The sequence below is a fragment of the Lepeophtheirus salmonis genome, chromosome 14 (genome assembly GCF_016086655.4).
Source record: "Lepeophtheirus salmonis chromosome 14, UVic_Lsal_1.4, whole genome shotgun sequence".
Taxonomy (NCBI): Eukaryota; Metazoa; Arthropoda; class Copepoda; order Siphonostomatoida; family Caligidae; genus Lepeophtheirus; species Lepeophtheirus salmonis.
In genome coordinates, this window is record NC_052144.2 from 10,631,219 (window position 1) to 10,775,397 (window position 144,179).

Genomic DNA, 144,179 nt, shown 5'->3' on the forward strand with positions numbered 1-144,179 from the left:
GGTTCATTCCATTAAATATATATGAATAATTAAAAATGAAAACGTTAGGGAGGATCCATTTTACCTTCTTTAAGGACCGACAAGTGGGACTAGATCTTGGTCCTAGATTTAAAAAAAAAAACCGACAACAAACTACTTGCAATTAGTCCCTAGCATTTGGTATTATCTTCTATAGTAATTAAGCAAAGAGCGTTTATCTGTTGGTCTATTTGATTATGTGAAAAGAACTTAATTTAACAAAGAGTGTATTATTACCTATTGTTCATCGTGTCATATTAAAAGAAAAAAGCGAAGGAAAATATGTATAAACCACTGCTCCTTGATGTATATCAAATACATATATGTTGTTTAAATATACAAATGTAATGTAAAAAGAAATAAAATCGTACAGATATTATGGTTAACTCATATTTTATGCAACTCTTTACCATATAGGCCTGTATAAAATATAAGTTGACTCTTCTTCTTTTTTCTCCAACTGTTATCATTATAATTTCAATCTTGAGGAGATAACATCTAAGTATTCAATAATAACTTATGAATGTATTTATGAAAAACGTAGAGTATACTGAGGATTTGATAGAGTTACTATTTATATAATAAATCACAGTTTGTCTTCTCGTCAATGCCTAATAATCAAAGGCAATGTCAGATACTACTGTTAGTAAGACACATGTCTAAGGATCAAATAAATTGACAGCATTTGTATATTGTTTGGGATAGAGGCTTTGCCTAATTCAATAATTTAATTCCCTTAATAATATTTATTTTATTTTATATTTGTTATTGCAAAACATGTTTAGAAATATGTACCTTTGTAGCGTACTGATATCGTAAATAATAATTTTAACTTATATTTCTCTTTATAGGTAAAAATCCAGACGCGTGGCAAACTGTAAGCCTCTCTTCAAGCCCAAAAATCAAACATTTAAATAATTGGATTCATCTTTTAAGCACCGTTTTGCAACTAACTGGAGTTATTTTGATTGAAACTATACAAATGTAATGAATATTAATTCATTACATTTCTGATTTCATACTTTGGTTTCAATGAATTTCAAATAATTAACTCAGTGTTACACTTCATTTTAAAGCATATATATGTATCTACAGACGATAACAGGAAAGTGCATTGCGCTCTTTCCACGGCAGAAGGTCCACGGTGAGAAAAGTTCCCGGGGAAGAAATTTCATCGTGAAATGAACTTATATTTGGAAAATATTTTTTGAAACAAATTAATTGTGATTCATAACAAAAATATGATTAATTAGCATTTATGTTCAGAATCAGCATAATTAGATTATTTACTTAAAATGAATTAAATTATTATTACTCCATTGGTAGAAGGATTGGTGACAAGATTTATGAATATATCCATTCAAATTTCATTTTTAACAACATTTAGTTACAATTTATAAAAGTTAAATATAACATGTGGGGTTTCAACTTATAAGGACTGTTTTATGTACAAAAAGAACAACTTAAGCGCCATCTATATAGTTAAAAGTTGACTGGATATCAAATTTTAAGCATTATGAAAAAGTCCATTTTCTATCGAAAGTTCAAATTACTCTGTGGCATTATTTTTCTGTGATATAAACTTTGCTGCTTTGAGCTTGGATTTCATAATGTTTTTAGTCATAGTTTTCTAGCTCCGCGTATCTGTAAGTAAGTCGTGGCGGACGTAGGACAGTCCCTTTAATAGTTGGTAATCAAAGCAATAGAGAATGGCGTCATCTTGTGACAAAGTAATCAAACTCCCTATATTATACTATTAATTAATATAAAATATAGTTGAATGTTACTCAAATAGAGGGCACTGTGAATTTATATTTTTTTGAAATACCAGTCTGTGGACAATATATATAATTTTTAGTTTTCTCATTTGTTAATCAAATGAATTATTTACACAAAACATTTAATGTCCTGTTTATTCATTGATTTTAATTTCAAACTTTTGGTTTCCCAAATAAGAGTGAATATTATTGGTAGTATTGTTTTTATTAGTATCGGTTATAATTAATTAATTAAATAGTTAAAGAATCACAATAAATGTTTGTTCTTTTCACGGTGAGTTCCCTCAGTGATATTGCGTACGGTGAATTGCCCGTCGGTGAAAAGAGTGTGATGAATTTTCCACTCCCGCCTACATACCTACATATGTAACATACTAGTAAAACAATTTAAAGTTTAAAAATTACATATTAATATATATTTTTGACGCATAAAGTATATTTATTGATTTTTTCTTAATTGAAGATTTTTAGCTTCATATATCCATAATTGATTAATAGTTGTTTATATATCCAATGTTTACTTTAAAATTCATTTTTGATGTACTCAAAACATAAGTTACAAAAATTATATAATTATTATTTTGTTAAATGTAATTTCAATTATTTTCTTTCAAAATAGTGTATGATTTTGGAATAAAAAATTTATTATATACTTTGTATCATTAACATTTTTAATAATGATTTATTTGTAGTCAAAATATTAGGCATCTATCCTTAAAAAAAAGTATATATATTGGAAAAATAAGTATTTGATCCATTGCTGGTTTTATAAGTTTGCCCACTGACAGAGAAAAGAACAGTCTATAATTTTTATAGTAGGTTTATTGTAACATTATGAGACATTAAATAAACAAAACAAAATTGTTTATTTCCTTCGCCCCTCATCTCTTGTCACAGCTGATTGTAGCTGATCTCCTCTAAAAACCAACTTCAAATTGTTAGGTTTAGGATTAGTGTTGCGTAAGTCCTTATTTGTTCAGTATAGTCCAGTCTTAAGGGTGTTGGTCCTTTGGACCAGTCCTTAACTATCGTTCCTTGATTTTTTCATAAAAATATCGATGGTTTATTAAGCCAAATAAGATATATTAAATATGTATTAAGATTATTAAATACATGTTCCAAAAAATAATATATTTTTCATTATAATTCAATAAAATACGAACATACTTAATTATATAATTTATTATATTATATGACGGAATAATAAAAACAGAAAAACACCCTCATTAATGTAACAAGGGATCGATTTTATCTTCTTTAAGGACCAACAAGTGGGGCTGGACTGGATGGGACTGAAGATCACTGAAACGCGGGCCTTGATCCTAAATCGTGACAGGCACAACACTACAGAGGATTTTCATCACTGAGTATCACACTTTAACACAATATACTTTCCAAAGTAGTCCCAATTGGTCTCTAAATGGCATCTAAACGGCCTATAAAGTTAGAAAAAGTCTTCTTTTTTTTTTACAAATATACCATTTTATTTAACAGAATTTCCTTATAGTATGACATCAATCACTACATTTTAAACTTCAAAGACTCATAATTTTTTTCGAGATTCACCATTAACATAATCACCAAATTAAAGAACGAGGAATATATATGTGATGTAAAAGAGTTTTTTATGATTATATAAGTGTTTTATTTTGATTATGTATCATGTTCCATAGCCATAAAACTAAAATATATAACAATTTGAAATGGAGATGTACTTTTAATTTGACAATTTTTAAAGAGTAAGTTCATTTAAAAAAGTGTGATCAGATACAACATGCAGTGAGAATAATTCTTTATTTTTTTCTTTTATATGAAGCAAAAGGGTTGAAAATACAATTTTAATTTCTTAATGGCCATGCAACGGCAGGCAAACCTACTCTAGTACACTTTAAAAAACAAATTATCTGATATTGCTGTGATACTTCGCTAACCAATCAATTAAATCATTTCCTTTTTGTAATGCTTACTATATCCTGGGGTATCAGCAAGGGGTGAGCTGGAGAGGTTGTAGCCCTCCTCCCTAATTAAAGATTTTTTTCCTTTTTACTAGAAAATTTAATATATACATATATTTTTATTTATTTATCATTTGAAATGAAATTTAATTTAATTTGATAAAAAAAATTTCCAAGAAATGTAATTCCCTGTGAATCTCTTTGGATATTTAATTTTTTTTCCAACAAAATTCACATTTTAAATTCATTTTCTAAAAATTTTATAATCGAAAGTGAAAAAATTAATTTTTTGTGAATAACTATGGATTTTGAAATTTTTACAAAATTTTGTTTTATTTTTTGTCAAGAAATGTGGATTTAGAGTTCTGTTCTCAAAAAAAAAATGATTATTTGAGAATAGCTATGAACTTTTGAATTTTTTTTGAAAAATTTAATATTTTAAAACTATTTTTTTCAAAAATTTAGTTTTTCAAATTCTTTTTCGGGAAGTTTAATTTTTCAATTTTTTTTTTTTTTTTTTTAAATCTTATATAATCCTGTGGACGCCTCTGATATTTCCTAGCTCACCAGTCCCATCTATTAGATTTTCTGAACATTTTTTAGAGTTGTCCTCTCATTTGGTCGTCTACTACAATGTTTGTCTTATCAGCTTGTACGGCATCACTTAAACTTAGTTAGCCAAAATTTTACTTTTTCCTTTTTTTAATCAGAGCCTTTGAGCGTAAACACGTTCACTGATAAGCCTCATCAAAAGTCATATTAATTATTTTTATTATATATAATGTACTTCTTTTTTTTCTTCTTTGTCACATTGATGATGAGAAATATTGATCTGTATATTCGAAAATTGCATTAGAAATAACCTTACATCTGTTAAATAATTATAATAGGAGTCTTCAACAGTTTATCTTTCTGAGCCTTCCGTGATTTCAATATCTGTCTAGCATTTTTGGAACTTTTTATTATTGAATCCCTATTTTTTCATTAATTATTCCAAAAACAAAAGTTGCTTACTAACCTACTGAATGGGTAGAGATCCCAGTTATATTACAAGCATATCCTAATGAGGACAAAACCTTTACTGAGTTATTTTTACCTAAAAAAAGTAAATTTGGTACTTCATCCTAAAAATATAAATCTTTTGAGTTTGTAAAACTGACTATTTTAAGGATGGGCACAAAAACGTTTGTGTCTCTCCTCTTTTGTTGAGTACAATTTCTCTCTGACCAATTTTCCTGTATATTGAGCGCAACTTTTTAATTTTATGAATTAAAATTAAAGGATGAAGAGAATACAACAAATCAAAAATACTTGATAAGAAGAAGTGAAGGCGCTACTCTGATTTTTTTCTGAGAGTTGCAACCTTACTTCATTCAGGAAATCTACCTTCCCCCCCCCTGGACGAGTGCCCCCTCCTTTTACCTCCTAACATTTTACTCTCTGAGCCATCTATACCCAAACATATTTTTATATCATTCATATAAGGAAGTACATTTAGTAAATGCTAGAGGGCCAAAGTCATAAATGAATGTTATGGCTGTTTGGAACAGTTGATGGACAATGCAACTTTCAAGTTCGAATTAGGAAAGCAATTATTAGTTCTATGAATCATCAAAATTTTAATACTAAAATAAAAATCCCTTTTTAAATTAAAATAGATACTCAGTCTGATTGTTTCGTCATCAGCATGACATAAAATTCGTATACGGAAAATTTGTATTGAGGAAGTTGGTACTGGGATTACTCGCACTGGGAAAATGTGTATAGGATAATGCTCACCGGGGGGAGGGGGTTGAAGAGTTGCATATATTTAATATAAATAATAATCTCACTTATGCAATGAGTAAGGACTAATGTGTTCGAACCAGAGGTTAATATTAACCATGGAATGGATAAGATTATTTGTTTATCCGTTATGAATTATCATTAGACTTCATACATGATGGATTATTCATATTGAAAAAAACTAATGGTGGGACGAACAAGCATAATATCAGATTTTGCAAGAGCAGTGATTTCCTCTTGATTATGAGCCAGAATGTATCAGTAGAAGAGGTGGTTGGATGTGGTGAGGCAAATCACTGAGAGAATTCGAGGAGTCACTCAAATTTTGGATCGTACAAGAAAACAAGGAAATGAGAGATGTAAGGGAGGAAAAATGTAGAGCTCAGTACATTTGGAGCAACTAAGAATTGAAATAGAGAGATGAAAACGATGTTCTTGGTCTCTTCATTAATCTTCTTTATTATTTGAAGAGTAGGGAGCAGGTTTCACTACGTAGTCACTCAAGGGACTATAATAACCGGAGTTATATATCTAAAATAGAGAATTCATACCTCCAATGGATCTCAAGACAAGTTATGAGACCTTAACCCGTGACTTATTGACTCCTTCAACGAATTTTTGAGTTTATTTTCATAATATGATACAATGACATTTGAATATCTAACTTCATTTGTAGTTGTAAACTTCAGTGATATTTACCTAACAATATTAATAACACAACTTTATATATTCATTCATTCCAATTCAGAATGAGAATCCTGCTCACACTTTATTAATGTCTATAACTAATATTATTGTCCATTCCTTTCTCAATGTTTAATTTCATTAATTAATTTATTTGTTTTAATAAATGAAACTATATATTTACACACTACTGAAACAGCTCTATTTTTTCCCCCACAATTCATGTAATTATCTAATATGATTAATTAGGGTACGTATGGCTTGGGAATGTTCCAGTCCCTTCAACATATTAGGTACCATATATTTCTCTTAATGCTATTGTATTTTAAATCCTAATTCTATACCTACGAAACTTTTTAGAAATAATTCTCATAAATCTTGATAATCAAATAACTATTTTTTAAACATTTGAGTATAATGGCACATGGTATAGTAACATGCCTCCATAAATAATCAATTACTACATATAATTTAATAAACATTTAAATTAGATTTGATCAAAATTATTTGTACTAGCATTTTGTTTAATTTAATCATTAATTATTTACATACAAACATACCTATAAGATGATATGAAATATTTAAAAAGAATGTAAATTCCAAGATATTGTTTTTAGAAATTTTAATTTTTCATTGGGATTATACTGTGCTATTATGTCTCGCAATCTTAGATTACGCGTTTTGATGTTTCGTTTCATTGGTACAATATTGCCACGTTCTAAATTATTTTTTTATGCCAATGCTTCTTCTATTTTAAATAATCTATCAATACCCAAAGATCTGGATGTTTATTAATAAAAGAGCTTAGAAGGCAATTATGGAATCCTTCTACACTGTTAATAGTTCTTATATTGTTATTAATTATTCTTGAGCCAAATTCAACAGTTCGATTGGGAATGTTTACGTCACTCCCCTTCTTCCTTCTCCCTGGCCTCGCATACCCCCAAAGTAATGCGCCTCAATGTAAGAAACCAACTCTTGTTCTAAATCATGATCATCGGCAAGCTCGACAAATCCATCAATAATTTCTGCAATTGGCAAAAAAAAAGCTAACGTGGTGAAACATTTAATTTTTAAATTAAAATTAGCGTCTTTAGAATATCTCAATTTTAAACTTAAGTTTACAATGGGCTATAGATATTTTTAGACATATGGAATAAACATCCCGTAATGTTTGTTACAGGAAACACATTTCCAAATGCATTCAGAATTACCTTTTCAAAATCCATCATAAATGTTTCCGGGCATAATGATGTTTTTAGATACTTCAAAGTAGTAAACAGTCAATTCTATGTAGCTCCATACTTATTTGGGAGTAAGATAAATAATCTTGCCGTCGATACATAACCAAGAATTATGTGTAATGTACAAAGTTGGTAATAATTTTAAGTGCAGGATTTTAATGGTCCGTCATAGGCTCAATCTTCACATGAAGCAAGATCTTCTAATGCACACTCAGATGCAAAAAATCAATATTTTTTCGGGATCGTGTTCACCACTATCACTATCACATTGAGAAAGGAATGGACAATAATATTAGTTATAGACATCAATAAAGTGTGAGCAGGATTCTCATTCTGAATTGGAATGAATGAATATATAAAGTTGTGTTATTAATATTGTTTGGTAAATATCACTGAAGTTTACAACTACAAATGAAGTTAAATATTCAAATGTCATTGTATCATATTATGAAAATAAACTCAAAAATTCGTTGAAGGAGTCAATAAGTCACGGGTTAAGGTCTCATAACTTGTCTTGAGATCCATTGGAGGTATGAATTCTCTATTTTAGATATATAACTCCGGTTATTATAGTCCCTTGAGTGACTACGTAGTGAAACCTGCTCCCTACTCTTCAAATAATAAAGAAGATTAATGAAGAGACCAAGAACATCGTTTTCATCTCTCTATGTCAATTATAAGTTGCTCCAAATGTACTGAGCTGTACATTTTTCCTCCTTTATATCTCTCATTTCCTCGTGTTCTTGTACGATCCGAAATTTGAGTGACTCCTCGAATTCTCTCAGTGATTTGCCTCACCACATCCAACCACCTCTTCTACTGATACATCCTGGCTCATATTGAAGAGGAAATCACTGCTCTTGTAAAATCTGATATTATGCTTGTTCGTCCCACCATGAGTCTTTTCCAATATGGATAATCCATCATGTCTAAAGTCTAATGATAATTGATAATTAAGTGAATATCACTGTTTCCATTCGAATTACATTACTGACATATTTGTATAGTATCCTTTAATCATATATTTATTAATATTACTTATTTTGTCTCAGGTTCGATCACATTAGTCATTACATAAGTGAGATTATTATTTATACAAATAAAAGAAGGCGAGTCTTCCGCCGGGCGAGCTTTATCCTATACAAATTTTCCCAATGGCATTAATCCCAGTACGAACTTTCCCCATACAAATTTTCCGTAGGCGACCTTTCCTAGATCCGACTTTTAAAAGGAGTATCTACATGATGTTATAATAAATTTCTGAGAAGGGATTCTCGGTTAACTACTAAAATACGGTGGAATAGAGTCTTGAATATGAAAAATAAATATTTTAATAGGTTAATTATATCTCATTTTGAATAGATATATATTATTTCAACATTACAAAAGTTAAAAAGAATCATCCCAATTCTTCTCAAGTAATATGAACGGTATAATCGTAATGGAAAGTTTCAAAAAGTACCGACATATTTGCATTTCATTCATATCTCATATTTGATGAGATATATTAAAACTTCATGTTACGAGTATTACTAGAGACAAATAACTTAGAAAATATAATCTAAAATTGTACTCCCATGATTAGAACCTATTAAGGTTCAATGTACCGATTGACAAATGTATACATGTAATCAAAATCCTTTTCTTTTTTAAATGTACCTCTTTCTTCCGAGTACAATTTTTTACACTAAAAAGCAAAACTTCCTTAATTTGGAAGGGGACTACAGCTCCCCCCCATCCGCCCCTTTGGACGTCCTAAAAATCATGTAAATCATGAATTTATACAATATAAATATTGAGTTATTATATTCCACTTGGAAAAATGGACAATCATCACATTTCCTTCTCAACAAGGATGTTACCACAGAGCACTCTTCTTTTCATGGAGTACTTAGGATTCTTCCGTAAAATTATCGTCCTTTAATCATTGAATACATTGATCTTATAAGATCAATTCAATAAGTACTCTTATCCTTGAAAGATTGTGATGATCTTACAACTATAATTATAATTTTTTTATTAAAAGCAGTTTCAGCTATGAAATAATATATTTTTACACTTTCTGGATTTATTCTTGATGGTGCAATGAGCATCTGAAGAAAAAACAATTTTCAAACAAAGATAGTTAAAGTTCTTCAATACATTTTAAAAAAATTGAATTTTTAACAGTATGCATTGAAATATATTTATATAATATATCCATATCTGCATCATTAAGCGCTGAAAAAAAGCATTGAATCCTAAAAAGTTCTAAGAATAAAAAAAATACTTTATAGCCTTGTTTTAAAGCTCTGATATCGATAAAAAAAACTAATGTCATATTTAAAATCACAACATCACATTCAACTATATATATATTGTGACATTTTAGCTGTTGAACAACGATAGTAAGTACTGCCTATGTAAATGCTATTCACTAAAGTGGTCTGTATTTTATTTATATGAACAGGCCTTGGGGGTTGCACACTCTAGCGTTATAATTATTTTTTCTAATTTGCTCAACCCCATTAAATAATAATGACAACTGCCACGGAAAAGAAGATTTATTCCGCAGATTACCAATTCCAAAAAAAAATGGGCCTTCAAAATAAATCAACGGATTTACTAATATAATTGTTGTCAGGAAAGCTCACATTAGAAAAAATTTGCCCTGCTAAAGTTTGCGGTGGAATTAATCGACCTGGGAGAATTCACCTTAAATAAAGCTAAACCATTAGAAGATATAAAGCTATCCGGTCGGAAGAACCGTCTTCCTTTATCTAATGTAAATAATAATCTCCCTTATTTATGTAATGACTAATGAGTTAGAACCAGAGAAAAAATAGGTAATATTAATTCATAAAGAATATACTAATTACTTAATTATACGTTATCAATTATCCTTAGACAGTAGACAAGATCGATTTTTCATATGATATATTGGAATATACAAGCAGAAAGACCTTGACATTAGTAAAGGTATTTCTGCTTTTTGCTTTGCTTTTTACCAGAAAATTTCATATTAGAAATTTAATTTAATTTTTCCAGTTTGTTTCAAAAAAATTAATTTTCTGTGAAAAAATTTCAAATTTTTCTCCAAAAAATTAAATATTTGAATTTTTTTTCCAAAAAATTTAATTCTTTGTAATCAATTGCGGATTTTTTTAATGCCAATACAATTTTTGGAGTATGGCTTTAGATTTTTTTTTAAAAATTCCAAAAATTTCATATTTGAATTTTTTTTTCAAAAAATTTAATTCTTTGTAATCAATTACGGATTTTTTTAACTTTTTTTTTATACAAATATAATTTTTGGAGTATGGCTTTGAATTTTGGAAAAAAAATTCCAAAAAATTTCATATTTGAATTTTTTTTTTTCAAAAATATAGTTTTATGAGAATACATGTTGGTTTTTGATTTTTTTTTCAAAAAGTTTAATATTCCTTATTTATTTAAAAAAAAGTTAAAATCTAGTTTTTGAAATCTTTTTCCAAAAAAATTACTCTTTTGCAAAAAGCTTTAAATTTTTTTCAAACAAGTTTAATTTTTAGAGAATGGTGTTGGATTTTTGAAATTAATTTTGTAAAAAATTTAAAATTTGAACTTTTTTTCCAAAAAATATATTTTTTTTTAAATTTCATATAAACTTTTATTTAATTTTAAATCCAAAAACCAAGCTCCTCCCAAAATATAATCTTGCAGGCGCCCCTAAACATGGATACTTGACTTAAGAAGGATTCTTTGATATAGTTTTTATTCGATTTGTTGTCATAAGTCTTTAGAACAGCCTGCAAAGTTGGAAACACAGTGCAAGATCATTCTTCCGAATAACGATAACAGCTTGGAAAAAAGCCTTTTCATATTGTCAACTAGAAAAAGCTGCTGTCGCTTCTGTGATATATTTAATACATCACTAAAAATGAATTATTTTAGTGTTCACATCCCTTTGTATGTACAATAATCGCATTTTTTATTTTATTTTAAGTCTCTATATATAACTTCAGTAAGCAGATTGATTATTTATGTTAGAGGAAGTAGAAATAAAGTTCTTTCAGAGTTAGAAACCTGATATCTGTAGGAATTAGGTATCATATTATTAAACTTACATATATTAATATTATTTGCAGTAAAAGGAAATGCATTATTTTTAATGGACTTTTTTCCATAAACGTTTGTCTCCTTGGCAATAAAAACAGTCATTAAATGAGGACCGCACTCCATTTATTTATCCACATTTTCACTAATTGGTCGTCCAGAGCATGGTATATCTTGTTAGTTACCAGAACGAAATCGGCGAAACCAAAATGGCACGGGATTACCTGTTACAGTATCAGGACCAGAAACATTATACATTTTCAGCCGCATGGCTAGCATTTTTGCTTTGTTCGAAGAAAAACTGGAGAATATGTCCTATTTTTTCTTTGTTAGTGTTCATACCTGAGTCAAACAATTGCAAAACTTGTCAATGAATTTTTTTTTAATGAAATATTATCTTTCTAACACCATCTAGCGTAAAGCGATCGCCCTTATACAACGAATGATACACATTACTAAAGCCATCTATTAGAAAAATTATGGATTGCTTTTTCCTACACCTAATACCTATGTATATGTAATTGAAAATAATAATATTAAATGTATTATACAATACATTTGAGAAGTAAACAGCGTTAGAATTGAATGAAACAATAAATCATTTGGACATTAAAATTGAATGATGATTACTTTAATATGTAGTAATTACATAGGTAACTTTATATTTCAATTGGGAGCGACGAATTAACCGTGAGCGTACTTTTGACCTAAAACATTTTAGCTTAAAGACAATTTACCAAAAGAACATTTCGCCGAAGGACAATTTGTTGAAGGATAATTTACCAAATGGACATTTGGCTAAAAAATTATATTAAATTTATTGATGTATACGATTGTATATTTTAATTCAATTTTCAATGATATCATGGTAATAAGTAGTCCCAAAAGCAGTTTAAACTCCATCACCGCCGCGTTTCTCAGCATTGAAGACCCTTTTATAGTATGTTATAACACACCCCGAACACCACATTGTTCAGATGAAGAACTAGGCCCCGAGGTAGGTCTAATTCTATCCTTGCGGATTATCTAAGCATTAAAAAATCCTTTTCATATCGAAAATAGACCCTGGCCCTCAGTTAAAGTACTGGGTTTAAACTCCATCACCGCCGCGTTTCTAAGCATCAATTGAACCTCTTCAAATATACTAGAATGGACCCAGGCCCACGGACTGTGTAGATGAGTTTCTGGGATCCGAGGTAGGTTAAATTCTTAAGCTGCCACTTCCCTTGTAGTTCAGAAACCCTTCTAATATCCAAAAATACACACAAGCCTCAGGCTGTACAAGTAAAGTGGTGTACCCCAAGGTAGTTTAAACACCTTCGCCGCTGTGTTTCTAAGCACCATGGGCGCCTTCTAATATTCTATGACACATGCCCTCCCCACGTGTTTTGTACCCTCTACTTCTTCACAAGCACGTTGTACTTTTTTGTGGAATACATATGTGATGTATGGTGTTAAATATAAATGTATGTATTTGTTATTATTTATTGAACTAATTAAATATTGTACATATACAATTTTAAGGGATAGATTGTGCCCAGCCCGTGGCCGGAGTGTATCAAAGTATATTAATAGAGGTCATTGGTGGTCATCGATGGCGTTAGAGTTTAAAGTGACTTTTGTGTTGGCCGTAGATTTGAACTATATTCGAACCACATCCTACTATATTGTGCTTATAAAATGATCATTAATTACTATAAAAATATGTTTCTGCAAAAGAACAATCATTAATTTACTTACATGACATATATAGTATATAAACAATAGCGTTTTATCATACTACCATTTTAAATGGAATTAAAATGTGTAATCGTATTTATGAATAAACATAATAATCATTTCTCGGCCAATTGTCCCGAATAGTCATACGGTGAAATGTCCGTTTGGCAAATTGTTATTCTGTGAAATGTCCGTTCAGAAAATTGTTCTTCGGCCAAATGTAGGTTTACTAAATTTTCCTTTGTTGAAATGTCCGTTCGACAAAAAGTCATTCGGCAAAAAATTTAAGGCCAATTTTCCTAGAATCGAATTTAACATTGTAAGTATTTCTTTTTAAAATAACTTTTGAATTCTTATATATGAACCGTCCTAATAGAACATTTGTTTCCGTTTACATCAACTACTTTTTTTAGAGTTTGATAACATCACCTTAATTAATTAAGAAAAGCGATTTGATTCCTCACTCAACACCACGTTTTATAATATGACATGGCGATAGGAGATAAAAACAGAAACATAGGAGCATTTCTCGAATAAAATAGTATATTTATGTGAACGTATGTATGTATAGTATATAATTGTTCACTTTTACACTTGTGGACGAGAAAATCGAAAATATACATCTGAGTTATATGAGTTAACAATTGAATTTTCAACAGGTAAGAACTTACGTGCATAAAATATTTACTTATATTATAGTTGCAAGTTTTATTTTTGAAAAAAGAAAAAAGTTATACCCAAAGATATTGAAGGTGTGAGCTCAAAAAATCTATGAGTCCGTCAAAATGCAAGCCAACAATTCCTTGAAATATGCTATTGTGATCGTTTCAATCCTTTTTACGTATCTATATCTCACCGGTAGAAGCGCTAATAAAAAGCTCATCAAAGACTTGACTGAATGTCAATTGTCAGTAGCTAAAAGGTTCGTCACTTATCATGGATTTAATTATGAAATTTTAACCTTACTTAGATATTCTATCTGTTATATCATGTGTAATTGAGTATTCATTGATTTTATAGCGAAAAGGCTAGGGTCAATCTCCTCAAAACCGTAGACGAAAGGCAAGATAGGATCAATGATAAGGAAGTTGAATTTGATGCAATAAACAAGAAACTAGAGCAAGCAAATAAAGATTTGTCTGATCGAAATACTGTAATAGATGATCGAAATAAACAGATAGAGGCAATAAGAAAGGAAAAGGTAAATATTTTTATATTTATTGCAGATAAATCTTTAATACAAGCGCAAAACAATGGATTTTGCAGGATACAATTTCAGAAACAATGAAGGCCCTACAATCAAAAGAAGAAAGCTGCAAAAACTCGAAAGATGAATTGGTAAGGTCATTTAGTAAAATCCCGCATAATCTTTAAAATATATTTTCCTAAAGAATCAGCTAAAAGCAAAACATGACGAGGAACTCAAAAAGGTCAATGCTGAAAAAGATCAATTAAAGCAAGACTTGGATAAAGCCAAAAAAGATTTGGAGGATTGCTCAAAAACAAAAAAAGTCTGAAAAGGATTAGGAGACAGTTCTATAATAGTTAATTAATAGCAGACGTTATTTTAACATTATCCAACATTATAATAATTCCACATCAAACCTCAACAGGTCATCTAGTTCAAGAACAAATCAATTATGTTCCTTTTCCCCTCCCACCTAAATGATATCTGTAATTCATTAAAATAATTTCATTCAGAGAATAATCACTTAAAAAACTTAATTCCTATGTTATTATATTTAATAATAAAGTGAACAAATTCACAAAATAAATTGAAATATTTACATTTATATCACATTTTGGAATATGGTGAAGTTGAATAATAATTCCACGCTTATATTTTATAAGCCATAAAATAATTGAATTTATTGAATGATAAACGGATGGAAATTATATTTTCTTTTGTAAGATAATTGGATAGAATCATTGAACTTATCTTCAACAATCAGAGAGTATTCTGTTATTTTATGACGGGGTCCTTTGGATTCACTTCTATCTTTGCAGATTCCTTCTCATGATCTACGGAAAAAAGATGCATGATTTTACTTTATTACAAAAATACATGATTTTACTTTATTACAAAAATGCATTATTTATGGACGAAAAATAATTAAATACTTCAGATTACTTCCATGATTGTCAATAGCAAATTAATTTTTTAGTAGTTAAACGATTTAAACAATCGGTCCCGAGATTCAAATATAAAGAAATAATCTACAAACTCTAGAATCTATAAATTAAACTAAGTTACCATCAATAGCACCATTAGGATCCTGATCTTCGCCATCATAATCAATGCTTTCAGCCTCACGTGCATCGAGATTCTTTGGTTTGATATTGTTACTTGAACCTGTAAAAAAAAAAGATACAAGGTTCTTTAACAATCTAAAAATATGTTTTTTAGAAAATTCAAAAATATACCATTATCAATTTCGGTATTGTTCTTTCCGTTGAGATTTGCAACAATTCCCTCTTGTTTAGGAGGCTCTAAGTAATAATACAAATATAAGAATTGTAAAAAAAAAAGTCAAACGTAAATTGCATTAAACTTGCCTTTCAACTGATCTAGCTTTTGTAGAGCCCTTTCAGTGGAACTGTTAGTAATATTAACATTATCTGGAAGTAATTAAAAGACTACAATGAAATTCATTCAAAAGTGTTAGACATTAAAACAACCTTTAGGGATGGAGGCATTATTTATGTCATCTTTAGGAATAGGAGGAGGGTTAACAACACTAAATCTAGGACCTGGTCTAGGTGCATTAGGGTCTCCATGGGGTAAAATTGGGAGAGGTAGACCATTTTCGTCTCGATGGAAAGTCATGCCTGTGGAGACTTAGAGTAATCAAAGGAGCGTTTATTATTCTATAAGTAATTGTAGCCTTAGAGGAGTTAATTAAAATATATAAATGGCCCAAAATGATATTGAATTAAAAAGGGCATCACTAGAAAAGATTTTCAATGTTAAGAGAAATAATATTCAGACATACAGTCTGAGGTTTATTGATGACCCCTATATATATATATTATATTAAACAATTAGGGTAGTGAGACTATTGTACTATTTAGGCAAAAAGAAAAGCTCACCATTAACCGGCTTGGATTTAACAATGACTGCCTCAGGATCAATATCTGGCAGTTCCCCATCAGGCATGTGTTGTTTATCCATATTATTGATACTTCCTGAAAAAAAATTATAAGTTGAGAATACTGAGAACCTTATTTCATACTAATACCTTTGGCATGGCCTTTATATTGTAACAATTCCGCATTAAGTTCATTAATCGTTTGTTTAAACATTTCTGTTTCAGTCTGATTTTCCTTTGATACAGTTTTTGCAAAAGAAGAACAATCTTCTAAGGCAGATTTGGCTTCATGTAAGGTTTCTTCATTGCTTTTCAGACTTTGATTGCACTTGTCTTCAAAAACACGGCACTCCTCCAAATCTTCCACACATTTACGAGATAATTCGTCCAGACTACTTTTATTATTATCATCTTTTTTCTGAAAAGGGAGCATATTCAAATAAATACATATCCTGACAAAAATCAAAAACTTACACGAAGTCTATCATAGTCCAAACTCTTTAACTTAAAATCCTCAGTCAACTTGTCAAACTGATTTTGAAGAGCCTGAAAATCTGTTTGACAGGTTTGTAAATTTTCTAACTTGTGTTTGAACTCTGCTTCACTATTCACCAATGTAGTTTTGCTAAAATATTGTGGTTAATTAATTAAAATATCAATTAAAACATAAAATTGTTCAAAAAAGGATTTTCAATGCATCATAAACTACGATATCATGTAGACAATGAGTGCATTCCATTGAGGTTATAGACAAACCAAAATGTAAATTAATTTCTATTTTTGCAAATTATGGGAGTTTTCTTATGTTTACATTGAGGCTTGCCTTAAAATATAACCTATTAGTTCATGGTGGATCGTTACCCATTGATATTACTCTTATCATCTAAATTATACACATACATAGTTAGTATGGAAACTAAGTTTGTTTTCAAATACATGAATAAGTAAATTACTTTAATAATAATTAAAAAATAATTATTGATGTAAATATAATTCATATATTATAAACATTTAGCAACAACAAAAAATCAAGGCCAATACAGATCAAAAGAGCTCTTTTTACAGTTAAACAAATTAATTTACCAGGATTTTAATTCAATTTCTAGAATATGAACTTTGTTCAAGAGTTGAAACTCATAATTAGACGCACTCCAGTATTTAATAGTTAGAAAAAGGATGATTAATATATTGGCACTAAGAAAATATGGAGTAAAAATGATTCTTCCTGCGCCTCCACGAAGCATTTTGATGGATCGGATTTATATGGGAGAGAAAAAAATCAACCCAGACTTCTTCTTTCGGGAAATATCATTCATAGATCAGCATACGATAAATTATACGACTATTTTCCGGCTACCTACAACAACAAAAATTGAAAAAAAAAAAAAACATTAAGAGTTTGTCAAAATTTAGTATCCAATGAATTCAAATAATAATTTAAGGTTATTAATGTGCAAATACTTAAAGAGAAATATATTTGAGAGTGGATGAAACAGATTTTTTTACCTATCATTACAACATAAGTACTAATTAGGAGGCAAAACGATTCTATTTTCTTCTTCTGTGACGGCGGAATTATAAATTATAATCAATACACTGCAAGTCCATAATATATACAAATACTGAGAAGTGAATACAGTATATTTCTTTTTTGTAGCAACAGACAGTCAATGTTGTAAGTCTTTCAGCATGTCAGCTGATAACAGACTTTTATTAATAAATAACTTCAAATATTAATATACGGAACATTAGTCTATAAAATCACGCAACTCTTTAGTATTTAAATTATTATTTTCTTTTACTAATACGTTTTGCAACGTAAATAAAAATTTTTATACACTATTCAAAATCCTTTATTAATCCTCAAATTTCCATACTTCAGACTGTAATTAAGTGCAGAGGAAGCCGGTTTGCATAAAAAAAAAATAATATATGATATTAGTATTCATATATTAGATATTTGCATTGAACTTTTATATTTGTTAGTAGAGGTATATTTCTAAGTTTGACTAATTATAGACCACTCTGTAGATACATGAAAAGTTTAAATCAAGTTTAAATTAGTTAAATCATTTTAATGTTATGATTTATAGTTATGTTTGATACTATATAGTAATTAAACTAAAAACTTTTTTTTTGCTAAGTTTATATAATTCTAACATTCAATGACTATTTTATTGTAGCAAGTACTATTTAAGAAGGATACATATAATTAATTACATAGTATGAATGATTTCAGCATTTAATCTTGTACCATTTTTGTCCAAATAATGCAGTCCCATAATTTCAGTCTCGGTCAAGTCCAGTTCAGTGCTGTATATCACACACCGTTCTCTTTATTTTATTGCACAACCTTTCCTCCGAATAGAAATAGAAAAAATGCCCTAAATCATCTGGTAGTTAGCCAAATAAGTTAATCATCCCAACTTCTATATATATCTTATTTACTTCGAGACTATCACCATCATATTATTTCTTCCCCATTTTTAAAATGAATTACATATATATTTCTTAATATTAAAATCTAATATTATTTTATTCAATATTGTACTATAATATTGCTTAGTAATATACTATTTAAAGTGTAGCTATAAATTGGTATTTATATATTATAGCCAAAATTTATTCATATAAATAATAAAATTGCCAATATATATGTTACGGGCAATGTTCAAAATGTCCGGGCAATCTATAAAATTTCCACTACAGTGATCAATGGTCATTTTAACTTCATTTACATTGTCAAGTGAAATGATTGTGGGTAATTTGATTATTAAACTATTCATTGCAAGCAATTTGATCATGAAAGATATGATTGATACAATTTCATTGCTAGAAAATTAATACTCTAGTTTTTTTTTTTTTTATTGAAATTGATATTGTATTCAGATAATCAAACTATTGTATGATAAAATATTGTCACGAGAGACTCAATTCTATTTTGCAAAATATACCTCGGCCAACAGGTTGTACAATATGTACATGGGCAGCTGGTCCCTAAGGGGGATCAAAACCTATCACCAACCAAACAACAATTTAACGTTGTATTAACGTAAGCCTGAAGTTGTCTGAACGTCGTGTAAACGTTAATTTTGGATGCTCTTTGGTTAATACATGGTTGTGCAGGAAAGTTGTCTAAGCGTTGTATTAACGTTACCTAATGGTTAAACCCAACTTTCAAATAACTTTGATCGAACGTTATCACTTAGTTGTTTAATGGTTGAGCTCAACTCCTTAATAACCCTATTGTAATGAAAACGCTTTCTAATGCACAGAATATTACGTACCACAATATTATATTTTATTAAATTAAAAATATTAACATCATATACAAGTAAATATAACCCTAAAAATGAAATAATCATAGGTTTGTGTGTTTTAATAAAATAAAATAATATATTTAGGCAACAGTATGTTTGCCTGGAAAGAGGTTTAACCTGTTTAAACTATCTTGCACACATACAAACATATATATATTTATAAACTTACAACCAGGGGGTGGGGGTGTGCAGAACTTTATTAAACCAATGACGATGATTGAAGTTTATTTTGATAATTATTAGAATTAAATATTATTTACTATTATTAAATTCTGCTAAAGAATTAGCTTTGATAATTATCAAGTACGAATGAATCCAAAATTATGAGCGTTTCATAAACATTTTCATTTTCGATATTTTTCGTTCTTTTCTTGGATTATTCTTGATTTCAATCAACGGAATGATTAAAAACTGATTTATTCCCCCTGAGTTATTGTAGAAAAAAGTAATTTTAATCATTTCTCCTCTATCTTTCACCCAAGCAGATAATCATATAATTATAGTACAAATTTCTAAATTTGTAAAGTTAGGATTTTCTCTGAATTGACTGCTCAAATCAAAAAATGGAGGCCAAATTTGGATTTAGCACAAAAAAATAAGTAAATTATAATAGTTTTTTTGCAAATGCACGATTGAGCAGTATATACTTGTGCGATTGTTTGTTATATCATATCTTCGATTTTGGGGTTGATACTTTAATAATCATGATACAAAGTTATAATAACTTAGCTTGCTTTTTTTTATAACCGTGAAACAATGTCATAATAACTTAAGTATGATCGGTCAATGTTATTATTAAGTTGTCTCAGGGTTATCAAAATAAACAATCCATTCGTTATATTTATAACCATGAGTCAACGTAAATGTAACGTTAGTTTCTGGTAAAATTCTAACCAACCTTTATTTAATCATATTATTTCGTTAATATTACGTTATGTGTTGGCTGTACCATTATCTTGAGTATCAAGGACCCCTTCTAATATCCTATGATTCACCCTGGCCCAAGGGTTGTGCAGGTGACCACTCTTCTAAAAGGTGGATCATTACACACCACCCCTACCCTAAGCATCAAGGACTCCTTTAGATATCCTATTATACACCCCAGCGTAGGCTCAAGAAGTGGATCATTACACACCGCCACCGCTTCATTGTGCATCAAGAACTTTCTCACAACTCAAGGGATTGAACTTTTTTGGGTATTTTACTGGTAAAGGTCATACGGTTTTTCTGCAACTGGACGGTCCAGGTGTTTTTTGTAATACTAAAGTGTATGCCAAAAAGGTGAGCAATTTGAATTAACGTGATAAAATGTGGGTATATCAAGATGACTTCAGCAACAAGTAAAGTTCTGATAAAAATTTATATTGGATTTGTTGATCCTGTTTAATAATATTCGAACTGCACAGTTGTATATTTTATTTAAATTGTATTAGTTTCTTCAAAATAGACATAAACAAAAAGCTTATTTAAATATACTTTTCAACATCAAATGTAATCATTTCAAAAAATAATCTTTTTGAGCATAGCTAATATTACCTAATTTTTTACCTTAATAGGTTTACCTAATATATTCTAAATATAAACACATTCGCCAAATAACCTACTTTTGCAGAATGTTGTGGTATTATGGCATTTGCTATTACAGAAGTGCTCCTTTTTTTTGCAGATGGAATTATTTGTTTGGTGTCTGTGCAATTCCTACACTTAAAGCCTTGTTCAATTTCATCTTACTGAATTGATGCGGTCAGTTGCGATATAACTTATCTCTCTCGGAACTTCATCAACACTGAGGAATGACTCATTGCCAGGCTCAAACTACTTTCTTACATTGAGCTGTTTTAAGACATCATTTTTTGTCCCTAATTTATAATTTCCGTTCTCTGCTACATGGACCACAACAGCCAAGACGAAGTGAGGATCTGTTTTTCCACAGTCGATACTTGGAAATTGGACTTTGACGCACTTTCCTACCTCAGTCTCCTTAAACTTCCTTGAGGAGAGTCGAATCATCCTGTTTGTATGTTCTTCTTACTTGTAATTAGCCCTTCTCTGTTGTACTTGGCCGCTCTGAGCAGATTGTTAATGTGAGCACTTTAGATATGTCTAATCATCTTTATTTTCCCCATGGCAACAATGGATGCCTCTGAAGTGTGGCATTTAAAGCTACAGATGGAACAATTTTGTTCTTCGAATACAGATTATTGACAGAACATTTCTTGTCATCAACGGGTCTTCTCTCTATGCCCTCCACTTCGTGCCTTTCCAGGTCTATATTTCCAAACAGTCTAATAGATGCTACTCCGTGGTTATATTACACTCTTTGGATAAATGTAAGGCCTCAAGTCCAACCTTTATTGGATGGTCATACATTGCTTGGAATGAAGCTCGCCCAATCCCATAGAGAAAGCTGTGAATCTTGGCATACTGAACGAACCACTGTCTATCAGCCGACTTACTTTTACCTTGTCACGTTGCCAAATCATAAGAATGTCTTGAATGTCTCCCTGTGCTCTCTCATATGAGATTATGAGTGATGAGAAAAAAGAAGTATTATTATAATTCATCCTTTGGGGAGGTTTCTATTCTGTTTTTATTTTGTTCAGGGGGCCTCAGGCCAGAAAAGGTGATATTGACTTGTTCTTTGGAGATAAACTGTTTAGCTTTTAGAAGATTAATTATTTTTTCACGTTAGAAATGAGTTCATTTTGCTCTTTATTCCTTTTTGAGTCAAGCCTGTTGTTTTCCTTTATTCAACGTACCATCTTAGGCATTTATTCTGGTACTATATATATGTATAGTCCCAAAATCAGGCTTGTTATTTATCGTTCAAAAGTGTTAATCGTTTATTTAGAGAAACATACCGATCCGGCTAAAAGTTGCTATGTGTTTTTCCAAGAGATGCTACTAACTAAACATAAACTTGATACACGCCAGTAGGGCCATCTCTTGGACTTTGCATAGACTTTTCAAACGACCCTCGTATATAGAGCATTTTCACTGACGTCATAAATTGTATCATAATTGATGGAAACGCCATTTTTGGGGCTCAAAATGGATATTTTTATTACATATAATGGATAAACTTACAATAAGCCTTGATAAAACTCTATCAAATGGACTAATGAATAAATAAATGAACTTAACACCTGCATTGTATTCTACTTGACGCGAATAATGAATACTCATATTTGAATAAAATCAAAGTGATAGTTAATGAAATAACCTAAAAATGCTTCGATTTGTATCATTTGTTTTCGTTTGATGGATTAGGGACGAGAAAGGAGGAATAATTAGAGAAAAATATCTTATTTTTTTCATAGTAATAGTTAAATTGCCTAAAATATGAAAATAGGATTGTGTAACGATGTAATAACATATTTTAAATACACTTTAGGGAAATATATACAGTAAAACAAGGCATTTGACCGATACAATTTTATAGACATTAAGGTTTAAGTCCTTCAATTTGTTGTTTCTATTTTTACATCCAATAGTTCACTATTTTCCGTAATATTAATGAAAAAAGGAATTCATTGTTATAAAACTTGGTTTTTAGGCCCCCAAAATGACCTACATCAAAATTGTGACGTAAAATGAAAACACTCTATTGTACGGATCTGGATCTGTACATTTCTCCCTTCAAAAAAGTAGTATATTTTATTAAATGAAATTAATCATCAATACTCTTCATTCAATGCAAAATAATTTCAACAATCCCTAATTTCCAAAGGGCCTGTATATGCAGTAAGAGGGCAAGGGCCTAGGGGGTTCATCAAAAGAACATGTCAGGCTGGATGTGGCCCTTGGATTGTAGTCTGACGACCCTTGTATTATCAGGTGAAATTGATTAAACAAAAAAAAAGTAGTTTAAAAAGGTAACGATGAACGATTAAAGGTGAGTGATTGAAACATGTTTTGAGATTCGACCTCTGTTTCATCTCCAAAATGGGGAAAATATCAATAACTAATAACTAATACATGTTTCATAAATTAAAATTTTATTTTAAATTCAAATCTGAAGTCAGAAATACAAAATATGCAATAGTTTTTTTGATGTACTCATTTTTGTTAAGGCATATCTAATCTGACGGAAATAAAAATATCTATTCAGCATATTCAGGTTCTAAAAAGGAATCAATTAGTCAAAGACCTCTGGTTTTGAAAACATGCAGTTTTTTTGTGACAAATTGGACCTTGATTTAGTCAATATCAAGTAGCTGCTGGTCATGTGATTGTGCAATATCACGTGTTCCAAAACATGAACATTTTAATCAAAAAAAATCCGAAATATTAAGTAGTTTGACTCAAATTGTATATCATTTTCATAAAGAAGTATATCCTGGGCATAATCGATTAACTTTTCACGAATATCACTGATTCTGTATTTCTGTCACGGTTTCTTGTAATACGAAATTTTGCATAGAATTTTAAATGCATAGATTGTAAAAAAAATTGGAAATATTACACTTGCTAAGAGAAAATTAAATACATCAGCATATAAGATACTATTTGGGGTAAAAATGATTAAATTTTCAAGTATGTAGCTCGAAACATTTATATGTACGGTATTTTTTTCACACCGTCAATAAAATTCGGGAGTAGGTGTAATATTTTTATTTATTTTTAATGATCCTGTACAAGAAATAGTATAAATTAGGTATCAATTTAAAGCTGATTAAATTACCAATAAAAAGATAGGTAAATCAAGCCTGTAGGCCTTTCTTATTAGTAAATATAGCTACCCAAAGCCAGCCATATATTGAAAAGTGTGAATTATCTATTCCATTTGTCATTTGAGACAAATTTTTTAAACGGCCATTTTACAAAAGTTATTGAAGCAACAAGTGAAGAGACAGATTTATTTTAAAGTCTTTGTAGATTATATAGGTCTACAAAATTGAAATTTCAAAATTTTTGTCATGCATAAACAGCCATTCTGCAGTAAAATTAGTCACAAATTCAAATTTTGTAGCAAAACGACACAAAATTCAGGATTGAAACTGAAAAAATCATAATCTACATACAGACGTTTATACTCCAGAAAAGACTTACAAAACAATTCATTATCTTTATTTTCTATCCTAATTTTTTTTTCACTCTTTTGGCAGTGAAATCCGGGTCAAATCTCGAACCATGTCTTAAACGAATTCAATCTGAACGTTTTAGTGAACTAAACGAATTCAATGTGAAAGTTTTAGTGAACTAAACGCATGCGAAAAAAATGAGCGAGTAAAAAGATGAAAGACAATAAGTCTGACCAGAATACACATTTCCTATTTCTATCTGTATAAATACATACTAAAGTATTTAAGCGAATTGCATTCAGATTGGATATATTTAAATTTATTTTAAAAATATTTATAAATGAACAAATAAACACACATTTAGTTAATTACATTAGCATTTATATCCAGAGGAAAATCCATCCCCCAAACCGTAAAAAAAGGCTTGCTTCGGATGATAACTTCCGTTTGTCCTTTGTTTTGTATGCTTGTATCCGATGCAGCAATATTAATTACATAACAAGAAAAGCCTTGATGATGAAATGCAACATTCTCATCGTTGGAAAACAATGCATCCTTACATTGCTTAAAACTCCCCTTCTGATTTATTGGTCCATTATAAAACTTTTTGTTCCAAAGTCTACAATCTAATTAATTAAATTAAGTTGTAATATGTGGTCCGTCAACACAAAAATAATCCTAAAACAAAAATCAAAAAAAGGAGAAAATACGCATTGATTTATACTTAGAGGGATATTTGTGGGATGAGTTAAGATATCCAAGGATCTGAGCTATAGTTAAAATACTTATTTAATTTAAGCTTCTTATATTGCTCCCAATTTGACCTCTTTCAAATAAGAAATCTACTTATTTCTCACTCTTTTATTGTGGCAATCATTTTTGACTACTTTCAGTACAATTTGCGACACACTCAAAAGGTTAATACGAATAAATTGTTAATATAACCTAAGGATAATTTGTCCAAGAATACTAATGAAATCCACGCTCTATTTTTGAGAATTTTGACAGGCCACATATTTAAAAAAAAAAATTATTTATTCATATTTACAATCCTTCACGTAGAGAGAATCTCCAGTGGATGAGAGTGTATACGTTGCAATAGTTTGACAGTCAGTTCCTTTCATAAGAAAACCATTACAATTAGAGTCGGTCTTGCAAAGTGTTGCACAAATAGTTATATGAAAAATATTGCTATAAGTATTGAGAGCAGTTAATCCTGTTGCCAATTTCAAAATAAACATATTTAGAGGTTAATTTTTCTTATAGTTTATTTTTATGTATTACTAAAAGGAGAATCAAAAGTAGAATGACTTGAAAATTATGATATTTCCAAATGTATATTCTTTTAACCTAATTACATGTTTAAATTAATTGTTAAATTTTAAGTTTATGGCGTGGTATATAAATAATATATGTATAATATTTCTAGGGTCACTTTTGACATGAGATTTAATTAATACGTATTTGCTTAAAAGATAAACACTATTTTTTTCAAATTTTGTGTTGTAATTTAGTATATGGGCTCTCAACCTTTTTCAGCTGAAGGGACACTTGTGATTGTTAAAACATTTTCCAAATAAATGAGTAAAACCCCTACATTTTAATACAACAAATAATAAACTGGGCTGCCTTTGTGTTGTGCCATTGTCAGCTGTGATTACCAAAATACATATTCTAGTTACCCTCAGTAAGCCACTTGAGTTAGCTCCTGGGAGATTATTGGATCTAGTCGGGGTGGGATGGGCAAGAAGTTGATGCAAAGTTGTTTTCAGTTTATTACTTGCCTTTGATTTTGTGATACATAGTCATAATGGAAACCCCTGAGTCACATAAATTTGATTGCCGTTTCGGCAGAGGTATATTGAGTTATTGATTGTCAGCCAGCATCCACAATCAAGCAAGGTCTACTTGTGTAAGCTGAAGCTTCAAGGCTGCTGATAATTACATTTGTTCATTCCAACACAGTGAAGAGAGCCTATGTCTTCTTCATGCCGTATGATCCAGGAGAATTTATTTAAGTTTATTAGCCCGACACTCACGCCCCATTGCTGTGGATTTAGAAGATAAATTGTTTGGTTTTTTTTTAAAATAATAATCAATTGCAGTGGCTTCCGAAGGATTAGATTTTTTTTTTTTTGGGGGAGGCTTGGTTTTGGATTTTCTTTTTTTTCTTTTTTTCTTTTGAAAAAAACTCCGACAATTAAAATTTAGCAAAAAAAATATTCAGGAATCCATGTAACCTCTATAAGTCTCCGAAACATACAAAGACCTTAGTAATATAAAGACATAGCTTTGAATCAGTCTTACCCTAACTTTAATATTAGTATTAATAATAAATCTACTATAACTACTAAAACGCTGAGAGATATATTATTTACTCAAGCCTCCCCACCCCTAGTAAAATTAATAATGAATGCCCGCAATTCGCAAAAAAATTGATTTATCTAAAAAACATATCAAATATAAATTTAAAAAATACAAATCTTGAAATATCCTCTGGCGATTAATGAAATTACCACCAAAGTTTCTTGATTTGCTATGTTAGTCTTTGAGTATCTTCTTTAGCGCAGGGACAAGTATTTCTTGAATATGAGATGAAGGAAACAGTTGTAATTGGTTTCATTGCCGATGTCAGTGCCTATGGTAGTGCTTAAACAATCCTTTACATTGATAGAAGTAAAGATGCTATTTTCCAAGGTTAGATGACAGAGTTACGTCAATTTCTCAATTGCGTAATTGTCAAGTATAGGGACTTCTTTTGACCTCAGTGTTTCTTCTGTGTGATAAAGCAGCTCAGATTATGATCCAGAGAGTTAAAACAGTCCCTTTGTTTCATCTTTATGATATTTTTCAATTAAAATCAGGGAACGCTTGGGGCAAGGATCATCTTCCGAATATTTCAATTCTTGTCTGTAATCACTGCATTTCAATACATTCTGAAGAGCCGTGCAGTACAGGTGTGTTTAAAACTGAACCCTCCTTTAAAATTTACGCCATTCACATATTCGTGATTTTATTGAGTTAAAACCGGTTTATACTTCGAGGCAAGGGTCTTAACTAGTTATAAACAAAACTCCAGCAAAATCTAAATAGCAACAGTGAAACAACAGCCGATAATATGGAAAGACGTCGAGTCACAATTTTGGAGCTTTCCGCGCGGGGAAAAACTCCCATTGAAATTGCCAAGGTTATGAACTGCAGCCGCACCACCGTTCACAGCGTGGTAGCCAAAGGGACTCCTGAGGCGACCACAAGATCTAAGTCAAGGCCTCGAAGGTCAGACGAAATAGTTGCTGCCGTGAAAAAGTCTGTCGAGGACCAGAGAGGCAAGGTCACCGTCAGCGGCCTCTCCACGGAGTTCAAGCTCAGCAGAAGGAACATGGATCGGCTAGTTAAGAAAAATCTTGGCCTTAAGGTCTACAAGATAACCCCTCGTCAAGCCTTCAAGCCTGTAACAAGGAAAAACGCCTAATTTTTAAAGGAGTGTTCAGTTTTAGACGTGCACACCTGTAGTAGCCAGCAATATAAGCAATAATAGCTGAACACACATTTTGCAGTCCCGAACTGCGCAAAAATGGTTTTTTAGTTCACTTTTCTTTCCTGATACGTAGCTTGACGTGAATTCCATGCGATTATATTGCTGTTGTGCTTGACATATCGAGAAAGTAGTAGTAGCTAAAGAGTGAAAGAACAACTGTTTCATCTTGAGCAACACAATTTGTAGTAGCACTGCATAGGACATTCTTTCCAGCATAACCAAGCAACTTTCTAAAAGCAGCTCTGAATTGCCTTGGTGTAGGATTGTAAGTCCATCCGTTTCTCAGCCTGATAGATCAAGTGCTACCTCTCTAAACCAGGTGTAGCAACATAATCTGAGGGCAAGAAATGTGTTGAGCAGACTCTATAATCTCCATCTTTCTCAGGCTTCCAATCTTTTCTCTGTAGTGCTTGGATCCACTTGGCTCTCCTACTTCTTTTCTCGAAGGTAGTCTGTGAAATGAGACACCAGCTTCAGACACAGAGTCTAAAGTGTTCTTGTAATCCACGTCAACACATTTGTTCCCCATCTTGGAAAAACCTGGATTTCTCAAATAAAAATACTGAATTCTCGATTTGAACTTAGTCAAAAGTATATATTTATGATTTCAAGAGCCCACCAAGGCAATGCAACCTCTCTATATACTTCACGGACATAATTTTTTATCCTTTTGCCCCTCTCTCTTCTCTCTAAATATTATAAAGAGGATGATTGATGCTGGATACAGCTGGGAACACTGAAATTCTCTGATTAATGAAGCACGCCTAGCTCAACCTTTAAAATTGCTGTGGGGATAGAAAAAATTATTTTATTCTTTTATTTTTCCTTTTTTGAATATCCCACCATAGATAAGAGAAGTTTTCCATAATACAATTATGATTTATTGATTGTTATTAATTAATAGTATAAGAATAAATGAATAATTTAAGACTCAATGGTCAATTATTGTCAGATGTGGGAACTTGGAGTTGATACTTGACTTGGACTTCATAGTTTAAATTTAAAATATTTGTATATATTTTTACATTAATCAACATCATCATCTTAGAACTCGAATAAACAAATTAGTGGGTAAACACAGCTACATATGATCAAAATCATATCTGAGCTAAGCTATGTCCGTCTTCCGGACCTCGAATGAGCATCTCCTTCAAAGTAAAATATATTAGAGTTTCTGTGCACCAACACATTTTTTAGCTATTGATCACGTGGGTCCTCGTTTTGCTACTTGGTTTAAAGCTTTAACCAGCACCAACTAGAGGTAGCGAAGCAGCAGGAGGGGTGAAGGAAGAAATGGAAAGAGCGACTGTTACGCTCTCAATTTCTCGTAGTGGAGATATTCTAATCTGTAAATGTTAACCATAAATATAAATCTGGAGTGTTTTTTAGCTAGCCTGTTAATTTGTAATTGGTAGTGTTAAAAACAAATTTTATTTTCCTTAGCAGTTGTCATTATTATTTCATTCCTGAGTAGTGAACATCTTTCCTGTGGTGTTCTTTAATAAACTAGTCGCCAGGCCAGGCCAGGCCAGGAAGATAAGAACGTTGGTAAGAAAGATTGAGGCTTGATGGCTATTTAACAAAAGAGGTAATATATTATATATAAAGACATAATAGACACGAGGACTGGCAATATCCTCGTGGAGATTCACACACTGAGAGGGCATATGTAAAATAAGATAAAAGCAATATAAGGTACACTATCAAATAAATAAAAATTTATATTAAAGGGTCAAGCAGGTTGAGTGAGTAGACACTACACTTTCCTAAATAGATTGAATTATATTCAAAACCTGTATGTACGTTCGTTTGTGCTCATAAAGGACGGAGCGTAACCCTGAGGATTTGTTGCGGAGATATAATTGCAAGTCCTTCTTGGACTCAACGTAGAATTGGAGATCGATATCGGAGTCATTCTTAAATGTCCTTGTTTATATCCTTTTCTCCCTCCTCTCTTGTCAATGGGCTGATTATAGCTGATCTAATGAAACGTCATGAGCATTATTCTTTCTTTCTTCCAAAACATTATTCAAATTGTTAGGGTTACTATGTTGATTTTCGGTTTCTTTTTTTGTTTTTTAACATACCCATTCCACACCGGATTTTCACCTTTGTATAACCCATATATAAATAATAATACATAATGCTAACAAAAATACAGATTAAAACATACAACTCAACACGACTGTTATATCTTAAACTCTCTATCAATTAAATCCTCGAGGCCAGACATTCTCAAGACTTTGCCTGTCGCTCGATTAAAATATATTTTGGATACAATTTTTGTTACTAAAGATTCTGCTTTTAGGTGGGTAATTGTTGTGGGGGGCATAGCCACAGGCCAACCTTCTTTCTTAATTTCTATTCCATATTCCTCTTCCATTTTTGTTTCAACAATTTTTCTCATAGGATCTATTCTACCACATTTGTAGAAAAAATGTAAGAAGGATTCAAAATGATTCTTACAGAAAGAGCAGAGTTTATCAGCTTCATTTTGTTTTGATTGGTTAAACGATTCTTTAAGACGGATTTCTATTCCAATGTATGAGTTAGACAAGCCCAGATTCTAGAGACTAAGAGTACCAGAGGTTTAACACTCTGGTTTTTCTTTATTTCTCCCTTGAACACATTCCAATTCTTTAATATATTAAAAATAGGTAAAAATACCATTTTGCTTACAAGGGCGTTCACAAAATTATATTTTAGGGGTGGGGGGTGGAGGGCTTGGTTTTTGGAATTTATTTTGAAAAAAAAAATTCAAAAAAAATTCAAATATACAATTTATATTTAAATTTTTTATTTCACGACTAAATTCCAAAAACCTGTGGCTATTGTCAAAAAATTTAATTTTTTGGAAGAAAAAAAAATCCCAAATTAACATTTGTTTGCAAAAAAAAAAAAATATTGAAATATTAATTTCTTTTCTTTAAATTAAAAGTTAAATTTTTTGAAAAAAAAGAAAATAAAAAAGTTAAATTTTTTGAAAAAAAGATAATTAAAAATTTACATTTTTTGGGAAAATAATTTTAAAAAATTATTAAAATTTGAGATATTACATTTTATGAAAAAAATTTCAAAAAAAGTTCGTATTTAATTTTTTTCTTTAAATTCACAATAAAATGAGAAAACCTATGATTATTCTCCAAAAATTAATTTTTCAGAAAAAAATAAATACCAAATTAACAGCTTTTTACAAAAAAAAAAAATGTTGGGAAAAAAATATTCGAATATTAAATTTAAAAAAAAAAAAAAAAAAAAAAAAATTACGTTATTTCGAAAATTATTAAAATTTTAAATATTACATTTTTTGAAAAAAATTCAAATATTAACTTGTTTAGGAAAAAGCAAAAAATCCTTTTGGGGGAGGGGGAGATGTTATTTTTGTTTCATAACCTAGAAAAGTAATAAATATTTAAATCCCAGTAAGAATAAATAAGAATCGGCAAAAATTAAGATTATTAAAACAGATTAAATTAAACGTTATTTCGTCGATGCCGATTCCGATTAATCGTACCATCACTAATACGTACCAATGTGAAACATTTTTTTAAGATAATATATATAATTTAACTTAAAAATCAATACAATAATATGATGTTATAGATTTCCTTAAGTTTATGGATGTACAATATTCGTAATTTATCTTTTATAATATTAAGCTGAAATGTTTTTTTACAAGTCAATAAATATCTTGTATATAACGATATATGGCAAACCTATTTTGAATTATTTTTGATGATTGACATGTTTTCGTTGTCCTAACAATACTTAAAGACAAAGAAAAAATAATCAAAACTGTGCTTTAGAAAATTATTAATCACATTTTACGAGTTTGAGTCCTCGTACAACGCGGATTTTTCGAGTTCCCAAAAACCGCGATATATATTAGTCACTTTGTTATTTCTATGTATACATTTTGGCTAGCATATAGAAATAAAACTGTATAGAACTAAAACTCTGTTAATAGGACTTGGATAATGCATTAAACCTGGGAGTACTTAAAAAGATAAATAGCAGTTGGTGTGATTGACTTATCTGGCCAACTACCAGATAATTTTGGGCCATTTTTATGTTTGTTTTTAGAGGAAAGGTGGCGTGGTGTAAAGGACTCTAGACTCCTTAAGCGTAGTGTAATAAATGCAACGCTGTGACTCACATAATATATAAAGAAATAAACAATAAAATGGAAGAAGATTTGAGTTGAAGTCATCAGTATAAAATATATTTCATCTCTACAGTTGAAATATTAAATATCTTAACATAACTACATATTATACATATGACTTCTGTTAGTATTTCAACACAATAATATGACACTTGACATTGCTCGGAATGAAATGCCCGTTTTTTGTTTTGACGTTCTCTCCTCCAAACTGAATGGGGATAAAAGTCCACCACCTAAAGAGCCAAATTTTAGTAACGATAGTTAGTATGTTTTACACTTATAGCTAGTATTAACTCACTATCCATTTATATTCCCCTTTTTTTCGATTGATATAAATAATATTATAGCCCTCTATTTGTAACATGGACCAAAGGAGAAAATCGTAAGCTTCGTGGATGTATAGGAACATTTTCCAAATTGAAATTACGTAAGGGGATTCGAGAATATACGCTGATAAGGTATTTTTTAAATACCATTTTTGTTATCCACATTAACAAAATTTACTTTGTTAAATAAAATAAATTACGTTCAGTGGATTAGAGGATCATCGATTTGGTTCTATTCTTCCAGAAGAAATACCTCATCTGCAAGTATGCGTTTCTATTTTATATCAATTTGAAGATGGCCTTAATTACCTCGATTGGGAAATTGGAGTGAACGGAATCAAAATAGAGTTTCGCGACGAAAGTGGAACTGAGAGATTGGCCACTTATTTACCAGAAGTTCCTCGTTTAAATGGTAACTTATATATATGTTTAATAATATTAACATGGAATTGAATATGCAATACAGCTTACAGTCGAATCCGCATAAAGTAAACTGCTATTTTTCAGTTGAAAAGCTAACTATATCAAGGATTTTTCTGATATCAGAAGTATATAAAAAAACCACAATTTTTGGATACTTGAATAAGTAATTTTGAAATCCATATTTCGAGGCAACCAGTGTTTGACAGATCAATGAGGATTTTTAGTTTATCTTTCATATTTTACTGTATATCTATTGTCCTCAATAAAACTTGGTATTAATTTGGCAATTTGATGATAATATTATATATATATTTTTATAACATTGAGATATCTGTATTTGTTGTTTTTAATGGCTGACAATGCTTTAATTTTCAGAATGGGATAAGATAAAGACCATTGATAAGCTTCTTAAAAAAGGAGGATGGAAGAGTGAAATAACACCTGAGCTGCGCAATTCCATTAAATTGGTTCGTTATAGATCAAATCGTGCAACCATGGATTACTCGGAGTATATAAGTCATTGCAAGCAAAGAAAAGAAGGAACACATAAATTGACTTAAATAACTCAAAGAAGGATATGTTTATTTAAATCTAGTTTATTAGGAAATAAAAGACTCATTTTGATATATCTATAGTCTGGATTGTATATTATCTAGCAAAGTTTGATTGAACAAACAAATTTGAAAATATATAGCTAGTAATTGCGAACTTCAGCATGTATTTTAAAAAATTATGAAACGGATATCATAACAATTTACTGCAGACTTTCTTCACTATAAGACTCTTAATACAGCTGGTCTTAGGTAAGGAAATCTTGACTTGGGCCACTGTATTTGCAGTGCGGCCCGTACATGATAGAATAAATAAATTTAGAATTTATTTAATGGAAAAAAAAAAGTCACGCAATAACCGCCTCAATTATTAAGCATTTACTTACTCCGATTGGGATTTGGGCCCCAAGCAATCCGTTTTGCATAGGACCCCTTTATGGTTAAGGCTGGCCATGAATGAACTTCAGAATTTACATACACAATAATTATTAAGAATAAAATGTTAGTATATGATACTGAAAGTCTTAATATTTATGCGAGTCAATTTTCTTGAAATTTCATTAAAATAATGCCTCAAAAACTTAGTTGGCGAAAAGACTTCAGGACTCATCCCTTTCGAAAGCATTGTAACAGTTAGCCATATCATATGACTAACTGTTGAATACATATGCCTAATATGTATTCAACGATAGTCGTTGATCACGGATATAAGTACTCATAATTATATGTGAAGTAACAAGTTCTGAGCTTTTTTTGCTTTATTTTGAGAATAAAATTATCGTAGTTAGGATTATCCAATTGAGATGGTTCCAAACACTTTCCTAGCTAATTTTCAGTTCCTGGGCAATCGAATAAGTGCTCACATGCTGTTCCAACTCGACGATTTCCATCATTTTATAAACATTTTCGGCATCCATATTACCAAAACGGAATCTTTGGAAACACAGCTTTGCTGTTGCGTTCGGTCCTTAAACGACGCAAATAAATTTAGCAGCCTACTCCGCTTTTTATCTTGGTCGTAGTAATACTGAAGAGTGTATAGAATTTTCTCTGTTTTTACTTCCATTTTGGAACATTGTTACACCAACTGGTTTCACAGAACACATAACTGTAAATGAACTTTTTTTTTAAGTGTACGCTTAACCTATAAAGATTTTTTTGATGCAAGGTACTAGTCATGAGACATCTATTGATATTAATTATTAAATACATCTAGCGAAAAACGCTCAGAGCTTATTACTCCCCTTAATATTTTTTTGATAAATAAAGACACAAGTTTTCAAATAACTAATTAATTATTAATCACTGTATTGTATATATTTATTTAATTAACTATTTAACGGATTTGAGGCAGGATACTAGCATTATGATGGACATTAGTTAAATAAACATGTAGAAGTGAGAAAATAACACACAATTTGAAGAACTAGCTAAACCCAATCCAAAAAAGAGTATACTAAGAAAGATATAAATCCCTTCAAACTAATTTAAATTTGATTGGATTGATAAAAGTAAAACAAATCATTTACATAATAATTATCATTAAATATGTACAACATGATGGTTTATTTCTTGTTCCTCTTCATTCAAAACTGAAAGACAATTACTAAGAATTGATCTGCTAACGTTTATTTAAGTAATAATGAATAGCTCGAGCACCAAGAGTACTTAGTTGCTGTTGTTTTTGGTTTTTTTTACATTATTACACATAAAAATTCAAATATCAAGAATAATTATATGTAAGCAACACGACACACATAGCTGCTATGGTTAGCAAATTTTACCATCGAAAATAATCATGAACATCTTCCTTGAGGTAACAGATAAAGTCAAGAGCGGAACTGACTCCAGGGATTTGGTACATGATTGGAATGTCTGAGGGAAGTGGTATCGATTGTCAGTTCTCTCCTTCTCTTCTTTGTCTGCAGTGATGGAGGTAGTCGGAATAGTTTACTTTAACCCGCTCTGATTGATAGCGGACCAAATGTATGGATTTTCGGAGATCAGATGTAATGGTGCCTTTCCATCCACCTTTTCTGAGAAGATTGTCTATTGTCTCTATCTTATCCCATCCTATAGAGAAAATAAAACAGTCCACTTTTATAAATGAGCAACTTTGGAGAAATAATGAGGATTTGAAACAAGCCAATTGTAAGAAAAAAATTAAATTACCAATGCTAAAGAAAGAAGTAATTAAACAAATAATTTAAAAAATATATAAATTTGTTAAAAAAAAAATGATCCGAGAGAAGAGTAATAAATCAATAACGAGAATAATCAAAATAGTAAGTTGAATCAGATGAAGAATTTTAATTAAAGATAAATTAGTCGATTTGTGTTTAAAGAAAGAAAAAAAAAACTTCATTAAGAAATTGTATTATATCTATGCACATAGAACAGGATAAAAATATTGTTGGGATATGAAATATATTATTTAATGTACAGTCATGGCCCTTTGACACAAAAGCAAGCTAGAATGACTTCTCAAAATTGAGTGTAGATAATATTTGTATAATTCGCTGAATAATCATCCATTTCTTTTAGCAAATTATAATTATTTACCATTTGAGTGTGTTCAAATTGCAATCTAAGTACCCAAAATTGATATAATTTTTAGAAAGGGGGCATTATCAGTCTCTTACATCAAATAAAGTTATAGCTAAAATAATTGGGTATCTTCACTACTCCTACAAGTTTGAAATCAAAATCTATAATTGACTCAAATATGTCTATTAAATATTGGGCTGTATGTATATATGAATTTAGAAAATATATTTACAATTTTTGTTCAAGATTGTTTTTATGTTGACCCACCACATATATAGAAAAACAAGAATCAAATTAAACACCTTGTCGAGGGGCGACTTCTGGCAGAAATGTGGCAGTTTTTTTGCTTCCCCTTTCGTTATGAAATTCGATCCTAATTCCATGGACTCCGATTTCCCAATCAAGGTAATCATTGCCATCTTCAAAGTGGCAAAGAATAGATACACTAACTTGGAGACGCGGCATTTCCTCTCGAGTAATGGGGCTAAATCGTGAGTCCTTCAATGCACTAAATGATTAAGCAAAAAAAAATATATTTTTTTAAAGAAATGGGAATTAAGGTGAATATAATCAACTTTTAATCAAATATAAAACTGCATAAATTTATAATACATTACATACTTATGTATAAAAAATATCAAAGGTTTTGGAATACTTTATTTAGTAGAAGCTCTCTAGTATGCCTTTAAGCTAATGAATTTGTGATTTTTTTGTTGAATAAATAAAGCTATATTTTCACACCACAACCGAAACAAATTAACCTCTGGAATCACAAATATAAATCTACCTTCACCCTAACACATTAACATTTTAATTTAGGAAATTCAGCAATGAAATAAAGGTATCACATATCCTTTTGACATGCTGTGTATATAAGGAATATTGTGTACAAGTTACAAATTGTATGAGCAAATTATAAAAGTTTCAATTTGTTCGTTTTAAACTGTATTATTTAATTACAACATAGCTCATTATAATAACAAACTATAATTTCATTTTGATCTATCAAAATGTGATGGCTATTATGAATTTATGAGTTATATACTTTGGGCATTTGAATTTTATAATGTGTCAAAAAATACTTATATTTTAATAATTATCATAAAAATAGTCAAAAATTAGACGACTAATATGTACGAGTTCCAACCAAAAAAATGGAATGAGTAATTTTAAACGGAGGATGAGGATCATCCAATAATTGAATATTCCATGGATAAAAATTACTCAAATTTAAGTAAGAGTATATGAAAATATTGTATCAACTCGAGGAGTGAGGCCCGAATTATCGTTTATCAAGTAGTTACTTTACATAATTAAGCTTGGAAACTTCATTTTTTCACCTTGAGTTTGGTGTTTTCCAATTTTCACTATATATTGCATCTGAGAAATTCATTTGGACAGTATGAATCTCATTATTTTTAAGTACTAACATTAAAATATTAGACTTCGAGGATGACATATGACAACAATATTAGTAATTTTTTACCAGTTGGTAATTAGAATGAGCAATGCTGTAATTAAACAATGCATTTTAAGACGAAGAAATTGCAACTCGTCTAATTTGCGTATACAGATCGCAAATTGTACGCAGCATATTTATATATATATAGTTCCTGTCAGGAATTGATAATGGGCCTATTAAATGAAATAAAACACAAGACTCGTAAGGGAATAAATAAGACATAAAATCAATTCCACTTGCTTCTCCTTCCTAGGAATTACCTCGTAATGGCATATTCTTTAAGTCCACTATGTAATTCCATTTCATTAAATGTTCCTATGCAGCCACGTAGCTTCTGATCCTTCCCAGTCGTCCAAGTCACGAACAAAGGGCTGCAACAAAAGGAGATTATCCATACATTCATTAGACATGCATTAAAGTGCTGTATATAATAATGATCAATTAGTAATTACTAGTAGTCATTGGTAAAATTGGGTGATCTTGGAGAATCATGATGATTGAGATGCGAGTAGAGAACATCAAAACAGTAGATACCCATTTCAGTCTTTGCAATTTTGAGCGTCCTTCCTCCACTTGCCATAGTTGAGGAAATTTATAATAATTAAAACTAGATTACAATAATTTAATGAATATTTCTTTTGTTAGAGGATGATATAGTTTTTATGTTTTTACTCTTGAACAAATAACAAAGTAATATATACTTTGTGCTCCTTTATTTCTCAACTCGAGCTCCTCTCTCTCTCTCTCTTTTTCTTTCTTTCCTTCCTTCTCCAATCTCCTCTCTTTCTTTCATTCTTCTCTTTCTCCTTATAAATTACCAGTAAATATATGTATTATAATAGCTATATATAGCTAGCTATATATATTATTAAATATAATCTATTTTTTATGTTTAACTAGGTAAATGGTGTGTACTCTCAAGGAAAATATGATTTAACTATGCAAATGAAGGAATAATCATTGGTTTTTGTGTAGCCATCAAGTCAATTTATGGTAGTAAAATTGATCAAGCACCAAAAGTATCTTCTAATGCATATAAAATGTCACAAGATCACCTACAACTTTTATTTTTTTTCTACTTTTCGTTATAGATTGGTACAGAACAATAACCCAACCGCGCGTCAATTTATGGCAGTCAATAACATTTAATGAATTGTTTTAAATGTTTCTTTAAAATCATATTCTCCTTAATTACAGGCAAGTTATAAAAGTTCACCAAGAAGTAAAAGGAAATTGTTTAAATTTGGATAATACAACGTTGATCCATCCAGAAAACTTTGAACAAATTATGATTAATATGAGATTCCACCTACTCTACTCCCTACACTTTCGTCATTTAAAGACAGTGTAATTAGATATATAACTGAATTTGTAATCCTGAAATTGCAGAGACGCCCTATCATGTAATTTTTGTAAATGAGGGCTATTAAATGCATGTAAAATCATAGTAATTTATTCTTAATTAAAAGGAAAGATTTAGGGGGCTTGATATACCCCTAACAAGATGCTATAACTGTATATCAGGAGGCAGAAAGAGTGTTTGTTCAGTGCAGTTTACTGAACAAAACTGTTCTTGAAAGAACTAAAAACTTCATTGGTCAATAGCAACTAAAGTTCTTCAAACAATTAGCGAAAAACAAAAGTAGGTTTTTAATAAGCTTAATGAAATACATGCTTGATGATAACCCACTAAATAATCATGTGTTTGTACTGATTAAGGAGCTTAGGGCAACATATTCGATAATTTGATTATTATTTTATCCAGGAAGAGAAGATAATTTAAAATTGCCCCCTTGAATATTTGAGGACAACATTGTGCAAGACAGTGTTATTCCGAGGACAATAATTATATCATGGTTTCATTGAATCTCTTAAAAAAACATGATATTTTACATAGTAAGTAATATATTTCCTTTAAAAAGGTACAAATCCCTACTAATTTAATAAGTTATAAACTTAAGTTACAATATTTGTAAATATATTTCAATGCTTTACTATAACAATATGGAGTCCGTTTTTCTCTTCTTTTCTATCTCTTCTGATTTCGTTGGGCAGGCGATTCGCATCTTCTATTAATATATTATATTTTCTTTGTGTGTACTTGGTACGCTATATATAATTTATTCTTATACAATTACAAAATCTTATCTTATATTGTTCATACTTTTAATGATATTTGTACGTAAATAGATGTTTTTTATGTGACTTCATCGGACATTTCGGGGTAGTTAAATAACCATGTTTAATAACAATGAACCCCCTTTTTTCATTAATAATGGAAAATAGTCCATTAAAAGATGTCAAAATGGACCAACAAAACATAGGATTGAAACCTTATTGTCCATCAAAAATTTATCCCTCTAATGCTGAGTTATTATGTATTATCTGACCTCAAAAATTATTCAAAATATGTTGTTCTACATAGTATTAAAAAAGTTATGTACGTGTTTGATGTACGTTCCGCTTAGAAAAACAATGTTAAAAACGCATTTATTTCAAAAACGAAGGCAAATACAGACTTTAGACATAAAATATATGTTGTTCAGAATTCGGAGTTACGTACGTGATCCTATATTTCATTCTGATCAGACCAAAGTCCTGGAGTCTAGAGAGTAAGTTTTTTTTTCGCAAATATGTTGATTTTTTTTCATAAAACAAGATCTATTCCCCCTGTCTCAATGTTTTTTTAAGATAAGGGTTTGCTCGAAAATGCACCAAAAAAAAAAATATAAATCCAAAAAACAAATTATGATGTAGCAGAAAAAGGAATAACGTGTATTAAATACAAATTAAGAATAGAATAAGAGGATTAGCGAGTTAGTCTTTGTATGCATCTTCATTATTGTTGAAGGCGATGAGTTTCCATTTTCACTTGTAAGAAAACAGTTCCCAATTAATTTAGCAATGGCAATAAGTAAATCACAAGGTCCAACATTCGAAAAAAATGCTTTATATATATCAAAATCAGTATTTTCACTTGGTCAATTATATGTTGCACTTTCAAGAGTGTCAAAAGGGGATGCAGATTTGATTATATTTACATCCAAGGGATAGAAATAACAAAAAAATGTTGTATACAAGGAGGTTTTACGATATCAATTTACCTATTATATAGTTATAGCTTAAATAGCAGTTCGTTTTATTTTGGAATTATAACATAAACACACTAAATATAAATTAAATCATTTTAATTTTTCATTGGCTATCTTTAAGATAGCGTATTGGTGCTATCTGTTATCTATTATTATGTCTAGATGGGATCTATGCCCCGGTTTTACTGTTGTTGTAATATGTTTCTACTTCATATTAATACATTTTATGTGTAAATAGTTTCTAGAATTAGTGTGTTTGATAAGCTTCTTTAAGGTAGTCCTTGATTAACTTTTATTCTTCGTTCTTTATCTTTTTACGACTCCGGAGTGTGATCCAAAAATACATAGAGTAGTTAAACACTACAGTTATTTCATTGTTATACAATCGTATTTCCATAGTTAGTGCTGTCTCGATCCTTATTTAGGACTGAAGATTGACGTCCCGTCCAGTTCAGTACTGCATATCAATTCTAAAACTTATAAATTTCGGCCCTTGATGACGTAATTCAGCTTTATTTCTCGGTTTTTAATCAGCTCTAGTAGTGAAAATCTTAAGGACCAACAGTCAAATTATCATTTGCATCAAGTGTTTAATGTTTCAATGCAAGCATTAAATTCTTCTATATTCTTAAAATCAGTTGATGAAGTTTTATCAAGATTTATCGGAAATTTGTTCCTTTCATTTTGTAAAAATATCAACATTGAACCCCCAAGATGCTCCTATGAGAGTTTTCACTTACTTCATTCATTGCTTCATAATTATAGGAAACGTAATCTTGAGGGCTAAAAGTTGATATTTTTATTCATTAAAATAGATAAATCTCAAAGAAATCACAATGAAACTTCATCAAATAGGTTGAACTATTACTTGTTACCAGTGATGAACAGTAATATTTTAATTAAATCGAGTTTCTAAGGTTCCGAAAATCCCAATTAAATCACTATATTAGTACGATTAATTTTCTTTTGTCTTTTTTTTTTTAGGAACGAAAAAGTTGAATATCTTAATCCTTGCAAATGTAAAGGTTAATTTATTGTCTGCATTATAGAAATAAATGTAATTTTATATTTTTAAATGTATTATATTTTTCCGATCAATAATAAAGATAGTAATATATATTTTTAATAGACAGTAAAGAATTAAACCCTTTTATTTTTCGATCCCATTTTGACATCCAAATACAGGCAAAAGTTCACCATTACTCTTAATAGTAATGAAAAAAAAAATTGTTTTCATTCTTAAGATATTTAGTTGCTTAGGCCACCAAGATGGTCGATATCAACAATGCCGACGTTAAATGAAAACTTTATACTGGTCAAGATAAGAAATTACGTTGAACGAGATTTTAGTAAATGTTGGAATTGATATTTGCATCTATCTCGATGGAACATGGAACTTTTTTGAAGAAGAAAATTAATTATATCTATATATATTAAACATTAGTGTCTGTGTGCTAGTCTGTGTATTTGTCTGGGATACCCGCCCAAGCCAATTAATAGATTTCACTTAAGTTTTTCATGTAGGTAACATTTTTTTAGCCTTTTGGGCCATGGTGGCCTTTAAATAGCATTTATCTAAAAACATTTTTTTTACAAACAAACAAATATTTCATATACGACAAAAAATAAAGAACGTAATTTTTTAAGAATTATTATTGCTGCATTTTTTTTAAAGGAGATTAAAAGGTTTAGAGCAGCGTTTCCCAAAGTAGGCGATACCGCCCCCTTGGGGCCGGTGCTTTGATCTAGGGGGGCGGTAATGGGAAAAGGGGTGATTGGGAGGCGGTAGAGCAAAAAACACCAACGGTGATTACATATTATTAGTTTACATAAAGCAAACAAATTGATCTACAAAAATAAAGAAATATGACTACAAAATAGCAGGAATGAATATCTTGAATATTATCCGGTTAATACGATGAAAATACGTTATATCGAGATTGTACAAATGTACTTCATTATTGGGCCCTATATATTTTGCTCTATACTCAGTTTACTCTTACTCTCAAATGCAAACAGACTACTTAGAATAAATACTAATAAATTTGGTAAAAACGTGAAACTACGGAAAAGTAAGATCCAAAAACTAGAACCCAAATTCCACATTCTAAAACTTCAAGCAAGGACGTCAAGTAATTATAAAACTGTATTAAGATTTTTTTTTTTTTGCATCAATTAGCTTTTATTTCTTTAACTATTTGGACCATAGACAAATCTTGATCTACATTTCTGCTGTTGAACACATGGTTGTAGTTAAGAATAGTTAGACAAGAAAATACAGTTACAGTATTAACCAGTTAACCAACCCAGTAGGAAGTGTTTTTTTCTTCCTTTTTGGATATTGCTTTGCTCAATACTAAACTGCCATCAAAAATAACTTGTCTCTATATATTTATTTATCAATTATTTGGACCATAAGACCTTGAGATTTATTCATCTTCTTACTGCAGCAACATTTCAAACTCACATAACTTACTCCTTTGAAAATTCCCGAAGCGGTGTTTCCGTAAAAACTTTCTAAATTTTTTCACCCATTTCCAACCCTAAATGACAATAGTTATAGTCGTATCTTATATATTTTTCCAGAATAAAGAATGGCAACCCATCAACAAGCAAAAAAGAAGTATAGCGTAGAATATTTGAAATATGGATTTGTATCAGCACCACTGAATCAACATCAACCTATGTGTCTGCTGTGTGAGAAAGTGTTTTCAAACGAGGCCATGAAAACCTCCCAGACTTTCGGAACATTTGAGAATAATGCACTCTGATAAAACAGAAAAAAATATAGCATATTTTCAGTTGCTGCGAGAAAAAATCAAGGCACAAAAAACTATTAAAAATATGTGTTCGAGCACTTCAGAACAATCCACTGACGGTTTGCGTGCTTCATACAACATAGCTTTGATCATTGCTAGATCTGGTAAGCCTCACACAATTGGGGAGGAGCTTATTCTGCCTGCAGTAAGAGAGGTTGTGCACACTGTTGTACATAAATCACTGGACCAAATTATGAAATCTATATCTCTCAGTATTAATTCAGTTCAAAGAAGAATAGATGAAATGGCTGAAAACGTAGAAGATAAATTGTGTAACATTCTTGCCGCAACCGAATTTAGTTCGCAATTAGATGAGTCCACTTTACCAGGAAATGAATCCTTGCTTCTTGCTTATGTTCGTTTCGTCAAAGATGAAAAATTGGTAAAAGAACTGTTATTTGCTAGACAACTTATAACACACTAAAGGAGAGTCGGTATTTGATATCGTTGATAATTTTTTCAAAGAGAAAAAAATCCCACTTACTAATATTCTGGCGTGTGCAACAGATGGTGCACCATCCATGATAGGTCGTTATCGTGGCTTCATCAGTTTCTTGAAGAAAGCCGTACCTGGTGTACTTACAGTGCACTGTGTAATTCACAGGCAGCATCTGGTAGCAAAACACCTTAGTGGTCGACTTCACAAATCAATTAATACTGTTATCATATCAGTAAATAAGATCAAGGCACATTCCCTCAATTCCAGACTGTTTCGACAGCTTTGCATTGATAATGATGAAGAGTTTGATCGTTTATTGCTACACACAGAAGTTAGATGGCTATCAAAGAGAAACTGCCTCAAACGATTCTATTCTTTGTTTGATACAGTTGTTGAATTTTTCCAAGAATCTAATATTGGGCTATGTCATGATTTAAAAAAAATCAAGAATGATATTGCCTATTTGTCAGATATATTCCTAAAATTCAATGAAATTAATTTGCAATTGCAAGGAAATGATGCCAATCTTATAAAAGTCAAATCGGTTATCTCCACTTTCCGGTCTAAGTGTAAATTATTCAAACGAAATTTAGCACGTCATGAACTTTACCAATTTCCAAGCCTTTGTGAATTGGATAAAGAAAAGAAAATATCTGATGATGACCTTCAAGTGTATTGTGCTCATATAGAAGAGTTGCAAAGATACATGAATGAAAGATATCAGTATATATTAGGGCTAAAAATACCAGACTGGGTTATCAATCCATTACTAGAAGTCAGTAGTGAGGAAACAAGAGAGGTGGAAGAAGAATTAGTTTCAATCAAAAACGACATTGAGCTAAGTCCAAAGTTCAAGATATCCTATCAAGATTTTTGGCTACAAAAAAAAATATCTGACCTCTATCCAGTATTATGGAACAGGGTCAAGATATATTTGATTGCTTTTCCAACGTCATATCTGGTAGAACGGGCCTTCAGTGTAGTTACTATGCTGCTTTCCAAACAAAGGAACAAACTTAGAATTACCGAACGTGGGGATCTACGTCTTCTTCCTAGTGAGTTTCAACCTGATGTGGATAAACTAATATTCTTACACCAAGTACACCCATCCCATTAGAAGGAATTGTGAAAAACTAAAGTTAATTTTTTTTTTAAAATATATTTGGTGTTCAATTCATAAATTTGTTGTTTTAATTTTTGAAGAAAAGGTGATATGTGCAGGGGCGTCCGCAGGGGGGTAGTAATTGAAGCCCACCACCACAAAGAAAATGAGTGAAGAACTTCCTTTTGACTGGATGGTTATCAACTAATACGGCCACAACAATAAATCTGATTGATCGAGGGTTTTCATAATTTGAGTATATTTGCTGTAAACGAATTCCAAGTTTAATTTGGCAACTTTTATAAGTACTACCAGATCCATGTAGTTTCCTCCAACGGATTTGATCATAAATATAGATATTTTTAGTTGTTTGGTTATTTTCGCAGCCCAATAACTTACCTCTAACAAACTCTACTCTTTCTGTGAAGTAGACTTCATCGATTATAAGATTGTCATTACGCTCTCTGCTGTTAAGGTGTTTGATCCTTGTTATAAGATATTTGTTATGTATTTCATACTTCCTTTCTTGTTCTTATTTTCTTGTATGTTCTTTAGTGTATTAAAGTACTGTGTCTTACATATTATAAATAGTCTTGTATTTTGTAAATTAATTACGAGTATGGTTTTGTATTATAAAGAATACATATGATCTTATAAACAGTCTAGTCTTATTCCTCTACGCCATTTCTTCTTCTCATTTGTCTCTCGGTCATCCTGGATCTCTCCACCTTACAAATAAGTTTGTGGCTCTCCCTCGTCAAGACGCAACAATATTCAACTATATATGAAGGTAGTCCAGTCTCTACATCGATTATAAGACTGTCATTACGCTCTCTACTGTTAAGGTGTTTGATCCTTGTTCCAAGATATTTAACTATAGATGAAGGTAGTCCAGTCTCTACGGTAAATGCAGTAGGGATATTTCTAAGATGCATTGGACATGGAATTGTAAGGCAATTCGACTTATGAATTTGATCATAGAGGGCCGTGCTAACATTTTACCACAGAAGACAAACAGAGAGGGAAAAAAAGGTGAAAATCTCCTTCTATTGAGGTTCTTGAAGAGTAATGTTATCTGTTCTATGATGAAAAACAATTTTGAAGAATGAATTGGCTCCAAGTCTGGGGATGCAAGTAGTAATTAGCAAATGATGATTTCATAAGTCTCTTTATTATTGAAGAACTCTTTTGGTCCTAAATACGTAGCAGTTTTGATTACTTCAGTTACTCATTTGGTGACATTAGCCTTATTGAGAGACTGAACTATTGCTTAGCATAGGATGCCCTTTAAGAATTCGTAGGGTAAGGTTTCTTGGATTTCGAGGCTAGTCTTAATATCAAGGCTTTCGGTCGCTTCCAGCTTAACAAGGGTCCATTTGGGTATTTAATAAAGATTAATCCCAACGGTAATGTTTCAATTAACAACATATCATAAAGCACGTTAACGGTTAGCGCCTCTTTTTCCCCCAACATTTTGAGCTCCAAGGTTTCCTGACACTCGTTTTCGAGCTGGAGTTGTAGTTCACTAATGGATGCTCGGGTGGGTCTAGGAAGAGGCGTAGTAGAAGAAAGGTAGAGTGGAAGGTTTGCCAACACTGAAAGGACAACATCCGTTTTCAGTCTCCTGAAAAGTTAAGTTATTCAATTAAGTACATATTATGTCAATCCTTGAATTAGTTCTATATTTTCATTTTAAAGTAACTTAGCCTTTTACCCAAAGCTATAACCTGCTTTTGAGCTGGTGCCCATGAAAGCCCTATTTTAGTTCCATTTGACGATTAAATTGACGACTTCCCTGTCTTTATAAGTAATATAATCTGATTTTGTGAAATGGAGGCTGCACAGTAGGGGGTATCACGGGAGCCCAAAATTGAGCTATCACGCATTTTGACGCCTCAAAAGTTGTAAATGGTAAATAGAAATCCGTTTTAATAAATAAAAAATCCCAGAGAAAAAAATTTACCCTCTCCTTTTTTGTCCGGAAAAGTTTCTGTATGAAGTAAAAAAAAAAAATTCAATAAACATTTTTTTTCTTATTTATAAATAAGCTTTTTGTGCTTAAGAAAATGATATTGCACGAAATGTACTTCTTTGGTAAAGTTAAATCCCTTACTTTTATAGCGAGATAAATGTTGTACGTCCCCGGATTTAGTGCAAAAATAGACGAAAAAGATAAGAATTACTTACGAAAAGGAGAAAATTCTGTAAATATCGTATTTTTTTAATTCTATATTAGTAAGTAGTTAATAATGCCTATAATTATCCTTAATATTTGCTGAATGCTATTTTTAAACATATAATATGTAAATATATCAAACTGGGTACTGAGACTTAGTTTTAAATTTCCTAAGTTTATCTCTTGATTTTAAAGTTGACAAAATGTATCCTTGTTTTCGGTTATATCCGTAAACCTTACGAGAAACCTTTAAAACTAGTTTCACTGCCCTTTCTATAGATTGGGAATTGTATGGATATTTCTCTAATTTCAAAAGTTCATTCTTTGCTTTCATAAGTTCTTAATAATCTGGCCAATATTGTAAGATTGGAGGAACTGAAATTATTGTCTTAGACCAATCAATCATATGCCTGAAATGATTTGATTCATTGTTTATTTTATTAGGAATTATGAATTGCCTATGGAGTTCATATGAAATGTTTACATTCAAGTCTTTGTTCAATGCAAATTTACGAACTTCTGAATCTTTATTTACAAATGCTGCTAACAATATATTTTCATGATGAGTGATGAAAGAATTTCGGGATAAAATTTTTTGTACAATAAGGGGTCCGATCTTGATCAATACCTCTTGATAGTGAAATTGCAAGCTGAAAATGCTTCAAATCATCATAGCAATTCGGTTGACATTTAATTGCAAACCACATTGGGGCGTAATAGTTTAAGATAAATACTACTAATTTTAAGAGGCTTTTTATAGGCTTGATTTTCCAATTGAGCCCCTATAAGTACTTGGTCCTTGCTGAGCACCATCAATTTCTTTGAATGCCTCCTTCAATGTTAATTCATTCATGTAAAGTTGACACACCAGCAATTGAAGGGGTATATGGAAAGAAAGTTCAAGCCTTCTTAAAATGCAAGACCAAATTTATAAATTTGTGTTGGAACCATCACATGTGATGGCTTTCATGATCTTCTAGAACCGATAGTATTTCTATTTTGTATAGTTTGATCCTCTGATTTCCCACTTCTTCGTGAAAAATGGTCAATTAATTCATGTTGGTGTCCTAAAATGGGAGAAAGACTCACATTAATTTGTTTGTATAATTTTAAATTTCAAAAAAGACTAAGAAAGTTTATTCTTGTTAATTTAAATTTTTAGTTTCAAATCATGAAATTCCCCACACCAATATATTTTATAAGCATAAATATTAAGACAATTTCATGTTAGAGTACCTTTAATAATGAGTATATGCTCCTCTTTTTCCGTGCAAAATATATTTTTTGATAGGAACTGACATTACTTCTCTCTTAATGGTCAACACTTTTAATCAACTTAGTAAGGTCGATCTTACCATCATAACCAATGCATTTGATTTTCATTGATTCTTCTTTTGAAGATTTTGCATGAATTTTCCTGTTCTTCTGTCTTTCAGTTTTAACCTTTTGCTTATCTAGTATATTTGAAGGTGTAATTAATTCCATATCTTCAAAAAGAGAATTACATATAGCAGCTACTGCTGTATATAACGACCGAAATCTGTCCGCCATTATTGCAAGATTAGGGTAACTCGTCTTATTATGGTAAAAATTTTGAGTTACCCCACAGATTCATCTTCAAAGTCCAAGTTCTCATCAGCATTTTCAGGAATAGAGAAGTCTTCCACGTCTGAAAAAATTATTGAAGGACTGATACTAAGAATTTTGGTCCATTAGCCGTTTCTCTTCGTTATTTTCACGCTCAATTTGTCATGCTGGTAGCATCCAAATTCTTTCTGGTAGTAACACAATCAATAAGTCCTAACCTCTCCAACCTATTTTTTTATCGATTTATGCCTGTCACTCTTGAAGGGGGATCTTTCTTTGACATTTGCATTTATCTCTTAGAATTTTATTAGTATAGCATTGTCTTGAAGCGATATCAAACATTTCCTCACATTCATTAACGAACTTATTGACCAAAGGATTATCAGTTTTCAACCCATTTTTAGAAATCTTGTTAACTTTTTCGTCTATTGTTTGAATTTTATCAGCAACAAAGTATTTGTTCAATGCAGGAATGCTGAATTGCTCCCATATTGACAAAACTAAATCATCAATTGTTAAATAAGCCTATATTTTAAACCCTTTACGAGGAAGAGTTTGATTTAAGTCTTGCTTTACAATCAAAAGGTATTTATAGACATCCTTTATAGATGGGAGAATTGCTGGATTTAGATCACTGGGCTGACCAAAAAGGAAATGCAGAGCTAAACTTCTTGTAGCCATTGTTGTTTCTGTTTGAATACTACATTGTAAAAAATCACTTGCATCTCATTTATAAGTAAGTACTCTTAAAAATGGTTAGATTTGAAGTTGTTGTATAAAAGATACATGTTAATAAGTCTATCTTTCAAAATACAAAGAGCTAATAATAAAGAATGTTAAATTTTGATTTCTTTGTTCCAAATCTACAAAGTAAATTTACTTTACAAATATTGAGCATTTATGCTATCCACATTAATATATAAAAGCTTATATAGAATAAAAAATAAGATATCGGCAGAATTTTCTCATTTTCATAAGTAATTTTTATCTTTTTTGTCTATTTTCGCAATAAATTTGGGGGACGCAACGTTTATCTTGCTGTAGTAGTAAGGGATTTAACTTTAGCAAAAAATAACATATCGTGCAATATCATTTTTTTAAGCACATTCAGCTTTTTTATAAATATAAAAAATAAAGTTTATCTTATAACTTTTTTTTTCTTGATACAGAAACCTTTCAGGATAAAAAAGGGGAGGGGGGAGGGTAAAATTTTTTATCCAGGATTTTTTTTTTTTTTTTGTAAAACGGATTTCTATTTACCATTTGCAACTTTTGAGGGGTCAGAATGCGTGATAGCTCAATTTTGCTCTCGTGATATCCCTACTGCACAGTCTTGAATTCTTCGTAATTAATTATTGTCTATATTTTTTAATTCACTTTGAGATCCACTTTCTGTATTCGAACAGTCCTATCCCATTTGGATTCAAGTTCCAGATTAGAAGGCATTTCAATCCAGAAAAACTATAGTATTGGATTCTTGGGGTGTCTTCATAACCTTGACAACATCCGGGGGGCACAGCACTTCCATCCCATCACCTTTAACTTAAGAGTGACGATTGGAATCCTGAAGCAATAAGTATAGTATCTTTCATTATTGAAACCAATGACAAATCAATTTTAAAATCAAGCCGTGTTTTGGAACCGGCGCGCTTTTTTATTCATCTGCATGTAGTCCAGATAGCTCGAGATGTACATGGCTCTCCCTTCTACTATCGTCGCAGCTTGGCTGCCTATCGTCTATCACATACCGCCATAGAAGTAATATTGGAACTGTTGAATACGCAGTTACAAATCTTTATTTCACTTTATTTCTAGGTAATATTTATGGTTTATAGAAATGACGGGTCATCAATAATTGTAAATTTAAGGACTATTCATAATTATACCTACTTGATTATATTCATGTCAGTTTCTTACAATAGGAGAGTATGGACATTTTAGAGCTGAAACGTCAGCTGATTCAGTAAACATATCTATAAAATCCTGTTTTAAAAGATTAAAAGTCATTATTCTTTTTCAAAAGCAATTTGTTTATGAATAAGAATAGTTTTTCCTGTGCTGCTTTTAGATGCCGGAATAAGCATTTTCCTGTAACGGATATGGCGGATTTTTCTCCAAAAGATTTAAACGAACACAAAGCTTGGTTACGTGTTATGAGGTGGAAGAACTACAAACCAAAAGGCGATCATGTTCTATGTTCTGCTCACTTAAAAGAGGAAGATATTTTTCCTTCAATAAATTGAAAACGGAGGCATTTAAGACCCAGCAAATTTTCCTATTCTAAAGAAGCAACCATGAAAAACACTCAATTCCATGAAATTACATGATCAATCGCTGTAAAGCCTCGGTATCCACCTACAATTTTTCTCAAGTCGGAGAAATCTCATCTGAAAATGACACAGAACTGGGACGTTCTATACTCCTTGAACACTCCTATGCCAATTCACAAGGTACTGTATTGACATCATATGGTCTTATAAAATGTATAAATTGCTTACATATATAAATTTAATTTGTATATATGTATTACTATTACGGAATTTTATTTTTAATATTTGAACCAGTTTCTAAAATGACGGCTACTCAAATTATTGAATTAAAGTCTGCTGTACGAGAGTGTTCCATACAAACTGACGAATTCCAGCCTAATTCAGGGGAGTATGTCACATCGACTGTTCATTCTTTAGGTAGAATTAACTCAAATTGTTTTTTTGGTCATAGCTATAAATATATATGTACATATTACAGATATGAATGAGGCAATTCATCGTATATTTAATGATGATCAGCTACGTTATCTGTACAATAATACAAAAAAAATATCGCTGCCTGGTCTTTTTGTACCATAAAAAAACATTGCAGCTACGAATTACTTGTGGTACCACAGGATACGAGATGCTACTTCGACAAGGATTTCCTCTACCCAGGTCTAAAGACATAGAAAAGACAGTTGGAAGTTTTAGACTTCAATCCTGGTACTTTAGAGGACGTAATTACTTTGTTGAAGGTAGTTTTAAATTTAATGTATGATACATTTAGTTTACAGTCTTTTTACATTTTAAGGTGAAAGTTCAAAGTTTCCCTCCTAATGAACGCCATTGTTCTTTATACCCATCACCACTTCTAGAAGACGCTCTGTTGCTCTCAGTATGCGTCTAATGTCAAAATATAAAGAGACCATGAGTTTCCTCTATTCCTTAGGAGATCTTTTTGAGGACTTACACATTAATGGCTATAATGAATGGAAGGGATGAAAATATAAAATTTTCAAGGTGCCTTACATATCTTAGTGGCGAGTAAGTCGAGCAAAAGCTTAAAAGTTAGGGAAATTGTTTGTGCATTTGTAAATCCTCTGTTTATATGTATACTATTTTAATGTGTACTGAAAATTCCTAAAAATGGCTAGATTTCTATAGCTTTTTTTGTTTTTTGATGGATTTGGGACAATCAAAGTAGTTCATTTTTATCTACAACAAAGAAATAAGATTGAATAACGATTAATAACATATTTTCAATACAATTTAAGATCATCTATGTTAATAAAACAAAGGATGTCTGCATGAATATATTTAGACTATTCACAGGTGCCCTGTAAATAGTGGTCCATGAGATATATCATAAAAAGTCAATTTTTAGTTGGTTCATTTTTTTTTAAATTGCTAATTTGAAGAATGAATTTTCTTTTCTTTAGCAGTTTTAATTATTATATAATTCCTAAGCATTGAACATCCTTTACTAAATAGACTCTGTTATGTTCAAAACCTGATGGAACATTTGTGTGTGCTCATAAAAGACAGAACGTAACCCTGTGGATTTGTTACGGAGTGATAATTGTGAGTAATTGTTGGACTGAGAGTATAATTGTGGATCGACATCAGAGTAATTCTAGCCAATGCCATTCTTTATATAATTTTTTTCTTTCAGCCCTTGTAACAGCTAATTATATCTGATATAATGAAACGTCATGAGTATTCTTCTATCTTCTCTCACAAAACATTTTTCAACCAGTCAGGGTTACCATGTTGATTTTTTGTGTTTTTTTTTTAATTGCCCATTCTACGCTGAATTTGCATAACTAATCATAAACATATTATTATCTATTTTGCTGTATAAATTTTTCCTATAAGCCGATAATTGTTTTAGGGGAACGATAATAATTTCCTGACATCATATCATACGCCTCACCCCCTGTGGACGGCCCGGGTGGTGTCATGATCGATTTTCACAAACTCTATAATAATGGAAATAACCTTCTTATAAAACAATATGTTCTATAAAAGATTTTATGTCTTCCGATATTCTAACTAATTTAGATAAAATTTGGTGACCCAATTGCACCTATAATGAGGTTACTATATTGTGATGTCCACTGAGCTAAGGAGGGGGAGAAATAAGTTAATATTTTGAAATTAATAAATTTAATAATAACGTTTTTGGATTCTTGTTTTAGTTTTTGAAGAAAATATTTCGGATTTTTGACTTTCCTAGATTTAAAATTTACTTTGTATATGAAACAATTATTGTTTTGCACCATTTGTCCCACATAAAAATGGACATTCGATGAATTATTATTGAGTTTTTGGACGTAAAATTAAGACATATTCAGGGGAAAAGGATTTTTTGGTCACGATATAGCAGCCTTTTTATCCAGGCAGAGTCTTTTAACCTTTTTTACACACTGTAAAAGACAAAGTACACAGCATTGGTAGAGGTATATAGGCTTCGACAAACAGACAAAGAGATAGGCAAACTTTGCTATAATAATATAGATATGTACTCTAGAGTATGTGCCACGAAAACAACTTAAACCAAACTAAAATCCTAACTGGCCACGACATGAATTTAGGTATTAGTAAGAATAACCTGCAATATTGACACTTATAAACTCATTACACTCATCCAAAAATGATCAAAATCGGATTTAAAAAAATATATTATTCCTTAAAGTGGGTATGAAAAGAAAAACATATTTAATCAAAAAATTCGATTGTTTGTTTAAAAAACATGTTAATTTAGTTCCTTCATTTATGGAGTACAGGTACTGTAGCAAATATTGACATAGTAACACCAAGGACTCCTGTAAGCAGGACCGGGCACGCGCAAATATGAATTCAAATACGCGTGCAATATGAGTCGATTAAAAATAAACAATGCAACGTGTTTGCTAAGATAATAATTAATAAGTAATACTAATAACTATTAGTAACTTTGTGGACGTCATCTTTATTGTGTTTTGTAATTCTAATCATGCCGACTAAGTGTTGTGCTCCAGGGTGTAGAATGGGCTTTTACAACGAGCCACAACAGTCTGGTGTTACGATCCATCTGTGGCCAAACAAAGAAAGAAACTCCGGACTTGATACCGCCTGGCTGAGATCAATTCCAAGAGAAACAGATCTGAAGAAGACAGATTAGGCACCATTCAAAAGTACAAAGCTGTGCTCCCTACATTTCAACGACTCTGATTTCATCTGTGAGTCTAAAAGAAGTCAGACCCTTGGCAAGGCTCTAAAGAAAAGGTAAGACAGCAGCTCACTACTGATGCGTGTGCTAATAACTGCCCTTCTTTTACACGTACCTCAAACCATATGTAGTACCATCCCTATGACCAAACTGCCCAAAATACCTCTCAACTCCTAAAGCGTCATCAAGGCCAACTCAACCTGCGAACACGTCACGTAAGGCTCAACAGTTCAAAGAAATGAGTTCGGTGGAAGAACTTGGTGACAAATTGGCCAATGATACACTCCCATCAGACTTCCTCCTCATCACAAAACCAAGTGTTGCCCTTGTGAAGCTATCCCATGGTAAGAAATTGGGCCTCCAAGTAGTAGCCAGCATCCAGTTTGAGACAGATATGTCATTCAAAATGTACCACTCTGGTGTGTTGATTAACAAAAAGGCAGTGCTACACATCACCTCAGAAGGCAAGGTCAACACTGTGATTCAAACCATCAATTTGACTTCCTTTGTGGGAGAAAAAGAAAAATTGAATCAAACAGAGACCTGGGAAGACATTCTCAACAAGTTAGTGAAGTTTCTCAACTAGTCAGAGATTGAACCTACACATGCTTTTAAGCTCTCTTTCATTCGTGATCCAATGGCTCTCCTCTTCGCCAAACCAATAGCTAGAAAATATTCAAATTATAAACTTGGCCTCTCTTTCTCGAGAGACCTGGCCTCATAGCAGAAACCTTCTTAGCAACAAAGCAGACGTACCTTGCCACAGTAGATCTGGCAGAGTATCTTCTCCTAGATGAAGATTTCTTCTTTTTACTTCTTGGCATGTTTCAGTCTGATCCTTTTCTTTTTTATATGTTTTTAATGTTTATTTTGAATAAAGTACTAATAAATTACCACTTTTATTAGAAATATATAGCCTCATTTTTATCATTTTGATGATTTTCCCTAGCAAAATACTTTTAAAAACTCTTTATTTTGTAGCAAAACACTTTCAGACAGATATTCCATATAGAATAAACAAAGAGCCATGTTGGAAACACGTGAGCGCAGTGTCTTGTCCTGCTTACAGGAGTCCTTGGTAATACATAGAGCTGGGCATCGATCGTGTGAGAGGAAAACGCGGGAGCGATACATATGGTACTTTTGATTAAAGTTATGGTTTTGGAGAATAAAATATATCACGTGATTCTGCTGTAGAAATGAGAATCTTCTTTATTTCAAGTAACACTAGAAAAGTATTCGAAAATTTTAAATTGAGGAATACTTGATTTCCTTCGAGAAGTCGCTAATTTGATATGTTATACAATTAGTAATCCAAAAACTAATGGCTCACACTTTATCCGTAACAGTAGATTTCTAGTAAATTAAAAAGTGAAAGTATGATAAGGTATATTTGTGATACTAAGTTAAAAAAGTATGGATATAATAAAAAACAACTGAAACAATAATTAACTATGACACAAAATATTAATTAAATTTTAATAGAAGTTATACATAGAAAATCAAACAAATTAATAATGACAAATGATACGACATATGTTAGAAGTTATTAATATTAAATACTACAAATGGATTCAACAAATTATTAACGACAAATGTAAATTAAATATATACAAAAATATAATTAGGTATTTTTACTCAGAAATAAATCTAATGATTACTAATACAAATAAAAACCGTCTTTATCCTATCATACTTAAAATACACTAAAAATACTTACAATTATCATAAATAAATTCCACATCTACATGTTCGAATCCAAAGAGTTTACTTAATGAAACGGATGCTAAACAAACACCTTGTACAACATTTGAAGCTAAGACCCCTTTGAGACCAATGAAGTCGTTGTTCTCCGTTGTTCGTAAATCCAAATACAACTTAACTCACAACTGCGAAAATCAGCCCTTGTATTTTTGATGAGACAAATATACGAAAACTCCTCAAATATGTTCTCGAAGAGACAGAACCAAAGCCAGATAGAGGAAATTGAAGAAAAATACTTCTAACTTAATCATCCATCTTAAGAGAGTAGATTCAATGTTCTTCCTTTCAACATTGAAGAATGGAAATTCACGATGAATAGAGATTTTAATATTTCAAATATATGAGGTGTTTACTTTATGTGAATTTATACAAAGCACTGTATTATTTGAAATATTAATTATTATTATTATTTAATTACGAAGTATGACGTCTTTATCGTTACATTTAAATGGTGAACATTACTAAGAAAATTTATTTAAAGTATTTGTTTCTAATAGTAAGTTAAATAAGTATGGGTAAATTAAGAAAAAAAATACAACTAAATTTTAATAGAAGTCATAAGCAGAAAATCAAAAGAATTTAAAAGAAGATCACATTATCTTAAGGAGTCTAGAATTATCTTCTACTCGTTTTCCAATGACAAAAGAGGCCCACATGTAATAAAAAATCGAGGGTTAATTATCTATATGGGTTATACATCGCAAACTCCACCTTATAAATGGAATTGTGATTGAGATAAGTTATTTCTGCGTTATTTACATCAAGGAAACTGAAGGACTCTAATAATAAATGAAATATTTTCTTAGAGTAAGAGACGAAGCAGAGTTGACTTAATAACTTCAGAATTTCAATGAAGGGGCAGTGGATGGATGATGAGAACTCTTTTTGTTCCTCACTTGGACTTTGAGTGGACTATTTTGTCTGTTTATTACACTCATTATTTCTTTTAGCAGTAGACAATTACTACGTAGAAGATTTGGAGGAGTTTATGTATTTTCGAGTATTAAGGCAATGATTCAGGATGTCAGAAGTCACTATCGCAGATCTTGATGGGAAGAGGGATATGTACAAAGAACAACGATCATCCTTCAATTGAATAAGACAAGATCCATTGAAAAAAGCACACAGAGACGAGACCCCTTGAACAGAACATGAAGAGAGGATCGGAAGGCTTGTGGCTAAGATATCAAATGAAACAATACGAACTCCTAGGGAAAATGGATGGATGCAGATCCAATGAATTGTATTCCAGGCGGAGGGGAAACTTTTTGAAGGCACTTGAATATAATTTATTTTATCCGACAATATTGCACTATGGTCAGCTGCAAACAACCCTATAGTCTTTATTAGAGGGAGATGTTGTACAACAATTACAAATAAATAATGAATACGAAAATAAAAAAGAGAACATGCAACCCCCGATCTTTCTTTTCAGTCTCTTTGTCCCTTGATTTCGAACAAACTTTTGAGGCTTTTCTTTATAGAATTTTTTTTTCTTTTGTAAATGAAGGAAAAAATACTGAGCTTCTTTGAAAAGTTATGATCCATGTAGAAAATAAATTAATCTTTTAGTATTTTTCAGAATGCTTCACAAGTACAGTTGTATTTTGCAAATTTATTTTCATCGGGGAGTCTTTAGTCTCTTCCACAAATTTGTTAATTTTTTACTTCAAGTATTTGGTGTTTCAGGGGCATCCTCAGGAATGTGTTTTTGTTGTTGTTGTTGTTGTGAGGGTTTGGCTTATACAATTCAAAAAAAATATCAAAAATTTTAATTTTTGCTTAAGGCATGATTAGAATGAATGACCTTTAGCTACAGCCTCTCCAGATCCCCCCCTCCCCCTGTAGATGATCCATGATTATAAGGAATTATTTGTCTCTTCTAAATACTCTTGACATTAAAGGCAATTTTTTAAATGATTTGAAAATATTCTTTTCTTAATATTCTTGCTCCATTCGGATGCTGATTTTTAGAATACATGTAGTTTCTATTTTAAATTTAGTTTGCTTCGCACAATATGCAAGGTGTTGTCCTCGGAACTTCCAAACAAAAAATTACAAGAAACTTATTGCTCAGAATGAAAATTTTTTTTCAAAAAATTTAATATTTGAAATTTAATTTTGATTTTTTTTTTTCCAAAAAAATAAATTTTTGGTAAATAGCGATTTTTTAAATTTTCTAAAAAGGGCTGAACTCTTCACATTTTCTGATTGTTTGTACCAGATTGTATATTGACTTTACCAACATAAATAGATCCTCCTAATAATTTGGTTGATTTTTGTTTATTAGAAGGCGAGAATTGAGTCACTTGATTGCATTATGGCATTTTTGAAATGTTAAATGTACCAATTAGTTGTAAATAAATACATATAGCATCAACCAAAATTAATATTTGTATTTAACAAAATTAGATACCGAGAAACTTCAGAATAGTCATCAAAATCAGAAGTACTTGATTGAGGTCGTTGAACATTTTCTTCATCTTTTTCCAATTCGAAATCATTACCTTCTGAATGGGAGTACGATGCGGATACAAAATAATGTCCTATTTCTTCAATGGATAACTTTTTTGTTGGACATCCTTGCAGAATAACAGGTGGAATCAGAATGGCCAGTTTAAAAAATCTATGTTTATATTTATACAACTAAAGTACACATTTCCTTTGTAGAGTTGTTCATTCATGTCTGAACTTACTTGAGCCTGTTCATATGAAATTGTAGAACAATAATATATTATAAAATAATTGAATAGCAAATATGATACCCACTTCTTTCTATGTAAGGTGTACTATATCAACGAAACGGTTACTAATTTTAATTTTCAGTTTTGCTTTTTGTAGTTAATAAAATGATATAGGAAATTTCAAGAACTTATTTACAAATACAATCAAGAAGTTTCTCACAATATTCAGTGGAATCCCAAATGGGTATCAAAAATGATAGCCTCGTCGTTCGAGTGTTACAATAATATATGCATATCTAAGGATTTTGGTTCGATTTTGTATTTTTTGAGTGATTCTATTTTTTATGAGGGTGTACAGGCAAATAAGTAACATTCTCTTAATAATTTTTACCTTCAATGCAACGATAAGATCGTCATACCCGTAATAAACAATAATAATTAATTTAAATATCACAATCAGACAGTTTCAATATAATACTGCACTTCGTACAAATTCAAATAAAGTAATTACTAATTACAGGACTAATAAGATGGATCTCTTCATTACTGTAATCCAGGAGTTTACTCCAATGAATGAGTCAACTCTGCTCTCTGAGAAAGCCTGGTAGTTTTCCTCAGATGAATTTAGAATGATGAGTTCCGAATAAGAACATATTTTTTAGATGGATGATCAAGTTAGAAGTATATTTCCTCGATTCCCTCTATCTGTCTTTGGTCCTAACTCTTGGAGAACATATCTCAAGAGTTTTCGCATTTCATTAACATAAAAAAAAAACTGGCCCTGATTTGTGCAGTTGTAAGTTAAGTAAAGTTGTATCTGGATTTAAGAATAAACATAAAATAAATATTGTGTATCCAATATCATGAACCATTCTTCTTCTCCAACGTTTTAGACTCGCTGACGGCGTAGACAGTGGTCTTAGAGACGCCAAACAGCTTGGAGTGTTCAAATGGAAATTCGTCGGTCACAAGTTCACAAGTTGAGAAAAGGATATTTAAACAGTGTCATTTTCTCAACTTGTGCGCCAACTAGAGAAAACGGGTTTGCTTTCATTTGTAACTAATTGTTTATGCTTAAATATATCGAAATATTAATTAATTTCAATCAATTAACTTTCATTAAATATTGAATTATTGAGTTTTCAGAGTTCAATGGACTACCCAATAAATATAATATAACATGTATGTAATATTTCTTGCAAGATATGCGCAATGATCTTAAACAAATCTCATAATTCTAATTTGTCCTAATAAAACATCGATATTTTTAGGAAAATTTCCAAGGACCTACAATTAAGGATCGGTCTCACGGACCGACAGTCATAAGGGCCGGTTCATGGTACTGACGGTCTTAAGTACAGGTCCCAATGATTGATAGTCCTAAAGACCAGTCCTAAGACTGGACTGGACTAAATAAATAAGGAGCAACACAACACTAGTAATAACGCACCTTCAATCAACAAAGGTGCATTCTTAAAGAAAAGAAAATTGAAGAAAACACTAACAGTAACGAAGAGTCTAGTTTTCATCTTTGGAAACGTATTGATTTATAAAAAACTCGTACATCATTCGTGATGCAAGTAATTCTAATTAACGGAATGTTAAAAAATAGAACCGAAAATCAATATGGAAATCTGGACAATTTGAAGAAAATTGAAGGACATAGGCAATAATTACTTCCATGTCGATTCTCAATTCTATTTTGAGCCCACAGAGGACTTACAATTATATAACTCTGCAAAAAATTCTCAGGGTTACTCTCTGTTTTTATTTTAAATCCAATCCTGTATAAAAAAATGATATGATTTCAGTTGTTCCCCTCTCAAGAATGATATAATAATAATAACTGCTTAGGAAAATATGAAAAGGTTGCCAACTCTAAAAAAAACAGGGGAGCTAAAAAATGCTTATGATTTGCATTACTGTATACTAGGCTGAGTCGTACTTTCCATTTTTTATAAAATCAAAAATCGGTAGTGTGTTTTTGCTGTGTTTTTTTTTTTTTCGCGTAACTTTCAATAATGTAATTATCAAAAAGATAGAATGACCCTAAGCTACATCAATTTCACTTTAAAAATGAGAGAAAATGCAGCTTTTTCTATATTTTTCAGTTGCAGTTTTCTTTATGTACTTTATAGATATTCATATTAAGGGAATTTATATGTATTGCCTTTAATGGGAAGAGTTCAAATATGAAGAAACTTTAATCATAACTAGAGTTGTTGGAATCGTGAAAAAAGAACGAATTTGATTGGTTGAAAGAGATTATATTAAAAAGGAATAAAATACGTCGGTACCCTTGCATCTTCTAAACAACTTTTCCTCAGTATTGTACTAATTATCACCCAAGGAACTTCCCCTTACCGCTCTCTTACGTGCAACTTCATTATGCCGAAGAAAACGTGCCTTTTTTCATTGGTTTCTAACAAAGGAGGTACTGATGTGTGGATAATATGATTTGGAAAGTAAAGGTATATCGTGCCGTTTTTGCAGTTTCTCGTGCCCATCTTGTTCATTATGGCAAGGAATCTGCGGCTCCAAAACCTCCCATAACATCAAGAGCTTAAAAATCTTCAAGAAATACACGATTCAAGGAGCCAAAGGATAATTAAACAGTTCATCATTCAATTTGGACGTAGCAAAGTTATTTGTGTCGTGTAACATCCCTTTAAATGTTCTGCATCATCCCAATTTCTCCAAGTTTATTGAAAAATGTACAAGAAAAACTTCTCCAGGTCAATTGGTCGTTAACAACTTGGTTGGGGAAGTATGTCAAGGAGTTTTGAATATAATAAAAGAAGAGGTGGAAGAAAAATATATTTTCGTTGCACTAGATGAGACAAGAGATCATCAAGGGAGGTCAATGACTGCAATTTTAATAGGCTCTTTGGACGGGCATTTCTGTGGGAAAACCTTACCTTATTGACTTGATTGATATTGTTTATAAGTTATTGGTAGAAGATTTTGTCCCGTGTAGACTAAAAGTTTTCATCATTGATGCCGCCTCGTATTGTCTCAAAGCAGGAGAAGATCTTCGAAACAAATTCCCGGAATTGATTCACATTACATGTATTGCTCATGAATTACATAGAGTTGCAGATATGGTTCAACAAAAGTTTCCTCTAACGAACGAACTTATTTAATGTGAGGAAGATGTTTTTGAATTCTGAAAGAAGAAAGAGAGTATTTACTACTTCGTACAAAATTCCCCTCCCTCCATCACCAATTATACTAAAATAGGCAACTTGGTTAAAAGCAGTGGAGTACTACTACCACCACTTCGACATATTCAGAGAATATTTAAACAGCCTTGATGAAGATTTGGCAGCAACCAGAAGAGAACAAGAAGTAATTAATAATGATTCCTTAAGAGAAGAAGTCGTAATTATACAGGATAATTTGCGTCAAATACCTTTGGCAATAATTGCGCTTGAGGAAAGATTGCCTCTTCTTACCAGCCTAACCATAGTTGAAAATCTGACTCAAGATTTGAAGGAAAACCCATTCAAGACCAAGTTAAAAGAAGTGCTTCAAAAGAATCCTGGCTACACAAAACTAAAGCAACTCTCAACAAGTGAAAACCTTGTATACTCCAATTACTCCAAAAATACTCCAATTGTCAATTGTGATGCTGAGAGAGTCTTTACTATGATGAATATCATCAATACCAAAAGGATGTCCAAACTAAGTACTACGAAATTGAGGGAATTATTAATCACCAAATGGTATGAATGTTTTGTTATCATTTAATTGTCAACGCGTAAAAGTAGTAAATTTTCAGATAAGTTATAATGTTAAAAAAATCATAATTGAGATATCTTATAAGTATGTTCGAAGTTACCCAATGCTCATCACGTATGATTTATAAATAAAGGTTTGTTTATGTCCGAAAGAAAACAGAGGAACCAGATAGTTAAAGTTGTATTTGCGGGAGCTCTTGCACAAAACACGATTCCCACAACCCTAATCATGACTTAACATTAAGTTAAGTAAATTTACGATTTGATGATGCTATATTTAGTATGATATCAGAGTCTTAATAGAGCCCAACGGGTAATTTAAGTTAACTTTTAAATATTTTATTATTCCAACACCAAAATTTATTTCTAGATAATTTACACCGACTTCATATTAGTCAACACACATAAAAACTGAGTCATGAATTAATTTAATAAAACATTAACGTAAATCATTGACAAAAATAAGATTAGAAGAGTACTGGTGAAGTTGATAAATGAAATGAGATACGAGTTTGAGAAGAGGTGTAGAGAGGGAGCCAATCTTCTATAGTCTCTTTGATGGAAATATTGACTTCACTAATGTGGCGACGGAAGGAATGGGCAGTGAACAGCCATTTATGGGTTGGATCAAGCAAGATCACTATATTGTTTTTATTGAGCCTGGGAGTAATTACTTGTTCCACTTTATAACAGAGAAAGCAAACAAGTAAGAATCACACGGTACCAAAATTGCAAAGCTTATATTTAAATGGTTAAAGGAGAGGGGCTTACATTAAATAGCCATGGCGATCGGAGGGAACTCAACAAATGTGAAAACTGGTGTAAATACTTGCTTTATATGAAAGCTTGAAATGAAGTTTAGGAGAAAACTGGTCTGGTTGGTGTGCAGTCTGCATACTGATTAACTTCCATTACGCCGGATAATTCCTAAGCTTGATGGCCCCCCAAATCTCTCCGATAATACATTATTTGGACACATAGGAAGGCTCCTAGACTCGGATACAGCCTTGGATATCAGTTCAAACTATTTCCGAATCTCTATTGGCCCACCACTAGTCAAACTTTGTGATGAGCTTATGGTTAGCTAGTCACTATGGTTATATGATAGTGGGTGCTATCAGGGAAGGAGTTTTTCCTGGAAGGATGGCTTTCTTGGAGATCGTACCTGTTTACCACAGTTGCTGGCTCATTACTGCTAGCATACTTTTCAGACTCATAGTTAAGTTTATGATTCGTGTGTATTATCCATCTTAGTTCAATACCAATTTGGTTAGTGGATTGAATTGCGAAGGCACGTCATATTTCAACGCAGCAGTTTTAAGTCCCAGAAAAAATAGGTGCGTGAACTCGGGATGCCAACAGTGAAAAGATCTGTTCGGTATGGTCACAGTCTTACAAACTCTAACTTGCTTTGATGACTAAAAAGAGATAAACATAGGGGTAGCACGAATCTTGACTATCAGGGGAGAGAGTGGACCAAACGGAAAACCGGGTAGTCTATCTTTCAGCATCAGAAAAACACATTCTATAAACAGTGGGGATTCTAGCATGATTGACCGGATCAACTGGGCAGAAGGAGTAACAAAGCCACCTCTTAACTGCTCCTTAACAGTTTCCAAGTTGAATAACTCTATCCAAACACCAATGAAAGGGTTGTAATGGTCATGCCACACACAAAGTTGCGAGAATGTTTTTAAAATGGTCACACAAGCTTCTTCCCAATATTTCTCACAAGAAAAGAGAGATGGAGTAATTAGGACACAAGAGGTCAGCAAGAGAGAGATGTCAAAGAATGACTTCAAGCAAGACCTCTATAACCTCCTAAAATTAATTACATTATGAGAGAGAAATACTGAAAGAACAATTTGAAACTCTATAATTGATTAAAATGTGATTGAAATATTTTCATCATTTAATGAAACAAATTTTTTGTAAATAAATTATTCTGAATTCTGATATTTATTTTCTCTTATTATATATTTAGAATCATGATAAACAAACTTATAAAATATAGGATCAACAGATATGCATCATAAGGTTAATAAATAAAAGTATACGTTTCTAAGTATTCTCCAAACAAAACAGTATTGAAATTACTGCTTATTTATCTATTTTAAAGTAAACAAACAACTGGGTTAGAATGATTTAGTTATTAAAATTTCTTCAAATTTGAACTCTTTACATCAAGGATGATACATATACATTCCTTTAATATGAATATCTATAAATTATATAAAGAAAACCAGCACTGGAAAATATAGAAAAAACTACATTTTCAAAGTGAAATTGATGTAGCTTCGGGTCATTCTATCTTTTTGATAATTACATTATTGAAAGTTACGTGAAAAAAAACACAGCAAAAACACACTACCGGTTTTTGATTATAAAAAAAAAAGGAAAGTACGACCCACCTTACTCTGTAGGCCATAATTAATGCCTTAAGTCATTCACATGATTAGAGTGACTAATTTCGATGTTCAGTAAATATATTGATGGAGCCTTCCAGACCTTAAGAAGAAAATAAATATTTTAAAATAACGAATAAATAATCCAAAGAACTTGGAAAAATTGGGAATTTGGACATTATATGTAGTTTAATGAAGTTTAATTCAGAAAGTAATATTTTTATGGAAAAAAGTTATTTTTTTTTCAATAGGTACTCATTTCAATTTTTTTCATGCTCTACGTAAATTATCCCAAAATTCATAGTGATTTTTTCCGACTCCAATAGTTCATAGCTCCTCCCTCTGTAGCACCGCCCTGATCCTTAAAGTCATTTACTTTTTTTTTAATTTTCAAAGGAAAGAATCTGTCAAAACATGGAATGAAATTCGTCAAAGGAAACTTATTTTATACCATTAATCCCCAGTTTCAACACTTATTAAAATAAAATGGTACGATGTTCAATATATTATTTATTCCAAGGTATTATTCAAGGGTCAGTGTCACGTAAAGTATACTAAGTTAGAGAGTTTAGTTGCGTAGAAAAAACTAAAGTGAGCCTGATCATTGGTGCTTGAAACTTTTTGAAAAAAGATAACATTTTATAAAACACTTATGAATTGTTTCCTACACTCTTGGTATATATGCAGAAGTATCTGACACCAGTCTACTTATTTCACGTCTAGAATTAAACTTGCAAGAACAATGTCAAAATAACAATTGAATACAAAATAAAGATTGACTTCGATTTACGAGTATTTTGACGAAAAAACTTTTTTTTAGCAAGTATTAAAGTATGAAAATCTTCTGATAATTCAATTAGCAAAATTTGATTGTAAAAAATTACTATTGTAAATACTTTCAACTTGTGTGTGGAAAATAGTTTAAATATTGTCTATTAATAAAAGGTTAAAGTTTTAAGGGTAGAAAAATGAAAATACATAGTTCAAAATAGAATTTAAATCAGATTGTTTTGTTTAATTTTTTTTTTGTTTATTCAATATTTACCAAGAGAATAAAATTTATTGGAACTTTTATAACACATACCAAGTGTTTGGCCATGAAATAAGTAGATAATGAGGAAAACATATAGGACCTAACGACGTTATGTACTATACCAGGCTCTAATTAAAAACATAACTATTTACATTGGTATATATTTTTACAAGGTTGGGCCCTTATTGGTGAAGCTTCTTGAATTGCTAGAACCGGAAACGGCAAATTCAAACCAAGACCGGATCCGAGACTACAATATATTGCTTATCGGTCTCGGTTCTTGTGCTTTTGTTCCTATATAGAATACATAAAGAAAATACAATACATATTAAAAAAAAAAATAGGTTTACTCAATAAGTCCATTTACAGAGTTGTTTTTTATGCATTTGTAGTGCTTTCCACTGATTTTTTACGTTGCCAGGGTGATACAGCTGTATCTGAGTTCAAAATAGCTAAGGGTTACTTTTGGATCGGGAAAAGGAGTTTCAGGTACCAAATGGTCTAAAAGAGGAATGGGTGGGGTAAATTATGGATGCAGGTCCGCTATTAGGCATGTCGGGCTCTACAATATAAAAACTTTAATATTTCTTAAGCCAGGGTTTCCCAAAATTTACTATGGCAAGGCCTCCCTGTACTAATACATTTTTAGCTTAGGCATGTATGTATGTTTACTGTGTCGACTGAGAACAATTCTCAATTCTCCATCTTCCTACGCTCTCTCCTAACCTGTTTCCTTTTTTTCCATAATATTTTATTTTTTTGAATAGGTGTGGATTTTTGAAATTTTTTAATATTTGAGTATTTTTTTTCCAAAAAATATATTTTTCAATTTTTTATGAATAACTGTGGATTTTTGAAATTTTTGGATTGTTTTTCAAAAAAAATCCTAAAACCAAGAAAACACAAAAGCCATTACAATTAGTATAATCCTTCGAACACCCCACATAAGATATTACCAGGATATTTAAGTCTCTTGGGAGGGGTGAGGACAATTTGGATCCCTAGTATGCATGTGAAAATTTACCAAGAAATTCATAATGTACAGACTGACTCTTATCATTGACAAGTTAATGGAGAAAGCAAACTGCTTATAAATATGGGAGGTATTATTCAGCGATTGAATTGGGTTTTTTTTTTTTTCAAAGAACCATTACGATCAACACGGAGTCTTTTGCCATGGGAAATTAAAATAAAATTACTAACTTGAATGCAAAAGCAAATTTGTCTAACATTTGATATGTGAAAGTTTTCTTAATATATAGCCTATACAAAGCATACAAATTCCATCCTTTAGTGACCCTATAGAGGTATAAGAAAATGTCGGAAGAGATGAGAAAGCTAGATCAGTATCAGTTTATAATTTAAAAATAAATTAGTTAAATGAGAAGAAATTATGTCTAAGTTTTTCATGGATTCTTTAAAAGAAATTATATTTATTAATGTTTCAGTTATGAATATATGATCCGTCTCATTATAAATTCTTACAATTATTTTATTAGAAAGGCTCAAAGGATAATGACGCAGTATCAATCTTTGGCCAAATTCTACATAAACGTTCCAGGGAAGTAACGGAGGGTAAAAAGATTATAGGTACCAATTAAGGAGCAGGGGGTGTGTTAAAGAAAAATACTTGACTAAGTAACTGCCTTTAAAATATATACACATAATTAATCAATTGCAAATGATAAACATTGGCAGTAAAAAAACAAATAAACTTGAATTATTTTGCATATACCATATACATTTTTCCATAAAAGTGAATGCATTTGTATCATATTAAGACTAGTATTCAAAGCATTATAAATATTAAAACATATTTTGTCATTACTGTACTGAACAGAAATATTATTACATGGACTGTTCTTGTATGAAAAATGGCAAGGTATTTCTAAAAAAACAAACAAAAAAACAGAGTTAATCACAGGACTCATAAGTTTCTTCCGGAACCGGAACAATGATGTCATGGTAACTGTGAGTCTTGAAATTTGAATTAAAATGTCTTCGTCTAAAAATGGAAGAATCCAAACTTGTTTTCCTCAAGTCCAAGTTAATTTTCTCCGAATTATCAACTCCTCCATTTTGCAAGGTGGATGCTCGTCTATTTGAGATACTCCCATCAATTGTTATAATGGAGGATGAGAGTGGATTGCTTGGAGCATCAGAAAAGTTGCCAGGTCCATTAACAGAGGGCTGAGATCTGACATGACTTATGATTCTTGGAGTATAGAATTGAGAAGAACGAGATTGCTTCTTTCTACGCTGTTTTTCAATCATTTCCATAGACAATCTTGGTGTATCGTCTGGAATCACAGCATTTAAATATGACATGTCCACTCTATAAATCCCTCGTTTGCTCGAATACGAAATCTACAAATGTATTATTATAAAAACAAATGGTTAAATCTAAAAGTAAGCATAATATTCACCATATTTTCAAATTTCATTCCCCAAAGAATTTCTCGAGGTAAATATGATGATCGTGCTTGAAATGAATTCCCAGTTGGCTCAACAATTCCTTCTAAAACGACAACCATCTCAAATGACGCATTGAGGATATCTTTAGGAGACATTGAATAAAATGGAGAATCTTCATCGATCTTATGAATCATTGACGAAGGAAACATGAAAAAGGCTCGATCATCATCGCCACCTTCCTTACTTGAAACCACCTTAAGATACTCTGAGTAATAATTTGTAACTTCACCTTCTTTCGTGATGTTTCTTCGGTGTATTAATTTAGCAGAAATATGTGATTCAATAATTTGAGATTTTCGAATATTGCTCACTCGAAATAATAAATATAGAATCCCTGAAAAACAACAGACCATTAATGCTACATTCTTTATAAATCTAAGGATTTAGAAATTTACTCACCATTATGCATAGTAATTACTGCATTTTTGGAAAAAATGACAGTGTTTGTTCTATATTTTGGTCTGGCCAATTTTGCAAAAACAATTCCAGCCATACAAGAGGATGACAGAACTCCAATTACACTTTGAATGCACATTGTTATTATTGCACTTGGACATTCTTCACTTGTAGCTCTGCTACCATATCTATTTACAAGGAAATACTATAATATTATATGAATCGAATATATTATCAAAGTATCTTTTTATGTAATATTAAAATATTGATACTATACAACCGTGATTTGATTTCCAATGCTTGGACGCAGCAGGAAGAAACAAATGATAATATGTTATTACTTAATATTGTCACTACAGTCCTAATATAGATATAGAGAATATAGATTTTGTAATGTTTGATCCTAGGCTAATTTGCTGGGATCTTTGGAAGCTCCAAGTTTTAAAAAATATAGTATTTTTGTAATCAAGTGCTTCTTATACTATACAAATTTTAAAGTAAATTCCTCATTTATCCTTATTTTTATAAATCTAGTTGTTTCTAGCTTTTTTGCAGATGTTCTATAATAATATACCATGTACAAACGTGATTTCCAATAATTTGGACACAGCAGGAAGGAACAAAGGATCAGATAGTTATATAATATATTACTTAATATTTAACCAGAGTCCTAAAATATACAGGGTGTGGATTTTAAATATGGAACATTTAAGAATAATGTATATTACAATTTATTTCCCGAATTGGCCAAAACCACTTTTGCCAAAGGGCAATATGCCGAACGGAAAATTTACCTAAGGACAATTTGCCGAACGGACATTTCACCGAAGGATTATTTGGGACATTTGGCCGAAACATAATGTTTAATGAATACTATATTGATATAAGGGATTGCATATTTTGATTCAATTAAAAAAAGAATGTATGATAAATGGGCAGATTGTTATTGTTCACATGTTATATAAGCCAAGTTGCCGTTCGGCAAATTTTTCTTCGGCGAATTTTCTATTCGGCAAATTGCTCGCTCGGCAAAAATGTGTTTGGCCAATTGTCCTAGGACCATAAATATCTTATGGCCTCTTAAAATATGTTTGAATACCCTCTGCCATCGGGTTGGCCAGAGGGTAGTGCGGGATTGCTAAAAACCGCCGGCAATACCTCCAAGGAGCCCCTCTAATACCAAAAAATATTTCCAAGCTCTCAAATTGTGCGAGGTACTTGGAGTATCCCTAAATCCTTAAAAACTACCACCAATTCATCATATAAATCCAAAAAGTCCATCTAATACCAAAAAATAGTCTAAGCCCTCTGTTTGCAAATTGTTTTTTTACGTCATTTAACTCTTTTTTGTTATGGATGCTTTTACATGCAAATAACATTATTTGTGTTTCAATAGTCATATCGATATTTTCTTCCCTTTAAATTTGTAAATTATAATGTGTTATTATTCATCATGAAGTTTGAAAAAAATTCGGGCAATTTTCCTGAGTGCAATTTTCTGCACATGGGATCATCCGTGTAATATTCAACTAGTGCAATATTCGCATCCCAAGAATACTGTTCATCCTTCTTCTAAAATTATTCATCTCATTTTTTTAGTTGCAACATCAACTACATTTCATAAGCTTTGACCTTCTGTTAATTTCCAAGGGGTATTTACACTACTAAATTTTCAAAAATAAGGTATTTTCTTATTTAAGTGCTTCTTTTCTTTCTCCTTCATCGAAAATTCTTGATTTATCTGCATTTTTATAGGTACCTTTAGTTTTTCCTGGCTATTTCATGAATATTCTAAGAATATTATTGATAATTAATAACCCAAATTAACAAAATGTTACTTTTTCCAAATTCTTTTAATTAATTATACATTCAATTCTAGCTTTACTGGACGAGCTAATCATACACCCTTAATTAGTTTTTCGTATTAAATGTGGTTTTTGAGATTTTTTGACTTTTTTTTATTAATTTTACTAGTGTTGAGCTTCGTGTTGAAAATCCTAGATTGGTCTGAGACTGTTATAATTTTCAGTGGAGCGAATTAATTCGGTCCTTTGAAGAAGTTCTGTGTGGACCGATCCTAAAGAAAGGTTATTTCTGGATAAATCTAATTTAAAATACGGTATTGAGCGGTTTTATAGATTAACAGTTGATGACATCATGTGTGGTTCGAAATTGTGAACATGAACCTATATTAAGTTAAGCGTGTTGCATAATTCATATTTGCCACAACTCATAAATTTGGATAGGAGGGACAATCAGTGCACCAGGTCCCCTTTTGAAGTCCTTCAAAGTTTGATCCTTTTCGAAGGATCCTCAAATTCTGTGGAACATAACTCCGCTCAAACTCAAATGATTTCCAAAAATGTTTGCTTTAAAACACTCACAAACACAAGGGCTTTAATTAAATTTTTATTTAAAAAATATTTATGCAAAAAGTACGAGGCAAACGTTATTTCGAAATATTAAAAATGGGGCCCCAGCCATGCTTCATGTTTGCTTTTTCCAAAATTTTGTTAGGAGCTTAAGCTATCTATCAACTATGACTATACAAAAAATTAAGCTAGGATTACAATATTATCACATTCAATAAGCCTGTAATTGAAAAAGGTCATATTTGTCATAATAGAAAATTCCTTATTTGTCTTGAATAATATTTTATTCAAATATTTTTTTTTTTCATGCAGTTAAATTATATATTTTTAATTCTTTAGGAGAGAACGTTTAAAGACGAGTTACCACCTTTATCGTTCGTCTGTTCGTCTACACGTCTTAGTTTATGTATTGGCATATATGTATATCAATGACATTGGGAAAAGAGTTGTTTTCAGAAAAATATCATTTATTTGTGATATGTGTACACGCATGATAGATGTGGTAACCAGCCATAAGTATTGATTGAGTAGCTATGTGGGAGTGTTCTCATGAAAAACGTAGAAAAAACAGGGATTTGTGTTTTGACTTTTCTTCTATATTGTTATAGCAACATTGGTATGTTCGTCGACCCCTAATAACTCCGGGGAATGCAGGGTACTGAACGCAGGGTACTATCTTTAGCTTATCAATAATTTAAAAAAAATCAGTTTATTCATAATTGCCTAATATGTACTGCCCTCACTACTTAACAGTATTTCCCTTTGAATAAATGAAGATGGGACAAGCAATTTCCCATCACCTATTTGTTTGTGTGAAATATTTGTTATATATGTCAAAATTATCAGCCCAATGTGTATTGAATAATAAAAAATAGTAATGGATCTTGACTTTCAATGAAAACTCTGTTTGTCACATTCCTCAGACCTTTGAGCTGTTCTCACTCATTGGACTGTTAAGCAAAATTTCATATCGCTTTTATTCCTTTTCTACAGGCTAAAAAGATTTAAAAATTGGAGCGACAAAAACAGAAAAGTGATTCTAAATCAAACACACATTCTGGTGTTATGGACCTACACATGTAACGGAGGAATCCCAACTATTCCGGAGAGGAAAGACTCCTCTGATATAACATCCTTGTTGAGAGGAACATGTACTGACTGATTCTCCATTCTTTCAAGTAGAATAAAATGGCTAAATGTTATATTATTTGAATTTGTGATTCCATGTTCTAACTACTTATTTCAATCTAACCATTAATGAGCGCATTTTTATTAAATTAGGTTCAAATTACTCGCCAGCTATTAACAGAACAATACCAAGGAACACAAAAAACAAGTACAAGTGGGTTGTTACTCTTCGACAAAGTAAGAGTGGCGCCTTCCTTATGAAGTATTCGTAATTTTTTTTCTATTCTCTTCCTCCTTCATTTTAATACTATAGAAAGGTTGCGCGAAATATACACAAAAATCGGTCAGGGAAAAATCGTACACAATAAAAAGAGAAGAAGTGTAAACTTCTCTGCGCTCATGGGTGAAATGACCTTAAATAATAATATATAAAAATAATAAACATGATTTTCATGAGTTGCATTTTGTTATACAGGTTACTTCTTATATGTTAAAATGAAAATGGAAGAAAAAAGGATTTTATCCCAGGCCTTACAGGTAGGAGCCCTTACACTTATACATAAGTTAGTTTATACTTTGATCCTCACGTTTTTTTATTGGTTGGTCGACCATTTGATGTAATAAAATTTAGAAAGTTAGATATTTTTTTGTTCCTTAATAATGCTTTTAAATAAGTATGCATATGTATCGGTGGAATAGGCAGTATTGAGCTAATTCCGAGAATAAATTTGGATACTTTTTGGATATTTTCCAAAAAAAATGATTTTGTGTGTACAACTGTGTATTTTTCAAATATTTTTGCAAAAAATATATTTTTTTGTAAATAGGGTTGAAATTTTGAAAAAAAATTCCGAAGAAATTCATATTTGAAATTTAATTTTTGAAATTTTTTTAGAAAATACTTGATTTTTTTGTCAATAGCATTGAATTTTTTAATTTTTTTTAGAAAAACTTAAAATATCTTAAATTTGTTTGCCAAAAAATTATAATTCTTTCCAAATTTTTTATATTTTTTTTTCCAAACAACCAAACCCTCCACCCTAAATATAATCCTGCAAACGCCCATGGTTAGTACTAAAACTTACTAAGTTAAGTTTTTGATAATGTCCTGCAAATTGATTTCTTTTTTTATAATCAATTCTATTATTCACAGTCCAAAGGACCTTTTTGTACCGGCCCTAAGACTGGATTGGACCGAATTAATAAGACCTGACACAATACTACTCGTAAATACCTTCATAATTTAATTTTAAAAACTCAGAGTCCCTCACCCAATTGTATGTTGAGTTTCTACACTAAACAGAAAGGATGATGCAAAGTTTTTGATTTCCGTAACACAAGGCGTCCAATCCTTTTTAACTTTATTCTCTTCCTCAAAATCTCCATGCGACCAACAAATTAAGTGATAAATTCCAGCAAAAATTAGCCATGTGGCGAAAAAACTAAATGCAAAGGCTAATAGTGTATATCTCCATGGACTGTCCACCATGGTAACGAATACATCTCTAAAATACAATCTCTTCTTTTTTGGAATGTTGTAGTTTTCAACATTGTATTGTCCACACTTGGCAACGATCCTTTTACGTCTCTAGTTTTGAGGAAAGAGGAAATGAATTAGTTGATTGAAATATGTACAGATAGATAATACAAATTAAGGAAGAAATTGTTAAAATCTATTTAAGGAATTTATAATAAATATTTATAAATAATGGCTTTCTATACCTAGAGAGAAATAAGTGATTTGGTATCCATACAATTAAACTTCTTTTTGTTGTTAAAAATAGGATTAGCAATTTTTCTCCTTTTTCCGAACATGTACTCTTTATATTTCCTGTCAGGAGCGTCCGGGGATTTTTTTATAAATTAATCCAATGTTTTTGAATCAAAATTTTCAGCGTCGCTTAAATGCCTTATCATCGGACGTTTCTTTTTTTCTATAATTTTTTTATCTAAAAGTGCTTATTTCTGAAAATTTTGCACTCAACTATTTTTTGAAGTGTAAGAATTTCAAAAATGAAGACAAAATTAGAATATTTAAATGTCTTATGATCTCAATTTTGATTTAAAAATAAAATAAAAAAATCTGAAATACATGCGCAAGTACTTGATCAAAAATAAGGAAAAAATCCTTGCTTTTATGAATGTGAAAATTGGTCAACATGTTTTACATATGTAGGGGTATCACTGCACTAAAAATCCTTTTGGTTTCTTTATCATAGCTCCCAGAGTGGGATCTCAATATTAGATTACCTGTCTCTGAAAATTTGGTCAATTTTACGTAAGTGTTTATATATTAAGCTTATTATATGATTGAAATTGAATGACTAAAGGAAACTGAACTAGAGTTATTCATAATATTGGTTAGACATTTACAAAATGAAAAAGAAATATTAGTAGGTTATAGTAATATCACTTATTTATGAAGCTGGACATAGTTTTTAAATTTTTTGTTAATGTATTATATAATTTTTATGTATAATAAATACTTTTATTAGTTAATTAGACTATAGCAAATATATATTTTAGGGGTAAATTAATTTTTTTTTAATGTTACCAGTAAGTATTTTATATTAAGTTAAATTTTTATTGTTAGCACAATAAAAAAATACACTTCTACAAAAAAATTTAAAGATCATCAATTTGTCTCTTTTTTTTTTTAATTATTCGTTCAAATTTAGTATCTTCCAAAGTTTTAATTCTAAATTTTTTTTGTCTCGTCTGAAAATAATTATTTGTCAAATTTTTCCATGTATAAAATTAACATTCCTGTCAAGAAAGCCCAACCACCCTTCCCCCCAAAAAAAAAAAAAGAAAATAAAAAACAAATAATAATCATGCGGAACCTACTGAAAAATTCACAGTTATATAATTCCCCCCTCCACTTTCAAATACATTGAATTGTCAATCATTGGCTTGAAAAGCATTATGAGAATTCTGCACCAGAGATATGAGCTATTATTGACTGGTTTGTTCAATTTAATCACTGTTGTACAAGCTGCAATTTTGCTGAACCGTCTAGTCGCCCAAAATCGGAAGATGTTTTTAAATACAGAAAAAATGTAAAAAAAAAAAAAAAATGGTTTCACCATTTTACATCAAAATTTAGGCAGGCAGAATTTGGTTTCGATGTAGATGACGTAACAATTGAGTGAAATGTGAATTCACTTCTACACGCCGGAATTCAGAAAATCTTAAGCAGAGTGGACAGCTGGCGGTGAAAGTTGTTTACAAAACTGGGGTCATTAAAATCCTATACCTCTGAACTAATAGTCTAAATCCAATGAAATTTTGACACATTTTATTTGAAGATTAGTACTAAAAGGAATATATATGGTTCCGTCAAAATGGTTCTAGGATGTTACACCCGGCCAGTTTTCCCTGGGAAGTTTCGCCCTGATGAAGTTTTGCCCTCATACATATATTATATTATAAATGTATCTTCCACATATAATTTAAGATTTGGAATGAGTTTTCCCTACAATTCAATTCATGTCTAATGCATTTTTTGCATTCAGTAGTGTAAAATGAGTGCATTTAATATATTTTAAGATAGAACATATCAAACGGTTCGAATTCATTATAACAAGAAACAACAATTAATCCATATTAATTACTCAATGTCATAATTAATTACAAAATCATATGTGGAAGATACATTTATGCTATAATATATGCATGAGGGTAAAGCTTCCTCAGGGCAAAACTTCCCAGAGCAAAACTGCACAGGGTGTAACTTTTGGTCATACGTCAAAATATACATATGGACTTCAAAGACAATTCTTACGTCAGATGAAGTAATTGCAATACTATAACGTTTACTTATACGAGTACTTAATCAATGCAACTCCATCCCACTAATTAAGGAAAATTAAAAAAATGTTTTTAAAATAAGGAATTGAGCCCTGTTCGAGATTCGCAAGTCTCGAATAATGAGACATTAATAATATGTCAACTTCGAATTTACAAGACGTTCAACTCCTTATATTGATTTATCAAACTAAAACTTACCCAGTCTAATTCCATTTAAAATCAAGTTCAATTAAAGTTCACAGGAGACAAACGTAACACCCAGGAAAAAAATCACAACTTAATTTGACTTTTTTTTCCCAACAAAAGTTAACAATATTTTCATGGAGGAGATTCAAACAGTAATAATGATAATTCACAATATCCAAAATAGGGATACTGTGATCCTCTCCCAGTAAGGGCATTATTATACCTATATGTTAATCATAGTAAAGACAAGTTTATCGCATTTTATATGATTAAAAGAATGATAGGATGGATATATGTGTTGTAGTTTGACTACATATATTAGTGATGTGTCACGAGTCAAAACTCGCCAAACCAAAGAGTACATGATTTTTATAAAGTTATAAAAAAATTACAAAAAAACTCGGGTCATGGGCATTAAAAGCGGATTATTATTCGGAACTTGTTAATTAAGACGGTGGGACAGATATATGGCAAGCAAATGATTCATGTCAATACTCTATAGTAGTAATTCCTTTATGGGAAAAGATTAAAAAAATTTAAATATAATTAATTGGTTTTTTTATTATTTTTTTTTATTACCAATCTAAAGAATGAACTATCTATTCCTCTACTCCTGCGTGGTAAACTTCCTTCTACATTCAATTATATTCAAAACCTGATTCAACATTCGGCTGTGCTCATACAAGATGGATAGTAGTTTATTGTGGAGTAATAGTTCTTGTTGGACTTAGAATTGAGGATCGAGACGGGAGTAATTCTTGCCATCTTCTTGTGTATTTCCTTCTCTCTCGTTATAGCTGCTTGTAGCTGATCTAATGAAACGTCATGACAGCTAAGCTGCTCTCTTCCAAAGCTTTTTTTTTTAATTGGTAGGGTTCCCACGTGATTTTTGGTTTCTCTTTTTTTAAAATATCCAAAACTTTTCATCACTAGTGTTTAATAACCTTCATTCAATGTCCCCTTCCTATTAATTATTTTGGGGATTTTTTTCCCCCGTCATAAGCACTTATGAGCTAATATTTTGTTGACAGAGTGAGATTGTGTCATACAAAAACCTTGCTATACCCAAGGTTAATAGAAATACAAGGTTAGACCATCATGTAATCCGGCTTTCTAGAATTTTCAATTTAATGTATCGTACCGACTGCTGGCCAAGAAAAACAGATTTGAGAAAACACGAAACCACTAATACACTATGACCTCTATATTAAAAAGCGTGGTGGAAGTCGAACATCAGTCGTACTCGCGTTATAGTATAGCTTTGTATTTCTATTAATCTTGGGTAAACCTATGTGTAGTCTGTCTCTGAGAAAAACTTCAAAGTGTGAATAATTGAAAGATCCCTTATGACCATTACTCAAATAAGTTAAACTAGTTTTTGGAATATCAGTTATAAGAAACATTTTTCTATGACTACTTTTTAATAATTCCTTTAAAAATAGGATTTTTTTACTGAAAAGTTTGTAAGCAAGCAAAAAGTATTAGGTTGCGTAACAATTATTTGGGTAAGTAACGAGTGTGGCTCTTAATTCCTCATGTTTTGTTTTAGAAACTCGAAAATACTCATGCAGTAAAATTCAGCTCAAGGGATATTACTTACATACATATATGTATGTCCAGTTTTTTTTTTTTTTTTGTAAAACATAAATTAGACAGGTACTTAGAATCCAGTCTTACCTTTTTCGGTGGATACGCCATTTCCTCGTGTTTTTTTTTATCCTTCTCATCTTCATCCGTGTCAGAGTTTGCATTAGGTTTTAAGTTGGGTTTGTAAAATTTATGAGCGTCCCATTTTAAGTAACCATTTCTATATCCTGTATCTTGGACGGTGAATTGACTAAAATGTATGGAATAAAAAAAGCTATAAATTAAAGTGAGCATTACAGACTTTATCAATAAGAGCATAGCAGTCAAAACTTTGGGCAGAATGGGGCATAATATCCGTTAGAGGGGACATACACCTACATATTTTCCTAAATTTCCTTTAGGTACCCACAAAATGAGGCATTTTCTCGTTCTAATAATGGTTTTCATTAAGACTCAATCTACATACATATCAATGAACCAATTGATATCCCATAATTAATAGCAATTCTAGATGACTTGGTAACCAGCCGAAAGGGTCTATTATTACAATATTTGACAAAACAAATAACAAAAATAGCGTGACCAATATTTGTCTGACTATAACTAATTAAACACCCTCCATCAATTTTCTATTTTAATTGAATTAATAACGTAAATCATGCAAAGGAAGAAGTAAAATTGTAAACGTCACGAGAAAAAACGATATATTAATATAATCTGTAGTATTTCATTAGTAACATATTTTAATTTTTATGTAGACAAGAGTATCCTTAAGCTTACAAACGTAATTTTGATACTTCTTTTTATAGCCTTCGATTGCAGTAACTCAAGTTATTGTTAAATTAAGGTAAAAACATATGACGTCAACGTATTTAAGAAAACTTAAATATAAGCTATGTATAAAATTAAATTTCGTTCATACATACTTGCCTAAAAGTTTTTAAGTAGTCAATTATGAAAACTTAAACGTGGGCAACGCAGGCATTTAAAAAACCAAATTAATTAATCAATTTGTCTTGACAATCAACTTGTTTAAATGATTTTTTTTTTTTGAAAAAATATTAATGGTTAAAAGTGATGTAATTAAAATTTACCTTCAATTAAGTCAGGGTCAAAAATATTAATGAAAAGTTTTTTTTTGTTTTTTTTAATGCCCCCATCGCCCAAGTTTGGATGTTATCATAATTCGATCATAATTCCCAAAAAAAAAAGAAGGTTACTATGAAGATTTGAAAAATTATGTAGTTGCCGAAATAGCAGCCAAGATTTGAATTTTCTTTAAAAGGTTTATAAGCATTTGAAAAACTCATTTTAAAAGGGAATTGGACTATGGGGGTTCAACTCTCAAATAATTGGCAACAGTTAAAAAAATCTATGTGTATCATCCATTTTAAAATAGTATCTCACTTTTATTTAAAAAATCAAATTTAAATTGTCATTTATTCCTACGTAGCGAACGCAATCAAACTATTACGGTGAAATAATTACTCAAATTGTCCAGCGGTTTGGACTAAGAAAATTCCAAAAACCGCTTTCCTTTGTCTGTTTGTAAGACTCAACAAAAACTTTTCGTTTTTTAACATTACAAGAATATTTATATAATTTCCTTGAATTTATTTCTATTGCCTCTTCCTTATGTGTAATGATCATTAATTACTACAATATTTGGAACATGATTATAAACAACTTCAGTCATGTAATAATTAGTTTTTTGAATAACAGTGACTATAATTTGTTTTTATTTTCCTAAATTCAAATCAATGACTTTTTTAGGAAATGACCTTAATACCAGTGCTAAAACTTAGCCTAAAAATCAATTTTTTTTCTGTTTTGTCTTAAATGAGTTTTTCTATACCGATCTTTAGCTATATTTTGATCCAAACCAAACGGTAAACTTCGACTTAAAAGAAATAATTTTTTTGTAGGACCGGATCAAGACCGATTTTTTGTAGACTGAATTATAACACGAGCCCGGTTAAACCCGAAGTTGTACTGAACTCTGAAACTAATAAACACCTCATGGGTATACGTTGTAGAGTTAATTGTTTATTAGTTTATCATCTACCGGGAAATTATCTTTGACTAGGATCCCAGTTAATTCATTTTTAAATTGTGAGATCCTTAGAAATATCAGGATCCAGTTAATAAATACATTAAATTTTAGTATATATATTTTATATTATAGAAAGAATCCATTTAATGTTAGTCATACCCCTAATATATTCTCAATCTTAATTTTCTTAATTTTATCATTATCAGTAATATTGGTTGGTTTTTTTAGAGCTTGTAGGTTGTTTTTATATTCCATGACCAGATTTGAGCCACAATAGAAAAAACTTCAATAGTAATTGATAAAGAAACTAATTTTTGGTTGAGTTTGGATTGTTATATTTGTGAAGTACACAATTGGGGCCGCTCAAAAATAGTATAATTGGTTGCATTTGTAATTATAATAATATAAAAAATATTATATATTGAAATAATTAAATGATGTATTTATCCTAGGTGTAAAACCCAAAAAATATCTCGGTAACGTAATTCTGGGATAGAGACCATCCAACTTCAACACACGCTCAATCCTATACATGCTATTGGCGTTGACGTTGAAAACTTTTTACTTTTCTGAGAAAAATCTCAGAGGAGGAATTTGGCCTATCTTCAACTGCCACAAGATCTTTGCCAAAGCTGAAGGTGATTGACTTAGGCGGTGGCTGATAAGAGTTGAGTTTGAAGTCCTTCACAGCCCAAAAAAACGCAATCATCCAGAAAAAGGGGTCCCTGGACCAGTTTAAACATGGGCTGCGTTGGGTTCACCTCAATGGATCTTTTAAGTCCCATTTAGAAGATTGAGGTCCCCTTCATATCGCTTCGAAGCTTTAAGGGGCTCCTTCAGACGTTGTTCTATTTGTTTATGGACTTGGACATCTCAGACGGCCATTTTGGGGTACCCGGGGGAGTTGATAATAGCCTTGATGCTTGTTTACTGTTTGAGCTAGTAAACAATAGCCGCTCTTTGCCACGCATGTTTTTGATATTTTCGGAGCGAAATCGTACCCAAATAGTTGCTAAGACTCAACCTCTCAATATGGCCCTTAACTCGACCGCAATGCCCTTGTTATTCATTCTGATAAAGTCAAACTTTGTTATGATTTATCTGTTATACCCTGTACATTTATATTTCTCCACTTATGTGAAGAATATCATGTCAAGGGTTATGTAATGTGTTCATGAATTGGATTAGTATTAGCACAGAAACAGAGCCTATTAAAAATAAGAATAAAAAAATTATAACTCTTGCCAAAGGCACATAATCAAATTTTTATTATAAGACTCTTTTATGTAGAGCCGCTTGTTCTTCGTCTACTCAGTCATTTCAACATTCATTTAATTAATAAAAGGAAAAATTGAGTGTGAGTTTAAAAAATACGACCATACCTATTGAGAATTTCCTCACAGCTTGTGTATAAGTAGTACTGGACCGAATAAATACGAACCCATACAATACTCTGCATGAATACTTGATACCAATTTTTTTTCTTTTTTCAAAACGTAAAACTTTTTATTCATAGGCTAGTCATTTGAAAAATAATTAGATTAGTCTATCAGCAGTCTAAAATTTTAAAGAATATTATCAATTTAAAAAAATAAATGCTTTACTTTAAAAGAAGGTCATCGATGAAATGTATTTTATGAAAATAAAAAATGAATTTTTTACATTTCAATAGTCTCCAAATTTAAATACAAAAATAATTCAATTTCAAGTCCTACTTTGTATTGCATTAGTTATTATAATATCCTGTCAAAAATAAAGTTGTCAATTTAAAAAATGTCATGTTCTACGCCTATGTGTAGGACCACATCGACATTTTTTAATTTCAAAATTAAACATGTATAATTAATTATGAAATCTTCTGCTTTAAAAAAAAAAAATGAGATTATAAGGCTTACAGAAGAAAAAATATTATAGTCGAACTATCCTTTGCTCCTTTTTCAAGTTATTGTCAAAAATCCTTTGTCTTATATTCTCTTCCTCTTTTTTCTTATCTAAACCTTATAATTTCCCTTTAAAAAATGTGTGCAAAGATACATTCCAAAATGCAGCGAGAATAATTCTTTATATTTTACGTTCTTTATTTTTTGTCTTATATGAAATATTTGATTGTTTGTCAAAAAAATATTTATTTAGACACATGCTAGTTAAAGTCAACCATGGCCTTAAAGGCTAAAAAATGATAGCAGAGCCATCTCTTGAGTCTAAAAAACCTACATGAAAATTTTAAGTGAAATTTACTAAATGGTTTGGGCGTGATTCCCAGTCAAATACACACACACACAAACATTCGTATTTAATAAATATATATATACAATTAATTTTTTTCTTACAAAAAAAAGTTCCATGTTCCATCGAGATAGATGCAAATATCATTTTCAACATTTACTAAAAACTTGTTCAAGGTAATTTCTAATTTTGAGCAGTATAACGTTTTCATTTAACGTTACATTGTTGACATTGGCCATCTTGAGGCCGTAAACAACTAAATTTCTTAAAAATGAAAACCTTTTTTTTTATATATTAAGATTAAGAATCATGGTGACCTGTATTTGGATGTCAAAATGGGATTGAAAAATAAAAGGGCTTAATTCTTTACTGTCTAATAAAAATATATATTACTAACGTCTATCTTTATTATATATCAGAACCTAATACATATTTAAAAGTATGAAATTATATCGTATATCTATAATGAGGCAATAAATTAACCTTTACATTTGCAAGGATCAGATGTCTCTAAATATTTAACTTTTTTCGTCCTAATTGATACAAAAGAAAATTATTTGCAATAATCTAGTGATTTAATTGTGTTTTTCAGTACCTTAGTTACTCGATTAAATTAAAATATGATTGGCATCAAGTAGTAGTTCAAGGTATTTAATGAAGTTTCATCACAATTTCTAAGACGTTTGTCAATTTTATTAATGGAAATATCACCTATGATCCTCCAAAATGATGTCGTATTCAATTATGATGCGATTTGTGACGTCTGTGAATACGTTCTAAATATATCTGATTTGTATTTTTTGCTTTCAATACAATTGTACTTTACAAAAGCAAGAAGGATTTCCTGGTGTAAGGATTATCCAAATTTTGGCCAAAATATTTGTAACCCTTTATCACCCAAGCTTACTCTTTGGATGTAAGGTCATAAATGGAGACATCAGCCTCTTATAAGTATCATTGAGTGTGGAAGCTCTTCAATTGCTTATAAGGATAATTAATTACAGCAAAAAAAAAAAAAGATATTATCTTTTCTTGAAAAGTTCAATGAGAATGGTGGATGCTGTATTTAATAAAACATGTACAATATTATGTAGACTAGTCGTTTAATTCCTTCAAATGATTAAATAATATATATAATTTTTTTGATTCCTCAGTTAATAATTCTTCAAAAATGTAAAAAAGTGTAACGTTTAAATGCCCACATATCGTAATGATGAAAATCTTTCACTTATCTAACATATTTGGTCATCATTCATCTAACACGACAATATTAATCCAATCGAAAATATTGATTTGATTTTATAAATAATTCAAGTTAATCCTAAATGTTGTTTTACATTATTAATGTAACATACAAGGGCATTACATAATTAGTTGAGGAAATCTTTGATGGTTTGATACTAGGATTGCGAGGGGCTTACTTAGTTAATATATTATGCAATATGTTCCAGTAATTATTTTACATATAACAATTTAATTGGAGCTTAGCAACAAATATTACAATAATCAAATTTATACTATTGACTGGGAATAGTTAACAAGTTTGTCTGGACGTCATATTTTTTGTTTGTATCACGAAATTGGAGACAGGGAGAGCTGAAAGCTGAACTTCAATCATTGCAATTTTTTCAAAGAAAGCAAAAGTGTCTGCAGGATTATATATATATATATTTTTTTTTTTTTTGGGGGAGGTTTAATTTTTGGATTTTTTTCAAATACAAATTTTTGAAAAAAAATTATATTTGAAAAATCTAAAATTATTCTCAAAAATTTAATTTTCGGGAAAAATATTTCAAAAATCTATAGCTGTTCTCCAAAAATTAAATTTTTTTTGAAAACAATAATTAAATATTAATTTTTTTTTTTTTTTTAAAAAGTCAAAAATCATCAACTATTACAAAAATTTGAAAAATTAGATTTTTGGTAAAAAAAATTTGAAAAATTAAATTTTTGGTAAAAAAAATTTGAAAAATTAAATTTTTGGTAAAAAAAATTTGAAAAATTAAATTTTTGGGAAAAAAATTTGAAAAAATTAAGTTCAATATCAGATATTAAATTATGTAGTAAAAAAAAAATCCTTTAGTTGGAGGTTGGGGAGGGGGAGTTACAGCCCCTCCAGGCAGAACCTGCGAACTCCCCTGATAAGTTAAAAATAAAAAAGTACCTTTGCTAAGCGAAGGACATTTTTACAGGAGCGTCTGCAGTATTATATTTGGAGCTTGATCTTTACATTATCATTTTGCATTGACCTTTTTTTTAGAAAATAAATTCAATAAACATCTGTTTTCTTATAAACTTTTTTCCTTGGTATATTGTATTATTGGATTACCACTTTGAAAGATATTGAGAGTAAAGGAGTTGTGATTTCGTCTCTTAGGGAGTATCACATTTCATCATGCATCCTTATTTTCAGCTTCCTTGTCATTTCCTCCATGGTCTCCTCTCTCAGTTCACGGTTCAACTCCCCCACCCCCTCACCCCCTTTTCACTTCACATTCCTTCATATTTGACGAACTCACAACTCACATCTACTCTCAAGATCGTGCAAAGTGGTAGTGCAATAATATATCTTTTGATTCACTTAGCAAATCTTTAAAAGGTGCAAAAAATTAATATTATATATATTGTTATAATGGTATTCATAGATAGGTATGAAGATACTGTTATATTGATCATAAAAATGCATCTATTACTGATGAGAAGACCATAATAAATGGACGCAAGTTATAGATTTCCCCTTTTGAGACAACCAATTTTGAATTAACTTTTTGACTCCTGACATTTGATGCTGATCAATACTGACGACATTAAAGTTATATTTAGGGTTCTATGGTTGACTCATTCGCTAATTAAATCTACATATTATTCTAGTAAGTTTTTACCTTATATAGTAACATTATTATTTCACCCAAACAAATCGAAAAAAATGACACTTAAACGTGATCAACGAATTTCCATTCACGTACTTCAAGCACTTGATCGTCTTTACTTTCTACGCCGTCAACAAGTCCAAAAACGTTGGAAAGGAAGAAGAGCTCTGTTGAAAAGGCCAAACTGGACCCAGAGGAATTAATTAAAACAGCCTAGGTCAATCAATTAATAAATTATATCTCGTTGAAGTTTAAAATTATAGTGTTTAGATTTTTATATATCACCCGGTATATGAGACAAATACTAAAGGTACTAAACATCCATATTGATCTTGGAATGGGTAACCCCCCGGGGTTAGGTAACTTGTGTGAGGCACGGCAACACCTGTCCAAAAATAAAATGAAGGTACTGTTTGATGTACAAGTATAGCCAGTATGGCACCTTCTATTCAGTCAAATCCTGACAGGATCTCAAATTTTAAACACTAAGAAGAACTTAAATTTCTGTCGATAAATTAAAATTACTCCGTGGTATTATTTCCTTGCTTTGAGCTTGATATTTTTTTCACCTTTCATAATCTTTTGAGTCATGATTATCGTTTAAAAACCTATTGAGTTTTGTTGCAATAATAGCGCCCTGCATCTACAGACATGTCGTTACTTTAACTTACAACTTCTCCTTCGAAAAGAAACAGAAAGAAGGCCCAAAATCAGTTGTTACCCAATTCTGGGTCAATTCTTCCAAATATGGAAATGTTATTCAATAATTATTTAAAATGTTTTAAGTTTAACGCAAGCCCATCAAAATTTAACTAATCAACGTTCATAATACTGATTAGAAAGAATGAAGTATAAACATAGACAGCTGACAACAAAGTACTGAGTAAGTTTTTGTATAATTGGGGTACCTAACGTTGTGGCTTTCCTTATTTATTCAGCCCAGTCGAATCTTAGGTACGTTCCGACCGTTCTTTAGGACTGTCGATAATTGGAATCGGTCCTACACCGGTCCTTAACTGTTGTTCCTTAGAATTTTTCTAAAAGTTATCGATAGTTTATTAAGACAAATATGATATATATACAAGCACTAGGATTATTGCTAATATCTTGCAAAAAATATTATTTTTTTAATTTATAATAGAATAGAATACAAGCTTATTATATTCATACTCAGTTATATAATTTATTTTATTATATAACATAATTATAAAAAAAAGGAAAAACACCCTGATTGACGTCACGAGGGATCGATTTTACCTTCTATAAGGACCGACAAGTAGGACTTGACTTGGTGGGATTGGATTGGGCTGGACTGTATTCCTCATTTCTTAATAAGGAGAGATAAAATACCAGTGGTTACGCCTTGCCCTTTCACGCCTCGCTTTTTGATCCATTCTCTCGACTGTCAAATGGGTTATGAAATATTAAAAAAACGAAGGATAGTTGGTCTTTTGTATTTTTTTTGTTGCCAACTGTTAATGATTATATATTAGAATAGTTATCATCATATATCGATTAAATTGATAATTCTATCAAAATAGGGATCAACGACCGAGAAGGAAATCCATCGAATTCTAAAGGAAGGCCCTTGATTGATATAAATTAATTTAAAAATCATGTGCAATAACTTTTTTTGAGTACACCATAGATAGAGTTCGGCTGCTTTAAATCATATAAAAGTCTACATTTGAAAATGAATGAAAACAGCTGAAAAGAAAACACACTATATGTGTTTATTTAAAAAAGCGAGAAAATGGTTGGAATTGGCACCTTGGAAGTTGTGAAAAATTTCAAACAAGGATTGTATAATAACTCCATATCGTAAAATCAATTGACTAAGACCCAATGGATTTTGGGTCTTTTTCTGTTTATTTTGGAGAAATGGTTGCGTGATCCAATAAAAGTATCGACGTGTAGGATATTTAAATAGGTAAAGGAGGTTCTATAAATATATTTTTTTAAATACATATGTGGTCATCTACACCAAAGTAATAATGGGTGATATCCATTTGTAAGAATATTCAATCCAAATAGAGAAAGTTTGGACAGACCATTAAGAGCTTAAGAAAAACTGATTATAATTTCAGATAAGATTTCTTCTTCAATAAGCCCTTATAAAAGGTTATCAATTATCAAAGAATAAACAGTTAAAAGGAAAGTTTATTTAAATGGATAATTAAATAAAAGAAATATGTTGGTTGTCATAATATACATATATCTACAGACAGGGTACCTGACAAAAAATGGTGGATTAAGCCATGATATATTGAACCGTTAATAACTTTGAAAAATTTAATTTTTATTAAAATCCTACATAGTATTTTATTCGATACGGTATTTTACTATTCCCTAATAACATTTTTTTAAAAGCATGGCTGTACATTGTCTTTTTTTATGATAGGCAAAATTTCTTCATAGAACTAAAAAAATGGCCAATATACATATATATGACGAAGGATCAAAAAGAAATTGCATTACTGTCATTTTGGAAAGGATACATAAGTATATAACAAGTTATTACTTAGTTTATTTATCGAAAATAATAAATTATGAAATAATTATTACACTACAAGTGGGGGAGAATTGATCGACAGCTGACAACAAAAACAATGGATAGATTGTGTTCGCTTGTTTGCAAAAGTGTATGTATGTAAGGGGCGTGTGTGTGGAAGGGGTGGGCTAGAGGTGCTGTATATCCTACCCCCTTAAATTAAGGATTTTGCCCTTATACTAAAAATTTAAAAAAAATTATGTTCGAAATTAAACTAAACTTCTCAAATTTTTTTCCCAAAAATTTTTATTTCCTGTGAATAGCTACTTATTTTTGAAATTTTTCTCCAAACAACCTAATTTTTTAAATTAATTAACAATTTTTTTTTTTTTTGTTAACAACTGTACATCTTTGAAAAAGATATATACATGAAATATAATGTTTGAAATTCATTTCGAAAAAGTTTTATATTTGAAATTTTTTCCCAGAAAATTGATTTTTTTTGCGAAAGATAGTTAATTTTTGATTTTTTTTCTCAAAAAAATGTAATTTTTTGGTGAATGGCTGTGGATTTTTGAAAAAATTAGATATTTCAAATATTTTTTGGAAAAAAATTAAAATTTGAAATATATTTTTCAAAATATTTAATTTTTTTCCACTGAAATTTAATATTATTGAATTTTTTTTTTTAAATCCAAAAATCAAGCACTAACCAAAATATTATGTTGCGTATTGCAAATTCAATAAAAGAGCTTTCTACCTCAATTTCATCTTCAATAGTATGTCAAAAACTATGACAGGTCTTGATAATTTTTTTAGCCAACTCCCTTGTTATAGCTATCTAAAGCGAGTCAAGCTTTTGGGTGGGGAAAATCATCTATCTTAATTTCAAGGACACTCCACCTAAAATAGTACAAAAGTGAAAAACAAGTATTTTCTTTTGTCTCCTTGCGGATCCATTTTTGAATCAATTTTCTTCATTCAAAAAAAAAAAAAAAATTCTTAATTAGAACTTCTTCAAAAAGCTTAATTTATATAAAAAAGAAAAAAAACTTAATACCTGCATTGAATACTTCTTAATGACTTCAATGATAAACACGGATATTTGAATTAAATCAAAGTAACTAAAGTATTGAAAATCTCTCTGAAGTTACTAGATTAGTAATTTTTTTGATGGATTTGCGACGAGAATTATAGGATAATTAGTTAAAATATCTTATACTTTTAATTACGATATATAATTTTTATCTACAATATTGAAATATGTAAGATTTCCTAGTAAATACATTAACATATTTGTAATACATTTTATTTTTGGATATATCGACTTAAGGATTTTTGAGGGATTTTTTTTTGGAAATTTTTTGAAAAATGAGCACCCAAAATATCAAAATTGAGTAGTTTACAATTAAAGAAAAATACAGTTTTATAAAAATGATTTAAAATAATTAGTGTTGTTTTGTATTTATCATAGTTTATTGATAAATTTGGCTATATTAACTATATCAACAAATCAATATTTTAGAAAGATTTTCTTCCGTTAATTTTTATCTTCGATTAGTAGTTAAACATACATACTAAAAGCCATCTACATTAGTATTTGGAGTAAATTTAAAGTTCGTGTTAAGGTCAAGGGTCTTGTTAGATGGAGGCATCTCACTACCACTGATATTACGTCCAACCTTTCGCATAAATGGAAGATCAATTTGGCGCAAATGTATTTCTTATTTGCTGTAAGATAAAATGGGGATTATTCAACAGTCATTTTTTCACCAAATTTATCCTTTCTCTAATTAGTTGCTGTCAGAATCTGGCTCTCTCACATATCTGATCATGTAATCATAACCCTGATTACATCATATACATATTTTACCTCCAAAAAGAAAGCCTAATGAAAGAGGTTTTGGTAGGTATATTTTCCTCCGAAAAATATCATTCAATAATCATCAAAAGCTGTTGTGTAATCTAATTAGAACCCAAACTTTCTACATTTATGTCATACAAGTAAAGAAAAATGAGCCATTTTCACTCAAAAACAGGGCATAAGGAGCAGCCCCCCCCCCTCCAAAAAAAAGGGTCAAAGTGAGCAATTACGCGATCACTCACAAATCCTAAATCTACTGATATATAACAAAAAAAGGCATTAAAAGGATGGATTTTCAATAGGCACTAGTAAGTTGTCTATTTTCTTTCGAATGAATGATAACTTGGTTGTTTAATTCCTCAAAATGGCCGACATCATCAATGCCGACGTCACGTAGCAACAACGCTCTATTGATAGACTGCAACCAAAAAAGTATGCATTTTGCAAAATAACAACAATATTGTTCCAAGCAAATGTAGGAAAGTAATGTAGTGTTAAGAACCAGTTTACCCCCTAACAATTTTGAATTTTATAAGTGTGGTTGAGTTGTTTCCTTTCAAACGCCAACAATCAGAATAGATGGAAGTAATAAGAAGGAGAAAATCAACTTTTTCTTGTTATAGAATAAATAATTATTTGGTTCTGCCTAGAGCATAATAATATGTATCAATACAATAAAGTAACAGATTAGAAACTTATGTAAAATTACGTAACAGACCAAAAAGATTGGATCGAATAATTATAGTATTGTACCCCTGTATGCTGGTATTTTATCTGAACAACAAACACTTTCAATAAATTAGTAACAAAGGTATAAAAATATATTATTAAGTAGAGATAAAAAAATGAAAAAACCAGTAATCTTTGAAGATCTGGTTGTTATTTTTATTTCTTAATAAAACGAGTTTTAAAATGAGTTATGTTCTATCCTATGGATGGATTAACCCCTCCCCCCCCCCCAATATTACATAAATTGGTAGGACGTTGAGGCTCAAGTCTTTATTTACTTTAATGGTATTTTAAAAAAAAAATATGATTATTGAAGTGTATTTTTTTAAATATGATTATTGAAGTGAATGTTTTTTAAATATGATTATTGAAGTGTATTTTTTTTTTTTTTTTTCAAAAATAGTTGAAAGATTTCTTATCAAGGGATCCCTGTTTCCTTTTGTCATTTTCCTTTTCTCTAAAAGTGTTTTTTTATCAAATAAAAATACATATATGGAAGGTTGTGCCGGTTCAGTTCAGCGGTTCTATCGATCCCAGTCTCGGTTCTTTCATTTCAATGGTTTCGGTCTTGGTTCAGCCTTGTCGGTCTCGCTTCGGGTCTCGGTTCTTTTATATACGGGCTCAGTTTAGTAACAGGGACTTAGAACAAGAGGCACCACTGAAAAATTCAGGCCCAGTAAATTATATTTAATACAATATTAGCTGCAGCTACCTTATACGCAGAGTGCGTAGTTTCCAAGTTCCAGCAAGGTCCCTGAAAACTAAGGTTGCTTAAGACAAAAGTTTTCAAAGTGGGACCATAAGGGGAGGCTAGGAGAGAGTGCAGGAAGATGGAGCATTGAGAATTGTTCTCAGTTGACACAGTACACATACATACATGCCTAAGCTAAAAATGTATTAGTGCAGTGAGGCCTTAGCATAGTAAATTTTGGGAAACACTGTCTTAAGAAGTATTCCAGTTACTATATTATAGGATCCCAACAAGCTTAGTAACGGACCTGGATCCATAACCTACCTCATCCCTTTCCTCTTTTATTCACACCGTCTGGTAACTAAAACCCCTTTTCCAGTTCCATAAGAAGCTAATATGAATTTGGAACTCAGATGCAACTGTATCACCCTCGCGAGAACGTAAAAAAACACATTGTTAAACACTACAATTGTACAAAAAAAAAAAAACTAAACAAATTTACTTATTTGATTAAAGTTAATTTATTCTTATATAATATGTAGTATTTTCTTTGTATATTCTATATAGGAACAGAAGCACAAGAACCGAGACCGACAAGCAATATATTACAGTTTTGGTTCTTGTCTTTTTTTGATTTTGTCGGTTCCGGATCTACCGACTTTTTGAGGAAAAAAACTTAATATTACTTTTTTTGTGCAAAAAAAAATCAAAATACATAGCTATTTACAAAAGAATTTTTAAAATTATATTTCAAAAAAAATCAAAAAATAAATGTTAAATATTAAATTTTTTGGAATTTTTTTTTGAAAATTAAATTTAAAAAATTATGTTTTGGAAAATAAATTTGAAGAATTTGTTTCTTTTTACGTTAGGGGGGGTGGGGGTGGCTAAAGCTCCTGTATACGGTTTAGCCCATAAATAATTATAATCCTTTAGAAATTATAGAAATATTCATTAATACTTTTTTTTTTGTAATTAACACTGTACTGTAATTGGCCAATATCTCATACAGTGTGCTTGCCTTTGTTCTGAACAACTTAATGATCAAACCATGTCACTAACTTGCTGCTAGTGTGCACAACGTCATCCGAAATAAGCTTCTGTAACTGCCACCAGGTAGTCATTGCTCAGGCTAGAATGCTAAATTGACCTCCTCTTCAAATAAACCCTACTTTACAAAGTCGAGAGGAAGAAGATTACATGAGAGAGAGGTCAAAAGGTTTTGCCTTAATATGCTCTAAATTGTCTTTGGATCATTTATTTGCAGTGTGATCAAAGACCCACTTCGACTAATATTTCTACCTTGGGTAGCGAAATATCTATTTACAATACTCTTAATCTAATGTGTCTCTAACTATGAATCACTCTCTAAATATGTACACCGTATAAAAATAACCCTCGATAACTGGTTAATTTTTGCAAATATTTGTGTTTTGGGTATAAAATAAGCCCCCTTATAGGACCCAATCCCTAAAATCGGCAACCCAATATATCCTGACCAGGTTCAAAGGGGCACCTACGCAAAATTTCAGTTTTCTAGGCCCAACTGTGTGTGTACCCATAAAGGACACAAACTGTACTTTTTATATATGCGGATATCGTGTTCCTGGCTACCACCAGGAGCCAAAAGTGTTGTGTCATCATTATTTAGAAGCGAAGACTGCAGTGCCGTCCAGTTAAATCTCATTCCAGTCCCGTTCAGTACTTTATAACAGTCTTAAAAACTGATAAAGTAAAGTATTTGAGTACGTCACTCAACTTTTTTTTTTTTTTAATCAGTTCTTGTTCTGAATGTCTGAAGGATCGGTCCTGAGGACTGATAGATAAAGACTTAGACAACACTAGCCAATACAATAGTGTGCAAAAACAATTTAGTTATTGTATCACCAATTTTTTAGTGCTGATTTGAACTATAAATCATGGAATCAATTCATATGAATTGGAACATAATTGAGTGAGAGGTTTATCCTTGTGCCGTGATTATGTACATTTACCCTTATATTTGATAGTTTTACTCAAAATATAGGCGTAACTCAATAAATTTGTTTGCATTGTTATTTAAGGAAGTCGATTTTCTCTAAATTTATCTAATAGTGGCATGTATTATTAATAATAATATAATCTTTACCACAATTAACAACATCCACAAATATTTGAGACAATAAATTTATACTTAAAATGAAAGAACTTTATCTTGATTTGAAAACAATAAATCCTTGAGATATTCCATATATTTCCCAGCTAGTCTTTCAATTAATTCAGAAAGAATTGTAAAAGTAATTACTTTTTTCAAACTAACAGATGTCTTTAGATTCGAAGATTTTGATGTGATCAGAAAACTGATCGTATCTAACCAAAAGAAGTTTAGAAGTGTATTAAATAATTTCTTAGACAAATTAATGGGAGCATCATTAATTAGAATTTCAGAGGTCTTTGATGGTGATCCTCATACGCAGTTGAAACTATCGTTTGACACTATTTTCTTTCCCCTGGACATTGAATATAAATCAACAGGAACCAATACATCATTCTGAATCATGCCGGAACTGTTATATTTCATGAAAATGTCAATATTGAGTGATTTACTTCAAATGATAAATATGGCTTCTTTTAAAAGAAAAGTATGGGCTAAATAATTCAAAATTCATTGTATGTTACTATGGAAAGTGGTTTCTGACGGCACAGTTTCTGTATCATAAATATTAAAAACGTATTCACTTTACAACTAATAACAATTAATATTTATCCTAGAACCTGTTCGTTGTATTATTTTTGTAAGTCTGTTATATAAGAATTAGTTTTCTACTTCTTAATTCGTTATGAAGGTCCAGTGTACCATGTACTGTAGACTAAGACATTTTTTTATTCATGAAAATATACATCTTATCTGTTAAGAAAAAAAAACCCGCTTATATATATATATTTTTTCCCCTTATGAAATGAATGATATCTCTAAAAAAAATCAGTTACTTATATGAAATAGCCTATTAAAAACTGTCTCAAAGTTATGGATTCATTCCAGTGATGATAAAAACCCCGTCTGCTAGAGTTGTTGTTTATTTTAACATGTAGGTGGATCCAAAAAATTGATGAGGGGCACTAAAAGGCTATATCAAAAAATTATTCCAAAGTAGGATTGAAAAAGTGGGATGGAATTTTTTTTTTTTTCAAATAGATTCTCTTAAGATAATCATAAAAGTAGTGATGTTGAAAATGAAAAAATTTTAAAGAACATGTTTATCGATAAAAATATATCATGTCGTTAACTTTATTTCAACTTACAACCTTTCCTACAAAAATAAACAAAAGAAAATATAGAAATGTTAGTAACGTAGAGACAAAAAAATTCATAGTCAGATTAAGTAGCTTTACCATACTATTATTTTTCAAACTAGTTATTCAGTGAATGTTTTATTATTTAGTCACTCATTTTTTATATTTTTCGACTTCCGAGTGACTCTGGTTGATCTGAGAAATATTTGAATAAATTTGAGGTAAATTATAGCCAAATTTGATCATGCCTAACTGAATTGCAATAGTCTTAATGTCCACTGCAAGATAAATTATTAGTATTAATAAATATGCGTTGTCATGTTTGTTATGACGGTGTTTTAAAATTCGATGTGCCATCTAGTGTTCAAATAGACTAAACAAACAAATACTGATATATTGTTTTTATTTTTTGCAATTACTTAGTCTATATACAACTTGGTAAGGTAATTTTTGCATCATTTTGCTACAATTTTATATTAGTTATTATATAAAAAGTACAAAATTATGATTTTTTGTTAACATACATAGAAAATGGCCTAAAAATAATTGGTAGTGGGACAATTCTTCCCAACTATTGAACTATAGTTCAATAATTGATTGGAAATCTTATAAGTTGAACAAAATCTAATTATAATTCAACCAATCAACGTCTAGAACAATGATTTGGGAATGGAATCGCCGTAGCTGATGGTCAAAGCGCTCGGGAGAAGTTATTCTCTTGAATTCAATGTGCGTTCGTACCTAGGCGATTCCTAGAAAAATAAATATACTTTCTATGGAGTAAATGGAGTACTTTAATGTTTACTTAATCAGTGTAACTCCATCTAACTAATTAAAGGAACATAAAAATAATTATTTGGGGGGAAAAAAAGTGGCTACAAAATGTAATGTAAATTTTAGCTTTAGTGAAGAAACTCCGTGATATAAATATCTTTGGATGTAAAATACAAAGAAAAAAAAGGATTTACTCAAAAATATCAGTGAATAAATGATCTAAGATTCAATTAAAATTCAATGAAGTTCAATTAGAGAAAACTTGCTTGAGTAAGGGTTAAAAATTGAGAATTTTGTATCCAATACTTATCATTCAATATTCCATTTAGTTTGGATTATATCAGTTCAAGTTCCTTTATAGTACATTTTTTTACTTCAAAACTATTTTACCATTTACATAAAAAAATAATTTTAGTTCGTAGCAGGGACACACACACCTTGTGCCGCAAACGGTCTGGCACATTGAACATTCACTTATAAGTAAATCTATTAGAAACAACTTAATACTTGTTATTTTTTACATACAAAATATAATTGTTAATTCTACCACTCTGATTCCGAAATCAATTCAAATAATTTTTTTATTACATTGGTACACATCTCCAAAACATATGTTCGCAATATTACCCATTTTGCATTTTTAGTTTTTTTTTTTAAACTCCGACACAAGTTGTCAGAGAAACGGTGGAAGCAAGAGCCACAATCTACCTTAGTAAAGGCAAGCCTAGAAGTGGTCGACCTCGGGTCTTCACCTCTATGGTCAAGAGGAGGGTCAAGGCCACCTGAACGCAGCTGACTATATCTCCACGCTCAAGGAGGAGGCGCTGCCATGGATTCATTAGGTTTTTGGGGATCTCCCCTTCGTCTTTTAGCAGGATAAGGCTCCTTTTATACCAGAAAAAAGACTCAAATGTGTTGGAAAACGGGGGGGGGGGTTAAGTCAAAGGAGATGTGGACCCCCTCCAGCTCAGACCTGGACCCCTAAACTTACAAAATTTGGATCCAAATTGAAGGGGAGGCCTTCAAAATCGGCACATGTCTGTGGCAGAGTTGAGGACAGACATTGAGAAGACTTGGCAGGCAATCCCTACTTACTAAGCGAAAACGCCGTGCCATACCATGCATTTAGAAAGCAATTTAAGACGGTAATTTCAACCCAAGGCGGCAGATTTGAGCTATAAAAAGCAAGATGATATCTTAATAAATCAGTTTTTTCATTTTATTTTTTATCAAGATAGGTGCAAATTTAAGCACTGTGGTCAATGTTAGATTAATTTTTAAAACTGCCAGAGAGCTTTTTGTCAAGCCGGTAAATGAATTTAGGAGAAAAAAACCTTAAACACTTTTGAAATATTGTTTACTTTTCAAAATTTAGTATTTTGTAAGAAAATAAATATTTCGGAAGACTATACAAACTTTCAAATTTTTTAACGAATTTTCGCTTTCTTTAATTATTGGAGTTACAAAAACAACCAAAAACTTATTTTTTCAAATTGAGAATGGGCGATTTAGTCTAAATCAATCATTAACTAAATGTCTCACAATCCATTGTATTGACGCATCCTATTTATAATATTAAGAGCCCTACCAACATTTCAGTTCTCAAGCCTCACATATAGCTAGTTAAAGTATGAACATCTTTAAAAATATCGTTTATTATTAATATATAATTGCACTGAGAAGAACCTAGTAATTATATGCTAGCGTTCAAAATATACAGATAATTTAATGTCAAACATAAAAGAACATAATAGTACAAATAAGAGTCAAGTAATGGCTAAATAACAAGCTAGCAAACCACTGGTGTAGCAAATAATCGAGATTAAACCGTTGTATATAAAACTACAAGACAAGTCGCGAAACAAATAAAACGTAATTAGTATTGTTTTCCGTTTGAAAACCGTAAGCCCGTCTAAGACGGGTATGATTATTCGCGTACTGATTCTTTAAAAAAGATCGGTCTACATAGGTCCCAAAGAAAAAATAGGTCTTTACTGGTTTTACCAAAAATTGGTCTGGATTGTTTTCATTTAAAATATAGTCTAGACCGACTTTATGGATAAATTTTTGAATGACGTAATGTGTGTTTTTTAAATTGTGAAGATCGGCACAATAACGTCTTATAAAATTAAATGTGTCGCATAAATTAGATCTCTAAAACACATAAATTACTGGGTGTTCCATTGAAATATAAACAGTTACCAATTCAATAATTAATCAAGTTTAAGTGATTGAAATTAATTCATATTTCTATATGTTAAAACATTCAGTTAAAAAAATCTGAGCTCTCTAGCTCACGTACAAACTCAAAAAACGAAACTTGAACGTGATTGACGAATTTCCATTCACACAATACAAGCACTGGGCGTCTCCAGGACCACCGTCCACGCCGTCAGCAAGTCCGAAACGGAGGAGTTAAAGAAAAAAGCCAAGGCTAATCTCCTCAAGTCCATGAGGGCCCATGCAAGAGATCTTGGGGCTTCACACAAGACTGTCCAAAGAGGTAAAAAAAAGTGGATGGAAAGATCCTTGTGAGGGTGCAGAGGCCACTTTTGACACCTGCAATGAAAAAAACCATATCCTCTGTTGCATTACTCTTTTGAATGAGTCTTTTGAGCTCCTTTTTTCAAGCCCCTAAAAGCCATTGTCAGCCACTACTGGGGCTCCATGACAGAATACTACATCCACATAGAGTACCAGGCCTTCCGCCCTGCCACCTGGAAGCCATTATTGTCACTAAGGCACATTATTGATTAAGAGAGATCAGACACACATATATTTATAGTATTTATTTTGTTAAACTTGATTATTAATTAATAAATTATATCTTGTTGAAGTTTAAAATTCAAAGTATTCAGATCACACCATAGGAATGGAATCGATCCATATACTGAGACCAAAAATAATAGGTTCACAATTTGAAAACAATTCGGTCTACATTCTGGGATCGCAGTTTGGATCGAAATATCAGACCCAATCGAACCAATAAAAAAATGTTTTGGATCTAGTCTCAAGACTAAACATAGGCAATGTTTGTTCAATGTTATCGTCTATGGCGGTGAATATTATCCTATAGATTATAAATAACGACGCAGACTCCTTCAATTATTTATAATCCTTGTAATTGTATTAACAAAGTAAATTCGGTAAGGGGAAGAACAAATTCCATAAGTCAAGAGGGGAAAGGATAAAGATATCGTCATCTATGCTATCATAAAAAGTCGCATCTTGGAGGGGGAGATTCATGTACCCAAGGAATCTACTCCAGCTAACAAGGACGTTTTGCCACTTGATTAATAGCTTTGTGTAAATGAATATTGTGAGGAATATTCATCGTTATTAGAAAAGGAGTTTGATTTATCATTAATATTTCACTAATTGTCGAATAATTATTATCATTTAACTGCAGGGGTCTTATATTCTCGTACAAAATAATTTTTATCGTCTTTGTGGTCAAAGAAAGAAATATAGAAATACTATAAAGTTTTATTTAATGCAACATAGTAATTATGATTTGCATACAACGTTGAAATCTAAAAACTAAGTCATTTGGGTAATTGAGAGTTTCTCTTAAGTTTTTCAGGTACAGACATTCATAAAGTTAGGCACGTTGAACATTTCATAACACAGTGTAGACATTTCATTTGTTTAATTTTTTTTTCTAAGTTATCAAGAAAATGGAGTCTGAACATGACACTTACATGAAGATCGGCAAGCTTCTTGATGTAGGAAATATAGTCTGGAGGATCACTTCCTCACGTGGGTTTGGGCTAACTTCCCAGAGACATAATGTAGTCCTGCAACAAGGCGGTGCTCCTGCCCAAGGTGACCATATATAAGGTTTGTCGATAAGAAACTTGCAAAGCAGTCTGGTTGGCGCTAGCTAACAACTTTTTTGATGGCGTCACAACAGATAAGTGTTAATTAATCATTATAGATAAATACTTAGAGCCGATGGAAGATAAAAAAGTTGTGAACTGCGTGGAAATACGTTTAATTCATAGTGTTTTGGATGGATCTTTCATACGAAAGATTCGGATATATTCATCCATATCCACCCATCCATTCTGTTCCTAGGAATTCATGGGTTTTTTTTTTCATTTTTTTTCATTTGGATATCTAATACACCTTCTGATCCTCTCTTTAACTGACAAATTCCTTTTAAAGGGATCTTGACTCTTAGTCTTTGTGCCTCACTCGGTGGATATCATCTTATTGAATGGAAGAATCCTGCTTTGCAAAAATGCGCTTCACATCAAGGTCTATGATAGTGACTTCTGACCTCGTCAGTCATTGTCTCTATGCTCAAGAATACTTCAATTCTTCCAGATCTTTTACGAGATCCTCGTATACTTCTACATATCAGAGCTATGGAGTTCCATAAAACGACTGAGAGGGACAGTAAGGAACATGGATAGTTCTCATCCACCGTTCCTTAATTGATTTTTTGAGTCCTTTTCTCCTTAAGTCAAGACTGCTTCGTCATCTACTCTAAGAAAATCATTTCATTGATAAGTGCCCTTGATGCATATAATCCAGAAATGTATATCTATATGGATATTTATATAACCTGGGTGCTTTAAGCCTGATCCCTTAGTAGTGATTTCTTTACTACTTGTGAGTCCATTTTGCGATTGGAAAAGAAGTGAAAGATTATTCTAGACTTTAAAGATAATGTGCCTCTTTTTTTATGGTTTTGTCTGCAAAGTACATTCTATTCTGCTACTGCTTATAAATAGTTAGTGGGAACTATTAAGTGATTATGTTTTGAAAAATATAAGGTATTTATGAATTTCTGTAGATTTTATTTGAATGTCGTTGCAATTTCCAAACTGATTGACTCAGGAATCCTCTTCTAAGCAGCTATATTGCTTATTTACAAAAATAAATAAATTACTAAGTGTGTGCCATTCGAGCCAATTGTATATTGTTTGATTGAAGACGATATTTAAGATGTATCAAAATTATATTACGATTATTTGATTCATTCGGTTTTATTATGGACTTGCAAATGTTATTTTGTTTTTGAGATTCTTGGCAGGCATTCAAAATCATTCCTAATATTAGTTAAATAACTATTATTGGTTTGTATTACTAACTATTCCTAGCTATGTAAAAGTGAGGATGCTTTAGAAAACTTGATTTCCCTAGTATTATAAAAATATATCTATTGAGAATAGTCAAAATCACAAGAAAAAAGAGGCTTATTCAAGGTGTCATATTTGGTTGTATTAGCAAATTGAGTTCAATTTTTATTATATTCAAGATAAATGAAAAATATGTATTCTTTGGACATATATGTCCAAAGAATACGTAAGAAAAACACGCAAAGTATCTACAGAAATATAACTCGTTAAAGTTAAAAGTATTGATTGTCATAATTCAACGTTGCAACTTGTATATCTATATGTTCTAAGTAAAAAATGGGTATTTGACAAGACTACTACGAACCTTATAATTGTATAGATACTAAAAAGCAACATAAATTTGTTCAGAAGGGAAGGACTACTTGCCAGAATCATAAGCTATTGTGTAGTTTCAATAATGACACATTATGATTGAAATAAGACTGTAAAAAACGTGTTTATTTTTGCTTCTTCATTATACTGTTATGTATTAGATTTATACATAAAAATATTTTGCCCAAAATATTAAACATAATTACACCAAAATCCTGATCATAGGTACTATGTATTAGTGTTGAGACCTCACTGAGATAAGTTTTTTGTGGTTTTGGTTCATAAAATACTTTTTTTTTTTTGGTCTGATATTGTATTTAACTGTTTTTTGTGTAGTCGAATTTGACTGCAAGCCTGGTACAAACTAAACTTGAACCCAATTAGTTCGGTCATATGAACAGTTGTAACGATCTCAGACGTAAACCCAACACTAGTACTCATGTCTATATTGTACTAATAGAAGTTGGCCCTGAACGCTCCTATACCTGTTCAGTGTACATAAATATTATAATATTTCCCGAAAATACATAATAACTAAAAGAACCTTACTTTTCATCCAAATCAACTTGAACCCGCTCTAATCCGCCTTCTTCATTCTCTATTGTGATGAAACAAGGATTGATTTCACCCTTTTTAGAGCTCTTACTCTTTCCATCCTCCTCCTCTTCATCTTCGTCCTCATCATCATCATAGGGTCGAATTTTAAGTGTGGTATTATATCTCTCCCTATTATCCGTTCGTGACATTAAAGCTTGATCCTGGAAGAGAAGAATTCATTTTTTGTCAGAATGAATTGATTCATTTTCATATATGTAGATCTAGATTTCTCAACAGAGATACATTTGTTATGTAGTCCGTCAACATCAAAGCAAGCTAGAATAATTTGAGTCTGGATGTCATTTGTACTCTTCCACGAATTATTATCGTCAATTTCTATGAATAAATTTTCTGCTTAATCTTTTGCAAATTCATTGGCACAATGGAAGTATTAAAAATTTACAAATTTTGTTTGAAAGACCATAAAACTATAGTTAATATTTTGTCATTATCTCAAATTATGCCATAAATTGGAAAAAAAATCTCTGGAAAATATTGGGTGTAAATGATATTTTATAAAAAGGGGATTTTTTCCGTTTATTTATTTTTGTTCAAGAGTGTTTATCTGTAAACTCGCCATTTAATGTATATGCAACAATTTGAAAGGAAACGACCAATCAGGACAAAAATTTTTTTGAATATATAATAATATTTAATATACTTGTATAATTTAAGAATAGACACAGATCATCTTACCTTAATTTCTACTAAGTATTTTAATTGAGAATAGTTATCGAAGGATTAATGTTGTATTATTTGAGATTGTTATAGTTTTGTTAATGATCACTCTAATAAGCGTGCGTATAATATTAATAGACAATAAATGATACAAAGGGAGCTTCTTCTGGGCCTCTCAGCTTTTTATAAACGACTGGTCGAACGATTTAAATATGAAAAATATAGAAACGCCTGACAAAAAGAAGAAAACCGCGAGTGTATTGGCGTTTCTCCACTGACTACAAACGTAGTACTACATTGTAAACGGAATAACTTGTTTTGGAGTGACATTTGGTATATTATTTTTTCTTTACAAGGAATTTACAATCCAAGAAATACGAAGAGGGACTAAAAAGTATTTGTATTATTTATGATCATTAATTGAAGAATTATTTCATGGCTTACAAGGATGGACAGCTAAAGACAAAGTAGAGGCTGGAGGCGCTGTGGCTCCCTCCCCAAATTAAGGAACATTTGCCTTTTACTAGACTTATATCCAAAGAATGTTATTTTTGTAAATAGGTATTGATTTTTTTAATAAAAATTCCAAAAAAATTCATTATTTGAAAAAAAATTCCTACAAAATTCATGATTCAAAATTATTCCACAAAAATTTAATTCTCTCTGAGTAACTTTGGAATGTGGAAACTTTTTTCTAAAAAATAAATTATTATTTGAATTTTTATTACAACAAATATAATTTATCAATTTTTTTTTCCCAAAAAATTTAATTTTCTGTAAGAAACTATGATTTTTTTTGCAAAAAATTTATTTTCATGTGAGTACCTATGGATTCTGGAAACATTTTCCCAAAAAAAACTTAAATATTTTAAATTTTGTAATTTATTAAAAAAAAATTAATTTTTCTTGAATAACAATCGATTTTTAATTTTTTTTTCCCATCAAAGTAACTATGGATTTTTTTGCAAAAAAAAATAATTTTCTGTGAGTAACTATAGATCATTAAAATTTAAAAAAAATAATTTTTAAATTTTTTTTTCCCAAAAATTTAATTTTCTCTAAGTAACTATGGATTTTCGAATTTTTTTGCAAAAAATTTAATTTTCTGTGAGTAACTATAGGTTATTGAAACTTTAAAAAAAAAAAATAATTTCTGGAAATTGCTTCTTGAAATATTTAAAAAAAAAAAAAAAAAAAAAAAAACCAAGCCCCCCCCCCCCCCAAAAAAAAAACTACCAACAACAACAACATATATATATATAATCCTGCGGATTCCCTTGAAGATGCGAATATACTACACTTTTAAGTAGCCCCTGTCAAGTTGATGATTAATTATGTTAAATATATATACATAGGAGATACTATGGTTTTCATCCCTTACCGATTTCGTGAGTTTACCCACTGACAAAGAAAAAAAGTCCTATAATTTCAATGGTAGGTTTGTCGTTACAGTGAGAGACATTATATGAACAAAACAAAAAAGTGTGTTTAGGGAAGAAAAAACCCCAAGAACACCATATCCATTGTCAAGCAGGGAGTGGGGGGGGGGATTTATGTTTTGGTAATTACTTTACTATGGTAAAAATATGACTTCACTTCATCAAAGTGAGGATGGACGGGCCCATGTACCCTGGAAATCTCGGCTCTCTTTCCTTCAGGCCAAGTCACGGAAAATGGGATTTGGATGGGTCTTTGAGCACTGAAATGTATCGAAAACATATGGCCAAAGCAACGAAGGAGTGTCTCAAGAAGAAGAATATTAATCTCACTGAGTGGCCTAGCCAGTCTTCTTTTGTGTGGTAACCAAACAGTGGTCCTTCGCTATAAGTAATAGAAATATGCCAGCTTCTGAAGTTTTGTTCACTTTTAAAATTTTTGCTCATCCATATATTTAGTAATTTAAGTTTAATTGATTGAAAAAAATGCAACAAGAAGTTTAATTATCGAGATTTAATTCCATTGCACAAGAAAGGATTGTTCTGACTTATAAAAATATACGTGTAATTCCATAATTTTTTTAAACAAATGCGTTGAATGAAGAATTTTTAACCTGATGTGACCGATTTGGATGTAATTATAACTAGAGTTAGATATATATATATATATTTAGCTTATGTTTTTGATTTAGGGGGTTTTATTGATCCATAGCACTTGTTATGAACATCTAAAATCCCCCGCCCCTTGATGTCCTGCCGAACATTCACTTCAATGTGCGTTCTATGATTACAAACGTTTTTCTCTCTAAGATATAAGATGAAATATAATAAAAATTAGTTAATATGAGTCAAAATATATTTTGAATAAAAATCCTCTTGAGATTTATGATCAATTCTAGTAATATGGTCTGAAGTATTTCTGACAAAAAGTATTGATCATAGGAATTTGTCTGTATTTAGGATTCCATTTGTACCCATATTTTCTTGTAGCATTCTTTTTTCTTCTTTAATAGCTATTTCAGCTCTTTTGTTAGATTGAGGGAAATATGTAGACGAAATATGTGTATTTGACTCTGATCTTTCTGAATGTTGTGATGATACCTGGAAGGTTATCTTGGTTGTTTCACGTTTCTTCCCCCAGGATGGAAAAATGATATGCACCTGTAAAAGGAGAAAATATTGCTGTAGCCTCGTAAAAGCTTTTTTGTTTCGTGGGATTTTAATTCAGGTCCATTTTAACTCGATATTTATTCTGGAACTCCGAAATTAACAACTTTCTTAAACTTCTCAAAAGGCATTTTGACCCAATGTATCCATAAACTTCGGTCCACCCTGACATTTTGTCAGTGACTACGAGATACTTATGCCCCTTAATATCCCAATAATCAGCCACTACGGCATCAAACGAAGAGCTTGGAATACTAGGCATAACCGTGTGGACATTTGTCTTGTCCATGATGAGCAATTGAATAACACGATTGGCATCCCTGTTTAGTTTTCTCAATATTGCCAGAATACACATGAGGAAGTATGGGCTGTCATTGTAGATACACCTTGATGAGCTGCATGACACCTCAGCACGGAGTTTTTCAGGTAAAACGAACCTGTCTTGGTACATAATCATACCCTTCACTTTGTTGAAAAATTTCAGCGTATTTTTGTTCACTGCAAAGGTATCAGTTAGAGAACATTTGACCATCACATCTTATTTTAGCCAATAATGCTTGTGATGCCTCATCGTCTTTAGTTGCATCTACTACTCTCCCCTTGTAATTCTTATTTTTTGAGATCCATGATTCACCAACGCCATAACCGTATTTTCCTCTTCTGTTGCCTGGTATCCTTTATTTCTCCAATAGGATATCTAGGTACTGCGTTGAAAACTGCACATTTGTTTTCTTTGGTAGATTTACAATTCTAAATTTCCACAAGAGAGTCCGTTGTTTAAGTAGGAACATTCGCATCTAAGGTTCGATCTCCCAGCGACATAACAAGTGGGTTGTGATATGACACCACCAAAAATTCATTACAACCTTGAATTAAGTATATGGTTTGCTCCAATGACCATGTCACTGCCAGTATTTCTCCTTCTATAGGCCCATATCTTTTTCCCGCTTCAGATAAGAAATGTGAACCAACAAAAGTAACCGTCCAGGTATCGTCACAGCATTCAAGACACTCAGAGTCACATAAACTATGCTTCTGATTTATGTAATAACCAAGAAATAAGTTTACGCATAACAGATATTTTAACTGCTCCTTTATTTTTTTGTATAACTAGATTTTTTGTCTTTTTAAAAGCCTCCTTCAGTACACATTTCCAAGCAAACGCCGTTAATGGACTGAGCAAGTGTTTAAATTGTTTCTTCGTCTACTATAATGGGCAACTTGGTTGATAAATCCAAACCATGATCGAATATCGGCAATATATTTCGGAGTTGGAAAGGACTGGATGGCTATAACTTAGAAAAGAGTTCAATCCTGCATTCAAAAATTCTAAATCCCGCAAAGTCAACACCCTTACTTGAAAATGAAAACATTTTATCTTGAGAATGACACCTGATCTTTCCATAGGTTCCAAGAAATCAATTATCCTCCACCAATGAGTTTCCATCTTTTCGACGTAGAGAAAAATATCGTCCACACAGCTTACCCTCCTCACCATATCAGTAATAACTCCATCAAGACGTCCATTGTAACCATCCCCACTTGATAAGGATTCCTGTGGGGCCCTTGTGAACCGAAATCCTACAATTGGTAAAATGAATGTAGTCATTTTTTCCCCTCATTTCTTTATAAATAATAATGCCAACTGCTAAGAAAAAGAAAATTCATTCTTCAGTCTACCAATTTAAAAAAAAATACTCTTGTTTTATATTTACCAAAATTTATTTACAAATTTTGCTATAATATAACGATAAATCAAGATTTTAGAAATATATTATTCCGTTTATTTTTACATTCCATCATTATTTGTAGTATTAACCATACCTAAAGATCGTTCAATGTCTACATCAAGGTTAATAGAAATACAAGATTATACCATAACGCGTGTACGACTGATGTTTGACTTCCACCACGCTTTTAATATTGAGGTCATTGTAGATGAGTGGTTGCGTGTTTTGTCAAAATCTGTTTTTCAGGCTAGGAGTCGGTGCAATACATTAAATTGAAAATTCTAGCAATAGTGACGTCATAGACTATGATTGATTGTGTGTTTTGTCATCTGATTATAGGTTCAACTTTTTGCATAAATGGAATGTCAGGATTTTGTGAATACAAAAAATTATTTTCTCTGAAGTACGAACCGTTTTCTTTATCTCTTCAAAATAGGTTGTGTAGTACAATGAACATGTCAGGAGTGACCCATGACCCCTAATAGATTCAAGTTAAATTGCAAAATATCCAATCAAAGTCGAGAAAGAAATTCTCAAAAGTGTTTTTTCTTTGTTGCAAAATTCAATGGGTATAATTCAAAAGTAATTTTGTGGCAAATTTCCCCTTCTTCTTATTAGCTGCAGTCGGGATTTGGCTCCCTCACATGTCTGATGATGTAATCATAGCCCTGATTGCATTATATACATAGTTTTCTCTATTTCATACCAGACTAAAAAAGGACCAATTTTTAAACAAAAAAATGAGTGATTGCTCACAAATCCTTAGTCTACTAATGTTACTACTGCACCGTTCTCCGGATTCAATCATTTGTATGAGTTCGGATAATCTTTTCTGATCCACATCCGGAATTGTGCCAATTGTGATTTTTTTGAATATTTATGGGCTGCCCGTCAATATCACTATACGAATTATTTCCTCTGTATAATCAACACTTCTTTCACATTGACACTTCATCGAAAACCCACAAGTGTTTGCCTTACTTCGGACATTCACTGCCAATGATTATATGAATTCCTCAGGAGATTGCTTCATAGAGAATATATCCGTCTGTTTCACACATTTTATCTCCTGTATTACTGTAAGTGATTTTATTAAACCTAAGAACTTTGTCTTTACTTTATAGACTTGGGGATATCATTACCCAATATCGTTTCACAGGACTGAAACAACTGCTCAACCTTTTTTCATCCACGACCGTTTTAACTCTTTTAAATAATTTACATCAGTCCAAAAAAAATACAAAAAAAAAAAACACACACTCTGTTCTTTCTCTTAGGTTACGAACGAAACTACTAGTTTTCTCACATGAAGGAAGACGAGATACCATATCTGACACTTGGATTTTAGTATTTTCAGCAGGCTTAGTTTTTGCTCTTGACACAAACTGTGTGCGTCAATATAGCTATTGCCACAGCCTCAGAACCATTTTCTAAGATAATCTTGCATTCAGGAAATATAAACTTGATTTGTGTTGGTGCTTTTGGCATCTTAAAGACATAATTTCTCATAGTGTCTCTCGAACTTTGACAATATCGAAATACATGAATAAAAATCCTCTAGATCATGATGTATTTTGCTAAAAAATAAATATAAAATGACTTAACAATAATTAAATTAATTAAAACAAATACACTTACAAATATTAACGAGTCCATAGTGTCTAAAAGAGATAAAACTATTCTCTACTCATTATTTATGATATAAGTCGTTGTCTTACGCAACGTTTCAAATTTATCATTACACAACCTTTCATATTTCTTCATATGTGAAATAATGAATTACTATATTTTTATTATCATGAAATTGCCCTAGAATCATGTATTATGTAATAACGCAAACCTGATCTGGATCATTGATCCCCTTATTTAAACGTTGATAGCAATAGTCTACCTAATTGTAAACATTGGTTGAAGGTATTACTGGAAAGTACAGTTTATAGACTTACATCCATGATATTTTTTATATTTATTTTAGTTTGAAATAAGATATTAGGCATATCGCATTTAAAATTTTAAACAATCATATGACTAATTAATAAAGATCCAAAGTTTCCATATCTTTTCGGAAGTTTTAATATAATATTTAGGAACCTTTCCAATATTTATTTTTAAATTACATAATATAATATGGTAAACTCATAGAATATATTTGTTCCAAAAAATTTCAAACTCTACGTTTCCTTGTAAACCTGTTTTATCTGATAGAAAATAGTAAAAAAGATATTTTCATACCAAAATCATGTCTTTAGTTTCAATATTAAGGAAGTTATGACCAATTAAACTGGAAATTTTACGCCATTTTTTCGTAGTGTTTATGTTATAGGCTAAACCAAAATTCTTTATGGAAATAAAACAACACAACTCTCTTAAACATCAGGAGAATTGAATGACATTTTCATGAATTAAAGAACACCACATTGTGCAAAAGAGGATAGTTTTAAATACTTGTAATTGAATTGTATAATATGAAATTTGGGTATGATAGTTTTTGAAAGAAAAGGAGAAGTTAAGACAAAGTACTTTCAAATTGTGCGGTAATAAAGATAGAAGGCCCTAATGTCGGGTTTAAATTAATGTACGTCGCATTAACAAATTTTTTGAAACCCTTTCAAAATACTAGCTGATAAAAGTTTTCAAGTCCATTATAATTTTTATTTAATCCATAACACTTTATTTGTGATATTGAACACTATCGTATGGTGCAATTAAACGAAGCAACAGATTGAGAAAAAAAATACTTGATGAAAGATTAAAAATTTATCTGCATTAAATATAAATGACGTCAAATTGATTTCCATAAATTAAGTAATAAATATCCAGCATTTCTATGGGATTCTCCAAAACATTTCTAGACATCCACGCACCCCTACTGCAAGATTTTTCCCTCTCCATAAATCGGCAATTCGTAACATATTTGATATTACATAACTACATAAAATATATGCATTTTATCCCTATGAAAGTTCACTCATAGGCTATGAGTGAACTTGATAATGGAATAAGCAAATATGAAATTGGTAGTTATGGGATATCTAATCAATAGGTAAATTATTATTTAGTTTCTAAATATGATACATCTTGATTTTTTGTCTGTATGTTATTAAATTATTATATAAAAAAATTGTATATATGTATATACATATGAAAATTTTTAATAATAAATAATACTTAAAATAAGTGATATGACTTTACTATTATAAATAGAATCATAGAGTAATTTAACAAATGAAAGTATAATAAATATTAGTTTCCTTGTTAGAAGGCTATATGCGATATATTTAAAAAAATTTTTATATAATTTAATTTAAAATGCTAGTAATATCTTTGCTGAAATAAAAATTACTAAAAAAAATGTCATGTATGAAGGTCTTTAAACTGTACTTTCCAATTTTTAATGCTATATACATAATATTTTATTTTAAACAAAAAATTTTAAAAATATTTCATGTATAGTAGTCTATAAACTGGACTTTCCAGTAATACCTTAAACTACTTTTTACAGAAAGGGAGATTATTGCCATCAATGTTTAAATAAAGGAACAGATTATCCGGATCAGGTTTACGTTACTCCTTAATACATGAGTCTCAGCCAATTTGTTGTTAACTAATAATAATAATAAATCACTTATATGTATATATTTAAAATAATATAAATCAATTATTATTATATTTCATCTTGTAAGTTAGTAGTAAAGTCTTCGTTAAATCGGACACATATTGAAATGAATGTTTGGCAAAAAATCAAGACTGAATTTCAGATCCATATAGCTCGTGCTATGGATCAATTGAACTCCTAAAATTTAAAACATAAGATGATACCAAACTTTGGGCCTGCGTATATATTGGGATATAGGAAGGGTTTCTTTATTGCTCAGGGAGCGGCAGGTGATAAATTTAACTTGCCTCAGTGACCAGCAGTTCATAGCATAATAAAAGGGTTCCTTGGTACTTAGAAACGCGGCGGCGGTGGAGTTAAAACTGCCTTGGGGTCTAGCACTTTACCTGTACAACCTGAGAGCCGGTGTTTATTTGGGATATTGGTAGGGTTTATTGATGCTCAGGGAAGCGGTGACAGATAAATTTAACTTGCCTCAGGTACCAGTAGTTGACCTACATAACCTGTGGTCCATAGTGTGTTGTAGCATATTATAAGGATTCTATCCTGGTATGTTTCTTCATCCTTCAATAGTTTCATAGTCCAAATATAATATAAATTGCAAAGAAATTACACACGATGATATTGTCTTCCAATGAAATTACCCACAATCATATTGTTTAAAATGATATTGTTATACGATGATATTACTCACAACGATTTTGTCTAACCATGATAATGTACACAACGATTTTACCACGCAATGATATTACCCCAACAATTTGGTCCGCAACCTCTAACAGTGTTTATAAGGAACATAGTATAAAATGAATTAAATATCGCAGGCGTTAAGTTGAAAAAAAAAGAAGTACAAAGGAATGTGACTTTAGATTAGGTATAGAAACGAGTTCATGTTAAATATACTTCCTGGCTCATTAAATTTGTGTCGGGAAAAAATGACAAAATTCTTTTTAGCTGATACCTATCACTAATATAATATATATTATGCTAACATAAAAATAAAAAAACTCTATTGGGGTTCCAAGGTAAGAAGTGTAATTACGTGATTAATTATAATATCATTAGACGTGATAAATTATTCGTGTTGGACAAGACTCATGGATTAACGAACAAGAATTAGCATAATATATTACATTCAGAAATAGAAGGCACCTGAAATCTTTGAGGGCTTGAAACCTTCCCATAGAATTGTTCCCAACCATACGTACTACAATTAGCCAAATTAGATATACATAAGTGTCGAAAAAATAATTTAGAGCTATTTCTGCCGTCGTTAAATATGTATTTACATATATTCAATAAATAAATATATTTGACATTGACAAAGGAATTTACTCTTGTGTTTGTTTTACAATTTAATAAAGTTGAAGCCGGATTCTCATCTAAATTAGATTGAATGAATATTTTAATATATAGTTGTAATATTCATATTCTTTGATAAATATCAGTGAAGACCATTATTACAAACGTACTTTCAAAATATTAAAATTGTATCATCCAAGAAAAATATTAATAAAAATTTGTTGAAAGAGCCAATAAGTCACTTGTTATGGTTCACATAACATGACTTGATATCTATTGGAAGTATGAATTCACAGTCCAAGATAGACAACTTCGAGGATTTGGGTCATTTGACTAACTACATCATGCATGGCGTTTTGTTCTCTTTGAACAAGAAATAAGGTTTATTAAGAGACGAAGACCATCGTTCTATTGCAATTTTAGATTGTTCCAACTGTACTGAGCTTTATAGTTTTCCTGGCACTCTCCCAACGATCTGACCTCTGACTAACTCCACAAATCTTCCCTTGTTTGTTTAGCCACAGCTAACGACCTCTTCTTCTGACACATCCTAGATCATAATGAAGTGGAAATCACTGTTCTTGCCTGATATTGTAACCAAGAGAAATGAATGGAAAAAACTAACTGTCATGGACTGCTCCCAGCTTCACTTTTAAAATATTTTTCATGTTGGCCTGATGAATGGGAAAGACTCAAAGACAAAGTAACAACTATCAGCAATGATACGTTTTTAGCAGCTAAACAAACATCAACTAGACTATATATGATGTCTCAAAAATTACTTGATGAGGTCGATATCAACCAATTTTGATAGGCCTTACCCTTACTTACATGCTGTGATGTTTTTCAAACTTTTTCAACTTTAAAAATAACCGGTCAATATTTAATCAAATAAAGTATTTTTAACATGACCCTTATGCTTCAGGTATTGCCGAAGTAGAATGTGAGGAGAATCATACTTTTAACCAATATGTTCTATGTATAGCATTTAAAATTTTCAACTGTAAGGTAAAAAATACTAATTTCAGGTAAATTATTAATTCATGAGAACAAGAAAAGAATTGGATATCAATATAATAAATCAAAATAGTAAAAAAAAAAACTTAACAGCGAGTTAACAGGAAGCCTTTATTATCAGAAGATCTTCAATGCTTCAAATAATTTGTATTGTTTGTTAATGTTTAAACACAATAAAAAATAATTTGTTCTAATAAAAAATGTATTTCGAATCTGAAGCAAAAAGTGTATTTATTTGAGTAAGACCTCATGGTACTAGGTCAAAGATAAGTTATCGTAGCATATATTTAGGGAGAGTTATCGTAGTATCGAAATTCCCAAATATGAGAATGATTTTGAATCATATCGATTTCTAATAAAATATTTAAAAGACATGTGGTAATCCTCATCATCAATCTCTTGATGCCTTAATCTTCCTTAATTATGAAGTTGTATGCGTAGTATAGAAATCACTATTTTTACTAATTTTCAAACAAATTATAATACTCAAACAAGGGATGAAATAAACTTAAATCAATTAATTTGGTATAAGCCACAGCCAATGCATTCTAAAATAAATAATTGCATTTAAACTCCTAACTTAATAAAAACAATTATAAGGTAAATACTATTTAATTAATTTATATTTAAATGGACCATGTGGATATCATTATGTATCTTTTAAATATTATTTAAAAAAAAAAGTTGAAGTGGTAAGTATCAGTCCTGAGTATTTAATTCAAAAATACTAAAAAATTTACAAAAAAATATTAAAACATAGTTATTACTAATTTTTTTCCATTGCATAAGAGATCAGAGGGTAAACATATATAAATTGTATGAAGATAAATTCTTAATAGATGTTGACTGTTGTTTTCTTTATTTCAAGGAGCAAGAAAGTTATACTTCCTCAATAAAAATTATCTGGACTTTTATGAGAAGAAATGTTGGTCCCATTCCTCAAATTCATGAGAATGAGTAATTCATGAATGGGCTATAATCGTATTATCTTGAAAGATCCGGATCCAAAAGGATGATAGTTCTTCGTTATCTTTGTGAGTCAATCCTTGCTCAAACAGATTCCAGGGATTGAACTTATTTGATATTGGCATCAAAATGAGGAGAGACAGTCCTTACTCATCTAGAAACTCTTTCCGAAGAAAAAAAAATATTTTCTTATTACCTAACCTTGTAATAGTAAAATTGACTAATAGATGGATTGGTTGTAATGAATTTAAATCCAAAATTTAATTCAAGGACTACTAGCGGGAACTGAGAAGGACTTCATACGTTTTTTATTTCATGAAAAGAGTAGATTCTTGAAATTAACTTCTTGGGTTGTCCAACTCATCTTTGAAAGAACCACTTCGAGTCAAGAATACTTTTTATTTAATTATTACGTAATAAATCACTTTCATAAAGTATCAAGTAATAAAATTAAAGGACTTTTGTCTACAATTGACTCAAATTCGTCTCTTAGCCCCCCCCATACCCCCCAAGTCTTTCTGTAGCTAGTAGCAGGTATTCTTTGGAAAAGGAAATTAAAAAAAGATATGTGCAAGAATTATTCCGTCATTGATCCTCAATTCTACTTTGTGTCTTACAATGAACTTCCATTTTAACCCTACCTTCCGGATGCAAGAGATATACTAAGCACTCAAGAAAAAGTCCTTTTTTTCCGGGTAAACCTGGGGAAACTATCAACAGTTCGTGTACAAATATAAATAATTGTTTTGGAACTAATAACAGATGCTCATATGAATATATGAAGTCTGACTGGATGAACGCAACAATTCCACTTGAAGCAATGTTGATTGTCAATGTGCAAAGTTGAATCTTGAACTCTCAGCAGTCATTTGGACGAATAGACTTTGTTTAGGGAAAGATATGAGAAGACAGCAGAAGATTCTTTATCCAATATTATGCTCCAATATAATATGAGATCCTTCATCTCAAGGATTGCTAAATAAACAGGGATTTACCTGCGTTTAAGAGTAGGTAGGTTGTCTTTTGAATTTTATTCATCCAAGAAGTAAATATTCAATGCAGCATTTGCACTCGTATTTATATTTTTCTCCTATATTTCGATATTTCATGTTGTCCGAAATTGGTAAATATCATTGAATAACGTCCAAAATTAAAAAATTATAATTTGAAACTTGTCCGAATATTTGAATATCCGGATTTTTTATTGATTTTTTAAATCATTAACAATTCCTCTTAATTTGATGTTTTAATGAAAATATTCTGATACAAACTTCTCACTAACATATTTTTTATTGTGTTTATTGAAAAAAAATCTCAAATATAACACACGCTGTCTATATAATATATGTGAACGTTAACCCATCTTCGACGTGCCCACCGATGCGCCCTTGTCCTATAATTTTCTCTATCACTGGAGAAAAGAAACACTCTAATAAAACTTTTGAACTTCAGCAACATTAATTTTTATAATTTTAATTTAAGACCTCGGAATCTCTTTACAAATAGAGAATGTCAGAAAAAACATCATTTTCAAATGGTTATAGAGGTCACAAAAACGGACTTTAAAGACTGAAAATTTTCATCAATATTCAACAAAAAATTTAACTAACAGATCATACTAAAAATGGAGTACACTAGTACACACACTAAAATAAAAATTTAGAAAAAGTTGACATTTTGTGTGACTTTAACCTTCAATATATACTTAAAAATATCAATTATTAATTGAAAATATTATAAAGCTATTGCTTCAAGTTCAAAAGGGTTTTAATAATAACATTATTTGCAAGCTTAAAAAAACCATTCATGTTTAAAAAGTAATTTTCTGGGTTGGGAGTTTTCACAACAATACTACGAACATATATAGTCATTAGAAAAGTTGGGCTAAAATTGAATTTGCTCATTTTTTAAATTTACAATCCTCCCCCCCCACCTATACTACAAGGGCTTACAATTATAGCCCCGCAACACATCCTCATCCTCAAGGTTACTCTCCGTCCTTTATGAGTACACACAAGTGTTCAATAATATTTGAATATAATTGAATATATTTGGAAAGGAAGTTAACTACTGGGGAATTAGATAATAATGACAACAGCTGCGTAGGAAATAAAATTTAGTCATTAGATTGGCAATTTAAAAAACAAATTAACATCCCTTTTCATCGCTAAGACAAAATGAAGAAAATAAATCAAAAAAATTTAACAAATTTTTATATACTTTTACGAGTTTTTAGACAAGATGATAATTTTATACAATGATAAATATTTTGCAAAAGTGGGGACTTATGTCTCCTTGGACCCTATGGTTCATGCGCCACTGGACCATAGTGTTAAGACTTTTCTTGGGTTTAGTATAAAATATATTTTGAGTCCAAGTCAAGTCGCGAGTCTTTGATTGTGAAATTAAGTCGCAAGTTGTCAAAATATGGACTTTAGTTTAAGCTGAGTAGGAAGTTTCCACATCAGACACCGTCTACTTAATTATTATTTACATAAATGATGTAAGTATACAATGACTAATTGCTTATTCAATTTTTGTGCCGATGTTCAATGATGCACGGTATTCCAGAGTCAAATCGTAAATCGCCCCTAGAAATAATACAGTTATATTAAGAACCTTAATGATACAATAAAAAATTATTTGTTTTTCCTATAAATAATTATCATTTGCTTAATGGGGTCAATGCTCTAACGTAAGTATAAATAAAATATTTACTTGGGTAATTATGATCCATGGAACAGCACCTTTCATTTCAGTCAAGTAACAAGTAAAGTTTTCCTTTTTCAATTATTGTACAAGGGATGCAAAGCACTTCGTAGTGTCTTCGAGAAGTAACTGAAGCATAATTAGTGGGAATATTTTCTTCTTCACGGACAAGGGCGTGCCCGACAAAAATATTATGTTGTTCATATCTAAACAATGTGTATTAAAGGAAAACTGATTTTCTCTTGCTGTTGGATCTTAATTCGTATTGATTTTTTACCATAATTCCATAATATTTAATGACATTCATTTTCAATTTTAGCAATTAAATGAATATAACATGCAAATGAATATGGAATAAGTGTCAATTAGATCCGCAAACAATGGAATCTCCAAAAGTTAGAAAGTAACATGCATAAGAGAAACCATTCGAGATTTCTATTGGATTTGCGCAGGAAAGGCATTTGCCCTCGCCGCATTTTTCCATCTCCAAAGTGCTCACACATAGACTTAAATGAATCTATATATATTTAATAGCTCAATACAAAAAAGTCAACAGTCAACATCCAGACAGTGATACATAAATATGTTTTTTAAAACCATTTCTTATTCCATACTATTCACTCTCTCCTTGGTATATGCTCGGTCTACTCCAAAGGGCAAAGAAAATAACTTCGAATGTAGAGCCGAAGGATTTGTTAGGAGCCCCGAGTCCTGTACTGAGTTTTATCGTTGTGTGGACTTTTATGGAAATAAAATATATACTCCTTTCCATTTCTTCTGTCCTACCGGAACCGTTTTCGATGAACAGCTCTCTATCTGCAATCATCCCTGGGCTGTTCCAGAGTGTTCTAGTGAAGGAGCCGTTGAAATCCCTCATAGTACGACAGTAGTTCCTACATCAACTGTTACAACTAGTTCTCCGGAACCAACAACGGTCATTGATGGAGAAACTTTTACTGTAGTAGTGCCAAGTTTTAGTTTCAAATGTACTGCCATGGGAACATTCCCTAATGTGAACTCTTGCTCAAGGTTTTGGTTGTGTAAGCCTCAAGATGATGGTGGATTTGAGCCTCAATTATTTGCTTGTCCTCTTGATTACAACTATGACACCGAAGTGAGAAGATGTCTCAAGGAGGAGGATACAAATAAATGTGAGATTGAAGAGTCAGATGAGGTATTTGTACGAACTGGAATCCGACCAATTCGCTTAAGGGTTGAACAACTGGATAGATTTTTCAAAACATGGAATGGAGACGTTTAGTTGTTTAATCCTGTATATAATTTTAGCAATTCATATTATAGAAAACAAATTGCAAACAGATTTTCTATTAGAAACAAATTTGGGTATTGGTGATATAAATATATTTTTTAAAGAATATAACATGATTTTCAAATGAAATAAAGTTTATTCAAAAACTATAATATGCAATGTTTAACAGTTATTACAATTCAGTTGAAAAATGACTAATGACTATACAATCTTTTTTCGTATATAATTTACTTAATCATAGGGAATGTAAAATATAAATGTCAACATTTTTGAACAGATATATATATATAACAACTTTCAAACTTAATGCAAAGTAATATTGTTAGAAACCAGAAAGTTGAGTGTCTTTTTGTTAAAAATCAGATAACTTTTAGTTTTCAATTACTTGACACTGGTGATATGGTCGAAATTTTATCACTTTTGTCTTGATTAAAATAAATTGAGAAAATATTAATTTTAGGAATAGGATAGATCTTACATTAGTTATAACTAGAGTTTAGTAGTTTGTAGTGAAAAAAAGACTGCAATGGGAAGGCGAGAGCGAAACATATGGTACACCTGAATTAAGACCCTTGTTAATATCAGCTACTTGTTATATGATTTTTGAGGGAGAAAATGAATTATTCCTATGGGGAGGATAACTTTGTATTTTTAAAATAGCATTAGTGCAGAGAAAATATTGTAATTATATTAAGTTCATAGATATTTAGCAATAGTTTGTGATGTAAATCGTGTGATTTTTAAGCTGAGCCATTTTTTTTTTTTAAATCCGAAGAATGAATTTTTTGTTCTTTAGCAGTTGTCATTATTATTTAATTCCTGAGTTGTGAACTTCCACTACTAAATAGATTCAATTATATTTCAAACCTGATTGAACATTCATGTATGCCCATAAAAGATGGAGCGTAACTTTAGGGATTTGTTGCGGAGTTATCATTGTAAGTAATTGTTGGACTAAGAGTTGAATGGGGGATCGACATATTCTTCTTTATTTCCTTATCCCCCGCCTCCCTTGTCATAGCTAATTGTAGCTGATCTCATCAAAAACATTCTTCAAATTATAAGGGTTACAATATTGATTTTCGATTTCTTTTTTTTATATACTCATTATATACAAGATTGTTCTCATGAATAATAGTACATACTGCAGAGGAAAAAGTGAACACCACACACCCCGATTAAATTATGAGCAAAAAAAGAAGAAAAAACAAACCCAACAACCGTTTTTCCTTTTCTAATGTTTAAAGGTAGTTTTTTCAAAAAAAAATTATAAAATACTCAACTCTATTTATAGCTTATAAGTTACAATTATCCATAGATATGTCCATCCCTTAGTTATTATGTTTATGAATAGAAACCAAATAGGAATTATAATAACTTGGAACTAATATATTACATATAGTAGTCTTGTTCGGTGTACCGGAGTACTGACACATTTAAAATGGTAGGGAGAAGGTGTGGTCAAATGGGTCTATTTTAGTTTTTGGTTTATAACTCTCCAGTTTCAAATATTATAAAATTTTATTTTATCAAACTATATAAATTTTCACAAATTTATATTTTTTGGAGAAATATATGCTTTAAAATATTCACGAAAAAAAAATCCCTAAATTAAAGTTCTTGAAATTAAAAGAAAAAAATTAGTTTGAACTTTTTATACAAACAAATTATAAAGTTTTAGGAGCTTTAAAAATTTTCCCCTATAAATTGGGTTCCCCGAAAATCTGTAGGGTTTTATATATATATTTATAGGTCATTTTTGTTATTCTTGGTTAAAATTGATGTTCCATAAGAATTTTGTAATCATGTGTATTACTATAAAGTTCATTAAAAAGTTGTTTTCTCTTAGACAAATGATGGAATCATGACCCAAAATTTAAATCCCTATCCCAACAAAATCTCACTATGTAATGAATTCAAACTAGAAACAAAGTAGGTAATAAAATTAGTATAATTAGAAGAAAAAAAATAAAAATAAACACGGCAACAATTCGAAAAGAATCATTTCTAATCACTTCTCTGTTAGTAATTATGACTAGACATGTTGGATTATTTATACTAGAAAATACTCATGGATTGACGAATAATCATTACATGAAGCAAAAGCATCATTCCATTATTACTCCAATAGAAAAGAAACATTTGATGCATTTTATACTAATATATATTGCATATTTTGATTTTAAAAAATTCAAAGGGAATATTAATTCTGATAAACAATAACGAAGTATATATCTCATTTATTTAAATATAATGGCAAAATATCCTTGAGACAAAATGGCTTGAAGACAAAATAGTTTATGACAAAATGTCCTGAGGAAAAATTGTTCAACGCAAAATAATCGGGCACAATGTCAACAATATATGTGTTGCACCACAAAATTATTTCACGTCATTCACTCTTTCCAATCCCAGATTAACTTATTTCTTCGGATTAAAATAATCCTTTAAAATAAAACCGCTAAATTCTTCGTATATTGTAAAATTGAGAACATTTTATTTTATTTTTGTAAATTACTTCTACACAAAACAATCAGCTTAAACATGAACTTTGGTATCAAAATGTAGCTAAGAGTTTTTTTTTTTTTTCTTCAAAAGGAATCTTTTTTTTTTGTTTCGCACGAAAAAGTATGATACACCCATTTGACCATCTGAAAGAGACAAATGTATACTACTTAAGTGAAATGGATACCTAGGACACGTAATGTTAACAAAGGAAACGTGAAATATTTGAAAAGTTCACCCAAATTCTTAAGACAAGCCTCCAAATGAAAAAAATACACACATTACCCAGCTTATCTACTATACCAAATTGATATTACATACAGTATTTGAATCCCCATTACATCTTATAATAATTGTCTCACGGATGAAGTAACCCTGAAGAACAGCTAGAGCATCGTCCTTTGTTAAATGTTACAAGAATGAAAATTATATTTATATATCCATCAAATTTCTGCGCCATTCCTCTCCAATGAGAAATACTATTATAGAGGTGACAAGGATTTTTACTCTAAGGCCTGACTTAGTTATATTTCACTTAGTTGAGCTGACAAGGTATGGATATTCAGAAGTTTAATACAACTATTTTGTCTAGTCTATTTTTAAATAGTATGTAAATACTTGGAGGGAAAAAATCTAAATTTATGACTGTTATGGCATAATACCAATCCCAAACACGTCGTTGCCTCTATAGAATCCTACAAACCTTCTTCCAAAAAGAAACATAAAAAAGGAAATCCCGGACTATCAGTGTAATATTATTTTTCCACGATTTTTAAAATGAAATACATATATTTCATTATATTAAAACCCTACATAGTAATTTATGTATTACTGTATTATAATATTGCTTATTAATAGTTTATTCAAAATGTAGCGATACATTTATATTTCTAAATGATAACCAAAATTTCTGAATAGAAATAGTGAGATGGTCCATATATTAAACCTATTAAAAAATATACGTTTTTTAATTTTGAAATGTTTCTGCATTTTTCTCCTTGTGTTTTAAGATGTGAGAAGCTCGAAAATAATTTTTTTAGGGATGTCCTATACGCCCTTAAAGTTTATTCCAAAATGCATTTTTAGATGATTCTGCGTAGTTTTTGGACAAAAAGTATATATAAAACATGCTATTGAATGCCAAAAAAGAACTTAAACTAAAAATATAAACATTTTTGAATAATACTTTTTATATATTTTATTATTTGGATCAAGATTGTCCAAATTTGTGCATTTTATTTTATCTTATATTGCAGAAATCATATTCATATTTTCGTAAAATTTTACATTTACCACAATTTCCTATTTAAGAATAATTTTCTAATACCAATTTGAAAAGCAGAAAGATATATCTTTAAATATTATAAATATTTATATACGATGGGGGATTAACAAGAAATTGTATTAATGCCCTTTAGGAAACGGTGCATAAGTTTAATATAACTTATTACTTCGTTTATTTATCAAAAATAATTAATTACGAAATAGTTCTGACGTATCAAGTAAAACAAAGGAAAAAAATATTTTTGTGTTAACGAAGTAACTCCCTGTAAAACACACACCAATCGTTAGCAGTTGATGGGAATGGAAAAGTATTTGAATACATTTATATCCTATATTTGTAATTCTCCACTAACGACGTATCCTCACAAACACAAAAGTTTACATTTTATTTTGTTATCAGCTGGTGACGTGTATGTTTCTTACAGACTCATCAGTAATGTAAACGTTGATTGCTTTGATTTCTAATTACATAGACTGTTAAGATGTAAGCGATTATCAATAGGAATAGGTATGAAGAATTTGGCTGATTTTTTGATTTGTGTCTGTTTCTTTTCGAAGGAAAAGTTGTGAGATATAATAAATGTAACACCCTGCTATGATCCCCCCTCTCACGGCCCCAAACAGTAAAGTTATTTACATTTTTAGTCGAAAAAGTATGGAAAAGTATAGAAATACCGATACTAGTTTTGATACCGGAAATGGTACAAAATAATTGGCATTGTGACAACTCGTGTTGGGGTTTGCTCTGAAAATCCTAGATCGGTTTGAGACTGTTATCATTTTTAAAAGACAAAACAAATTCAGTACTTTAAATATACTATTCGGTCCAGGATCGTCGCATAAAAATATTCAGTTTAGATCGATCCCAAAGAAATGAAATTCTCTCTGGATCGGTCTTATTTAAAAAAAATATCTGATTTATTTAAAATTTGGTCTAAATCAATTCTATAGACGAATTATTGATCATGTTGTGAGATTTTCTAAATTGTGAACATCGTCTTCCTACAAAATCGTATTATGAAGTTATATGTGTTGGATAAATACTATCTCTATAAGTCATAAATCAGGATAGGGAAGAAATTTCTCCACAAATACAAAAAAAAAAAATTGAGAAGGGTGTCCAGGAGGATTTTATTTTAGGATAGTCTTTTTTTAAAGTAGATACATTGTTATTTTTCTTTTTTTAAAGAAAAGAGAAGATTAGAAAAAAAAATCAAAAGTTTTTTATATTTTTCTAAACAACAATAATTTTGTATAGTGTTGACGATAGAAAATATTTGAGGGGTGCTACAGCCCCTCCATCCTACTTCTTGCTAACGACCATGATTGTTTACATATTAAGATCATAATATTGGTGCAAACGTGTCTAAAAAAATCTCTTAAGACCGAACCGAGAAAAAATTATGTCTATTTTATTATTTTTATAATTTATTTTTCCATTTATTTCCAAAAATTTTACTCCTTGGATTTTTTTTTGCAAAAAAAATCCCAAAAACTACCCCTCCCCCTCCAAAAATATATATATATATAATCCTCCATTCGCCCCTGTAGATACACCCCACAAAATCGGAACTCAATCTGGTATTAGTCGGTAGAGGTACATCTAGGAGTTTATAACTTTATTATTATAAAATAAATCATAATTACACAACAAATTAAAAATCCTTAAAAGTTGCTCCTCGATTGATTTTTTCTTTTCCACAGACTTCATAGCAAGTTCAGTCATTTCCTGCCTTGTAGGGCCACAGTCATGGATAAGATGAAATGGTGTTTCCTCATCTTCTTTACAGAGTCGACAGATTCATTTTAAAAAGATGTCTATTAAGTTATATGTGGCCACAATCCATACCAACTACACTTGAGATTTTATGTCTCTTGTATTTGTCAACTTCTTTTCCGATGTATGGCTCAAAAATAAACTGCTAAGATAGGCGGCCGCTATCCAACTGTTTACCACGCATTCAAGGTGGCTTTTCTGTGAGCTTTATTAGCCTGACACACAGAATTGGGGACATAGACTGGTGTACCCCCTTCTGCGCCCTCCTTAGCCAAAGCATCAGAAAAATTGTTCCCTGTGCTATTATTATGACCCTTGATCCGTCCAACTGCAATATTGCAATTGGAATTCTCGAGGGCATTTTTACAGCACAGGAAATTCTTCTTTTTAACATGCTCCCCGGTTTTATATTTAAACTATCTAAAGCGGACAGGCTATTAAATAATCTTAAAATCCTCTTGAAATTCGCTTTTTGAAAGGAAAATACTTGGAGTCGATCCTCATTTAGGATTGAATGCTGTTCCGTCCCTTTAAATCCTGCATATTACTCTTAAAAACTTGTAAAGTTGATGATGTAACGCAACTTTTTTTCTTTAAAAAAATTAGTTCTTGTACAAACAATACCGAAAAAAGGACCGTCATACTTACCGACGTGTACCTAAGGACTGATAGGACCCCTCCTTAGGCTAGACGGGATTAGGCTCAATAAATAAGAACTGACACAATAATATGTGTAAGTAATGATTGTTGATATACAATTGTTATATATTTTTTGAAAGATGAAAAGCGGCTTCAATCTGACAATATAAAATTAATATTATATTGTCACTAAAAAAATTATTTGAGGGGTGCTACAGCCCTTCCAGCCAACTCCCTGCAAACGCCCCTGATTCGTCTACATATTGGGGATTTAAAAAAACCGTTCCAATGATTACATTGTCGGACCAAAATATCTGTCTAAATCGCTCTGCAAAAAATCACCTATGATCGAACTGAAAAAATATTCGGTCTTGTACCGAGATTAACATTAGTTGCAACACTAACTTTATAATATTATATTTTTTTAAAAGAGAGAAACAAGGCATCAATTAAGTAAGAGATGACCTAGATGTATATACAAAACCAGTTTGTTTCTTGACGATACTAATACATATATTATATTCCTTCTACTAATGGGTGTATCTTTTGTATACGGTTAACAATTCCAAGAAAATAGATTTCATTAGGCAACAAGAAGGTTCTACATCCAAGAAAATAACGATAATATTAATACCTTTGTAGGTTACATTTACTTGAACGCAAGCGTTGTTTGTCGTTGTCAATAAGTAATCTCCCTTAAAAGATTGTGAACTTGTCATTTAGATAGAATGAAAGATTAAATAAGATCCCATTCCATGACTGTAGCTTCACACACAGTAAGTATCGTATTTTTTTTCACACTATCCATAAATAATAGATACTTTCCTTCAAAAACCTGTTACTAATACGTTTGTCACAATGGTAATGATTTATTACCTCCACCAAGGAAGTTTATGTCTCTGTTTGTTTGTTAGCCACCAGGATTAAGGCAAATCGAATTTGGAGAGACTTGGTGTGAAGGTATACATTTATATCCATATTTTATTCCCAACATTGTGGAATATATTTTTGACTATTGGATTTTTTTTGATATCCTATCATCAAAGTATCCCGATACTTTTTTTAGATACCTCACATAGCATAAGGTTAGAGCCAGTGACCAGAGAAGCCAAGGGGCCATTATCACCCTCCCCCAATTATGAAGAAAGCTTATAGTTGTCGGAAGAACTTCTTTTTTTTGGTCTTCTTTAAACAACTTAAAACGTCAAAAATTTGGTCAAAATTGGCATTTATAAATAAAAAAAAAGACAATTCTATCATTATTTTTTTTCTTGCTTTATATGGTAATAGGCTGGTAATTCCGAAGGAGAGACAAGTTCAAGTTCTTCAGGGATTTCAAAGTTTACATCAAGGTATCGAGAAGATAAAAATAAGAGTTAGACTTTTGAGTTAGTGGGTTGGAAGGAACTCAATTATTGAAGAAATGAATAGAAATGTAGAAAATATATAAAAAGATTACCTAATTTACCAGAAAAAAACAATTGATCAGGGATCCGATACCAATGAGGCTATTTGAGAATACGCCTGCAGATCTGTTAGACTATGGAGGAAAACATTAGTTGGCATATGGATATCGACTTTCAGGATATCCTTATGTAGAGGAATTCAAAAGAGTTCCATCTTCAGGAGAAGTGATATTTTCTGAAACTGGGGTTCCAGTGAAAATAAAAAGAGTTCAAGTCCCTCGTTTAGTTCCAGGGAATTTCAGACATTCTTGAAGATGTGGGGAGTAACATGGGGACTTTCTTCACCCCATTTCCCACAAAGTAATGGCCATGCTGAGGGTTTGGGGAAACGTATGAAGAATCTATTAGTGAAAACAGGAAGAAAATGTAGATCTGATGAATTCATACATGGAATCCTGGAATTTTGAAACACTCCAAAGGCAGTTGGAAGATCACCAAATGCCATCTTATTTGGCCATCAAGTAAGATCGTGTTTATATATTCATTTGAAAAGCTATGGCCCATGATCTGAAAAAGAACAAATAGACTGTTTGAGGAAAATGTCTGAGCAAACAGAGCAGGAGAAAATCCGTTTTAATAATAATAAGAGGGATTCACCGGAGGTGAAAATAGGAATGGTGCTACAACGCAAAATGATAAGAATAATTAATGTTTGGAGGACAGACGGATTATTAGAAAAGGGGGAAAATAGAAAATATCAAGTTCGATAAAGTATGAAAATACTTTTTTGGCGAAAAAATAGACATTTTTGAGACTGAAGAAAGGGGAAGAAATGGAATGTATGAGTGGAAAAAAAATAGAATAAACATGATCTCAGAGGCAGAAGGTCCAAAAAGTTCGAGTTAGATCGAGCTGAGAAGGGAGATGATGTGATATCATATATGAGTATCAACATATAAATAAGAAGTCTATGTAAATATGTGTTTATACGTAGTGCTTGATTGTATTTATTGATAAAGATAAAAAAAAATAACATCCCACTTTTGAGAATATTTCTAGTGGCTGCAAGAATTTTTTTTTTTTTTTTTTCTCTAGAAAATTTTTTACAGTATACTTTTCGGAATCTTGTCAAATTGGTATTTATATATATGCATATATAAGATTGTATTAAAATTGTTAAAAAACAACCAACACACTCCCTCCTCTAAAGAAATATCCTTGTCTCAGAACTGCCCCCCCCCCAAAAAAAAAAGCTACAGAAGACACTGATGACGTCAACATTATATAATTCGACCCCCTATCCGATACACATTCACCTGTTGTCAAAACTGGTTTTTTGTGAGTAACTGGTGCAAGTAACCCCAGGCTCCTCTTGAGAGGGGACATTCACTGGAGATATTTTGTATTAAAAAAATTAATTATGTATACCTATGTTAGGCATAAGTTTATTACCTATATAAGCAAATTGTAGGGGTTGCAACCAAAAAAAACTGAGTTGAATAATTTTAAATAAAGATTTAGTGTACATGGAATGAGGATAATTGAATATTCCATGAATAATCCATTTAATGGTGTAATTGATGAATATTTCAATACAAATTAATAAAAAATAAAGATTCTGTGGCAAATCATAAAGTTCAAATGCCCACAGTTATATTATTCATAAATACATAATAACCCTGTAGTTTGAATTGATCAAAAGGAAATGATAGTATTAAGATATAGTGATAATTAAAATCACTGATGTTGTAATTAAATAATGCATTTTAAGGTAAAGACCCCCCCTGTAAATTACAATATTTTGATTTCCCATGAGTGGAAATGTGTGCCAACGGCTTTAGAAATTAAGGAAGGTTTAATATTATGAGTTAACTAAAAGGTTAAAATGGCTCAAAAATGAGAAAAAAGTATCTATATTTCATTACACTTGGGATCTTGTTATTTTAATATATATTTTTTTAATTTATTTGACTTTGAGGGAAATGAAAATTGATTTAAACCAACAAAAAATTAGACAGATAAGTAAAAAAGTTCCCAGATGTTCCGGACTTATTATAATAAAAAAAATGAAATGGAAAAGAGGAAAGTTGGCTAACTGCACACAGGAGTCTACATTTGAGTTCAAACTGACGAGGGATTGGGAACCTATCACTACTTCCGTTTAAAATATTTAACATATAAAATACGAATTTTTTAAAGAAAAATTCAATAAAAAACTTTATAAACTAATATTTTCGTCAAAAAATGTGAATAAAAATGCTACTCCATTGCCACATTCAAAAAAAAATATTGAAGTAATTATATATTTTATTAAATACTTTACTCGATGGTAACGAAAATGTTTTTTTTTCTCCGGATGTTTCTTTTTATGGAAGTCAGGGGTTCTTTTAGAGGGAGCATTTGCCCAGTGCTTGATTATAAAAATGGGGTCTGCACATGGAAAATATTTTTAAATAACTTTTTTCTAAGAAATCAATGCAAGTCATAACAACAAAAAATGCCTTTGGAATTCAAATTAATCTGGTGAAACACAAATATACAAATTAAGGTTAGTTTTTTATAAAAAGAAAAATAAGAGATTTGCACACTTATTTTTGCCCTTGTGGACTCGCTTACGGTACTATAGGACCTGTATTAAGTGCATATAATAAAAAATAAAAATAAACGAGTTTATTTGCCTATTTGAAAATTAATTTTTTGAGCATATTTAGATTATATAATCAATGATTTTTCTTTATTTTTACATTTATAGTTTAATGTAAAAAAAAATTCCCATCTCACCCAACTGTGAAATCGGTAGTGTTGTGTTCATATTTGTTCGATGCAGTCAAGTCTTTGAAGTAGTCCTATCGAGATGAATATATATATAAACTGAAACAAACATATTATATTTTATTCTCTAGTATAATTTAATCTATTATATAAGAAAATAAGTCAAATAAGAAAATTCTCCTCAATGATCCCTCCAACACTTATTCTTTCATAAAGTGATATTTTATTTCCATATTTTTCGTCTCCCATTGTACTGATGAAGTTTAGTTAATTTAATATACTGTTGGTCGATTGTCTCTGTATATCACTATTGGATTTCCAGAGTATATTTTCATACTTCTTAATATAACACTTAGTCAAATAAATTATGGAGAAGCAATCAAAAGTGTTGAAAACGTAATAGCAAATTGTTTCTTCCAATAAAGTAAAATGTTTTTGAATGCATTCCAATTTTTTGATCCAGGAATACAAGAATAATGACCTACTGTTCCAATTACATATGCAAAATCGTATTTAGTTTTAGTTGATAGATATTTTAGACTACCGACGATTGATATATATAATTTGATGATAATATATATTCACCAAGCTTGTAAACGGAACGCAAAATTAAACAGTGTTCCATAGAACAAGTGTTCAATGAAAGGAACTCTAAAAAGAACACTTTTTTTTAATGAACGCTAAAAATAAGATTTTAGGGGTTATTCCAATAGTACTTCAAAAATTCCTGAAATAAAAGTTGTTGTTTTTTTTCCTATGTAAATATGGTTTACATGGTTGATAAAGCAAAGACCAACGCTTGGGATACCTTTTTTGCAGCTATATGGATTTTGGGCTCTATATAGACAATGAAAGAATTGATTTCAGTCAATTGTAACTCATTTGAACGCGTATTTTCACCGAATTATTATGTTAAAAATCTTGAAACATATTTTTCAAATGAGGCTATCAAATTGGAAGTTTCGATTTGGGGTCGTACAGTGAATATGGTACTACTTTATGATTGGAACGCGGAACGCATATAAATAAATTGAACGGAACACTTATAAGCCTGATATTGACGAACATTCAGAACATTTCTATGCAGAAATGTAGTCAACTTGGATTCGATAACTTGTTATAATTAAATCCGGAATCTTTGTATTATCATTATTTTGACAATAATTCGATTGACTATATATAATAAATGTTTCAATTTTCTGGCTTTTGTACAACATTAATTTCAACTTGCAATTAGACATGGACTCGAAACTTTATTTGATATTTTTTGAAGATAGATATTTACTAAATCACGCAAACAGTAAAATGGAATGTACTACCATATATTACAGCAAATTTGCATTACATCAAAGGCAAAAGTATATGTTTTGTTTTATTGTATTTGGCTCAAGCTACATATGTATAAGTAAGTACTTATTATATTATATAATATGAATCTACCTACTTACAAACAGGTCTTCTTAAATATCTGCTATATATTTACAACAATATAACTAGTAAAAAAAATAAAAGTATATAATTTGTAGAAAAATAAAAATATTTAATTTTTAATACCATCAGTTGTTAAGAGGCAGTCAAGATCTTCCAATATCTTTCCTCTGAGTGAAATGTAAGCTTCTGAAGACTTTTTTTTATATTCACCGTTCATTTTATATGTACAAAGCAATTACGTAAATAAATATACATAAATAAACATTATTGTTTCAAGTTATTGCTTCATATAAGAATTTTCAAAAATTTCCATCAAAGAGGCCAGTTGAAAAATAAAAACAAAAAATAGCATATTGCATGCAAGCAGTGTATTCTAGTCGGGGAAGTTAATTGTCATTGATTTAAAATTTTAAAAAAATGAAGCACATCAATAATAATAATAAAAAGAAACATAACTAGTAAAACACATCCATAATTGGTACTGTATCACAATAATTAAAACCAAAATAAACAGTAACAATCAGGAGTCCAGGTTAAAAGTTATAAAACTTCGGAGGATTGACTTTAGTAGCTCCTTATGTTGGAGTGATACCAATGTATACAATTTCACTTTTTTTGCCGCCGGGATCTAGGACGTGTCATCAGAATTAGGGACTTTCAAGAAAAGGATGGTAGATCAAGCAGCGGATGCCATAAAAATTGCTCTAAATTGGTAAGGGCCCATAGGATGTAAGCCTTCCAGCAATTAATGACTTAGAGTTCAATAAAGTAAAATCAATGGATTTAGACTTCTGTGGAGACTGTTTCTTCCTTTGAGATAACCCGAAGAGTATAGAAGCTTTGATTAATTGCTAAGGTCCATTTTCTAGAGAAAATAATGATAACAACTCAAGGTTTTTGTATAATATGGCATGATGAACCAGTCTAGAGACTAATGTACTCATAAACGAACTTGCAAGACTTCATCCATTTTTACATAGCGTTTTTAGATACGCACTTTAAATATGATACGCACGTTCGGTTGTATTGTTATTTCTTCGATCATGTACTTATACTTACTTTATGACTTGACGTTTCGTATGCAAACGTACAGACGGACAAACTTTGCTGTATTAAAATAGATTATCCTAAAATGTATTCAAATATGCTATTAAATTGTTATAAAATCTTGTTTCTTTATTGTAGACAATAAATTAATGATGAGGATTGAATCATGAGATATTTTTTAATAGTTATCCTACTTATATCGTTTCAAATCAATCTATTTTTTTTTACAAATCTAGCCATTTCTTAGAGATTTTCTGTACCTATATATTGGATGTTATTCAAATATTACTGTTTATCATTGACATCAAGTAGTATTTAATGCAGATGGTAAGTTTTTTTAACCTATTAATGATGAAGTTTCATCAAGGTTTGTTGGAAATACATATGTTCATTTTCGTACTTAAAATATCAACTATAAGCCCCAAGATTGCGACTCTTTCAATTATGATGCAATTTATGACGTCAGTGAAAAGGCACTATTAATAAATAAGCAACCTGCATAAATCAACCCTTTTAACTGAATGTACAGGGTGAATTTTACGAAGGGAAGAAAAAGTGAGAAGGAAAAATGAGTATGTGACGTCATATTGGATAGGGAGAAATTATAAAAATATTGCAAGAAATTTATTCTAACTAACAGACGCAATTAGTATATGTTTGTTATAGCTTTAGCTAATTGTACAAATTGGACAACTGACAAAAGTTGTTTTTTTTACATTACCTATAATTTACTCGTATGTATATTGCATGGCAACTCTGTTGGATATCAACCGTCTCTATACGGAACTTAAAAAAAAATTAATATAGTCGATGCATGTTTCTATAGATAATGAAGTTATGTATTTGCAATGTAGGATAACGGACCTTTTCTCTAGTTGAGAAATGAATGAGATAAATAATACTTTCACAACCTACATAGGTTTATGTGTACATACTAGGGTGTTTCATTTCCCGGGAAACATTTTTTCAAATTTTCGGGATCACATTATTAAATAATATAGAGTGTTAAATCTAAGTATTTTTTGTTAATTTTCTAGAAGAATGAATATATTTTAATTATGTTCAGAGAACAATAACGCACATCTGAGAGGAGGGAAGCCGTCCTGAGTCTTCGTTGACTTTTTGATAACGAACAAATAGATTAAACTTTTAAAAAAAATTAGATGAGTACAACATTGAGGCTTTATTAGAGACTTTTTTGTGTATATATCTTTCTTTTGTTTATAATGGCTGCTAACATGTTCTAAAAGCACAGCCGCACTTTTTGATTAAAGCCTCGGACAGAATCTCCCACTTTCACTGGACAAAGGTCTTGACGTCATCAAAATTTCGGTGAAGGGTAGCACAAGCTCTTTTCTCGACTACACCCCAAAAGTCGAGCGGTGAACAGTGTATGGAGAAGGGTGAGCTGTTAAACCATTATGCTAGAAACCGAGTCAATAATTTCTGGGCTCTCTTGACCAGGTTGGCCTTGGTTGCTATTGAAAGAAGTTGCCGGTGTTGTCGTATATAAGAGGCTCTTCACAGTCCAATTACTGACATTGAGAGCCTTGGGATGCTGCCTCATCGGTTGACCCTGAATTCAGGTGATTGTGATGTCCACTGATTTCTTAATCAGTCTCCCTCCCCTTTTCAGTCTTTTTAAAAAAGAACGATACGTTGGTCCCGTAGCCCTATCTATCTCTTTATTTTCTTACTCCTAGCTAGGATTGAAGAGTATCAAAACGAATAAATTATTTAATAATAGTTAAAAATTATATGTTCTAACTAAACTCCCTCTGAACAGTTGAACAGCTGAAATGACGTAATTAGTAAATCGATACACCGATAAAGAGATTTGCAGCTCTTGACGATGAAAGTCGTATTCATAATTAAGCACACTCTCACGATGGTAAGTAAGAACAAATCCAAATTTATGTTGGAGGTGCAGCATACATTATTATCTAAGACATTTTAAAATTCAAAGTCTAGGGAACAGAGGTCAGGGATGCAGGCGGACCACTTAGAGGTAGGCCAGAAGTCAATCATATCGATGGTGCATTGATTTTGGTTCATCTTTGTCGTATGGAGATCTAGTGTACTTTTTTATGGTGTAAACAAGTACACCAAATGTAGATGTCAATGGTGTCTATAGCTTTCTCGGCAATATAACGGGCGCGAAGGAGATTGCCGGTGCGTTGCCTTTTTTGTAGTTACTCCGACATTTTTATACTTGCAGACATAGGTTGAAAACAAACCTGGTTTATTTTTGTTTTGTTTGGTTGCGTAATAAAACCTGGCAATTGAAAATGAGGGGAATAAAGCCTTTATTAAATACTACTAAAATTTTCGTGTCCCTACTTTGTATGTTACTCTGTTTAATGGCTACGAAAAGAAAACAAACTTGATATTCGTTATAATAAGGTTTCATCATTCAAAACATTTTGATTTTGATACTTCGTTAGACATAATTTTTTATCAATTATTTCATATTTAATGAAACTTCTATTATGATATATTTAAATACGGGATTTCCCGGGGTAATTGCATTCCGGTCTATAGGAGAGAACCCCTAGCACATACGTCCCTTTTATAAATTATAAATAAACAGTGATTAATATTTAATTTTGTTGGATAGAGAGAGTTCATTATATTATGTTTATGTAGTAATAGAGTTTGTTTTTGTAGTTTCTTGCGTATCATGATTCATGATCAATATCCCAAGGAATGGAAGAAAATCTGTAAATAATAGTAATAAAGCATTTTTGATGGGTCTCAAAAGAAAATCATGAGGTTTTTTATTGATTTAATTAGACCTCAGTCTCAATTATGTATTAACAAATATTGATTAATAATAAAAACCAAACCACCATTAATTATGTTGATGATTGGTTTTTCAATTTCATTTGGTGGAATTGATCAATTCGATTGAAGAGTTTTTCTAACATTACAAGTATAGTGCGTTTTCATGTGACGTCAGCTTTGTTCATGTCGGCCATCTTTCCGGTCTAAATAACTCAGTTATATAACAATACTTTTTCCATTAGTCATAAGGAAAATAGTGATCTATTGGATGTGAAAAAGGGACCAGCATATAAAATAACTTGAATCTTACATTCTATCAAAAGCCTATCCCTTTAATGACTTGTTTTATTATATATCTGACCCTAAAATATGTATGATAAAAATATCTTATTTCAACATTGTATACAATAAATTTAGTGTTACAATGGAAAAACCTCTTTTTAGGGAATTTCAGTACATTTTAATTTGGTTTTATTCAAATACCACTGTTTATCATAAAGCAGCAACTAGGATTTAATGCAGGTGTTATGTCTTTTTTATTCCTATATGATGAAGTTTCATCCTGATTGGTTGTAAAATTAGTGCATTTTTTGTAGTCAAAATATCAACTATGATCCCTGAATTATATGAAGCCTACAATTATTATCAGTGATACTAATTGGTAGCATTTAGGCATGGGGAAAAAAAAAATTGAAAATCTGGATTGTAACCCTGATAATTTGAAGAATATTTTGAAAGATAGCTGCATAGATTTCATGGTGTTTCATAATATCACCTACAATCAGCTGTTAGAGGGCGAAGGAAATTAAATAGGCCATAGGAAGGAAATACTCCGATGTCAGTCCTCAATTCTACTCTGTTTCCAACCAGAACAGTTAATCATAGCTTCGCTGTCTTTTAGAAGCAAAAATAAATGTTCAAACCCGTTTCATGTACCTCATTGATAGCTAAAGCTGGGCTATTTTGTCAAATAAATCACTGTTTTGAGGTTAGAAAAGGAACACAGTTGGTAGAATTTCCCTTTTTTCTTATTTATTCATTTTCTCGCATTATTGTTGTGCTAACCTCTCGTTAAAGAATCTATTGCTAGCCGAGTACCCTTGAGTTTTTTTGAACAACATTAGTGAAATGCAAAAAAAAAAAAAAAAAAAAATCTCCCAATACCTAAAGTCAAATTACTGGAGGCCATAATGATAACAAAATGTTTTATCAAACGACACTTAATTTCCTCGTCCCACATGGAGAATATGAATGCATACGAACAACATTTGACTCATGATGATTCTGACAACTTTAACACTGACCCTTTGAAGATGCTAGTTTCCTGTAATATACCTTTTTTCACCGTGGAGAACCCCATTTTCTCAAATTTAATAAAGAAATATACCGATAGAACTGTCCCTAGTAGAAAGACTCTACATAGATTAATGGAGGCTGTCAGCAAGGATTAATCTCCAAAATTAAAGGGTAAATTGGAGATAAGGATATTTTCATAGCTGTTGATGAGACTAAAGACAACCGGGAACGATCAATGACAGCTATATTGATGGGTCATTTGGATGGCTGTTTCTTGGGTCGGCCTTATATAATCAACATGATGGACATAAAAGTTGCTAATCCCGTTAATGTTGCAAATATTGTCGTTCAGAGTATTCAACTAACTCTTAGTTTGGACTTTGATGAGAATAAGTTTAAAGTTTTCATCACAGATGGAGCGTCCTACGGTACAAAAGCGATCGAAGACCTCAAAAGAAGTTACTCCCAATTGAAACATATTATTGGTATTGCCCATGGACTCCATAAGTGGCTAAACTTGCACGTAAATAATTCCAAAGACAAACAAGCTCATTTCATAAATAAATAAAAAAGTTTTTGAATGCTGGACTAAGAAAACGGAACTTTACTGTTTCTTACCCCATTCCCTTACCTCCAGCGCCTATCGCCACACTCTAGGGAACTTGATTAAAAACAGTTGATTACTATTTCAATAACTTCCAAGTAATCAAGAAATATTTAAACAACTTTAATAAAAAACACCAACGGTCGTTAAAGCTAAGGAGATTATAAATGATGAGTTTATTTTTGAAGAATTTTCTATAATTAATCATAATTTCAACCCAATTACCGAGGTCATGCCCGCGTAAGAAGGAAGACTCCCTAAATGTTCATAACTTCCGAGAACTACAGTAATATAGTCAAGAAGAACAGTTTGAATAGTGTCAAAGGGGTTCCTGGCTTCAAATAGCGTGCAAATAGTTAATCTAACATCAGTTTCTTCGTATAAAGACTTCGGTAAGTTATTATTGATATATTTCAATATTCAAAAATAATTTAAAAAAATACTTCTTCAAATTTAAGATTAGCATAAAGCTAAATGTTCATAATCACCGAGATAAGGTGTTAGAGAACTACAGTTTGTCAAATATTAGTTATGTTGGGTTAAGAATTGTGTATGCTTCCGCGATTCCAACATTTTAAAGTACAATTTATTTAAGATAAGGATAAGTCGTTTTAAATACTGAACATATTAATTTACTTTTTCTTTTCTTAGCTTTACAAATTACTTAGATGACGAAATATGAACATTCTACATGGAATTTGAAGCATGATAGGAAAAAGACAGATTTTATTTCTACTCGCAATTTGTATATTTTTTTCTGTATCAAAATGTCTCATTATTTCTTTATATTTATTATTTACATTTATCCCTAATAATTTGTAGAATCCATTCGTAATATTTAGTGTAGTTTGTTATTATTAATTTGTTTGACTTTCTGTGTATATCAGAATTCATTAAAAAACTGGAGAGGCTGGAGACGCAATGTTTAAATTTACTAGTAATCTACTGCTACGGGTTAAGTGATAATCATAAGTTTTTGAGTAGTCGATGTATGACATATCATATTAGCGACTTTTATTAATATATGTTAATGTATCTATAATATAGAATTTGGAAGTTTTTTCATCATTTCCACGAAGTAATTCAGGTATTCCTGAATTTAAAAATTTCAACTTTTTTTTATATTCACTCTTCAAGTACAATATGAAATATAGAAATTTCTCATTTTTATACAAGCATCACGTGATATTCTATCCTCCAAACCCGTAACTTTTAATCAATAGTACCATATGTCTCGCTCCCGCTTTATACACAGACTCGCTCGATGCCCAGTTCTAATGATTTCAAATACATATGTATTTGAAAAGAAAATTAACTCCTCAGGAATAAACGATAGGTTTGGAAAGGAACATTCCCTCATCAGGTAGCCAATTAAAAAATGCAACTGATCAGCATTACTGACTATGATGCAATTGATGATGTCAGTGAAAACACTATACATTTTTTAAATCTCAGATATTTTGAGTCTTGACATCACGTCATCTTTCAGGAACTCTACTATCTTCTAAGAAAGAAGCATCATTCGGCCTTATACATATATCTAATACAAAAATATACAATGTATTTTGTTGTCAACTGTCGCTGTTTTTGATTTTTTTCTCTTTATCATATGTTCTGAACGTTGATTGGTTGGATTCAAATGATCTCTTGTTAAGTTGTGAAAAATACCCTAAATTATTGAATAATAAATCCGTCATTGTCGTTGCTTTTTGTTTATAACACAATACTAGGAACACAAATCCAATTTCTTAATTGGAGGTCGTTGTTATTTTTATTGGATCATGCAACCTTTCCTTCGAAAAGAAACCGAAAAAGGCCCAAAATCAGTTTGTAGTTGCCCAATTCTTCCCAAATATGGAATGAATATAGTAAATTGCTTATAGCTTTAAAGGAGCTAATTCTAATTCAACCAACCAACGTTGATTAGAACACTGATTAGGAGAAACATGAAAGGTTGACAAAAAATAGACCGTATAATGTATGTTTATGTGTTAGCGAGATAATGCGATGGGAGAAAAAACTACCATAAACAGCAAAAATTGAGACAAATGGAGGGCTCTATTGTCACTCATATGATACATATTAAACAAAAAACAGTTGCTCGGTTTAATAATGCTTTATTAAAAAAGTTATAAGTTTCAACTGTTTGAGAAGTTGTAATGTTAATTTTGTAAATTCAACTGTTTTCTGAACACAAATGTATTTTTTGTAAGATATATAATAACACCAGTGACAGCTGCCTTGAGTTGACTAAGGATATGCCACTTGGGATCTCCAATAATTTTAGAAAACTCTTAATCCAAACAATTGCCATAAATTAATGCACTTTTCTTTAATCGACTCAAACATGTTTGTAAATTCCAAGATACCGTTTAAAGAAGTTGCTTAATAAAAATTGATTTGATCTTGTCTACAAGTGAATTAATACAGCACAGTGCTATTCTACTATATATATATATAGAACTGATTTGATTTATTAAATAATAGAAATTCCTACAGGTTGCTGCCTGGAACAAGTATTTTTTATGACTGAGTGACTCACTATTTTATTGAGTATTTGAAATAGTCAGATTTATTTTTTATGCCAGTTATATATTTGTATATTATTATATACATGATTGTTGTATTTTATTATTTTTATTATTGATGAGATAAAGAAATCTTTTTGAAATTAAAAATGGAGTGAAAGTAATTTCTGAGGGGTTGTCTAAGAAGTTAAACATCATTGTTTCAAATACCTAATTCCATTCGTTTACAGGATGACACAATTTATTATTAGTGGTTTAAAAAAATTTGAATTACAGGCATGTGTAGCAAAACGTGGACTTTAAATTAATGACAATTTTCTCATTAATATAAGAAGGTTTATTGATTGTTTTTTGACATTTTGGTTCCCCCATCATTTGTGGATATGCAGATTTTAATAAATATTTCATCATCTTTTGATCGTAAGTAAACAAGAAGCGCATCTCAGATCCCCTAGATGCTAAAGTTGGGGAAGAAAGTATTATAGACATTGTGAAGAGCTCCATGAGCCTGGTTTTCAAGGTGGCCCAGATGAAGAATTATGGAGAATACCTCTTCATGAAACTAGGAAGTGGGGTACAGTATAAATATGGATCCGGAGTTCCTGTCCAGCTTGGAGAAAAATCAAGGAAGATCTACCGAAATAAATGAATCACCTCACCAACGACTTCTCTGCGGCAGCTAGGATCATCAAGAAGGCTGTAAAGGACGATTGAGATTGTCCCCATACCCTATTAGAGTTGTATGATTGTCACTTTTTCTAGCACATTTCACTGAATTTCTTTCCCCTTTTCATTTCAGGTATCTGGAACTACTGGTGTATCGGTCCTAAATATAGGACATAAAATTGGTCCCATCCCCCATCTTATTCTTGTTATGGATCCTTAAAAAACAACGCTTCAAATTTTAAAGCCCCCTATTCAAGGCATCATTTTCATTATAGTAATATAGTAAAGTATGTATATTATCTTACCATTTGAGTTCGTGGAGTAAAACTTTAATTATCTTTAAAATACGTGAATATTTAACCATAATTCTTAATTCAAGCCTTATTAAAGTCTTAATGACACTTATTTAATTATAATGTTAGTACCCAGCATTGTCCGGAGTAATTAGGTGTCGGATAAAATAATTTTTTTGCTTTATTAATATAGGAGATAATTCCCCAATAAATTATCAGTATTACTCTAAGTTTTTCATGAGCAGACTCACCCGTAATTACTCAATACTTATATAAATTAATATGTGTTCTGTTCTCGGGAATGAAAGAATAATAATAAAAGTTTGAGAAAAAAAAATAATATGTTTGGACCACTGATGAGTTTTTTAGTCTTAAGAGCGCTACTAATAAAAACAAAACAAAAATCATTTGAACATACCAGGGCTTATATTTTATTCAAATCTTAATATACACTGAAAATGCACTTGAATTATGAATGATATATATAAGAGACGAAAAATAAACGAAACAATGCTCTTATTATACATGCACACGCCTGCAATATTTCATTATTACGACTAAATTATTATTTCTTATATAAAAAATATTTATAGGATATACATCAGGGAGCACTATATTGAACTCACCCTGTCTACACTCTCGATGGTATATGGACACACATATTGTTATTTCTTAGATCAAAATATGTCTATAATATACATCCTTAACCGCCATATTCAGTGCACACTGCACCCGGAAATTGGTTTTCATATATTCATATAGACAGAAATATAACTCTGTTTTATTTAATATATATATAGTTAAGTGATCTAGTTATTCATGCATACGCCTGCAATATTTAATTATTACGACTACATTATTATATCTTAGATCAAAATATAACTATGATATACACCATAGAGCACTTTATAAGCTGCACCCGGTGACTCGTTTTCATACATTCATACAGGTTAAAAGACAAGCTTTGCTTTATTAATATAGTTTGAACATTTATTAATAAAGACATCTCCGTATATGATAACTTTAATGTGGATTCATAGTTATCTTTTATTTGATTACACATGATAAATACTTTCATTCCTGAATTTACAAAAGAGGTATTATTTTATAAATTATACTTTGTGCATAGATCCTTTAATAATGGTTCTTGTCATATCGAGGGTATTCAAATAAATTTGTTTCTATAGATCTGTACGGATCAATGGGAAATTTTGTTATGTTATATTCGTTAGTTGATGTAAAATACGTATGTATTTATAACAAAAGGGATATTTCATGGGAAAAGATGGAAATAATTAATTAAAGAAAACAAAACCGAGTAGCCACATATTTTTAAATCAAATAAACACACGTCCATGTTGATATAACTCTAATCGAATAATATCTCTTATTGTGTGACCTATTTATCTTCATCAAAATACTTTTAGAAAATACAATGTATCAATATATTTATGGTTACAAGATCAATAAAAACATATTATAGTTATATTCAAACTTGAAGAAGCAACAACTAATATGTGCCACCCTGTTTGAAAGTATATAATGGATCACTGAATGAGAGACTTAACTGTTTTTTTTGTGTGTGCTTTTTTCTTCTTATTTTTTTGGCAAAGAACAAGTGTGAATCATTTGAAAGATGGAGAGAGAAGAACGTTTTGTAAATGTAATAGATAAACTTAAAAATGGTAATTGAAATCAATTAAGTTTTGCTCATAATGCTAAGGAAAAATAACAGAGCTACTCCTCACGAGTTTTTTTTTTTTTTTTTTTTTTTTTTATGAATTCGAATCAAGTCTGGTGGCACAACTTAATGATTAGTGATGAAAATCGTGTGAATTTCTTGGAGGAGAGTACCTTACCCATCATTAGGACATTAGAAAGAATTACTCAGACGTTGATCCTCTATTCTACTCCGAGTCCACCAAGGATTTACTCTTATAACTCTGCAACAAATCCTCAAAGTTACTTTCAATCTTTGATGTGCACGCACAAATGTTACATCAGGTTTTGAGGCTCCTACCTATCCGGATCCGAGTCTATTGGACTATGTGTGTTGGGCGTGTTGGAAAGAGGAAACAATGAAAGTGCACATAACACGTTTAACTTTTTGAACGCGCCCATTCTCGAGGCAGTGGCCATTATGGACAAGAAGTTCCTCATCAAGGCCTGAGCCAGGTTCCAGGCCAGATTGGGGGATGTAGTTGAAGCTAGACTTGGTTGGGTTGAGTGATTGACTTCACCATGATAAACCCCGTCTTGTAAGAGCAAAAGATTAGTCAATAGCGGGATTAGCTTTGGGAAATAAATTTTAATATCATTATCCTTAAGCTTTCCGGATTTAAAATCTCCATCTTGTATATTTTATTTCTAAATTAGCCATAAAATATTTGTTTTTAACGTTCATTCGACGTATTAGACGTTAACATAAGGCAATACTGATGATTTAAACGCAAAATTGCCTTTTGTATATGGGGTATTTAAGGTGCGATGTTGCGTAGCCAAATGGACTAGATACAGGCCACTCTAAAATAGCCAAACCTGTTTTTTTCGGGATAGCAGGCCAGTGTGGCTGTCGATCCCGGATTGGATGTCGACGTACTTATCTTGTATTGTCAAAAGAAGATGTTATGTGAATGTGATGGTTATGAAATCATAGGTATATTTTTATATAATTCTGTGTAAGAGTTTCCCTTTATTTATAATACACCTACAACAAAATTGAGACGGATTAAAGGTATTTCCGTTGCAGCAACTGTAATTCAACTTTCTATCTCTATAAATGCTACTTGTGTATTATGTACGTATATATAATATGTGGCTCGTCAACAAAAAAGCAGTTAGAATGATTTTTTCTCAAAATTGAGTATGGATTATATTTTGTTATTCTTCAACAAATGATCGTCCATTTCCATGTCTTAAAATGCATTACTTAATTACAAAATTGGTCATTTTAATTACCAGCTGTACTTTGATACAATTATTTTATTTTGATCTATTATAATTACATGTTTATTTTGTGTCTTATAGGTGTGGGTATTTAAACTGTTTAATGAACCATGGAAAAAATTAGATTTATTATTTTTATTTAAATTGTAAAAAATGACAAAATTAAGACATTCATCATCGATGGAATATTCAATTTCGGCATTATCCTCAACCCAAGTACCGTAAATCCTTCATTTAAAATTATTTGTCTCATTTTTTGGTTGCAACTCTAACTAAATCGCGTAATTTGGACTAAAATTGAAACTTGTACGTTGCACATATTATATAATGATAATTTTTTTTTAAAGTACTTTTATTTATAAGCTACCTTCTCCTCAATTAAAAAATCCTGCAGACATTCATGTAATCAGGGCTATAGTCACTGGAGGTCAATAAGAATAGTTTCAGTAGTAGTATTTCCGAAAATAGAGTAGTGTTGTGTCAATCCTTAATATAACACGATGACTGCGATCCATTCCAGTTGCACTAGTTGGTCTTTAACGAATGTAACGCAACGTCGTTGAGAGTGCTTCACTTTTATATACATATATATATATATAATTCCGTTAAATATAGAATAGAACATATGACTAAGTAAAAATATATATTATGATCGTATTATATTGCATTATTATAAAAACAATCATATTCTTTGAAAGATATGTGTCTTGCTATGAATAAATATCTCATATCTTATTTGGCATAATTTTGTATTTCCCGCCCTTTTTTAACTAAGTATATCTTGTTCATTATTGGTCACATCGGATCATACTGCAAAGTGTTTTAAATGTGTAAGTATATACTACAAACTTTTTTTCCGACAGCATTGCACTTAGTCGGTTCAGTCGTGAATTATTGACCGTCAAGTAGGGAGGACGCAATGGAAAAAATTCGTTATATTTTACATTTTTACTATCTGAAAGGGAAAACGCGTCAAAAGTGACTAAGAAAATTTTGATGTTTACAGGTGTGGTAATCTTTCAGTTGGTGTTGCACAACAGAGGTTTGAGCGGGGTTTTTCCAACTCAATTCTGCTCTCTACTGTGAACAACTCGACCATTTAAAGCTGGCGATCGGATAGAAGTAACCATCAATGGGGAATAGGAGACAACAGTACGTCATCAAGACAACGAATCTTGGATGACGCGCCAGAAGCTCTGGGAGCTCGGTTGGGAAGTTATTATGCCTCCATCATTCAGCCTGGATCTGTCAACAAGTGACTACCACCTTTTTCTGTCTATGACGTTCGGAGGAATAAATTTGCCATCAATAGAGCCCTGTCAAAATAGGATGCCCGAGTTTTGTGCCAATACAAAAAGGGCATTATAAAGTTGGATTCTCGTTGGCAACAAGTTATCTAACAGAAGGAGGCATAGGGGAAGGTGGGGCAAGTCACTACCCCCGGACCACCACTAAATATGAGAAAACTATAGAAAATAAAGAGTTTTTACTTTTAAGATATTGATGGGGGCATTATTTTAACTTCTCATTAAATTTTATAAGAAGATTCAGTAAAACGGACAAGATTTAAGGATCAAAAGTTAAATATTTGTGAAATTTGCATATTTGATGTCACTACAGTTTTTGGTTTATTTCTATGTCTTAACTGGTTATCTTATTAATTTTCACCAGTTAGAATTGTTCATGAGATATTATTGAATGATTTGAATAATTAAATTCTAGCATATTTTTTTTCGTTTACTTCTTGATGACTTTTGAGCTGAATGGCATCATCCTTCTATTCTCACATTAACACCACCAAAATGTGAATAAAAAGGATTATATTATTTCAATTATGATTATTATCTAGGAGCTAAGTGAAATATTTATGTATTTGGAAAGTAGTATGAATAAGATTAATTAACTAGTTATTCAATTATATTTATCAATTTCCCCATTGCATGTATCAACTTACTTCAGGGTAAGGATAGGATGATACATTTACCAATGTTTATATTAGTGAAAAAATAAGAAAGAATATCATATGTATGCATAAGTTTGGTAACCCTTTTGGCTACCTAGTTTCAAAATATTAGCCGAAATAGATGATTCTGAACTTCTTGAAGACGTAAAAACAAAAACGTGTATCAACTTCCCTCACCTTCCCCTAATTGAGCTTACTTAGGATAATTGTAACACTTCTTACTCGTATAAAGCATTGACATAAAGTAAGAAATACGAAAATACTTTTTGTTCATGATATCATGTATATAATCTCCTACTCCTAAGAAAGTTCACTTAACGATATTTTTGTCGCATATTTTTAGTTGAATAAATATTAAAAAATAATGAATTACCAATACTTATACTGGTTTCAAAACCAGTATGATAATATTGGTATCGTGGCAAGAACAGTCATTGTTCATTTATAAGTCAAAGTTTAAATTGGATCCGAAAGTCAAGATTTTCTTTTTTTTTTCTTTTCTTTAAAAAAAAAAATAGTTCCAGACAGTATTAGAAAATAGTTATTTATTACTTGTGAGAAAAGTGGTGGCAGGGTCTACCTTACTCATTTTCGAAAAAGAAACTTTTAAATAGAGAATGTATGTTATACAAATATATTATTTATAATATGTTAGAGCTGTTGAGAGGGTGAAGTTTCTTAATATACCAACCTAAAATAAAGTATCATCCATATAGTTGTAAAAAATAAAACCAAAAATTAACGTGTTATCCCTTATATTTTGATTAATTTTTGAGAGATAAGGAGATAGTGATGAATTGTAGGTCCTAGTTTTGGTACTTTTTTTAAAATTATTCTAGTATTTTGCATAACTTTTGGGTTCTCGGTCCAAGAACTGAGAAAAATAATATTTTTGTCGTAAAGTTTTGCTTTTAAAAATGCGGTTCTTACCATTTTTCGAATCGAATTATCCGAATATATTAGGTATTTATGACCAAAAACACTGTAAGATTAAAATACTGTGTAGCACTTACACTTAGTGCTCCCTACCTTTGCGCTATTCATCTCGTTCTTACCTTTATTGTACTACGCAATCTTTCCTCTGAAAAGAAACAGATAAAAGACCCAAAATCAATTGGTAATCAGCCAATTCTTCCCAAAGATAAAACTATTGTTAGGAATTGTTCAAAGTTTGACAAGAGCTAATTTTAATTCAACAAATCAACATTTATAACACTGGTTTGGTGAAAAGAAGCAGAAACATCCACAGCTCACAACAAAAAAACACGGTATATTTTTGTGTTAGCGAGGTAACACCGTGGCATAAGCAGACACACTTTATTCTTAAATGTTCCTTACATAGACTAAGAAAAGTTTCCCA

General features: G+C 30.9%; 9 protein-coding genes and 3 long non-coding RNA genes across 16 annotated transcripts in view; 8 read left to right on the forward strand and 4 right to left on the reverse strand.

Moving 5' to 3' along the window:
- The window catches only part of LOC121129488 (lachesin), a 250,939-nt gene extending 248,493 nt beyond the window's left edge, over nucleotides 1-2,446 (forward strand). For both annotated transcript variants that reach the window (XM_040725213.2, XM_071893404.1), the window contains one exon: nucleotides 870-2,446. In XM_040725213.2, coding sequence (XP_040581147.2) covers nucleotides 870-1,006 — 137 coding nt within the window. In that variant the 3' untranslated portion in view covers nucleotides 1,007-2,446. The remainder of the gene's footprint in view (nucleotides 1-869) is intronic.
- An 11,331-nt stretch (nucleotides 2,447-13,777) lies between these two features.
- LOC121129137 (uncharacterized) lies at nucleotides 13,778-15,050 on the forward strand. Its single transcript, XM_040724818.2, has 5 exons — nucleotides 13,778-13,916; nucleotides 13,982-14,179; nucleotides 14,278-14,458; nucleotides 14,524-14,595; nucleotides 14,649-15,050. Exons 2-5 carry the CDS (start codon nucleotides 14,043-14,045, stop codon nucleotides 14,772-14,774), a joined length of 516 nt encoding a protein of 171 aa, XP_040580752.1. The 5' UTR covers nucleotides 13,778-13,916; nucleotides 13,982-14,042; the 3' UTR covers nucleotides 14,775-15,050.
- On the reverse strand, nucleotides 14,979-18,068 carry LOC121129136 (uncharacterized). Of its 3 annotated transcripts, none has more exons than XM_040724814.2 (10): nucleotides 17,853-18,068; nucleotides 17,430-17,703; nucleotides 16,821-16,971; nucleotides 16,497-16,764; nucleotides 16,348-16,443; nucleotides 15,937-16,095; nucleotides 15,814-15,876; nucleotides 15,682-15,747; nucleotides 15,512-15,610; nucleotides 14,979-15,279 (listed from the first exon to the last, which is right to left on the reverse strand). In XM_040724814.2, exons 2-10 carry the CDS (start codon nucleotides 17,588-17,590, stop codon nucleotides 15,221-15,223), a joined length of 1,122 nt encoding a protein of 373 aa, XP_040580748.1. In that variant the 5' UTR covers nucleotides 17,591-17,703; nucleotides 17,853-18,068; the 3' UTR covers nucleotides 14,979-15,220. The 3 variants fall into 3 exon arrangements, with proteins under 3 accessions (XP_040580748.1, XP_040580749.1, XP_040580750.1); XM_040724815.2 differs by having other exon boundaries at nucleotides 15,937-16,086; nucleotides 17,853-18,050; XM_040724816.2 differs by lacking the exons at nucleotides 15,814-15,876; nucleotides 15,937-16,095 and having other exon boundaries at nucleotides 17,853-18,028.
- Nucleotides 18,069-32,355: 14,287 nt separating this feature from the next.
- LOC121129086 (AMMECR1-like protein) lies at nucleotides 32,356-33,768 on the forward strand. Its single transcript, XM_040724758.2, has 4 exons — nucleotides 32,356-32,657; nucleotides 32,741-32,851; nucleotides 32,926-33,131; nucleotides 33,518-33,768. The coding sequence occupies exons 1-4, from the start codon at nucleotides 32,539-32,541 to the stop codon at nucleotides 33,700-33,702; spliced, it is 621 nt and encodes a 206-aa protein (XP_040580692.1). The 5' UTR covers nucleotides 32,356-32,538; the 3' UTR covers nucleotides 33,703-33,768.
- A 1,216-nt stretch (nucleotides 33,769-34,984) lies between these two features.
- On the reverse strand, nucleotides 34,985-38,464 carry LOC121129085 (AMMECR1-like protein). The gene is made up of 4 exons (XM_040724755.2): nucleotides 38,155-38,464; nucleotides 37,963-38,073; nucleotides 36,543-36,748; nucleotides 34,985-35,766 (listed from the first exon to the last, which is right to left on the reverse strand). The coding sequence occupies exons 1-4, from the start codon at nucleotides 38,280-38,282 to the stop codon at nucleotides 35,591-35,593; spliced, it is 621 nt and encodes a 206-aa protein (XP_040580689.1). The 5' UTR covers nucleotides 38,283-38,464; the 3' UTR covers nucleotides 34,985-35,590.
- A 1,453-nt stretch (nucleotides 38,465-39,917) lies between these two features.
- LOC139907212 (uncharacterized) lies at nucleotides 39,918-41,916 on the forward strand. Its single transcript, XR_011783667.1, has 2 exons — nucleotides 39,918-41,711; nucleotides 41,779-41,916. It is a non-coding gene; the product is annotated as an uncharacterized lncRNA (long non-coding RNA).
- Nucleotides 41,917-43,638: 1,722 nt separating this feature from the next.
- LOC121129481 (zinc finger BED domain-containing protein 5-like) lies at nucleotides 43,639-44,037 on the forward strand. The gene has a single exon (XM_040725206.1). It carries the CDS (start codon nucleotides 43,639-43,641, stop codon nucleotides 44,035-44,037), a length of 399 nt encoding a protein of 132 aa, XP_040581140.1.
- Nucleotides 44,038-44,134: 97 nt separating this feature from the next.
- On the forward strand, nucleotides 44,135-45,169 carry LOC139907238 (protein FAM200A-like). Its single transcript, XM_071893501.1, has one exon. The coding sequence runs from the start codon at nucleotides 44,135-44,137 to the stop codon at nucleotides 45,167-45,169; it is 1,035 nt and encodes a 344-aa protein (XP_071749602.1).
- Nucleotides 45,170-53,867: 8,698 nt separating this feature from the next.
- On the forward strand, nucleotides 53,868-55,289 carry LOC139907282 (uncharacterized). Its single transcript, XR_011783764.1, has 2 exons — nucleotides 53,868-54,436; nucleotides 54,512-55,289. It is a non-coding gene; the product is annotated as an uncharacterized lncRNA (long non-coding RNA).
- A 12,115-nt stretch (nucleotides 55,290-67,404) lies between these two features.
- Nucleotides 67,405-101,985, reverse strand: LOC121129132 (ATP-sensitive inward rectifier potassium channel 12). Of its 2 annotated transcripts, none has more exons than XM_071893570.1 (7): nucleotides 101,684-101,985; nucleotides 100,940-101,148; nucleotides 78,051-78,210; nucleotides 73,649-73,965; nucleotides 68,881-69,065; nucleotides 68,433-68,815; nucleotides 67,405-68,373 (listed from the first exon to the last, which is right to left on the reverse strand). In XM_071893570.1, exons 2-7 carry the CDS (start codon nucleotides 101,134-101,136, stop codon nucleotides 67,921-67,923), a joined length of 1,695 nt encoding a protein of 564 aa, XP_071749671.1. In that variant the 5' UTR covers nucleotides 101,137-101,148; nucleotides 101,684-101,985; the 3' UTR covers nucleotides 67,405-67,920. The 2 variants fall into 2 exon arrangements, with proteins under 2 accessions (XP_071749671.1, XP_071749672.1); XM_071893571.1 differs by having other exon boundaries at nucleotides 100,940-101,323; nucleotides 101,684-101,951.
- A 13,024-nt stretch (nucleotides 101,986-115,009) lies between these two features.
- LOC121129716 (uncharacterized) lies at nucleotides 115,010-115,726 on the reverse strand. The gene is made up of 2 exons (XR_005868493.2): nucleotides 115,618-115,726; nucleotides 115,010-115,490 (listed from the first exon to the last, which is right to left on the reverse strand). It is a non-coding gene; the product is annotated as an uncharacterized lncRNA (long non-coding RNA).
- A 422-nt stretch (nucleotides 115,727-116,148) lies between these two features.
- Nucleotides 116,149-117,030, forward strand: LOC121129715 (uncharacterized). The gene has a single exon (XM_040725434.2). It carries the CDS (start codon nucleotides 116,192-116,194, stop codon nucleotides 116,867-116,869), a length of 678 nt encoding a protein of 225 aa, XP_040581368.1. The 5' UTR covers nucleotides 116,149-116,191; the 3' UTR covers nucleotides 116,870-117,030.
- The last annotated feature ends 27,149 nt before the right edge of the window (nucleotides 117,031-144,179 follow it).

What these genes read in the sequence shown, in the direction of transcription:
- LOC121129137 (XM_040724818.2), top strand. Translation starts at nt 14,043, where the DNA reads ATGCAAGCCAACAATTCCTTGAAATATGCTATTGTGATCGTTTCAATC. An exon ending in AGGCAATAAGAAAGGAAAAG is followed by an intron (nt 14,459 to 14,523) that starts GTAAATATTTTT and finishes TGGATTTTGCAG; the next exon opens with GATACAATTTCAGAAACAAT. An exon ending in AAAACTCGAAAGATGAATTG is followed by an intron (nt 14,596 to 14,648) that starts GTAAGGTCATTT and finishes ATTTTCCTAAAG; the next exon opens with AATCAGCTAAAAGCAAAACA.
- LOC121129136 (XM_040724814.2), bottom strand. Translation starts at nt 17,590, where the DNA reads ATGCTTCGTGGAGGCGCAGGAAGAATCATTTTTACTCCATATTTTCTT. An exon ending in ATATAAAGGCCATGCCAAAG is followed by an intron (nt 16,444 to 16,496) that starts GTATTAGTATGA and finishes ATTTTTTTTCAG; the next exon opens with GAAGTATCAATAATATGGAT. An exon ending in TCCTAATGGTGCTATTGATG is followed by an intron (nt 15,280 to 15,511) that starts GTAACTTAGTTT and finishes TTTTTTCCGTAG; the next exon opens with ATCATGAGAAGGAATCTGCA.
- LOC121129086 (XM_040724758.2), top strand. Translation starts at nt 32,539, where the DNA reads ATGACACTTGACATTGCTCGGAATGAAATGCCCGTTTTTTGTTTTGAC. An exon ending in AATTTTAGTAACGATAGTTA is followed by an intron (nt 32,658 to 32,740) that starts GTATGTTTTACA and finishes ATAATATTATAG; the next exon opens with CCCTCTATTTGTAACATGGA. An exon ending in CGAGAATATACGCTGATAAG is followed by an intron (nt 32,852 to 32,925) that starts GTATTTTTTAAA and finishes AATTACGTTCAG; the next exon opens with TGGATTAGAGGATCATCGAT.
- LOC121129085 (XM_040724755.2), bottom strand. Translation starts at nt 38,282, where the DNA reads ATGGCAAGTGGAGGAAGGACGCTCAAAATTGCAAAGACTGAAATGGGT. An exon ending in AATTTTACCAATGACTACTA is followed by an intron (nt 38,074 to 38,154) that starts GTAATTACTAAT and finishes CTTTTGTTGCAG; the next exon opens with CCCTTTGTTCGTGACTTGGA. An exon ending in AGAAGTCGCCCCTCGACAAG is followed by an intron (nt 35,767 to 36,542) that starts GTGTTTAATTTG and finishes TTTTCTCTATAG; the next exon opens with GATGGGATAAGATAGAGACA.
- LOC121129481 (XM_040725206.1), top strand. Translation starts at nt 43,639, where the DNA reads ATGTGTTCGAGCACTTCAGAACAATCCACTGACGGTTTGCGTGCTTCA.
- LOC139907238 (XM_071893501.1), top strand. Translation starts at nt 44,135, where the DNA reads ATGATAGGTCGTTATCGTGGCTTCATCAGTTTCTTGAAGAAAGCCGTA.
- LOC121129132 (XM_071893570.1), bottom strand. Translation starts at nt 101,136, where the DNA reads ATGTCACGAACGGATAATAGGGAGAGATATAATACCACACTTAAAATT. An exon ending in CAAGTTGATTTGGATGAAAA is followed by an intron (nt 78,211 to 100,939) that starts GTAAGGTTCTTT and finishes CATACATTTTAG; the next exon opens with TCAATTCACCGTCCAAGATA. An exon ending in TGGCGTATCCACCGAAAAAG is followed by an intron (nt 73,966 to 78,050) that starts GTAAGACTGGAT and finishes CCTCAAAACTAG; the next exon opens with AGACGTAAAAGGATCGTTGC.
- LOC121129715 (XM_040725434.2), top strand. Translation starts at nt 116,192, where the DNA reads ATGTTTTTTAAAACCATTTCTTATTCCATACTATTCACTCTCTCCTTG.